Source organism: Emys orbicularis, chromosome 6 (genome assembly GCF_028017835.1).
Source record: "Emys orbicularis isolate rEmyOrb1 chromosome 6, rEmyOrb1.hap1, whole genome shotgun sequence".
NCBI lineage: Eukaryota > Metazoa > Chordata > Testudines > Emydidae > Emys > Emys orbicularis.
The window spans coordinates 90,103,446-90,227,410 of record NC_088688.1 but is presented as its reverse complement, the minus strand read 5'-3'; the positions used below and the strand labels follow the sequence as shown (position 1 = coordinate 90,227,410).

Here is a 123,965-nt window from a genome sequence, read left to right as displayed (position 1 = left end):
CATGACTAAGCAGAATGGCAAGCAGTGGCAAGTACGAACATGTCACACTTTCAATTGACATAAAGCTAGAAATATTTTAAAAACTTGACAATGCCATGGTGTTAGCCTCAGCCACATAGGAGTAGAATAGGGTATCAGAAAATCAACCATCACCGATATTCGGAAAAGCCAGGAAAAAATAAAGCAATTTGCAAAAGAAGCCAAAGACAGTGAAGCAGTAAAAAGCAGGTGTATTTACCTCAAACTGGGGGTCGGGACCCCTCCGGGTCACGAGGTTATTACACGGGGGTCACAAGCTGTCAGCCTCCGCCCCAAACCTGGTTTTGCCTCCATCATTTATAATGATGTTAAATATATAAAAATGTGTTTTTAATTTAAAAGAGGGGGTCGCATTCAGAGGCTTGCTATGTGAAAGGGGTCACCAGTACAAAAGTTTGAGGACCAGAGATTTACACAAAGTTGCTGATTTTAATAAGGCACTGCATCTGTGATTTGCAAGAGCAAGATCAAAAGGCATGCCTATACCCGGTGTGATAGTAACAAAAAAGACTATTACTCTACTGAGAAATGTATCCAGACAAAGGTGAGGACAATTTTAAAGCAAGCACATGGTGGCATGGAATACAGCAGTTGGGGATGCAAGGAGTCTCTGACAGCTGACTCGAATGCCACTGGTGAATTTAAAAACCACTTTCAAATCATTTATTGAACAGTACAAACTTACCCAGGACTGAGTGCTTAACTGTGACGAGATGGGCCAGTACTGGCACCTGCTTCCAAACAAGACTCTGGTAGATCGTTCAGAAAAACAGGCAAAGAATTTCAAATCCAGTAAAGATCTGGTCACGATGATGTCTCCCTTTGCTGTTCATTCACAAAAGTGAAACCTCGCTGCTTTGCAGACATCACTGTGTCAGCTCTACCCATCCATTACTACAGCCAGTGCAGTGCTTTGATGGATGGCATTTTTACCGACTGTTTTTTAAAAAACTTTGTTCCACTTGTAGAAGACTGCCTTATGTCAAAATCTTTACCTAGCCGAGCTGTGCTACTGATGAATAATGCTCCATCTCACCCTGCCATTGAAAATCTATTGATGGAAGCATTCGGTGTTTGCTTTTGCCACCAAACATCACAAACGGTCAGCCAATGGACCAAGGCATTCTGGAAAACATGAAACGTAGATACAAATGAAACCTCTTATGGCAATTATTACTGGGATCAATGTGATTTGAATCTTACAGATTTTTGTAAACAGCTGGCAATCAAAGATGCTGTCTACATGTGTGCAAGTCTTGGAGTGAGATTGGCTCTGAGTCTTTGAGACGCTTATGGAATAAACTTTGACCATGTATTGATAACACTGAACTTGATAATTGGGAAAACAAGGATCAGATGGAAATAAAACAACTAAAAGTTTCTAAAGAGCAACAGCTTTTGGATATCACTACAGAGGAACAGGAAGGAATGGCTAAACGCAGATAAATATGAGCATGGACACCCTCTTCTTAGTGACCAGGACCAGCTCTAGGCACCAGCAAATCAAGCACGTGCTTGGGGCAGCACAATTCCAGGGGCGGCATTCCAGGAGGGTTTTTTTGTTTTTTTTGGGGTTTTGTTTTGTTTTTTGGCTTGGGGCAGCAAAAAACCTAGAGCCGGCCCTGTTAGTGACCATGAGATAATTGAATTAGTACGAGAAACAGCACAGAGAAATGGACAGTGACATTGACAGTGACAAGAAGGAGGGGGAGAAACACCAAGAAGATCCCACACATGCAAGCAGAAGAGTGCTTCGCTGCCTGTTCAAGCAATTGAAGACAACAGCCTGAAGCCACACCAATGAACCTAATGATGCTCCAAGAGCTATGCACCTTGGCAGCAAAAAAGTGTGTTAGCAACTTCAAGCAGGGTACCATTAAAGATTTTTTCAAGTCTACATAGTTTATCCTGTAGTACTTAAGCAGGAAAGTTAAGTTTGGATACTTATTTTTAATTGTCATTATAAAGACTAGTGCTGGTATGTTTTACTGCAGCATTCTTTTTAGTGCTATTTGAATGGACATTAAAATCAGTGGGCTTTTGGGTTGGCATTTTTTTCCATGGATAACAAACACTAAAAGGAAGCAAGAGGATTACTTAAAATTGAAATACAGTACTGTGTTAAATGTAAACTACTAAAAAAATAGAGAACTTTAAAAAAAAAGATTTGACAAGATAAGGAAACTATTTCTGTGCTTGTTTCATTTAAATTAAGATGGTTAAAAGCATCATTGTTCTTCTGCATAGTAAAGTTTCAAAACTGTATTAAGTCAATGTTCAGTTGTAAGCTTTTGAAAGAACAACCATAACATTTTGTTCAGAGTTACAAATATTTCAGAATTATGAACAACCTCCATTCCCAAGGTGTTCATAACTCTGAGGTTCTACTGTAGTTTTATCTTCGGATGCCCTGGGGGCAGGGTCCAGAATGGGAGGCCCTGCCGGAGGGTTCGCAAGGCGATCTCACCCTATGTATACTGTGCCTCACATACTAGGTCGCAATGCCGCTCATTCAAATTTGGCTGAAGCCACCCCACCATCTTCATAGAGGGGCAGATGGTCCAAACATGAGTAGCACTGTGACTCTGTGCACTAGCTTACAATGCCTGGAGTGGGGAGCTGGACCCAGCCACCACAGGACAGAAGCTGCCACTGTGGGGTAGTTTTGTTTTGTTTATTTGTTTTATTTCATTTTACAAGTTATTTTTCACAAATGCCAAATAACATGAAATAAAATGAAAAACAAGGGCTCTATCTATTTACCTACCAAAGTGATACAGACCATGGGCAGTAGCCATGGGAGTTTCACCATATTACCCCACCAAGTCTCCATATCACTTCCTTTATCAATCTCCTGAGTTCTCCAGTCTCCCAAGTCCCACCACTTTATTTGTAAACAATATTTCTTTTGAATATTGTGGTCACTGTAAAGATGTGAGTTCAATTGTATCAAATTCAGGTTTTAAAAGTTCACATTTATCCCTGTTAAATCACCAGCCAGCACTATCCCATAGCCGGTATTTGTGTTCGTTTGACCCACATTTTTACTTCAACTAGCATAGACTGGAAAAGACATAAGTGAAGATAACTAGCTGATAATGGCCATTGATTTTGAATGCCTCAGTATCTGGATGCCCAACCTGAGACACTCATGTCTGAAAAGTTCAGTACCCAAAAAAACAGAGGTGCCCATAATTAGAGGCCACTTTTTAAAAATTCACATTTCCTTTACAAATTTCCATATGGGTGCAGCTTATTATTTTCTTACTTAACATCTTGAATTAGTTCACACATTTTGAAAATTATTATGCAGTTATATAATATTTCCCATTACTCTGGAATTCACCTTTACTTCAAAGTCTGTAAGCCATAAGAGAGGGGATCAGTTACTAACTACATTGTGCTAGTTATAAATGTTTTTCCTTCATCCTGGATTCCTCTTTCAAACAGTGGGACAAAAGAAATAGAACAGCAGAAGGAAAGTAGTTTATCAAGGTACTGTAACACATCCTTTTACAGACAATGAAGTACATGGAAAACTTTGAAGATTGACAGAAGTAATTATTGAGAGACAAAATGTCCAATAATGGATTTTATGCAGAAGATTTAGTAAAAAGAATGCAATTTCTATCTGAACAAAGAGTAAAAACTTAACAAAAAAAAAACTCACTCTGCAGCTCCTAGCATCAAAAAGTTTGAAATTTGTTGGGAAGGAGGAGAATTATGTACCATCAAACCTTCCCATGCAGCAGTTTGTATTATCCCATAGCAACTAAAGCCCCAATCCTGCAAACATGTTTGCATGGGCATAATTTTACTCATGTGAGTAATCCCATTGATTAATGGAAAAGTCAATGGAAAAGTGTTTGCAGGATTGGGACCTCAATGTCCTGCATTACATTTTAAAAAGGGAGGCATCAACCTGTGAAGAGGAAGAGCAAACTAGCTGTCTGAGTGAGGGGATCTCTGCTATCCTAGTCCTCCTGGCTACTATTAGAAGTGGAGGTTGGGAGATCTCAGCTAGTCTATCCCTCATCCAATTTCCATTGTTTGGTTGTACCTAATGTACAGATCTTCCTGTGTCTGTCTGTGCTGCTGCTCAGAGCTTTCCCAAGCAGCAGCAAAGTGAAACTAAAATGGCAAGTCTTATTTATTTTCTCAGTATTTTTCTAAGTGGGTGAGTTTTATCTGTAAACTTTGTTGGGCTGGGAGTTTTACTAGTTGATAGTGTCACTTAATATTTTTGTAGGTATTTTAGAAATCTTTTATAGGGGTGTCCGGAGCTTAGGGTGGGCATATACTCTCAATCAAAATAAATAAGTCTTGTCAGTTTCACGGTGGCCAACAGGGTTCTGAACACCAGCAACCAAACTATTCAGATACTTGTCAATTTCATTCTGTAGCTGCTTGGGAAAACTATGAGGAGCAGGAGAAGCATTGGAGCTTTCTGCCTACAGATTCAGGAACACAATACTGCATCAGTTTACATTTGGTAGGTTACTTTCACAATCAAAGGCTGGAAGCAGTTATTTTTAAAAATTCTTCAGAAAATGATGTTTTAGGCTGTGGGCTCAGCACAGAATGCTTCCTAGTTGCAATAGTGAGTGGGAGTGTGGCTTTTTCAAACACCAGTAGTAATTTATAATTAGCACCTATGTAGTGCTAGCATCTTCAAAGTGCTATACAAAAGATGTCATGATTAGGATCCATTGACTGGATAATGTAATATATAATGCAAGGGTTTCTTAAATAAAGGGATATTAATGTTCTCTGCTTATATTCATAAAAGAGTGAAGTGGTTTCGGGTAGTATGTAAAGCGATAACGTATTTACAGTATAAAGGCACGGAGAGACTGTTTTAGTGAAGAGTTTCTTGGTCTTTGAATGCTGCAGTATGGTATATCTGTAGTCCAAGAGATTTTTCATGATTTGCAATAGAAATTATGCATTAAAAGTTTTCCATACAGGTAACAAAATTGTACAAGCAATTTCCTTGCAAAAGTTAGGATAATTATTTTTAAAGCAACAACTGTTCTTCATTCTCAGGAAGAATTAAGAGAGAAAGGGTTTTCCGGACCTTGAACAAATGTGTTGATAGGACTGAAATTAAGCCTGCCCTAACAACAAAAACTGAACCAGATCTTAGAATATTAATGCAAAATCCTAGCTCTTCCACTGGGTGCTCACCACCATCAAAGCCAGAATGCCATTTTGTCAGCACAGTTGCACATATGTACAGCTTCATAGATTTTAAGGGCAGAAGTACTACTGTGGTAATCTAGTCTGACCTCTTGCATGACATAGTCCATAAGATTCCATGTATTAATTCCTGCTTCAAGTTCAATAGCTGTACTTAAACTAGAGCATATTGTTTAAATTAAGGCATCTTGCTTTAAAAATTACGAGTAATGGAGAATCCAGCACAACCCTTGGTAAAATTTTCCAATGATTAATTACCCATAATTAAAAAAAATTGTGCCTTATTTCTAGTCTGAATTTTTTTAGCTTCAACTTCCAGCCATTAGATCTTGTTATGCCTTTGTCTGATCGATTGAAGAGTCTTCTATTATAAAATCTCTTTTCCTTATGTAGGTACTTATAGACTGATCAAGTCACCCCCTTAACTTTCTCTTTGGTAGACTAAGCAGATTGAGCTTCTTAAATCTTTCACTTTAAGGTATATGTTTTCTGATCCTTTAATCATTCTCACAGGTCTTCTCTGAACCCTCTCCAATTTTTGAACATCCTTCTTGAATTATGGACACCAGAACTGGACATATTATTTCGATAGTGGTCATACAAGTGTCAAATACAGAGGTACAATAGCCTCTCTACTCCTACCTGAGATTTCCTTGTTTATACATCCAAGGTTTGCATTAGTCCTTTTGATCACAGTGTTGCACTTATCAGTTCAGCTGGTTATACACCATGACCTCCAAGTATTCTTTTAGAGTCCCTTGTTTCCCAGGATAGACAGTATTCTGAAAGTATCACCTATATTCTTTGTTCATAGATGTATGATCTTAGACTGAAAATGCTTATTGTTTGCCTGCACCCAGTTTACTAATTAATCCAGATTGCTCTATAACAGTGACCTGTCCTCTTCATTATTTACCAATCCACCAATCTTTATGTCATCTGCAAAGTTTGTCAGCAATGAATGCTAAATAGTGAACAGCCAAGAACCAATTCCTGTGGGACTCCCCTAGAAACACAGCCACTCTTCAATGATCTTGTTCCTTAAAAGAGCCAGTAACTTTACAAGAATCTTGTTCTTTGAGGTGCAATACACATTCACATCCATAACCCAAGACAAAGTTATGTGTAAATTTTATTCCTATCATTCTTGATAGTACCTTTAAGATACATAATCTCCAAGTAAAAACTCTTATCAAATGTATTATTCACAAAATCAAAGTTTGACCTACAGTATTTTATAATCAATATAATCTGATAAAGTAAGTTATCTGGGGTGTAATGATCAAGGGTTGTTCAGAATTTTGTTAATATAGCACCTGATTAGTAATACATTCGTCAAGCAAAAAAGTGGATCCAATCCTGCCCCACTTACATCAGTGAGAAAACTCTAATATTGACTTCAAAAAGCCCACGATCAGACCCTGTATTTTGGTGCTACTTTTGCAGATATTATTCCTAGAGCCAAACTAGCATCATCCTTCCTCAATAGCCACTTTTCCCATAATGTCTATAAGTCACCAATTAATTATGATTGGGCTGAAGAGCAGTAGGGTATAGTTTACATTTTAATTCTATTTTAAAACTGTAAACATAATTTGCATATAAAATTGTAGATAGTTCTATTAGATCACTCCCCTGTTCTTCCTATATTGCTTGTTATATTAGGCCTCAATCCTGCAAAGACTATTATGCATGCTTAAATTTAAGCACATGCACAAATCTTTGCAGCATAGGGGCTTTGGACTGTAAGCTCGCTGGAACTGGGACTACATCTTACTATGTGCGTGTGCAGTTCCTAGCACAATGGGGCCTCATTCCTGATGGAAGGCTTTTAGGTGCTATTGCAATACAAATATAATAAACAGAAGTGTCAAGATATGTTCCGATAGTATATGGGCCAGATTTTCAGCTGGTTTAAGTCAGCTACACCAGCTGAGACTCTGTCAATAACTTTACCTTATTGATATAGGAAAAACCTGTTGATTTTATCTATGATAGATGAAGGACAAAAGATCACAGGTGAAAACCCAGCCCACTGAAGTCAATGCGAGTTTTACCATTGCTTTCAACGTGGACAGGATTTCATGCCACATTTTCAAGATAATAAAAGAAAGAAGAAGGGGGGAAAAAAATCAAAGATGATTAAAATGTATTACTTGCTGGCAACCTTTTTAACTTGTTTTACCTTGCATTGTACTCTTCGACAGCATGTATTTGGGAAAGCACAAGGAACACTGTGTTCTTTTTAAATTGTATTCTAAGCATCCTTTGGGGCCAGTAGGAACAGAGCTCCTAATGTTGTTAATGCTAATATGAAACACATCAGCAGGCTGGGTTGGAAAATCATGACTGTTAGCAATAAAAAGTGGACAGGTAATTGCTTATATGTGACCTCCACAGCATTAAACTGAGGCACACACAAGGGAGCCTCACCCTCAAACCTGGAGAGCACTGGAGTTGACAAAGGAGCCAAGGCTATACATGGAAACACTATGTAATCGGGTAGTGTGGCTAGGGCTGTGCTGCCAAGATGATTACATCCAGAGGTTTGTGTAAGCATGGTTAAGCACTTGTAATTCTCAGGAGCAGGACACCTGCAATTATATTCCATGTACAAATCAAAACCATGCAATTAAACTAGTGCAAGATTGTAAATATGCTTCAGTAACTTATGGGATGTGGGGAACAAAATAACCAAATCAGTAATCAATTGATTGGTTAGAACATGATGTGTGATAATTGCAATATGTAGGAGATATATCAGGGAAAGCAGGGTGCACTCACATGGAAGTGCCAAAAGACAGCAGAGTGGTGATGGATCAAAGAGTATTTTCTATTCAGAAGAGGCAGAGCAATTTCACTACATAAAAGCAAAGCTTTTACCAACGTTTATCATTTGCTGGTAACACATTGGCTTTGAACACAAGCCTTTACTACATGAATTCTCAGTGATACTTCTAGGACATATTGGAACTTTAACAAACATTAGGTATTGAGCATAATAAATGCCTCTGATGCATTTAGAGATGCCAGTAATAATGTATGAATATTGTATCTTGACCGAGTTATCGCTGTTTACTGTCTGCATATATTGAGTTAATTCAGTGCCGGTTACTCAGAAAATGCACCTAGGAAGAGGGAGGTGAATCCTGATAGGCCCCTTTCTGCAAACACTTGAGGGACAATGCAGAACCATTTCCTTTTATATGCTGGCCCTGCCGGACCTGTCAGACAGATTTTCCTGAGGAGAAACTCAGTCTCTGTGAGGGGAGGGGAAATCAAAACCTCAGGAGGTTTGATGGACAGACACTTTTGAGAGAAGGGAGCTGGACGGTTGGAGGGAACTGATTCCCATGACAGACTGCCAGAAGTTAGAAATGTCTCGAGGAAAGGTTCATTTTCCTAAGCCTCCATTTCAAGATAGCTATGCATGTAAGCCTTTTGGTTTTTTTTAAAATCCCATTCTCTTCTGCTTTGCTGTTCTTACTGTTAAGATTAAACAGTACTTTGCTTTAAGCGGACTGTTTAGGGTCACTGTATTCACTCCTGGTCACAGCACCTGAAGGGAAGACTAGGAGGTACTGAGTCCAGTGAAACTAGTTGGGGGTAAGCACAGTTGGTACACAGGATACTATAGTCTAGCATTTGGTCTAAGAGTGGAAGAATCATGATTCACCCAAGTGACCCTTACCTCATTTATTTTAGAAGTTGGAAGATTTGTAGTGAATGAGGCAGGGGACTGCAGAAAGAGAACACATGGTCTCCTGTTTAGGACAGTTGAATGCCATCCTGGAAAATTGGATTCTATCCCTACACTAAACTTTTCACAGGTAGTCACTTCTACATGTAATTAATGAGAGAGAACCCTGAAGATCAGTCTCTTGTTTCTCTAGTTTACAATCTCAAACATTCTTTACTAACTTTCAGTCTACATTTCCTAGCTCTTGAACAGACATTCCTTCCAGGATTAGTTGAAATTTCTTCAGTAACTTGGAGAAAATGGCTGAAGTCCTGTTTGTTTAAGGGCCCAATACAACTCCAGTTGAAGTTGATTAAGGTCCTTCTATCAGCTACCTAGGGAAGTGCATCAGACACTAAACCAGCTCATGTATGCTCTGTTTTAATGATAAAGTAACTCCTCACTTAACGTCGTCCCGGTTAACATTGTTTCGTTGTTACATCGCTGATCAATTAGAGAACATGCTCGTTTAAAGTTGCGCAATGCTCCCTTATAACATTGTTTGGCAGCTGCCTGCTTTGTCCACTGCTTGCAGGAAGAGCAGCCTGTTGGAGCTAGCTGGTGGGGGCATGGAATCAAGGTAGGTTGGCAGCCCCCTATCAGCTCCCCTAAGTTCCCTGGGCAATTCAGGTGTCCCTCACCCCCCTGCCCTGTGCTGCTCCTGCCCTCTGCCTTGGAGCTGCTCCTGGGAGCCTCCTGCTTGCTGTGCAGGGGGTGGGGGGGGAAAGAGGGGTGCTAATGTCAGGGTGTCCCCCCCTGCTTCTGCACCCCATCTCCACAGAGCAGGGGGGACATGACATGGCTCAGGACGGAGGGAGCTTGCTGGCAAAAGCTGCTGTCTCTACTTGTTGATCTACTTAAAAAGGCAGTGTACTTAGAGTGGGGTCAGCGTACTTAAAGTGGCAATGCGCGTCTCTCTCTCTCTCTCACTCACACACACATACACACACGGTGTGTGTCTCTGTCTTACACACACATGCACACCCTCCAGCACTTTGGAAAGTGGAGGGAGTGGTGCACTCCAGTACGCTAGCGTGGGTTCATCAGCATGGGTTCAGTTTCCGCAAGGAATGTTTGGAGCCAGTGCCATGTGTCTATTGTGTCTCCTCCCTCCATTCGTGCTGCCTTGTAGAGTGTGAGGCTACATTAACAACAATGTGTTAACCCTTGAGGGCTCAGCCGGGTGCTAGTTCATCATTTAGTACAAGGCATTGTACCACCTCAACCAAGCTTCACAATCATCATTGCTGTGTACAGTATTAAATTGTTTGTTTAAAACTTATACTGTGTGTGTGTGTCTCTCGCTGTATGTATGTATATAGTGACAAAGTTCCTCCTCTATCTTGGTGGGTCCTGCGCTTATTGGCGGATTTTCTTGCCTCAGAGATTCACCATGTGGGTTGGGGAACAGCCCAGAGACCTTCCCCTCTGGAAGAACCCACAGTCCAGGTCAATTGGGAGGTTTGGGGGGAACCCGGGCCCGCCCTCTACTCCGGGTTCCAGCCCAGGGCCCTGTGGACTGCAGCTGTCTATAGTGCCTCCTGTAACAGCTGCATGACAGCTACAACTCCCTGGGCTACTTCCCCATGGCCTCCTCCAAACACCTTCCTTATTCTCACCACAGGACCTTCCTCCTGGTGTCTGATAACGCTTGTGCTCCTCAGTCCTCCAGCAGCACACTCTCAGCTCCATGCACCTCTTGCTCCCAGCTCCTCACACTCGCACCACAAACTGAACTGAGCTCCTTTTTAAAACCCAGGTGCCCTGATTAGCCTGCCTTAATTGATTCTAGAAGCTTCTTCTTAATTGGCTCCAGGTGTCCTAATTAGCCTGCCTGCCTTAACTGGTTCTAGCAAGTTCCTGATTACTCTAGTGCAGCCCCTGCTCTGGTCACTCAGGGAACAGAAAACTACTCATTCAGTGACCAGTATATTTGCCCTCTACCAGACTCCTGTACCCCACTGGTCTGGGTCTGTCACAATATATATAAAATGTTTTTTGTCTGGTGAAAAAAAGTTTCCCTGGAACCTAACCCCCATCCCCTATTTACATTAATTTTTATGGGGAAATTGGATTATCTTAACACAGAATCATAGAATATCAGGGTTGGAAGGGACCTCAGGAGGTCATCTAGTCCAACCCCCTGCTCAAAGCAGGACCAACACCAACTAAATCAAACATCATTTCACGTAAAGTAGCATTTTTCAGGAACATAACTACAACGTTAAGTGAGGAGTTACTGTAAAATGTGTTGTGTTGATACAGATATACAACTCATATGACAGTTTTTTACTGACACTGCACAGGCAGAATTCTCATGCATGGCTCTGCTAAGTACACTAGAGACAGCTGAAAAGTGACAGTATTAAATCACCTAAAGAAAAGTTAGACAAAAGGCAGGAAGCAGGATTCATGCCTCCCTGCAGTCAGCAATTTCTAACTTTTATAACAATGTATCATGCCGTCTCCCAATCAAAATCTTTGTTTTGCATATCATTCAGGTTGCTCAAGCGTAAATCCCACAAACACTAAAAATCAAGGCAATCATAGGTTTAACATAAGTGTGACATGCAAGAAATGAATCTTTATTCCCTGGCCCCAGACACCCAATGTGAGTCAGGATTTTAAAAGGTCAATACTAGTTGTGACGCTGGCAGATCAGATGCCAGCTCAAGCCAAGGCCCCTAAGTCTCACTGAACACTGACAGACGCATAGCCAGAAACCAGCCTGGCTCACCTGCGTGTGAGCATTGTTAAAATAGATGTTACCTTTATAAGAATGTGTTTAGTACTTAGACTTGATGAAATGCTCGTAGGATGCGGCATGTATTGATCTCACTTATAATATCCGTATCCCATGATATAAAGTTACATTGAGTGTTTGCATTGTAAACTTCTGTAACTGTGTAACTCACCAAGCAGGAAAGAAGAATGAAATAATGTAAAGGGCTGGTCCTGCACACCAGAAGGGCCTTTGAAACCAAACGAGCCATTGTGAAAGACCAAAGGACAAAGACTTTGTTGCTTGCCCCCCCAAGACCCATGAAGAGGAGATGGGTGCAAACACTTACCATCACAATGTGAACTCTGGAGAAAGGGAATAAAAAAATCCCCGACCAGAAGAAACTGTGTCACTATGCTGCTTGGAATTTGGATAGGGCAGTATTTGTAAGCATAAGCAGTGATCCCCAAGCTGCTTGGCTTGGGTTAGCTCCAAAGGACATAGAAAGCTTGCATATTGCAGCAATTTTTAATTCCTTTTGGAACCTAAGACTAATTCATTTGTGTGTATATGTTTACCTGCTTTAACACTGTAAGTAACTCTAATTTCTTTTTCTTAGTTAATAAATCATTAGTTAGTTTATTATAGGATTGGCTACAAGCATCTTTGGTGTGAGGTCTAAGGTGCAATTGACCTGGGATAAGTGACTGATCCTTTGGGACTGGGAGTAACCTGAATATTGTTGTGATTTTTGGTGTTAGGGACCATCTATCAGAAAGGCAGGTTTGCCTGGGTGGCAAAATAAACTGGAGTACCCAAGGAGACTGTCTGTGACTCCAAGCACTATAGCAGCCTAACCACAAGGAGTTCACACTTGTTACTTCGTTGGTGAAATCTAAGTATAGAACTCACAACCAGTTTGGGATTTGTGCCCTGGTTCTTGACAGTCTGCCCTGAGGTTGGCACTCATGCTCATGAGCTACTCTGGACAGCTTGACACTTGTCACATTAGACAGTGTCCACTAATTCAAGTGATTATTGTTAGAAATAGCTAAGGCAGCCTGCATTCACATGCCTAAAACACAAACATATAATCATCAAATACAATAAATTAGTTGTGATCAGAATTATGGTTAACATATATGTCAATTTAGCAAGCTTGAGGTCCTAAGCTGGTAACCCTACCAGAGGTCTGAGCTTGGACATCAGATAATCATGCTAGAGGTATTGAGCCATTAGCCTATTAGAACTCTGGTCCTACACATAAGACTAGCAAGATGGAGCTGATCTAATGACAGCACAGAAGGCTATAGCTCAACATAATCCCAGAAACAGAGGGCAAGAGACCTCACTGACGCATGTGTTTAGCCATCATTGTGGCAAGATAGAGATGCTAAGCCAGTGAATTTAAGCATCTCTTAAGACAGGGGCAGGCAAACGTTTTGGCCTGAGGGCCGCATCGGGTTTTGTAAATTGTATGAAGGGCCGGTTAGGGGAGGAGGTCGTCCCCCGGGACTCCTGCCCCATCCTACCCCCCCGTTCCCTGATGGCCCCCTGGGTCCACTGCCCCATCCAACCCTCCCTGTTCCCTGATGGCCCCCCCGGGACCCCTGCCCCATCCACACATCCCACTCCCTGTCCCCTGACTGCCCCCGGACCTCCGCCGCCGCCCCCCCATCCAACCCCTCCTCTAATTTCTGACGGCCCCCTCGGGACCCCTGCCCCATCCAACCACCCCTTCTCCCGGTCCCCAATGGCCCCCGGAACCCCTGCCCCTGACTGCCCCCTGCCACCCCATCCAACCCCCCCTCTTTCCTGACTCCCCCTATCCACACCCCCGTCCCCTGACCACCACCCCGAACTCCCCTGCCATCTATCCAACCCCCCCTGCTCCGTGCCCCCTGCTCCCTGCCCGGAGCACCGGTGGCTGGCGGCGCTACAGCTGCGCTGCCCGGCTGGAGCCGGGCCCCGCTGCCGCCACCACCGCGCAGCACAGAGACCGGGTCAGGGCCAGCTCTGCAGCTGCGCTGCCACAGGAGCTCACAGCCCCGCCGCCCATAGCATTGTGCCGGCAGCAGAACAAGTGAGCTGAGACTGCGGGGAAGGAGGAACAGCAGGGGAGGGGCCGGGGGCTAGCTTCCCTGGCCAGGAGCTTGGGGGCTGGGCAGGACGGTCCCGCGGGCAGGTTGTGGCCCGTGGGCCATAGTTTGCCCACTTCTGTCTTAAGAGGCTTTTACTCCAGGAACCAATTCTTGACATCAAGAATCTCATTAATTAGCATCCATAGTCACTAATCTTCCTTTTATAGATCATAGAGAACATGCAGCAGATTTCCTTGACCCCAGTCAATTTGCTGTTAAACCTGGGAATGGCACAGGAACTGAGCTGATCTTAATGCTGGATATCTGCTCTTTGTGACAGGGAGGCCAAGTGTCCATGATGATTTTTAGATCTAACAGCTGCCTTCAACACCAGTGCCTGTGAGGTGCTGTTGATATGCTTATCTTTATAGGTGTGTGTACTGGTAAAGTCTATAATGTGCTATACCTATCCTTCAACCATCACCCTCCTCTCTCTCTCTCCCTCTCACAACACACACACACCCTCACCATCTCCCCCAATACCCTTGAATATCCCTTCTCAACCCCCTGGATCTCATGAACCTCAATGAAGTTGTTTGGTAAGATGGTTTCATTAGATAATGATTCTGAAATGTGTGCCAAAAGGATATTTTTGCCCATAATGAAAATACAGTCATATTAAGCAAAGATTCCATATTAAAACAATGTACTGAAGCATTTGATTTCAACATTATGTTTGTTCATCAGTCATCAAGTTTGTAGGCCAAAATTTGACTTACCTTAAAAACCTAAATTTTATATTCTTGGCATCTGAAATATCTGCAAAGCCACCAACAGAATATTAATGGGCAGGAGTAATCTTAGTTGAACATAAGAACATAATGTGATGGTGCCACCCATAAGGCTTTATGGAAATATGCTTATGAATATATATATATATATATATATATATATATATATATATATATATATATATATATATATATATATATATATATATATATATATATATATATAACATAACTATAATGTGTTTTATGCTACATATGCCATGTAACATATCTCTGTAAAGGTCATGATCTACTGAATCTATTAATCCTATTTGTATGCATGTATCATTTTTGTATTTGAAGTTATGAATATTGGCTGCATACTTCTAAGTAGGCTGTAGTGAAGCAGTTGGTCAGCTTCCTGAGAAAAGACTATTCTCAGTAAGTGCCCAATCAAGAAACACTTAAGCCAACAATGAACTTGGAGATACCAATCCACATCTGGGCTTTCCCAGGAATGTGGCTTGGCTGGTAAGAAACTCTGTCATGCATGGACTTGTGACTTGCCAGGTGACTCCAAAACTCCATTTTGTAGCTGGACTTTGCATAGGAGAGAGAAGGGGGTCTCCACCCACAAAAGAAAGTCTATTTAAGCCCAGGGGAGACCCATCCATTTTGTCTTCAGCTGGCTAAAGAGAGGGCCTCTCCACCCCCAAAGATACCTGAAAGAAACTGGAACAAAGGACAGTACTGCAAGGGGTGTGAGTGATTGCTGAACCCAGACTAAAAGGAGATTAGTCTGTAAAAGGAAGCATTCTGGAACTGGTGAGGATCTTATCTGTATTCAGTTTCTTACTGTATTAGACATAAACGTGCATGTTCTATTTTATTTTACTTGGTAGTTAACTTTGTTCTGTCTGTTACTACTTGGAACCACTTAAATCCTACTTTCTGTATTTAATAAAATCACTTTTTACTTATTAATTAACCCAGAGTATGTATTAATACCTGGGGGGGCAAACAGCTGTTCATATCTCTCTATCAGTGTTATAGAGGGCGAACAATTTTTGAGTTTACCTTGTATAAGCTTTATACAGGGTAAAACGGATTTATTTGGGTTTTAGACCACATTGGGAGTTGGGCATCTGAGTGTTAAAGATAAGAACACTTGTTAGCTGCTTTCAGTCAAGTCTGCAGCTTTGGGGCAAGTAATTCAGACCCTGGGTCTGTGTTGGAGCAGACGGGCGTGTCTGGCTCAGCAAGACAGGGTGCTGGGGTCCCGAGCTGGCAGGGAAAGCAGGGGCAGAAGTAGTCTTGGCACATCAGTTGGCAGCTCCCAAGGGGGTTTCTGTGATCCAACCCATCACACATAAGAATGGACAAACTGGGTCCTACCAAAGGTCCATCTAGCCCAGTATCCTGTCTTCTGACAGTGGCCAATGCAAGGTGCCCCAGAGGGAATGAACAGAACAGGTAATCACCAAGTGAGCCATCCCGTCACACATTCTCAGCTTCTGGCAAACAGAGGCTAGGGACACCATCCTTGTCCATTCTGGCTAATAGTCATTGATGGACCTATCTTCCATTAACTTATCTAGTTCTTTTTTGAACCCTGTTATAGTCTTGGCCTTCACAACATTCTCTGGCAAGGAGTTCCACAGGTTGACTGTGTTGTGTGAAAAAATACTTCCTTTTGTTTGTTTTAAACCTGCTGCCTATTAATTTAATTTGGTGACCCCTAGTTCTTGTGTTATGAGAAGGAGTAAATAACACTTCCTTATTTACTTTCTTCATACCAGTCATGATTTTATAGACCTCAATCGTATCCCCCCCTTAGTCGACTCTTTTTCAAGCTGAAAAGTCCCAGTCTTATTAATCTCTCCTCATATGGCAGCCATTCCATACCCCTAAAAACTCATCTGAAGGAATGCCATCTCTCAAAGGACCTGGCTCCAGAGCTGAGGGCACTTAGCCCCCCCCAGGAAGTACTGAGCATCTTGTAGGATCATACTTGAAAATGTCCCATCCCGCTTCACCACACCAACATGACTATGAACCTAAATCCTCTTTTGTAATGTGGGCCCATCAGTGCTACCGACTGACACATTTAGGGCCTGATTTATGCACATTTAGGGCCTGATTCTGTACCTCTGATGTTAATGGGAATTTTGTCATTTTGCCATTGGGTGAAATTCTTTGGTCTATGTTATACAGGAGGTCACTCTAAATAATCATATAATGATCCCCTCTGGCCTTGAAATCTGTGAATCTACAAATCATTGACTCCAATGGGCAGAGGATTAGACCCTTGATAGAAGCTGTCCCTTATATGAACTAATTAGCATACATAATGTAGGAATTGGGATTTGGTTATTAATTTAACTGTAGTTTTATGGTACTAACACCATAGGAGTTAGCAGTATTATTCATTGCTTAATTCCACAGTGTGTTGGGCATTTTAATTCACTTACTCATTAAAATGGACTTATATCTAGGGGTAATGTTGGAACTAGAATTCAGTTTCTAATTGGAAGTTGGAGTCGTTGTGTGTTTAAGTAGGAATTAAAATTAGGTCACACTTTTTTACTACAATTTAAAAAAAAAAAATTTGTCTGAGTGTTTCATCCAGATTCTTACAAGCCTGTGGGTTTGCAGTGGCAGGAGATTTATTTTCAGGTAATTATTTTACCAAGTTTAAAAAAAAGTCACAAACTTAAAAGATTGTTAACGCAACTGTTCTCTAAATTTGCTAGTGTAATGAAATAATCCCCAGCAGGGACTATCAGCTGGGACAGAACCTCAGTGCCTTGGCACCAAAGCACAGATCTCTGCCTCTTGATAGAAAAGGAGTATCTCCGTTATCTGGTACAAGTAGCAGGTTTTTATCCTCTGAATGGATCAGCCAGTAAGGGAAGCGCAGAACCCATTTTGCATACCTATTACAATGTTATATTAAGGGTCGCATTTTCATGAAGTTGAGGCCTAATTATAAATTGAATTAAAAAAAGATGTACCTACTTGTGGCACCTTCTTTTACGCACACAAAGCAGGTAATTGTACCTGTTTGCATGCACAGTTGTTTGACATGTGTACAAATGTGTGTCCCTGTGTGTTTGTATTTTTCCTAATATATGAACTACTACTGCCACTTTTTGAAACTGATCTATTTGGTATATTTTTCAGTCCTTCACACCACACTTTTGACAGCAATTTTTTTACTGTGGGGCAGCAATTAAGGAAATACGTGGTCTATTCCTGGCTCTTCTATGGTCTTCTGTATACAGTAATGCGAATCACCCTCTCTGTGTCTCTGTCGTGTGGGGATAATAATGCTTTCCTACCTCACACGGACATTTGTAAGGCTTAAATTATTATTAGGGACAAAGTACATTTTTGGCCCTGAGTACACAAGGTGGGGTAAAGGTTATAATCCTTGTATCCAATCCAATCCTTGTATCTATGCATCTACAGTCTTCTTGACCCTTACTTTCCTTACATTGAAAGACAGTCAGTGGCATGGGGCCACGATCCAGCAGAGAAGGGCAGGCTCTAGGTGATTGCACCTAGTTCTCTTTCAAAGAAGGTTACTTACCATCTTCTGTTCTGGCATGCATTGCTCAGCACTCTGGACAGTTGTTTAATGGAAACTAATAACAGATATAGGAATCAGTTCATCACTGCCTTCAGTGCAGACAACACATTGGGTAATGGTTGATCTTTTCAGTGTCTATGTAATTCATCTGGCAGTGGTAGCCTATTTTGATGCATCTTAGCATAGTGCACTGTCATTAGGATGTGCACATTGAGCCATACCTCCTTGTATAGTCTACCTCACCTAGAGCCCTCCTTATTATGTATATTGTGTGCCGCAATTCTGGAAGTGCAAGATGACCTTCCAATTGATAGGATGACTGTTTGTTAAAGCAGTCTGCCCATGAATGCGAAAGCATCGGCCTGCCTACGAAAAGTACCTGTGTTGGAATTTACTACCTGTCTGTATTGTATGGTATGTATTTTATGCATTGATATGTTCATCTTTGTGACTGCAACCCTGTGTTTTATGGGATTGATGCCTGTGTGTGAATATTGAATTGCTTTCTCATTTAACAATAGGGGGTAATAAAAAGAGAGGCAGCCCTGCAGTTGAATAGTTCAAAGGTAAAGCAATGCATATCCGCCACAGCTGCTAGCTAATCTCCTGCAGTTGTATTGAGGCTGCTGCTGAGATCAATGTCAGGCCAATGCTGGCTAAGTGCCTGCGCTGACAGGTTCTATTTATCATTCATGTCACTAGTAGCCTGGAAACACTGTTACAGGGATCTCTACATAAAATAAATTCCCAACACTCCGTTTTTCTATCATTCTCTGCAGCTCTCTGTTCCCATGCAAGTAGTTCGCGATGAGATAATTCTCATTTGTGAATTATATTTAGTAAGCCACTTCTGCAACTTTGATTCTATTTCAGAAGCTCCAGTAGATCTACAAATGCCTACCACATTTAAACCTTGAGGCTTATTTCTGATCTCATTTACAGCAGCAGTTACAAATTCCTGAGGAGAGCTGGCTCGAGACCGCGTTGACTCTTGGAGTGTTCCAAGAAGTCAAACATAAGCAAAAAGTCCTGAGTGAGGAGCTAAGTCCTATTAGGTCTATCAAGAATAGTGCTTTCATTCTCATTTGCTAATACTGTAGCAAAGAATGATGTCCCGGTGATGGATCAGACAATGTCCTGCAATATCTTTGGGAGAGCTTATTGAATTAAATGTAAATAGCTTTGGAGTCCATTGTATTACAAATGCAAAGTTTATGTATTATTGTGGAATTGTATGTAACTTCTATAGTGGGGAGACATGACCAGTGTAAACCCTGGGAAGTGTTGAGCATCAAAGGGCTATTTGAAACAATATGCCAGACAGGAATGAACTTATGGGACTATGACAGGGCAGTGTGCTGTCCTCCCACCTTTTCTACAAATACAGACCTCACTGAGACCTTCTTGCTTGTAAACACCTCTGTGTTGAGTGGAGTATTATTCCCTCCACCAATACATAGCACTGTCTCTACAATTTTACGTACTGTATCTCAACTTTCTAACCCCTTCTCCAAAAGAAGAGGGGGCAGGGTAAAGTGTCTTTACTCAGAGAACCTCCTTTGTCAAGCTCACCTCCTCTTGTTTTTCTGCCCCCCCTTTTATACAGCTTCCTTGTTAACTCATTGACTCATCAGCCCCAATCTGGCCTGGTAAGGGGTATGCCTCAGTCCAATCAGACCTTCTCCAGGGGAAGGTAATTAGACTAATAGTGACTAGAGTGCTGACTCAAGTGCTAGCCCTTATCAGTCTGTCACAGGGAGAAAAAGTTAGGAGAGTTTCCCAGGAAATCTCAAGGGGGAGGTGTATACCAATTTACCCTCTCCAGTTACTTGAGAACTCAGGGTTTTGAAGCTGTGCCCTGAGGAGAGGATCTTTGTCTGCTGATCACCTGTTACATGAGGACAAGATCAAAGTCTCAAACCATACAAAAGAAAGAATGAACAATTCATAAGTGTGCTCATTCTGAGCTAGCAGCTGCTGTGAACAGAGCCCTACCAATTTCATGGTCATAAAAATCTGATCTCCCCAAAATCTGCTAGTTCATCTGGCTAGGGAAGGACAGGACTTGTCCTTCCCCTGCACAGCTGTTAGGGGGGGATCAGATCCACCTCCACAGACAGCGCAGATGTGAGGGTGGTACACACTCATGTCTGCACTGCAGAGTTGGGCTCCAGGCTTCCACCCCATGGCTCCTGCCAGGGCTCGGGCACCTGGGCTCAGGGCTACTGTTTGCGCCCAGGCTCAGAGCTGACCTCCCCCACCCCCACGGCTCCTGCCCAGGATAGAGGGACCCAGACTGGAGGCTGCCACCCCCACGGTTCCTACCTGGGCTTGGGGCTGCTGCACCCCCACTCAGTGCCTCTTTCGCAGGCTTCCGCCCTCCACAGGTCCTGCCTGGGCTCAGGGCACCCATTTTTCAAATTGGCCAGGCCCCTGGGCATAGTTAATCCATGCGTTAATCTGCCACTGGCCATGACTAGCAGCTAGAGACACTCCCAGCAGCACTGGGGAGATCAGACCCACCTCCAGCTGCATGAAAGTCCACAGTTGCTGCCTTCAGAGCCCAGCTCTGGAAGCAGCACAGAAGTGGGCAATCACTTATACCTGTGGGCAATTATGCTGTTTATAGCTTCCAAGGAGAAAGCATAGCAGGCCTGCTGAGGCAGTCTGAATTGTTGGGGAACCAACACTGTAGTCAGAGAACTGCAGCCTGGGGAAACCCCAGTCAGGAGATGGAGGTCTCCACCCAAGAGAGGTGATGGCTGAGGAACGTGTGGCCTAGAGTGGGTGCCCTTGCTGGACCATGAGGGAGAAATACAGATGCAGTTGCCTGAACTGTGATAATCTCATTTGCCATGGAAACTATCACTGAGCCAGAAATGTGCAACATTAAGGAATTATTCCTAAAGATGCACCTGTGTGAAATAAACGAAATAATTTATTCTGACAACATGGCAGCAGGGATAGGTACCATTTGTACGCAAGAAGGAGCAACAGTCAACATTGTCTTTCCATCATTTGTATTGCAAGAACCTGGATGTCACAATAAGATCACATTATGCACAGGCTTTGTGACTACTTCACTTAGAGTGTGATGTCCCATGTTCTCTACAAATCCTCAAGATTTGATACCATGGTGACAGATGTGTATTCATAAAATCAATTGCTATTAAGGAATAGTTAAAGAAATCAAAGCATTTGTCAGGTATCATTTGAAAAAAAATCTAGTGTATAAAACTAGCCACCAGATGGCAGCAACTACATACCAGGAGAATTTGTTGAACCATAAGGTTGAACAGTCTTAGTTCTTGTGCTTGATCTGGTTATAACCATTAGAATTTGGGGAATTTAAAAAGACAGTAAAACAGTATATACCTGAAGCAGCCTTGGAACCATTAGCAATTATCTTTGAGAACTTAAGGAGGATAGGTACTATGTTTGCTCTTCTCTGGACCTATCTTTAATAAGTGGAACAAAGAGGACTCGGGGAAATGATAGACCAGTCAGCCTAAGTTCGATACCTGGAAAGATACTGGAACAAATGATTAAACAATCAATTTGTAAGCACCTAAAGAATACTGGTGTTATTAGAAATAGCCAGCATGTATTTGTCAACAACAAATGTAAATTACCACATTTAGGAAGGGGAAAAAATCAAATGCTCAACAACAACAAAACATGCCAAACCAAACCAATTTATTTCTTTACTGGTGGATACGGCGAAAGCTGCTGATGTGATACATCTTGATTTTAGTAAGGATTTTGAAACAGTCTCACATGACATTCTCATAAGCAATCTAAGGAAATGTGGTCTAGACAAAATTACTGTAAGCTGGATGCAAAACTGGTCGAAAGTCCATACTCAAAGAATAATTATCAAGGGTTCATTCTCAAACTAAGAAGGCATATCTAGTGGGGTTCTTCAGGGGTCTGTCCTGGGTCCAGGACTATTCAATATTTTCATTAATGACTTGAATAACTGAGTAGAGTGTACATGTATAATATTCGTGGATGACACCAAACTGGGAGGGTTTGCAAGCACTTTACAGCAGTGGTTTTCAAACTGCAGGTCACGACCCAGTATTGGGTTGCGGAATGTAAGGCACTGGGTCGCGGCAGCTCTGGTCAGCACCGCCGTGCTGCCTGGCTAATGCAGGCTAGTCCCTACCTGTTCTGACACCGTGCTGTGCCCCAGAAGCAGCCAGCAGCAGGTCCAGCTCCTAGGCAGGGGAGCCATAGGGCTCCGCGTGCTGCCCCCACCCCGAGCACTGGCTCTGCACTCCCATTGGCCGGTTCCTGGCCAATGGGAGCTGGAGGGGGCCATGCCTGTGGGCGAGAGCCGCGCGGAACCGCTTGTGCGTCTCCGCCTAGGAGCAGACCTGCTGCTGACCGCTTCCAGGGCACAGCGCAGTCTGTGGTGCCAGGACAGGCAGGAAGCCTGCCTTAGCACCCCCGATGCATCACTGACTGGGAGCTGCCCCGAGGTAAGCCCGTGCCCCAATCCCCTGCCCCAGCCCTGAGTTCCCCACCAAACCCGGAGCCCCTTTCTGCACCCCAAACCCCTCATCTCTGGCCCCAACCCAAAGCCTGCACCCCAGCCCAGAGCCCTGACCCCCTCCCACACCCCAAACCCCTCATCCCCAGCTCTGTTGGGTTCTGGGCATCAACAATTTTCTTCATCTGGGTTGCCAGAAAAAATGTTTGAAAACCACTGCTTTAGAAGACAGGGAAATCAGAGAACTGGTCTGAAAACAACCAGATGAAATTCAGTAAAGACAAATGTAAATTACCACATTTAGGAAGGGGGAAAAATCAAATGCTCAACTACAAAATGGGCAATAACTGGCTACGTGGTAGTACTGCAAAAAAGCATCTGGGGGTTATAGTGGGTCAGAAACTGAATATGAGTCAACATAGTGGTGCAGTTGTGAAAAAGGCTAATACTGTGGGGTGTTATTACAGGAGTGTCATATGTAAGACATGGGAAGTAATTGTTTCAGTCTACTTGGAACTGGTGAGGCCTCTGCTGGAGTACTGTGTCCAGTTCTGGGCACCACACTTTAGGCAAGATGTGGACAAATTGGAGAGAGTCCAGAGGAGAGCAACAAAAATGATAAAAGGTTTAGAAAAGCTGACTTATGAGAAAAGATTAAAAAAACTGGGTATGTGTAGTCCTGAGAGAAGAAGACTGGGGGGTGAGGGGGGGACACCTGATAACAAGTCTTCAGATATCTTAAGGGCTGTTGTAAAGAAGGCTGTGATCAATTGTTCCCAATGTGCACTGAAGGTAGGACAAGTAGTAATGGGGTTAAACTGCAGCAAGGGAGATTTAGGTTAGATATTAGGAATAACTTGTTGACTAAAAGGGTAGCTAAATTCTGGAATAGGATTTCTAGGAAGGTTATAGAATCCTCATCACTGGAGGTTTCTGCGAACAGGTTGGACAAACACCTGTCAGAGATGGTTTAGGCTTACTTGGTCCTGCCATACCTTACTTGATGATCTCTTGAAGTCCCTTCCAGCCCCACATTTCTATGATTTATATATTTATGTATTCAGATAAACACATACGCACACGTGAAATGGACAAGCTGATCTGTACAGATGCTATTACACAATGTTAACTATGTACTTAAATAAACCCCTTGTTATATCAAAGATTAATAAGATCCCTAGACCATTCTGTTCCATTATCAAATGTCCCTTTTGACCCCTCTGACAAATAGGTGATGGCAGTGTAGTAGTTAAATCTCCCTCTCTCCCACACAGTTTGTTAACACAATACTCTGGTGTTCAGGCTGTCAGCAATGTTTATCATCAGATTTCGGGAGTTGTTCTGTGGCCAGGATAAGCCTGTTGTACCTGACATAACTCCATACCTCTGTGAGTTTCTGTGTTTGTGTAAACTTTGGATTTAAGCCCAGAAAAAACTTCCTTGGTGACCTCTACCCACTACCTTGTGTCTGTACCATTTGTTCACCATATCCACCTGTTACCTCCCATCTCAGACTTTGACTGTATAAGCTCTTGTGGACAGGAAATGTATTTTTGTTATGTGTCTGTACAGCACCTACCACAATGGGGCCTAGGCCTTGAGGAAGTGGCCTAGTACAAATAAATTAAATTATAAAAAATATGGCTTGTTATAATAATTATGTTGACTCTGATTTATATGGTTGTAAAGGATGCAACAGCCCCATATGGCCACATATTCTGGTTTTGCTCTGGGACAACAAATCCTTAGGGAAATCAGCTTCCAAAGAATACCTCCCAGAGTAATGGTGGAGAGGACCTGCAGCTGCTTTGCAAGTAGAAGGCATTGATCATTTGGAGGGATCAGGGAATTTGTGCAGCAGCCCTTGGTGGATTCCCTGCTCCTCTATTCCCTTAGCTGGAGCAACAAGAAACACTGCAAGGGTGTTAATATTAATCTTGGTAACCTGAACCAGGTCAGGTGATTAGGACAAAGAAATGAAGTCCAATCCCTCTGACCAGCACTCCTATATCATATCATCATTACAATACAGATGATTGTTATTTTATTTTCAGAGTTTGCTAGCTGGTAGCTAAGAACCTGAGCGGAAAGGAGACCCTGGATATTGTAGGTGTCCAAGAATTTGCTAGCTGCTCACACAGATGGTCACTGATTTTTCCTTTAACTGACTCACAGCTCTAATAACATTGATATTTTGTAATGAGAACTGAGCAAGTCTGTTTCTGTACATGAAAGAGGCAAACACTACAACTGTTTCTTGATCGTGACTTTTGTGTACTTGCCTCTTGTGCATCTGTTTTCACTATCTTGATGCCCTGAACTAGAAACAGCTGGTCCTGATAGATTATCTTCCCTGGCTCTGTCCCTGTCAGTGCCTCAGGACTAACCAAATGCAGTATAGATTGCTTTGTTTATTCCTGGGTGGTGGTGATAGTGGCAGTGGGGTGGAGAACAGTACTTTTATTGCAACTGGTCCCCCTTTGCCCTCTCTCTTTATTTCATGTTTCTCATTTCCCTGCCTACACAGCCTCTTCTACAATGACAAATAAAAAGCACTGCTGCACGTGTCGTAGGGATGTTAAGTTTGATATTAAGCTTCCTCTTCTCCTCATGGGATGCAATAATTTTATCAAGGCCAGTTAGACGAAAGATGCAGTGGTGAAAGGCAAAGCACCACTGGCAGTGGCCAGAGAGTTCTGTATTAGCAGTTTTAGGCAAAGGGCTGGTAGGAGGAGCAGTGTATAAATATTCATGCTTCAGGTTTCATACACTGCGATCTAAATAAAAGCATATAAGTGTATGCCTGATATAACTTGTTCAAAATGGCATTATCTCCGCCAGTCAGAGTGAAAGGATGCCATGCAATTGTTGACCAGTGACTGTGGACTTATTTTTCAATTATACAAATTCCAGCCCTTTTGTAGGTCTGATCTGTGTATTGAATGTATAGTCATTTCTCATCACCATAGAGGAGATAAATCACTGTGCTCTGATTGGCTCATATCTTGAGCTGAATAAATTCTAAGATTGAAGACTGAGGAGTTGGCTAATCCAGCATATGGGCTATTACAAACTACAAAGCAGCACCCACAAATTATCAGACTGAGATTTAAAACTATATTTTTAAAACCCCTATAAAAACATAATGGGCCATTGGACAGTCGTGTTCAGGTCACATGAATGCCGTTTTTTACAATTTATACAAAGAAAAGCCATTCCCCAAACATTCATCCAAACAAAAGCCTATTCCCATGAGTATTTGCAAAGAGCAAGAGAACACAAGCATGGTTGGAAACACTGTTTTGCAATATTTGACCAGCTTACTTACCATATGGATCTAATGTGCTTTACTAGAGAGAGGTTAAGTCTAGGCATTACTACAGTCACACAGATAATCCAACCAGCTCACTTAGAAATCCAACCACCAACTCACACAGCTAAAACCAAACCCTCAGCTTCAACCAACGCAAAACTCCTTCCTTTTCAAGCTGTCACCTTGGTGTCACCACACTTCAGTTCAGTCCATCTGCTCTGGGGCTTACCACCACGATACCATCATCATCTGTAAAGCCAGGGTAACCAGTACAGGGCGGATCACTCCAGTGCAAGGGGGATCCTCCAGGGGTGCAGAACAGGTGTAGGAGCTCTTACACCTGTCTCTGTTTGTACCATCAGAAATAGGCCAGCAATAATATTTAGACTCTAAAATCATTTGTATGTGTTTTCCCTTTCCATGTGGAAAAGGCTTTAATACAAATATTTGTGCTGTGGAGGCTACTACAGAATCAGGGCTGCAGTAGTGGTCATAAAGCATTTCCACAGATGCTTTGTGGCCCCAGGAGAGCAGAGCAAACCACAGCCTAATACGTGGGCTGTGAGCTGCTGCTCAGGATTTGGGCCTTAATGTATGAGAAGCATCCTTTGGGGAACAGGTCTCACTGATTATGCCGTGACTGCATTACTCCATAGCATCAATTCAACTGATGCACAATTATCAGTGAAACACATGTAAACATCTTTTCCATTCACATCTCAGCATCACAGTTGTTCCTGTCAGTCACTGTTATGGAGTGGAGAGGAACTGATCACGAATACTGTCTATTACTATTTGCAGGATGGATATTTTTGTCTATTTCGTGTCTGATTCGGATTTCAAATCGAGTAATTCCACTGAAGTTACATAGCTGTAAACCTGTTGTAAATGCAAGCAGTATCAGGCCCATTATATTAACAACTGAGGAAAGGCGTCCAGAAGCTAGGCATTAGGAACTTATTTTAATATAAAGATAAATGACATTTTTATCAATATTGTTGCATTGTTTTCTTGTGCTTCCCTGTCTGTATCCACCTGTTGTCACTTGTCTTATGATAATCTCTTTGGGGCTGTCTTTGACTAATAGGTCTTGCTGTCTCTTGTATGAAGTCCATGACCTGCTTATGGATGCAAAAAAGTCTTTGTGTGGAGACTACAGGATCTATGAAACTATATGGGTCAGAAACCAAGACCCTCTGACAAGCAGACTTGGAGCAGCTAGAGCCCTTCCATATGCGCTGTCAGTACCAAATCCTGTGCGAAATGTCACCATATCGCAGAGATCTGGCCTTTCTTCAGTTGCTCGTTATATTCAAAAAGTGGCACTGTGTACTTTTTGACCATGTTGCCAGAATGGATAAAACCACTCCAGCACACTGTGCTCTCAAACTCTCCATTAACGTGTGAAGAGGTGCACACCCTGACCCTACCTAGTGTCGCTCACGGGCCACCCCAGAGATTTGTGGATTCACAGGATTGAGCCAGATCTGGGAACTTCACTACACTGTGCCTGGTGCAATGCCATCAACCATGGTCACTCTCGCTGGTGTAACGGTCCTTAGTAGACTACGTGTTTGATGATGTTTGGTTTGGGGCAGGAACCATCTTTTTTCTTCTGTGTTTGTACAGCATCTAGCACAATGGGGTCCTTATCCATGATGGGCTCCTAGGTGCTACTGTAAAAATGTAATAATAATAAACTTAATTGTATAATGTCTTGACATTTTTATTTAAATTTTCTGAAGAACTGCAGTCACTCTCCATTCATTTATAGTCATCATTTGTTTGATGTAAACAGGATATGCATTGCACAAACTCATTTAAGAGAATCATGAATTATCCAGTTCTTAGGAATCAAAGGGAGCATGTATTCTTCATTCCTGATTTTTTCCTGGAATGGCTTGAAAGGTCTGTAGTTTGCTTCTCTCCATAAAACTCTCACTTTCTGTTTTCTTTTCACAGTGCCTTTATAGAATTTCCACTGCAGATCCTTCAGATTAAGGAAGTTCACATATTGTGTTTCTGAAAGCAGCCAGAAGTTGCATAAAATGTAAGCATTATACATAATAGCATCTTTCATCAAAATGAGCAAGAAGTATCTGTGTATTGACTTTGCAGTGTATTGACTTCAACAAATGCTATGGGTGCTCAGGACCTCTGAAATTTAAGCCACTTATTTAGTTAGGTGCATATATATGCATTTAGGTATCTAATTGTAGGCACCTAATTGATAAATTTGGGCCATAATTGTAAAAAAAAAAAAAAAAAAAAAAAGGCTTACTCCTGCTCCTATTGAAATCAATGGAAAACTATTCATTTCAATGGCAGCAGGAAAAGCTCCTGCTCAAATGGAGTAATCAGATAATCACTCTGGTTGGCACGCTGGTTGCTAATCTCAGTATACAGGCCAAAGAATGAATAGACACGGACACTTTACTATTGTATCCTCCTAACCCCTGTTGGTGGTCCCTCCACACCATAGTTAAGGCATGTTGATAGAACAGTGAGGAAAAGTTAGCACTGCCTATGTTGCATCTGTTCTGCCCATAAAGAGTCAGAGCCTGTTTGCTTTTTTCCATTCCAGTTTTAAAGCAGCTTAGCCAACTAGCTTGGGATTTTTTTTTTTTGGTGAATGCCCTGTAGGGGGTTTCTTTGGATGGTTTACAGAGGCGAGGTCTCAAAGCCATTTAACCAGCTACTTAGATATTTCTCTAGTGTAGAGGAATTGGTGGCATAGGGCAGTATGTTCAAGGCCATTGCAGCTGGTACAACTTAAAGCATCCCTGAGGTCTGCTTGCTCTAAGGGCAGAGGAGGTTGAGGATCAGGAAGCCATGAAGATGGTCTCAAACTGCTTTTGTGACCCGCTTCCTAAGCTATGCGTGAAGCCAAATGGCCTGTTCAATACTGTCAACCTGGCACTTTTCTTGAACACTAAAGAAAATTTAGATATGAAAAAGTGATATGAAGCTAGCCTAGTCCTAGTACACATCTCCATTAATACAGTTAGTTTACTGGAAACCATACAATCAGAACAATTGCGGATGTGGCATGGACTCTCCCTTCTCGTATTCAAGTGGGAGAAGTGATGTTAAGGTTGTAGTGGATGCTCCAGTTCTGGAAGCTCACAGTGTATACAGGTCATCCAGCTGTAGCAGTGCCAGAAAAAGACCTGTTACACTTCAGAGGAAGGAGGTGGAGAAAACCCAAGCTGTCATTATACCATCTCAATTCAAGCACTACTGAGTTCACCATTTTATTTAAATGAGACCAAAAGCCATTTCCTGCTCCCACTGAAATCAATGCCAACACTTCCATTGAATTAAATGGGAGAAACATCAGGTTTAAAAGAATTAATCATCTCTGTGCTGAACGAGACCCAAACATATTGATACTGGACCCATGTTAAAATGTCTCCCTGTGCCTCAAAGGATTATATTTATTTCTAAATATTTTTATTACATGTCTTCATAGAATACTAAATATTACAGATAAATAAGCCTAGCTCACTCACTGCAGGTTTGTTCCCTTTGAATGGTATATTTTCTAGTGCTCTGACCAGTCTAATTTTCAGTGTCCCAAAGGGCAAGACTCCCACCATCTGGAATTCAGAGTGATTTCAGAGTGTAATACTGAAGCCTCACTCTCAGGAATTGTCTCCTGATATTCAGCCTAGATTTCCCCTTTGTTAATTTCATTCTATTGCTCCTAGTTAACCCCTCTTGTATTATCCTCAATCATTCGTAAGTACAGATTGCCAACCTTCAGAACTGGGAGGATCCTGAGGTGAAGGCTTGGGTGTTTTCTTTTTCCAGAGTCTCAGCGTAAAGTATAGTATCCTGCATAATATCTCTGCTTTGCAACATTTGGAATGGATTGAAGAAATTGACAAAGGAAGACAATTTTTGATTAAAAGCACATAAGGAAGCATATGCACTGGCAGTGGAGCACCACAATCAGTGTTTTTGTTTCCTTCTACAGCAGAATTTGTTGTCTTCAATTTAGACAGACACTTAACACGCATGGATACACAACTGTTTTGGCTTCTCAGTGTTGTCCTTTGTGAATCAGCATCCTTCTTTGCTACATCATCTTCTGACCAATTGTGTAACATAGTAGTGGGCTCAGGAGGTAACATGCTTTGCTTGTTATATGCTGCAGTCTTCCAGTTATTGGATTTTATTACTGAACGCAGTGTATGGAAGAGAGACACACGTGTTCCCTTCAAAAACAATTGATGCTTCTGTTGTTCATTTTCAACATTTGCAAGAGATGACAACAATTCTGATACCTGCCACAAAATATAGAATATTTCTATACTGGACTCTAATGGCCCAATCCTGCAATAAAAATTGTGTCGATGACATAAACACTTTCCTTTTTAATTATATAAGTACCAGTCAGGGATGAGGATAATATTGTGCTAGGCACTGTCCACATATTTAGTACAAAAAGATAGCCCCTGCCCCAAATATCTTACAATCTAAACATATGATGAGAAGCAACTGGAGGCAACGGGTGAAGACAACAGTGAAATGATCATATATGGTATAATAAGCCATACTTGTGGTACCCATGACATTGATAATATTCCCATTGGGTTGTCTTTGTGCTATTCTGTAAAGATGCATATACAGCTTTTCACAATGCACAAGGTGTAATACCTGCATTTTCTAATGTTCATAATGGAGAATAAATCTCACTAATTGTTGAGTGCAATATCTCTAATTTTTCCACTTGATGACCTCATTAAAGAAACTGCCCCCAGTTGATTTTCAAATTAATTTGCCTGGAGCAATATATAGGACTACATATATGAAGAAGATCACCTGGGAACTAGGCTCTTAGTAGGACACTGCCTTGAAGAGGCATTAAATCCTAAGAATGTACTATTCCCCAGCACTCACATAAAGTAAGTTCCAGTGCAGATTTTCTTCTGGCTTCAAATATTTTTGCATTATATACCATTTTACATTGGACAAAACAGAGAGAAACTTTGAGACCTTTTAGATGTAACTTGATTATACAACATCCTTAATGAGAATCCATCTCTCTGTAAATACTGCAGGCAGAATGACCCTGAGGGTGCTAATGAAAACATGACTTCTTGGTTTATTCAAATGACTTATTGGTTCAGTACAACTTAATTTGGCACTATAGGGAGAGCTGCTTTCCACTCAGGTTTCAATAATTGATGGTCATAAAGGGGGAGATTTTTCAATGGTGGGGAGCTAGGCACCTAATTCCCATTGACTTTCAAATGGAGTTGAGTCCCCAGCTTTCCAAATGTGCTTTTGAAAATGTCCATCTAGAGTGATTAAATAATCTATTTGCATGTCTCCTTTTGCAATTCATCAGGTATGTTACTGAACAAATAATTATTTGTATTACTGTAGCACAGATTGAAAAATAACATTTCAGCACCTGTGATAACAGGCAAACAAAATGTAATGAATAAAGGCCACATGCACTGATAGATGTTTACTTTTTAAATGACAATCATTCTGACAATTTATACTACACACTTAGCCAGTTAACTACTTTTCTCAGTATAGGGGAAAACAGTAGCAGCTCAAATACTATATTAGGCTAATAGATACTAAGCTTTTAATGGCAGCCATGGTGTTCTGAGCCCAAATCTTCTCTGCTCCAGAACTAATTTAAGTGTGAATGTACACTGATGAATCATAAGAAGAGTGTAATCACTCATACATTGCACTCCATCGAAGAATGAACTATCTTCATATTCTGAAAATGCTATTATACATTAGAGGGTTTTTGAACACACAGCAATTTGATACTGTAGAAGTGTCTACTAAAAAAAAAGGCAAATAATAAAGCTACAAATCATTTTTACCCTAAAGTACTCACTTTGCAACTGTGAAAGAATAACTGTTTCTTCTCTTCACTGCCATTTGGTGACACATTACCCCTCATTTGACTCATTCTATCTACTTTGTGCTGAAAAAAAATGAAAACAACTTAGTTTTTGTTTTAGCACTTACAGGGCTAAAGACTGGTAGAAGAGTGGGATGAAATGAGAAAAATGTGAAGATGGCTTGATGGTTTGGTGATGGAATAGCCGTATACAAGTTAGAAGTGTTCCATTCCTCTGCCAGTGAAGGACATCTCTAGTGCTTTGTCCAACATAGTTTTAAATGTTCTCAAAAGACAGGGCATCTACCACTTTCTTTGGGAGATTATTCCAGTTCAGTGGATCTCAGTGTCAAGAAGTTTATCCTAAAATTCCAAATATTCCTTGTCTTCATTTCATCCAATGTTTCTGGTTTTTCTTTTCCCACCCTAAGCAGTTCCTCTCCCCCCTTAAAATTTGCACTCTTCCTATACTTGTAGACAGTCATTTTGTTTTCCTATAGTTGCCATTTTGCCAAGGTGTATCTGTTTAAACTAGGGTTGTCAATTAATCGCAGTTAACTCAAGCGATTAACTCAAAACAAATTAACTCAATTAAAAAATTAATCAAAATTAATCAATTTTAATCGCTCTGTTAAACAATAATAGAATATCAATTTAAATTTATTATAAATATTTTTGGATGTTTTTCTACATTTTCTATATAGTATTTTTCAGTTCACCTCATACAAGTACTGTACTGCATTCTCTTTATCGTGAAAGTGGAACTTACAAATGTAGAAATTTTTTTTACACAACTGCTCTCAAAAACAAAACAATGTAAACCTTTAGTTCCAATTCCACTCAGTCCTACTTCTTGTTCTGCCAATCGCAAATACAAACAAGTTTATTTACGTTTACGGGAGATAATGCTGCCCACTTATTTACAACATCACCTAAAAAATAAGAATATAAAGTGAGCACAATACACTTTGTATTCTATGTTGTAACTGAAATCAATATATTTGAAAATGTAGAAAAACATTCAAAAATATTTATAATAAATTTAAATTGGTATTCTATTATTGTTTACCAGTGTGATTAAAACTGTGATTCATTTTTTTATTCTCACATTTAATTTTTTAAATAATTTGACAGCCCTAGTTTAAACAATCATCATGTGTCAGTTCCTGCTGCTCTCTAATCATTTTTCCTACTCTTCTGTGAATTTGTCTATGCCTGTCTGGTACTAAAATATCCAGAAATGAACACAATGGTCTAGGGAAGTGGTTCTCAACTAGGGGTCCGGGGCCCCCGGGGAGCCGTGAGCAGGTTTTAGGGGGTGCGCCAAGCAGGACCAGTGTTAGATTGTCTGGAGTCCAGGGCAGAAAGTCTAAGACCTGCCATGCCTGAACTCAGCTTCACGTGGGGCCCTGGGCAATTGCCCTGCTTGCTACCCCTTAATGCCGGCCCTGGCTTTTATATGCAGAAAAACAGTTGTGGCACAGGTGGGCCATGGAGTTTTTATAGCATGTTGGGGGTAGGAGGGGGCTCAGAAAGAAAAAGGTTGAGGAGGGCCACGAGTAAAGGACTAATCCTGTGAAATGATTCACCTCTAATTTTACAGTCTGAACACATCCCATGTGATCAACGGATAATAAGCTGATGGTCTCAACCTACTTCCTGGCGTACAGATATCCACACTATAAACATCACCACCACAATTTTAGCAGAAAACTTAAATCGGCCCAGGGAATGAAACTACCTTCTCCTTACTAGAGATGACCCCGTGCATGGTTGCAGCTTCATAGGATGTTTCTAGCTTGTGTGGCATCCTTAATGGTGTTTTAAATATATTTTTCATTGGGAAAAAGGACGGTGTTCATGAGAGGACATAACACACACAAGAAACTGAATCGGTGCCTTCTGAGCCATTTCAATTGCTCAGGTACAGCTGCAGAATAGCGCACTTACAGTTTATAGCTCATCCAGACAGGTGCTCGTCTCCGGGCTGGGAATATAATGAGAAGTTTGAATGGGCTTATATGTAGTCTGAATTATTTCCAGTAAGAATGATGGAAGCTTTGCCCAGTTTACGCTAAAACTAAATTTGACCATAACAATTCCATGCATTCACTACCACCTCCTGTCCACAACCAGTTAGCTAGCACTGCTTGGGCTCTAGGGGGCTGCAATGTTTGCATCACGAACATCACACCCAGCCTCATCAAAATGTGCAAGAGACCATCAGTTTTGCAGAGGCATCAGAGTCCCTGCGTTGCCCCTTCCTGGGTAACTGCACATCAGAGCCTACCACACCGAATCCCAAGCTATATCTGCCTCAGCAATGCAAAGGACTGGATCAAGGAAAAGGACAGGCCAAAGGAGGCAACATTTCTAACATTTCAGGGAAATTACGTTTCTAGGAGCTTCTCTTGCAATCAAGTTGCTGTTTCAAGACATCTCCGTTAAGACAGCAGAAGAGGGAGAGCATTGTTCATAGGGAAAGAGTCTGTGAGCAGGAGGAGAAGAGAAGTCAGGGTATCTACAGAGGGAGTCTTCAGGCCAGAGGTCGAGCTGTCTCCCAAGCAGTGGTTCTCAACCAGAGGTACACATACCCCTGGGGGTACGAAGAAATCTTCCAGGGGCGGGGGGGGGGGGGGCGGTATCAACTCATCTAGATACAGTATTTGCCTAGTTTTAGAACGGGCTACATAAAAAGCACTAGCGAAGTCAGTGCAAGCTAAAATTCCATACAATGACTTGTTTATATTGCTCTATATACTACACACTGAAATGTAAGTACAGTACAATATTTATAGTCCAATTGATTGATTTTAAAATTACATGATAAAAACGAGAAAGTCAGCAATTGTTCAGTAATAGCGGGACTGTGCCACTTTTGTATTTGTATGTCTGATTTGGTAAGTGAGGTGAAACATGGGGGGTAGGCTGCAGGACACGCCAGACTCCTGAAAGGGGAGCCTGGCAAGGTTGAGACTAACACATTTATTAGAGCATAAGCTTTCGTGGGCTACAACCCACTTCTTCGGATGCATAAGTGGGTTGTAGCCCAGGAAAGCTTATGCTCTAATAAATGTGTTAGTCTCTAAGGTGCCACAAGTACTCCTGTTCTTTTTGCAGATACAGACTAACACGGCTGCTACTCCGTGGCAAGGTTGAGAGCCGCTGCTGTAGCGAAAGGAGAGCGGGCTGGACAGTCAGCTCTGCGGAGAGAGAGGGGCAGGCAGGGGGATTTCCAGCGGGAGAAAAGAGCGTTAAAACCATGGCAAACAAACCTCATCAGCAACCCGTCAAGAGCCAGAACTAGCTCCCAGCGGAGCACCTGAGAACGCGCCCACGCCCCGGCTGCAGCGCGGGCGCCTCCAGTGGCCCGAGGCCCGTGCTCTCCGCGGGGCCACAGTGACTTCCCGGGGACGTCACAGAGCGCGGCGCGAGGAGCTCCCTGGCGGTGGGGAAGGTTGCGCCTGCGGCAGTCCCATTGCCTGGGCCGTGCAGCCGCTCAGCCCACGGGCCCTCTCCTGAGCGGCCCCCGCCAGCTGGCCGTTCTGGCACAGGGGGAGGCGGCTCGGCTGCCGTGCGATCCAAGGCGGACGAAGCCAGATCTCCCCTCCCACTCTGCCAGTATAAAGCACTACCCCTGGAGTTACTGCCTACGTGCCCAGGCGGCTCCGGGCGGGCACCGCTGCTTCTCAGCTTTCCGCTGAGTTTACACAGAAGCTTGTCCAGGGGGCAAACGGGAATGACACTGCGGACATTGTGTGTGTTTCACTGTGTAGCTCTGAGGGCTTATTGTGTTGTGTTTAGCACACGAGTTCCCCTTAAAACTAAAGTTCTTTGTACCAGCAAGGCAGTGCCCTACCTCTGCCTTGGTTTAAGAAAACAACCCCACTGTTAGCTAGGGTTACCATCAGTCGGGGTTTCCCCGGACATGTCCGGCTTTTTCAGCCTTAAATGGTCGTCGGGGGGGATTTCTAATGAAGTAGAAATGTCCGGGATTTCCCCTCCTGCGGAGTGCGGCGCGGCTGATTGGATGCCTGGCCTGATTGAAAGCTGCTCGCAGTCACTAGGGCCTCTAGCAGCCAGAGTCCCTCCCCCTCCCCCGCTCCCTCCTCCCCCTCCAGGTGGAGCCCGCATTTCTCCCTCTGCCGGGTGAGCGGGGGAGTAGGGCAGGTGGCGGCGGCGGCGGGGGGTGTGTGTGTAGAGGCTGCAGGGTGAGTGGGGAGCAGGGGGCACAGAGGCTGCAGGGTGGGGGGGTGTAGAGGCTGCAGGGTGAGTGGGGAGCAGGGGGCACAGAGGCTGCAGGGTGGGGGGGGTGTAGAGGCTGCAGGGTGAGTGGGGAGCAGGGGGCACAGAGGCTGCAGGGGCGGGGAGGGGTGCAGAGGCTGCAGGGCGAGTGGGGAGCAGGGGGCACAGGCTGCAGGGGCAGGGGGGTGCAGGGGGCACAGAGGCTGCAGGGTGAGGAGGAGCAGGGCAGGCAGGGGCATAGAGGCTGCAGGGGCTGCGGGGTGAGTGGGGAGCAGGGAAGCACTTAGCAACCCCCAACCAAGATCAGAGCGGGAGGGAGGAGGGGGAATGCGGGGTGCTCAGAGGAGGGGGCAGAGTTGGGGCAGGGACTTTGGGGAAGGGGTTGGAATGGGGGCGGGGAAGGGGTGGGGTTGGGGCGGGGCCGGGGGCAGGGAAGGGGCAGAGTTGGGGCGGGATCGGGGCCCTGTGGAGTGTCCTCTTTTTTAAATGTTTGAACATGGTAACCCTACTCTCACCTTTGCAGCAGGTGCAACCTGCTGCTTGGTTTGTACGTGAGGGTCCCTTCATTTGAAGAAAGAAATGTGTGTCAACCGAATATTTGCTGTTTATCCTAACCGTTACAGATTTTAAGGGTACTAATTACAGCTGTTAAATATGACAGCTTCCCTTTCTAGTAATTAAAAATGTAAATGACAGAAAAATTAATGGCTCCAATCTAATGCCTGGAAATCTAACATATTTGGTGCCAATCATTGTGGTACCTAATTACTGCTCACTTGCAAATGAATTTACTGTACTTATGTGTACAAATTAGGCACACATTCATGCACAATTGCCTACATGCAAGTGCGTGAAAATCTTGGCCGTAATATTTGAAAACAAGAAACAAAAATGACAAAAACCAAAAACACGCGTTTTTATCAGCACACCAAGTGGTGCAGTCAGGGATCTACTCTCTGGACTATTTGAATGATATCAACAGTCTGGTAGATATGTGTGCACAGCAGAGAGATAAGAGTGCCTTGTCTCTGTCTCTTTTCATGCTTTGGCTTGACCTTTTTGTTGTCTTTCAAAGGGAGAGAGGATGAAAATGTACTCTTACTGCTCACAGTGCTGTCCCCACTGGGGAGACAGGTGGTACTATGGCTAAGTGAATATTTTTCCTCTTCTTCTTTTACAACAGAACATTCCATTTATATGCTTGTTTCTTTACTTCGAATCCTGGCCTCATGGTGAGGAACTAAAAGGATACTGTTGAACACTATTTATTTTATTTGGAAATATATATACTGGTTCACACCTAAGTACCCTATATTATGAAAATGATCAGTTATAGCTGGAGAGGAAGGGGGCTTAATGGTTAAAACTCAGCTTATTTCATTTGTGCATACATTTTCATCCTCTTCACCATACAGTTGAAGTTTCTCCTCCCTCACGATCTCAGCACTGCACAGCTCTTCTCCTTTCTACATCTCTGACCTAGTTCCTTCTTACACCACTCCCTTCACTCCACCCACACATGTCCCCACCTGCTCCCTTTGTCTCCTTTATGCCCAGAATAACCTCACATTATTTAATTTACACCAAGTTGCCCTCCTTCAACATACCTCTGAAAACTCACCTGCTCTGTGCAGGATCCCAGTGATAACGCTCACTCTGGGACTGCTTGTTGCACTACACCAGTTTGTACTAGGGATGTAAATATTGTTTAAAAAGTTAACCATTTAAACAATTAAAATTATATCATTTAAACTGTTAACCTATTAAAGGGAGAAGGACTGTGGTTGCTCTGGCCGGCGAGAGGGGAACTGGGGCTGGGGTCGGCTGGTGCGACACGGCCGGCACGCCAGGGCCTGACGCGGCCAGGGGCTGGCCGGTGTGGCAGGGGCCGGGGTCCAGCCAGCACGGTGTGGCTGGGGGTTACCGGTTAAGGTGGGTTAACTGGTAAGCCTAACGCTTTCCGGTTAACCTTTTACATCCCTAGTTTGTACCTTCAGAGAAAGACTGAGAGTTCTTCAGGGCAGAGTTGATTGTTTGCTTAGCATATTTTTCACGTTGTAAGGGGCTGAATACATTTATAGTGCTATATAAATTAGTATGAATAATCATTAATACAAAGGTAAAGTTGGGAGTGTAAACATGGAAAGGCCAGGAACATCTCAATTCAGATTCTTGCACCAGAGATAGGCATGGCCTGCCCAAGATTGATAGGGGCTCTCTGCAAAATATCATGTGCAGGGTCACATCTGGATCTTTCCATATCTATGATGAGGATCTCCCACCTTGGCGTAATCATGGCACCTTCCTTGGCACCTCCTGCAGCAATTTTGGAGCCCAGCTTACACATCATGCCAAGGAAAGCCCAAACATTGTATGCTGTAAGATTAAGGTGCATGACAACAAGCAGCTTTACTGTACTTTCAATTAACTACCTATTAACTGGTTATTCCCCTGCCTACGTAGAATGAGTCAGAAAGGGAAAGATAGCTGTGTGCTTCCGGGTAGGTTAACAAAGACTGGTTTATCTCAAAGCTTGGATTTGAGATTTATCTTTCATTACTGCTACACTGTACATAAAAACCAAACTTCTAATTTCTACACCCCATTAGATGATGGCTGCAAACCTACAAGATTATTTTTGTTCTCCAATAATTGCATCATCAGTATTCATATCTCCTCTTCTTGTAGGGTGACCAGATGTCCCGATTTTATAGGGACAGTCCTGATTTTTGGGTCTTTTTCTTATATAGGCTCCTATTACCCCCCACCCCTGATTTTTCACATTTGCTGTCTGGTCACCCTATCGTCTAGTGACTGCCAAACACATTAAGGGTAAGTGCAAATTAGTTCATTGATGTTTGGAGTAGATTTTGAAGATGTACATGGCTTCACAATGACTAAGTTTTATGCTGTCCATGAAAGAAAGGAAAAATATGGTATGAAATTGTATTGCCACAACTACATTAAATGACACAGTGAACAATAAAAAATGTGGCTCCCCAGAACGGGATACAATTATCAGCAAGTATATTAATGTAAATAAGCATGCCACATTTGGAAGGTGGCTTCGTGTCAGCTCACTCAATATATTTAATTCCATCTCCTCTATTGCTGTTAGCTAGGCATTCAAAGTTCCTAGCATTTGGGGAACTCAGTATCTCTAAGTCTATAATTTTTATTTTGTTAGGAAAACCAAAATCAAACAAAAGACATTTCTAAACATAGTATGTTTGGCAAGTGATTTCAGACACTGCAAAAAGTAAATTGAAAATATTATGTTCTTAAATGAGAGATCTCTAACATTCTCTCTCTCACACACACACTATCAGGGTTGGAAGGGACCTCAGGAGATCATCTAGTCCAACCCCCTGCTCAAAGCAGGACCAATCCTGAGACAGATTTTTACCCCAGTTCCCTAAATAGCCCCCTCAAGGATTGAACTTACAACCCTGGGTTTAGCAGGCCAATGCTCAAACCACTGAGCTATCCCTCCCCCAATCCCTCCTCTCGTAATACTTCTAAAAGAAAGTATTTAGTCTGGTTAGAGCCAGTCAGATTTTTTTCCAATTCAACAAAATGTAAACATTCTGCTAGAACATATTGACAAAAAATTATCAAAACATTTCATTCCAATAAAGTAAAAATGTTTCATGTTGTCATTGTCATTTCAGCTTCTCTGTTCTATATAATAGAAATGTTTCTACTATACTATGACAGTATAATTGTTGAAACAGTTTGACTGTTATATAACAAATTGAGTCAGTAAAATCAAAATGAAATTATTTCAACCTTATTGAAACAATATATCAATTTTTCTATAATGAAATTATTCCATGGGAAAGTTCAAAAATTGTCTGATTCAGAATGAAAAAAATTCAATTTTTTTGCAATTTTCCAAAGTACAGGAATTCTCTGACCAACTCTAATTTTGATACATGCCAGATACTAACAAACTAGGAGATACAAAGTTAACTCAAAGCATGGAGGAAGGGTTTACTGTAGCTGTTCAGTGCACCCAGTGAGAAAGTGAACTTTGTTATATTATATCCATAGATCCTAATTCTACTCAACTGTTTATCCTTTCCTCTCCCCATATAAATGATGCATATACCTCCCTCACATTCATCCCAGGTGTTCCATTCCTTCACTTGATTACAGCTTCCACCATTCCTTTTCCAGCTGCTAACTGACTGATCCCAACAAGAGTGCAGGGGTGCTGAAAGCCATTGAACCAAACTGTAAACCCTGTATCTGATGGAAACCACTTCAAGCCAGAGGGTGCTGCTGCGGCCCCAGCATCTCTAGTTCCAGCACCACTGCAAATGTGCCTAGTCCCATGCAATTTACCTCTTATCTGACTGACCCCACAGCTATCCACCATTCCATCTGGGGCCAAAGTCAGGATCAGCTGTTGGGTGCTAGTTAGGATGCCAGGAAGAATTTACATAGACCGGGCTGCTAGCCCAGGAAGCTGGAGAGGGTCTCCAGCAGTTGAAGCAGGGCAGGTTGAGATTCTGCAAAAGGAAAAGGTTCCAGATTGCCAGTGGAAGGCCTGTCTGACCCTCTGCACTAGCACTACAGCCAACCTGCCCCTGAACACTTACAAGGCTCAGTTCACAGGTGTCACACTGCTGAGAGCAGGTATTGATGACACAGTAGCATTTCCACTATTGCTAGCATCAACGGGAAAATTTCTGAAAATATTCTATGCAGGCCAGGCCAGAGTGAAGTGGAGAGAAAATCTGGAACTGCTTCAGATCAGTGGAATTTCAACTCCACTGTGCTAATCCCCTTGAAATTAGGCACTTAATGCAAATAGGTGTTTAAATCTGCATTCCAAAGGGGTTATCAAGTTCCCCTTCTCATTTGCCTGCTGAAAATAGACTGATGCTTTTGGCTCCCCAAATTGGTCAAGAGATTTTCTGTTGCTAGCCTGCTATCTTCATATACTGACAGATATTAGCTATATAAGTAGCAGCAGCTGCATCTCCTCTTTTAGGTAAAGAGTCAGTAATTGTTTATCTAATGGCTTTCAACATTAAAGTTCCAGTGTTATGTGGTGCAAAGAGGCTTTCCTCCCTTGCCCTTCCATTGCAACCTTGCACAATGACAATCCACAGTTGCAGCCTCCTGAACTCAGTGACTGCTTCTTCCTAGTTCCAGCCATTCCCAAAGGAGGCAAGTCCCCTGCTGTGCCCTCACTGGCTAGAGCTGACCATCCTGTTGAGGACACATTGGAGCCTACAAGGAACCAGTGCAGAATCTCTTTTCCCAGAGCTCCCAGTGGGCTAGTGACATTTCTACACTGACTCTAACAAAGACTTTTATTAATCAGGGCAATACAGCTACAGAATGCCATGGAGAGGAGGAGGAGAATTTGAAGTCTGAATCGGTGTAGCTTCCACTCTTCCTTGTGTATATCACAAAAATCACTGCATTTGTCTGAATTTGTACATTAGGAATCAAATTTGGCTCAATTACTATCAGATTATTACAATATGATTTCTCAGAATGTATGCAATGGTATAAACCATTTTAGCACACAGTAGACAAGCAAAACAATGCAAAAGCTCCCAAATACTATATTCCATGGAGTACAGGGAATATAATTCCATGAAACTTTTCCTTTGAGAACATGATGGCTATGACGAATGATGATTGCTAACTACCCGAATCACCAAAGTACAGCAGCTCCATTAAAAACCACTTGGTCTTTACCCATCTCTAACCAATATGCTTTGTACATTGGTTTAAAAACAACTGAATTTTAAAATAATCTAATTAATCCTGTTAAAGGCAAACTGTAAAAGCAAAAACATTTACTGTTTCTTTGTTATATAAATATGGCCTCAGAGTCTTTCTCCCAATTTACTTTTTTTAATATATGTATATCAGCAATATCAGAGCATGACTCATTTCTTTCTTGGAGGACTTTGGAGAGCTTGAAAGATGATTCACAAGGTTGAAATCAGACATGCAGCTCTATCCAATTGAAGAGGGAGGAAATGCTATGTCTGAGGCAGTTCAAACTGCCCCCCCACCCCAAAAGCAAATCAACAGAAATACAAAACTAATAGCTGTTCCCTCAAAACAAGTCCAAAATTAAAGAGCTAGTGAATAAGGGTAACAGTTGGTCTGTGATATTGCTGTATTGGCCCCAATGGAAAAGCCTTATGCCAAGCCTTAGCAGCAGCTAGAGGGACTCCACAAAAATCAATAAGCATCAGTGGACAGAAAAATTAATCAGAATTTCACACCTACATAGAATGATGAAAGCCCCTAGAGAAACATTTATCCTCTTTGTTATTGATAGTACTTTGGGATGTTAGTGCTTGCTCAGTGTAGTTTTACTCCTTAGCTCTTAGAAGTAGAAATTGGCAAGGTTATAGGTAAAACTAAGCGTAGGTAAAATGTTTCTAGTACTCTTGCTTTCATCTAAAATCATTTATTTTGAACACTGCATTTCTTACACTCACTTTTCCCCTTATCATTTAAATATATTTTTATTGCATTCAGGAAACAATATGGGAGAATTTAACACCTGTAAAATTGCATATGGATAGTAGCCAAAGATTGTATGTAAATAGATACATCAATTATGCTATTTTAAAATTATGCACGTCCAGTGTATTTGGTTTGAGTCATGTCTTGTTTTAATGACAAATTTATTTCTCTGTTTTTAGCATTTTAGCTTTCACTCCAAAATATACTTCAATATACAGGCCAAAGTATTCAGACATTTTTGCCTAGAACTAAGGCATTCAAACAGGACCATTCTGATGTCCTGAGGTGATGAGCACCCACAACTCAAAGTTAAGTCAGTAAGAGGTACAGGTGCTCAGCACCTTTGAAAAATCAGGCTACTTCTCTGGAGGTGCCCAAATATTAATTTAGGTGCATCACTTAGAGCATGTATTTTGACCTCAGTACTTAAAATAGCTTTCCCCTAAAGAACCAAACCAAAGTTGCTGCCTTACATTTGTTTTTCAATGAAAGATCAGTTACTGTAAGTAACCTGTACCTCTTACTGACTCTTACAGTAACTGATTCTTCAAGATGGATTTCATTCTTGGCATGCATGTACCCCATGCATGTAAGTTGGGATTCTTTTGGCTAGCAATGTCCGCCGCGGTTGCATCTGAGCCCTGCATGTCGAAGGTCATAAAGAGCAGAGTGGGCCAAACCATCTTTCAGTTCCTTCAGTAATGCAGAATCCCAGAGGAGTCAGACATGAGGTAGCAGGAAATGAAGGTGGGTAGGGAATCCATATCATCTTGAAGAAACACAGTTACTGTACGATAAATTTCTGCCTTCTGGGGATGGTCCATACAGATTCCACTCGGTGCCTAACCAGCAGCTGTCTGTCTGCTGATGATGTAGGCTTATGTGAAATGGGCTACACACCTCAAGGCGTCCAATAGGACCAGGGTGGGAAGGAATATGAGTACTAGGGGAGGATACAGAATTCATCCAGAGGAGTGACATATGGAACATCACTTGGGGATGTATCCTCTCTGAGGCAAAATAGGCACCAAAAGTGCCTGTCATTAAGTAGCAATGACGCTTTCTAGAAAAAGCAGGTTTTGAATACCAAGGATTTTGCTTCTGCCATATTGCTTAAGCCCCAGGTGTAGGTGCCTAACCACTAAAAAAAATAAAAAATACATTTTTATATACACAATCAAAGAACTAACTGTATGAACTAATACTAGCACAGTGCAGAGAAGCAGGAGGACACTGGATGGGTTCCATCACAATGCCACATCTGGTAAGAAGGATCAGGAGGGTCATTGGGACTGTTCTGCCCTTCATGCCCTCAGGTGGCATGAAGATAGAGGCACGGCCCCAATGGATTGCTGGCCAAAAGGATCCAATCTCAGATGCAATCGCCAGGAGTGGATCCATGTGGAGGAACTTTGCAAAAAGTATGAAGGTGACAATCCTGTATCTTTGTCAAATTTTTCTTTGCAATTCTTTTCTGAAGTGAAATGGGCTCCTTTTTTTAGGAAGCTAACTTCCTATTGAAATTCAGGATCATTAATTTAAAAAACCTCTATCAAACTGGGTAGACTCAGTGTGTAATATAGTTTAGAGGCAGCAAGTTTAAAAGGGCGCTTATTTAAAAAAAAAAAAAGTTTTTAACCTGAGAAAATCCCTAGATTTAAATTTGAAAGGAATTAAAAATCTAATACATGTTATCATAGATGCTGTTTATTTTTTGTATTTCTCTGATCTTATGCGATGAAAGAACATTGATCTTTTGTTTCTAGACAATTTCACTTTCAAAACCTTATGGAATGACAAAATGTCAGGATTTTTTAATTAAAAACACTAATTTGAAATCCAATTAGATCCAAATGTCCTTTTAAATTCTATAGGGATTGTATATGTTGAAAGTACTTCATATTTCATCAAATTGATCACGATTTGCCCTTATACTGAAATACCTGGCATTTAACAATGTTGCTATTCACGTAGCAAATTTAATTTTTTATCAAGTTTTAAATGTATATATCAGAGGGGTAGCCGTGTTAATCTGAATCTGTAAAAAGCAACAGAGGCTCCTGTGGCACTTTTAAGACTAACAGAAGTATTGGGAGCATAAGCTTTCGTGGGTAAGAACCTCACTTCTTCAGACGCAAGTAATGGAAATTTCCAGAGGCAGGTATAAATCAGTCTGGAGATAACAAGGTTAGTTCAATCAGGGAGGGTGAGGTGCTCTGCTAGCAGTTGAGGTGTAAACACCAAGGGAGGAGAAACTGCTTCTGTAGTTGGATAGCCATTCACAGTCTTTGTTTAATCCTGATCTGATGGTGTCAAATTTGCAAATGAACAGGAGCTCAGCAGACCAACAGAACTCCACTGGCCATTACCTACAGTCCTCAGCTTAACCTCTCCAACGCATCATCAGTGATCTACAACCCATCCTGGACAATGATCCCTCACTTTCACAGACCTTGGGAGGTAGGCCAGTCCTCGCCCACAGACAACCCGCCAACCTTAAGCATATTCTCACCAGCAACCACGCACCGCACCATAACAACTCTAACTCAGGAACCAACCCATGCAACAAATCTCGATGCCAACTCTGCCCACATATCTACACCAGCAACACCATCACAGGACCTAACCAGATCAGCTACAACATCACCGGCTCATTCACCTGCACGTCCACCAATGTTATATATGCCATCATGTGCCAGCAATGCCCCTCTGCTATGTACATTGGCCAAACTGGAGAGTCACTACGCAAGAGGATAAATGGATACAAGTCAGATATCAGGAATGGCAATATACAAAAACCTGTAGGAGAACACTTCAGCCTCCCTGGCCACACAATAGCAGATGTAAAGGTAGCCATCTTACAGCAAAAAAACTTCAGGACCAGACTCCAAAGAGAAACTGCTGAGCTCCAGTTCATTTGCAAATTTGACACCATCAGATCAGGATTAAATAAAGACTGTGAATGGCTATCCAACTACAGAAGCAGTTTCTCCTCCCTTGGTGTTCACACCTCAACTGCTAGCAGAGCACCTCACCCTCCCTGATTGAACTAACCTCGTTATCTCCATACTGATTTATAAATGTATATAGGATCTCGCCAGGCGACTTCACTACTTGTATTCTGTCCTCTTGGCTGACCAAGATGAAATAGCAATCCTAAAATGCATGAAATACTGAGTCTGAAGTCTTTACTATTTACAAAGAGCACAAGTTAAGAAATACAGCATTGACATTTTTTCACTTTAAAAAATGATGTGAAATCAGGGAATCACCAAGAAGTAAATTCTGAAATAATTCATTCAGTCACTGTGCAGCAGATGACTTTATACACCAACAAGGAAAACATGTTTGTGTAGGATGGAAAAAAATGGTCTATACAGGTAGTGACTACGACATATTTTCAAGAATTCTTGTTAATGCCTTTCAGGAACAAAAAATCATCTGTAAGTACATACTGTACCAGTTTATTCCCCCGAGGTAGGGGGCTCTCATACAGCAAACCCCTCAGACGACTGTATAAAATTCAATGTCATTAAAAGATAATGTAGCACAAGGAATGAGACTACTCAGTGGTCAGATAACCAATATAGATGAAGAACTTTTACAAATTTGTAGTTACCTCACTGGTGAAGTGGCATCTTAAAAAAAAAAAAAAAAAAAGTGAAAGAATGTAACCAGAAGTAACTTGTGCCAGATGAGCCTTAAGTCCAGAAAGGGAAAGAGCATCACACTGTAGGGTGACTATATCCATGTACTGTGTTCCTTTCCTCCTAAAGCCCTGGGATTAACCACATTCATTTTGCACCTTTGAGCTCATGTACACTCTGCCCCATTAATCCATCTTGGACTATTAACATGCCAAATTTATTAACTGTTTTCAAACAGCTATTTCTCTTCCCCCAAAAGAACATGCCCTGACATTCTGCAAAGGGTGAATCTGGTAAAGTGAATTGCTATAGTCAATACTGAGCAAGCAGCCGTGTTAAGATCCTGTACTTACAGCCAGCAGAGCTAGAAGACACCTGCTGGAAGTCCAGGCTCCCCAATTATATAAAACACTTGAATGTACCCTTCATGCATCATGAAATATTGAACTTTAAAATAATGACAAATGGATTTACAAAAATGTATTTCTCCTAATTTCTCCTGTCACGCAGAAGTCCATACACGGTAACTAAGGTGGCCACTACAGGTGGAATGATAATAAAGAGCATAATGCTTTCTAAAACTCAGCATAAAAAAATACAATGTGGTGTGTGTAGATTAGGGGTGTGAAAACTTTTTGGCCCAAGGGCCACATCTGGGTATGGAAATTGTATGGCGGGCCATGAATGCTCACAAAATTGGGGATTGGGGTGCGGGAGGGGGTGAGGGCTCTGGCTAGGGGTGCAGGCTCTGGGGTGGGGCTGGGTATGAGGGGTTGGGAGGTGCAGGAGGGTGCTCCGGGCTGGGACCGATGGATTCGGAGGGTGTGATGGAGAATCAAGGCTCGGGCAGGGGGTTGGGGTACAGGAGGGGGTCAGGGGTGCAGACTCCGGGCGGCGCTTACCTCAAGCAGTTCCTGGAAGCAGTGGCATGTTCCCTCTCCGGCTCCTACGCGGAGGTACGACCACGCGGCTCTGCGCGCTGCCTCGTCCGCAGGCGCTGTCCCTGCAGCTCCCATTGGCCTCAGTTCCCAGCCAATGGGAGCTGCGCGGGTGGCGCTTGGGTCAGGGGCAGTGTGCAGAGCCCCCTGGCTGCCCCTACATGTACGAGTCGGAGGGGGGACCTGCCGCTGTTTCCAGGAGTCGCGCGGAGCCATGGCATGCGCACAGCGGGGCAAGCCCCGGACCCTGCTCCCCAGCGGGAGCTCGAGGGCAGGATTATAATGTCCGAAGGGCTGGATGCAGCACACAGGCAGTAATTTTCCCACCCTTGCTGTAGATAAAGATTTTACTAGCACTTCTTTGGCATGACCTGGATAATTCTTGTTTTCTCCCACTTGTGAGTCACACAGCCACTGCAAACTCATGCCAATAAAACCTGTATACCAACACAAGATCTATTCTATACAAAATCTTTTCCTCCCCTTAGAGGAATCTATATGATGTATATTTGGCAGGTAGACATTTTAAAAATGAACATCTGGCTGCTTGAATTTCAGCCTTAAGAGAGAAAGTTGAACAGTTTAACAAAAAACGTAATTACCCTTTATCACCCTACTTTTCCCGTTAAGGTACAAAGACGACTTCAATGTATGTATATTCTCAGACTAGCAAAATATTTTCATTTTTATACTTAAAACTGACATTCTTATTACATACCTACTGTATTTTTCCAATGTTATTAGTACTTTGAAAACATGAAGTGAATATTCCTCAGTGAATATCATTTTACAAGCCATACAGTGTTATGCTATAACTGAGCTACTTGTATGAGCCTGAAGTGCTCATTTTTTACAGCTGTGCAAAACAAGAGTATTTAATGTTATCAACAGGCAGTTATTTATTACAGCTGAGAACTCTACATACAGTATTGCACACGTTATAGATGGACTGATTAACAAAACTATATTCATACATAAGTTACTAGCATTTACATAAATGTACTTTAATAGATTGTGCGTTAGGTGCTTTAGTAAATATGACAACTCTCTTCAGAGACTATTTCACAAAATATGAAAGTATAAACTTTCACTAACAGAGCATATACACGAACCCATGAATATGCAAAAGCCCTCAAGAACAGAGTTAGAGTGAATACAGGGATAGCACTTTTACCAACCACCTGTAACTGGAAATTAAAAAAAAAAAAAAAAAAAAGAATGTAAGGAATAGATTTACAAATGAGAGAATTAGTCGATCATTGGGACTATTTTAGACATTAGCTCTACAATGCCACACAGACTTGATTTTTTTTGGCAGGAATGGAGGACTGTGGCATTAGAAATTCAAATCTACTGAGCCTGTTGTCATGGTTTCCCTATATACTTTGTTACTGTTCTATAACTACTATATATAATAAAGCAACTATTTGTGTATGACAGCTGATAAAGGAAAACTCCAGTGTTTTTACATCAAAATTGCATACATTACAAAATAATTAAAATTCAAGTATGAATATTAATTAAGCAATACACGTGGAAGCTTCAACCCTCTATTCTTGTGGGCTGTGCTGACTACAGCAGGGAGGATGCCATAGATTTATCTCCTCCTCCCTCAACCAGTTCTAGCTGCATTCCCACTCCCTCAACAGGTAACAGTCCACAGTTCTCCCTCTCAAGTACCAATAAACAGCTCTCCAGAATGAATCCACCCCTGGATAGTAAATCTCCAGGTTTTATGCCTTATTCAGTTCCATCTCCTTCCCCCACTCCAACTCCTTCCTTATTTAAAGCCAGCATTCAGGTATTCCTTGTGAGCTCCCTTCCACCTCCATCTCCTCCCCTCCCCCCCAACTTTCAGCTCAACTACTCTAGTAACAATAGCTTCTTCCCCTCTCTACTCCTCCTGCAAGCTGCACAAGTGAGTGGCTTGGTGCATACGTGGCCACTTAAATTACTCTGGCTTTCCAGAAAGCCTGGAGAGATATTTACCGATACCTGAGTAGTTGGGGAGGAGGTGCTGAAGAATGATACATGTTGGGAAGATTGGTGTGTAGCCAGAAGGATCTTAATGTGCGAGAGGGAGATAAAACTAGTTTCTTTCTATCAAAGCAAATGGCTTCTTCCAAGCAATAAGTTTTGTCTTCCCTTAAATTAATGCCTGGTGTCAGTTTAACTAAAAAGCTAATTTCATTGATTTTATATAAGTCAAAGATTCTGAACTGTTTTTTTAAACTACAGTGGAATTTTCCTTTTACAAAGTTACCTTCATCTCAAACAACTGTTGAGCAGAATTTAGAGTCAACCTTACCAGGGAAAACCTAACATCTACTCAAGTTACCAATGAGGTTTCAGCTGTGACAGAAAGTAAGTCGTGAGTATGACGACAGGAAAGTGACAAAATTCCTTCCACCATCATAAAATAATTTCCTTGTTGGGTGACCAGACAGCATAGGGGGAATACATACATGTACTGGGTTGGAAGCAGTTTAGGAATTTTGCTGTCTTGGTCAACTGGGGGAAAAGACAGCTACATGGGATGTGGGAAAAGGAGGCCTGTGCACATTCTGCCTTAACATTCAACTGGTTGAAGATGTTGCATTATTCTGGAACACCACACTACTTGTCTTAGTGGCTGCAACAAAGAGATTTCCTTTCCTTGTAGCAAGCACAAACATTTATATAGGCACTAAGATAACTCAAAATGAAAGGGTGAGCATAACTTTGGAGACTTGAATTAGCCCATTCCAAAATGTAGCCACAGTTGCTGACATAACATATGAAAATTTTCGCACTAGAAGGCAGGATTTCCTCCCTCTTAGAGCTTATTAATTTTTCTTTGCAAACAGATCACCACTAAATCCATAATCAAAGCATCAAGGGGTGAAGACATTGGAAACGTCTGGCAGATACATACCTTCTTTTGTGTGTGTGTTCTTTTTAAATGAGTATAAGTTAATTCTGAAACCTATTCATATATATACAGCCCTACCATTTTCTTCTAATTAAAGCAGAATGCACATGGAGTGTGTTCTTACAGAACACTTTTTGGGGGGCTGGTAGGGGTGAAGGAGAGGGAAATGACAAGAAAAGGAGAAATATTGAGATTTATTTCCCATCACATATGAAAACACAGAAGTGCTACTGCCCCTCGCTGTTCTTACTGTCTAGAGCCCAATTCACCCCAAATTACTGCATAAATACACCAGTGCTGAAATTTAACACACAGGTTACATTTCCAAAATGCATTCGCTTTATTTTCCTTGAAATGCAGCCACACGTTACATAGCCTAAAAACCTGAAAGAAATGTGACAGCTTTAGAAAGTCACACTGATGAAGAAGTGTTTCATGGTGTTAAAAGCCAAGGTAATAGTCCTGAGATTTCAAATGTTAAAGCTTTCTCCACAGCCACAGGTTCCTTTGATGTTTGGATTATTGAAAACAAATTCACTGGATAGTTTGTCTTCTACATAGTCCATTTCAGTTCCTAGAAGTGTCAGCTGTGCTTTCTTTTCAATAAACACTCTGACTCCTTGAATGGGACAAAAACAAAACAACTGTTATGTAATCTGACACAGGTCTTGTGTTACAGTACAATCTGGTAGATAACTGATATAAAATGAAGCTAAAAACTGAGGTCTGTCAGTGAAATGTGCTGCATTTTCTTACTACTTTCAGGATATTCATCCTTTACTTGCCTCTGCTAAAGAACTCAAGTTGAGATTACTATCACTTGCTATCTGTAAATGGTTGAGTACTGATATTATGGTATATTTTATTTACACTTCATGAGGGGTCAAGCCAATATAATTGTGTAACTGTGCGATTAAAGTGCAGCTTTGACACTCCCACAGACTGGAATAAGATGTACATTTTTAATAGTGATAGTAATTAACCCTTGGAAGAACTTAAAGGGCCATGGTGGATTCACCATCACTGACAATTGGAATTTTTTTTTAAGACTTACGATGTAGGAATTATTTTTGGGAAGTCCTATGGCCTGTGTTATACAGGAGGTCAGATTAGATGATCACAGTGAGCCCTTCTGACCTTGGTGTCTATGAATTATGTTAATTAATCCATTTCTACTGGGATTACTAACATTCCAAAGCTCTGCACTGCTTTCAAGCAGCTGACTTTTTAAAGAAAACCTGCCTCAAAAATATTTTCTTATTTCCTTCTCAAATGGATTATCCTTCTCCTTGCCAAAGTTATATGGGTGAAGCTGTGTTACTAGCAATATTTAGTTCTGTACTAATGGGAGGTGTAAGGTCCATCCAATATACTATAAAGTAAAACAATCAGGGCTAGGAATTAGTGCTTCTAAAGTCTTAATAGCTGGAAATCCTGCCTATTCCAATAACATACAGAAGTTTTACAGGCTGCAGGATGCTGAACATTAAGACTGCAGTTTTGATTTATAGACTATTTATGATTTCTCATTTTAATAAGCCAATTTGGCTTTGTAGATGAAAAAATACCAATAATGATAAACCCAAGAAGGGAATCCATTAGTTTATATAAAAGCAGTGTTTTTGGAAGGTCCTTTGTTTCATCTAAGTATATTCGGTGCCAGTGTATATCAATGTAACCCAGGGATGCAGCAACCCCAGGGGCCTGGAGCCACCAAGGTTAGCCAAAAGAAGTAGGCTGTGCTGACAAAGAAGTGCTTGTGACAAAGTCTGCTGGAGGATGTGCTCCACCAAGCAACCTGCACAAGGAGGATCCTATGATACTCAAGCATTAACTTAAAGCTGCCACCCCACCACCAGATGTAAACATAGCCTCCCAGGCCCTGGAGAACTCCAACCCATGGTACAGCCTGGACATATGGTGGGGAGGGAAGAGGATGCAATTTGTACCCTCTGGGCTAGCAGTATTTAATTTAATCCAGGAAGTTTTAACAAGTGGGTACTTTTACAATGGAATCTAAAGTGACAGCAACAGCAATTCCTACTAGGGTATCCAAGGATTTCTCTCAGTAATTTCATGCAGCTAGTAAATTCTATCTTGTCTCTACTCCATTATAGTTTGGAAGTTTAGTAATCAAGTTATTCTGCACCTGCCCTCGCCACCTTTTTACTGCTTCAAATAGATAAGAACAAATAAACACTCACCATCTTGAACTACTTCTTCATCGGAGTCGCCTTTTGTTTTTGTATAGTCTAACGTGTATGAAAGTCCATTACACCCCCTTGTACGGACTCCAACTTTCACACCTACCTGAAATATAAGAGTTTTATTCACTTTTATTTAAATGTACAGTGTGCCAGCAGAGAGTTGGAAACTCGATAGCTACCATTCAATGTTTCCCCCCTGTCATCTAGGGTTAAAATTAGGATGAATTCATTTTAGGAATGAAGAGCCAAAATGTTTTGGGTTTCTTTTTTTTGGGGGGGGGGGGGGGGGTTACAGACTGACTAGAAGAGTGAGTCAGAACTTTTAAGTTATAAAATGCATAATATATACTCAAACTGAAGCCTAACTCCTATGCACTACACTAGTACAATTTATACCTATAATTCTACACTAGTGGTAGTAATAGTGATGAAAATGTCAATGAAGCAGAGGCACTTCTACCATCATATTGTCAGGGTTAGCCTGAGCCCTGCTTCTACTACAACTTCCATTCTACTTTTGCTATCACATGAAGTGTTGCAATGGTGGAAAGCTACACATATAAGTTTTCCTGTTGTGGACAAAGACCTACAGTATGTAAAAATAGCGTTCTAATGTTATTCACTAGTAAAACTGTTGGCACCCTTGTAGGTGTTTGGTCTTATAAGCAGTTTGGATGAGAAAATCTTGCTTCAAAGCCAAATGGTTTTATGACTTCAAATGAGACAGTTTATGCTTATATAGTACTGTCAGTCCACAACACTTTACAAACTTGAACACTCACTCACCATAGAAAGGAAGCCAGTTCTAGGGCTTAATGGGATGCATTCCAAATTCTCTCACCCAGCTCTCATCTGCCCCAGTAAAAATCACAGTACAGATCTTCTGCATGCCTGTTGCAATGAGTTACAGGCTGGTGCTTACTTCTCCTCATTGTAGGAGCAATTGAAGCAATTTACGTAATGCTGGCAAGTTTGAGGCTGAGCCAAATACAGTTACATTTTCACAGCATTGCTATCCTGATTAGTGGAGAGAACCTCTATTTCACAGTATACTAAAAAGTTACATGGGTTGCAATTTTCATTATCCATATTACCACTCAGCCCTTCCTATTTTTAAGATCTGCTCAACATTGACCCAGGAAGCCACACTGACTCATAATTCAGTCCAGTGACGGCCCATAACATTTTGGCACCTGAGGCGGGGAACTCAAATGACGCCCCCATGCCTCCTCGCTTGGGCCAAGCAGCAGAGGCAGCCATAAGCTGAGAAGTGAACGGTCACATCCTCACATTCCAAACCAGTCACATTAAAATAAGGCAATCTGGGGCTGTTAGGAAGATGATCCGATCTATCACCTCCAGATAAAGGGAAAAGCCTAGAACATGTAAAAAAAATTTAGTTTGATAGTTTTCTGTCTGGTAAGAACTCACTTATCAATAGACACAGCTGGAAAACCCTTATGTCTGTATAAATGTAGTTGTAAAACCCTTATTTCTGTATAGATGTAGTTGTGAAATCCTCACTTCTGTATTGTTTTGTATGTTTATTTGCATGGTCTCTGTCTGGTTCTGTAATTGTTTCTGTCTGCTGTATAATTAATTTTGCTGGGTGTAAACTAATTAAGGTAGTGGAATATAATTGGTTAAATAACCATGTTACTGTATGTTAGGATTGGTTAGTTAAATTTCAGTAAAATGATCGGTTAAGGTATAGCTAAGCAAAACTCAAGTTTTACTATATAGTCTGCAGTCAATCAGGAAGTAAGGGGGGAATGGGAACAGGGAATGGGGGTGGGGAAATTGGAATCATGTTCTGCTAAGGGGGGAATGGGAACAGGGAATGGGAACAGGGATGGTTCTGTGGTGTCAGAGCTGGGAACGGGGACACTGAGGAAGGAAACTGGAATCATGCTTGCTGGAAGTTTACCCCAATAAACATCAAATTGTTTGCGCCTTTGGACTTCAGGTATTGTTGCTCTCTGTTCATGCGAGAAGTACCAGAGAAGTGAGAGGGTGAAGGAATAAGCCCCCTAACAGAGTGTTTTTATTAACTTCAGCTTGGAGAAGCTGCGTTCTCCACTGGCAACTGTTACAGGAAGTGTTAGAAGTATGCGCAGAGCAACAAAAGCATTTGGAAAGAGGGTGGTCATCTTATTTGTGCACATATATTCCAGAACAGCCTTTGGAGTTGATCCTGCTGAAATGCATCTTGAAAGGGCTTTCAGTTCATCACCTAAATCACTCGCATCAATATCGCGTATGTCATCATGTGTCAACATGGTCTCTAGTGCCCTGAATTGCTGGTGTAGGTCTTTTTCAGGTATAGTGAGGAGTTTTGGAATATCATACAACATCCCAAATATACTGCTGTGTTCCTTGAGCTGCATGAAACGTTCTTCAACTGACTGTACTGCACAATCTAGCACCTGGTTAAAGAATTCAACTTTGAATTGTTGTTTGGAGTCTCTTATGGGATTAACCCGTGCCTCGTAATCAAAATGTCTTCTTCTTCGGTGACTCTTGTATTCTTGAATGGGTGGGAAAATAGCTTCAGTGTGAAGTTCCTCTGCCAACTTCTGTGCACTCTTCAGAACGTTTTGAAATCCCTCATCTGACCAGTAAGACTGTAGGTATGACTTTGCTTTGTCCAGTTGTTCCATTGCTCCAGATATATCAAGGTCAACACCTTGGAGTCTCTTGCTTACAAACATTTATTTCAAACAGTATGTCATCCCACAACACTAAGCCACACAGAAATTTGAAGTTATGTATGTTTCTGGTGATTCCATTTCCCTCTGCCACTGTTCTCCCACAAACAGTTCCTGTCATAGCATTATCCTCCATAATGGCAACTATGGTATCATCTATCGTCCCAATTTGGTGTTTGATAGGCTTTATCGCCTCCACTCGACTTTCCCATCGTGTGGCACTCAGTGGTTTCAGTGTCAGAGAGGATGTTCCTATATGTTGCTTCAAAATTTGCCATCGATGAGCTGATGCAGAGAAAAATACATAGATGCTTTGAATTACATTAAAATATTCAGATGCTGCATCACTGACCACCAAGTTCAATGAATGAGAACTGCATGGGACAAAAAAAGCTCGAGGATTTAACTCTCGGATCCATGTCTGCACTCTTCTGTTCTTTCCTCTCATGTTGGCACCATTATCGTAGCCCTGACCTCTCATGTCAGCTATCGCAATTCCTGTATTTTCCAGCTTTTTAAGAAGCACATTTGTCATATCAGCTCCTATAGTATCAGCAATGTCAATAAATTCTAGAAAATGCTCTCTGACAGTTACCATTGCGGGGACATTTTCACTAGGTTCTGTTGTTGTTACAAAATGCACCATTAAAGTCATTTATTCCGTATGGCTGATGTCAGGTGTGCAGTCCAGAATAACAGAGTAATATCTTGCTGACTTCAAATTTGCCACAATCTTCTGTTTGACTTTCGTTGCCAGGAACTGTATGATCTCATTTTGAATTGTTTTTCCAAGGTAGTGGTGCGTGTACATTTCTTGGGTGGTGACTCTTCCTAGATGCTCCTGGACTACAGCATCAAACTCAGCCATCAGCTCCACAATTTTAAGGAAGTTTCCATTGTTTGGCACATACAGCTGATTTGAAGTGCCACACAGTGCTAGGTTTTGGGTAGCAAGCATTCTCACAATGGCAATGAGCCTTTTCAGAACATTTTGCCAGTAAAGAGACTCTGATGCAATCTTCTCTTGATTCTGATAATCTACGGTGGCCTTTAACCTTAGTCTCATCTCAAGCTCTTTCCACTTATAGAATGCTCTCTGGTGATTTGCTGCCTTCTCATGGCATGCCAGATTTTTCCAGTCCTTTGTTCCTGAAGAACCCAATGTGGCTGGAACATTAGACTGGAAGAGTTTGCAACAAAAACAGTATGCAGCATTCTGGGTTTTTGAGTACATAAACCATGGCCTCTCCACTTTGTCACCATTGCAGATTTCACGCTTGTGAGTGTGATAAACAGAAAGCGAGAGAAGTAGTTGTGAGAGTGGCCCTGGTAAGAAGATAAGAGACAGACTTTCTTTTGGGCATAGTACTTGCTGGAGCAGACTTGGATCTCTGAGTAAGGAAAATACCTGCTGTTTGTTTTTATTGTGTTCAGAGAAACAGGACTTTGTGTACATTCATGTAAATAAACAGGATCACACCAAAGAAATACCTGACTATTGGCATCAATGTCTTCTCCTAATGGAAACAAGCAAGGCCCCAAATACTGGCTCCCCCTCAGGCCAGAAGGGGAAACATTATGTGGACATAACATACTTCACAACAGAATAACCCGCTTTGAGAAATTCAAAATTTTCATAAATTATTTGAAGAATACCTTCACATCAATAGTTGGAGATCTCTTGCCATACTAGGAAATCATTACCTTACTAGCATCAACAGATTAGACTAGTTTCATTAAAGTGGTAGTATGGACATACTTTAAAATTTTGTTAAACCTTTAAGAAATGCATGCTGGAGTTTAATCTGTCTCAAAGATTATGACAGTTGACTTATTGTCATTATAGTCATTTTCCCCCACCTCATTTGATTTTTGTATATGAAAATAAAGCTTGTTGGATAAATGCATTTATTAAAAAATAAAGGAAGATCTCATGTCTAAATGGTGTCCACAATGATTGTTTCAAGCTGCATTGTTTTACACTGATCACAAGTACTACACAGGACAGCTGCTAGTATAATAATAATTAAGAGTGCTCTTCATAAGGTAAGCTAAAAAATATTAGAATAGCATACAAGAATGCCATCCATTTGTACTTACATGATCAGGTTTATCTTTAAGAAGCTGTTTTATCTTATGTACAGCTGACGGAGTCTGAAAAATAAAGAGATTGTATTAACTTTTCCTTGCTTTGAAAAATGTTAAAAGTTCTGAATAATATTCAGTCGTTTATTGCTTCTACTGTCCATTGCAAATAAAAAACTCAGTTTCATTCCAGCTTCACAGCTCTCAAGTTTTCACTTTAGCTTCTCCTCCCGCACATTAGAAATCCACCTCTCACATTGGTGTCACTAGTGAGAGTATAAACTAGCCATTCAACTTGTTGTGTTTTCCAGTTACAAACTACAATTAACACCCTAAATTGCATAATTTTAAGCTGTCTGTCAGATGTAGACTCAGGGCTTGTCTACGCTTACCGGAGGATCACGCTGCGGCGATCGATGCATAAGCGGTTGATTTAGCGGGTATAGTGAAGAGCTGCTAAATTGACCGCCGATCGCTCTCCACTAATGTACTCCACCTGATTGAGTAGAGTAAGGGGAGTCAACGGGACCCCATGGTAAGTAGATCTAAGCTACGTTGATTTGAGTTACGCTAGTCATATAACTCAAATTGTGTAGCTTAGATCAACTTTTCCCTTTAGTGTAGACAAGGTCTCATAGAATTAAACTGGTTAATGCACATGAGAATTTACAGAAAAGAGCAGAGTTTATAAATTAACTTCACCACAAGCTGAAAACATAATGTAAAGGGGATCAAATAACCCCCTGCTTCCCGCCAGACAGACTACACATTTGTAGATAATAAATGAACACATCACAGGAAGTTAGAGACTAAAATTTAGATTCTCTTTTTGAAAAATACAGTACTGAAAATTGAGAAACTTCTTGAGAAGCTCACCACAAGATTTTTTTTGTTAAGTTTGCAACCATATACACTGCAATATCGTACTAGTGCATAAAACCCAGAAAATGTTAGTATGCCTTCATTGCCCAACCTGAGTGAAATGTTAGAATAACTAAACGTAGATCGTGAGACTGAGAATTTTGAAATTCTTTCAGTTTAAGATGATAAAATAAGTTTTCTTGTGTTATTAAATTATGATCTTTAATCTAATAGTGTTTCTATGAGAAGCCAGCCAGACTTTGGCTCTGCAGAAATCAGTTTTATCAAAGTCTAGGTGCCACAGAACTGGCTTCAGAAATAAATAAAGCCATCAAAAAAATCTACTTTATATACCTGCACGTTGCCTGATGTTCAATCACCAGGGGAACACAGGAATTGCAGTACCAGAGACCAAACACACTTAGTTCAATAGCATGTCTCCCATGGTGAAGATTGGCAGCTAATGCAAAGGAAAATATAAGCCCTCATAATGGTATAAATCTAACATAAGAAAGCCAAAATTGACAAATGCATTCTCCCACTTATCAATGGTGATCAGGAAATTTCCATGGTGAATAGGGGGCAGTTTCTACAGAAGTTCAGTTTTCATTAATAAATAAATAAATAAATAAAAATCTTGCTTTTATAGTTGTGAAGATAACCTTCTCAAGTCGAAATAACTGTATTCTGATGCAGTTTTCCTTCTGCATCTGATAAAACCATCAACTAAGTCTCATGTCCCGATCTTAGCACACAGCCCAAGCGAACAGACGCACTGAGGAGTTCTGAAGTTTAAACCATTTTGTATCATAGTTTTGAGGGGTAAAGCTATTACATCTATAATTTGTGATTTTTTAATCAATTCCTTCCAAGCCTGTCCCCCAAATCCTATATGCATTTGGAGTGTTGGCAGCTATTCAGATAAGTCTTCTGGATAATTTTTCAAGGTTAATCTATATAATGAAGGGAAACTTCTTGACCCGAGCTGGAAATCAGTTTATGCCCCAATAATCCTTTGACTTCATATTGTATTCTTGCCAGTAACTGTCACAGATAACCACTAGAAAATTTTTATTTTGTGGGTTTGTTTTTTTAAATTAAAAGAGAAACGTAAGGTTATGAGTGCAAGATAATTAAAGTAATGTTAAGGTTGAAACCTCAAATCACTCACCACACAAAAGGCAAGCTTCCTTCAAGACAATATCAATTTCCTCCAGAAACTCTGCAACATTAACAACCTCCCTCCGAACATCATCCTTGCCACCATGGAGGTCACCTCCGTACACGCCAACATCCCTCATCATAATGGTATTGCTGCCTATCTCAAATACTTACAAGAGAACTTACAACACTTGGATATCCACCCTAAACACATTGTCAAACTCACCCATTTCATCCTCACTCACAACTTCACATTTAATACCACACACTTTGTCCAAACCATGGGAACAGAAATCGGTACTAGGATGGCTCCCCAATAAGTCAACCTCTGCATGGGCCATCTTGAGGAAGAATTTCTGGAAAAATTAATCATGAAACCAACAATATACCTGAGATAGACTGATAATATTTTCATTGTCTGGACAGAAGACCTAAACTCCCTCAGATTTCCACCACAACTTGAACCACTACCACCCATCCATCAAACTCTCTGTATAACACTCCGACATCAGAATCAACACTCCCACATCACTCCCCACACTAGCATCAACTTCCTGTACACAAGGGGTGAAAGTAACTTAAATTTCTTATGGTACGGTCGTATCACAACCCCTCCCACCTCCACTCCTACACACTTTACTTCATAGATCCCTTTGCATAACTCTGATACAGTAGCTGTCTACTAGTTATATTCTAGAGCAGAGGTTCCCAAACTTATTTGGCCTACCGCCCCCTTTTCAGAAAAAAAAATTACTCAGCGCCCCCCTTTTCAGAAAAAAAATTACTCAGCGCCCCCCTGGAAATCTACTTTCTTTAAGCGAACAAACAGAAAGATGCAGTGACAAATTTGTGTTCTTTTATTTATCTATATTTCTACCTACGTCCTACAATATAGTAAAGAAAGAGGTGTTATTAGAATATCGCCCACGACATCAGGTATACAGTGGTTTTTGCGTAAGACGGCAAAAGACAACCAAACTAAAATACTAATGAAACTAATAAACTGGGTTTTGTTCTTTGCTTAGCATTAGATATATGTATTTGATATTAAATTGTCAAATATCAAACTAAATTTATCAAGAAATAATTAATTTAAAAATAATCAATATGCAATTAAAAATCAGTTAATAGTTTTAATTTAGTTTGCCCTTATTTAAATAATTGTTCCTTATTAACACACGCCTTATTTACCAATTAACACAGATGATTCGATAGATATAAATAAATGTTAATAGTTAAGTTTTTTTACGATTTCATTCCCCTGTTTTCGTTAATATTGTAATAAAAATATGACAAATATATTGACTGTACACTTCAAATAGCACTGTACCGACACAAGCCTGCTACGATTTTATTAGTAAGCACTAGAGACACAGAAACGTATGGTAGATATGTAAGAAAATGTATAAAAATACTCACGTGTAAATTGCTGTTTTATTGAAACAACAATAATACAATTTGCTTTGTATGTGATCCGTAATCCGTAAAGATCGAAGGTATAGAATATGAATAAAATTTTTTAAATACTTATTGCACGATTGTTAACTGCTTTTTACACAATTCAGAAACAATCTAAATTAGATTTCATACATGTCACCTATTTATAGTATTGTACTGTAAACAAGTCATTACACGCACATATTCCTGCCGATGCATGCTGGACTTCCCGACAATGCGCGACACGCTCGCCTGCCAACACTTGCTTGTTAAGAGCTGTTGGCGGACTTGACACCTGATCGGTTATAATTTGTGAATTTATTTGGAAAATAAAGTAATCACTACAACTTTAACTCTATGTTACACAACAGATGAAACGTGTACGAACGGTTTTTCAAAATTTTCTTATATTCTCTTCTTTCTTTATGCTTCCACCGCCCCCTTATTTTTATTCAACGCCCCCCCAATTGCACCCGAGGCTACTACTGCCCCCCTGGATCGTTCCAGCGCCCCCCAGGGGGCGGTATCGCCCACTTTGGGAACCTCTGTTCTAGAGTATTGGTAGTAGCTTTAAGGGTATGTCTACCCAGCTGACATTAAAGCCACGGCAGCGCTTTAACGACGGCTATGTAGATATACCCTTTTGTGGATGACTTTCAGCTTGTTCATTTGTTGAGGCCTGTGGGGTGTCACAGACCAGCAAACAGCAGCAAGCCCCTCCAGTGGGAAAGAGGTGTGAGATGGAGAAGTTTCAGCTGGGGTGCCAGATGCTGCGAAACCCAGCTTGTGCGCTGCCAAGCCCCATGCCTTGCCCCCCAGCCCCCTGCCTCTGGCATGCCACAGCTGCCTGCAACAGGGACTGCTGCACAGACTCCCCCAAAGAGCCTGGACACAGGAGAAGGAAGGAGCGTTCCTGGCTCTGGTTCTCCCCGATTGTAGCCAGGCGAGCTTTCCCTCCCGCAGCTGGCTGAATAATGAATGAACCCAAGGGCTGGAAGCAGAGCGCAGTGCCCTGAGTATGGAGCGCAAAGACACCCCTCCATCCTGCAGCATGCACACACCACTCGCTCCCCAAGCTGCCTCGTCCCCCAAGGGCCCTCGCATGTGGATCTGCATGTTGGAGAGCAGGCAGCCCGCAGGAGAACCAGCCCAAGAGCAAACCGGGTGGGGAGCAAGGGGCTTTCTGCAAAATCACACTCCTGGGTCCTGCTTGTATTGCGCTCCTTAGACCCCCCCCCAGCCTGCTGCCTTTCAGCTCTCCTAATCTCCCAGGTCAACTCTGATTCCCTCTCCAACTACGCTTAGGGGTGGTCGGTTTGCTTGCAGAGAGGGATGTTTGCTGCAAACATGCGATAAATCAGATTTTTTGTTATTGTTTTAGTTAAACCTAGCCTATTTTACCAATTGGTACTGAATGCTTCAGCCACTTTCTTACCGGTACGCCGTATTGGCCTGTACCGGCTTACTTTCACCTCTGCTATACACCACTATTAGCTTCAACAATTGAACCCTACAAACGACATTATACAAAAAAACCACGGATCACCACATTACCTCCACAGTTCCAGAAAAATCTGTTCTCTACAGCTAGATACTCAGATACCACAGAATATGCTATTAAGAGAAAGTCTCGGATACACTTCTTAACACACTTCAAACAAGGACACTCTACCAGAGAAGTAGATTGCACCATGGAAAAAGCCACCCAAATGCCCTGGAAAAAACCTGCTTCGATACAGAAAAAAAACAAACAAGCCCCATGATGGCACACTGCTACCACCCCACACTGGAATCCATCTGGGGTATCAAATAATTATAACCCATATTTAATGGCCACCACATCCTGAAAGAAATCTTTCCCAACCACACTCTTGGCCTTCAGCCTCCAAGCCTCGCCAAGCTGGGTATCAGAAGCAAGCTCCTCACAGACCAGGATACACCAACTCAAAGTGGCACAAGAACTTACCACAACAACAGATGCAAAACTTACAGACATATCACCACTGCAATGATGATCAATTACTCCGCCCCTGAACACACCTTTCAAGATTCGTGGAACTACACACGCTTATCACAGTATGTGGTGTACATCCTCAAGCACATCAAATGCCCCAACAACTTGGGAGAAACCAGACAATTACAACTCTCTCGAATGAAACTTGCATAGAAAAATGATAAAAGACAAAAACACTATCACCCACGGGTAAACACTTTTCACTTTCAATATCTGTCCACAAAGGAAATCTGTACAATATCTTCAAAAGGCGAGCCTGGGAACTTAAATTCATAACTCTGCTAGACATCAAAAACCATGGACTCAACATGGACATTGTTGTAATGAGCCATAAAACCAATTTGTAACACCCCCCTCCCCGCCTGCTCAACCTTAACTGCCCACTTCAAATCCCTTATGCATACCAATCTAACCCTCTAATGACCACTTTAAGTGGCCTCTTGTGTTCTGCCATAAGTTTACCAATCTATCCCAACTTGTATTTAGCTCAGACACACTGATTTCCTTCCCCAGATCTGAAGGGCTCTGTGCAGCTCAAAAGCTTGTACGTTCCACCAACTGAAGTTAATCCAATAAAAAAAAATATTACCACACCTACCTTCTCACTCTCATAGTTCAAATTTAACATGAAAAAATGTCAGGCAATTCAAAGTTATGTTTTTCGAAAGCACTTGTATCTCACCTACTCTTTCTGTAAACTGTAATTTTTAGGACTGTTGATTAATCACAGTTAATTCATGCGATTCACTAAAAAAAATTAATTGCGATAAAAAAATGTATCACGATTAATCGCAGTTTTAATCGCACTGTTAAACAATAAAATACCAATTGAAATTTATTAAATATTTTTGGATGTTCTTCTACGTTTTCAAATATATTGATTTCAATTACAACACAGAATACAAAAGTGTACAGTGCTCACTTAATATTATTTTTATTACAAATATTTGCACTGTAAAATGAGAAACAAAACAAAACAAAAAAAGTATTTTTCAATGCACCTCATACAATACCATAATGCAATCTCTTTATCGTGAAAGTGCAACTTACAAATGTAGATTTTTTTTTGTTACATAACTGCACTCAAAAACAAAACAATGTAAAACTTTAGAACCTACAAGTCCCACTCAGTCCTACTTCTTGTTCAGCCAATCATTCAGACAAACAAGTTTGTTTACATTTACGGGAGATAATGCTGCCTGATTCTTATTTAAAATGTCACCTGAAAGTGAGAACAGGCATTCATATGGCACTGTTGTAGCCATCATTGCAAGGTATTTACATGCCAGATATACTAAACATTCATATGCCCCTTCATGCTTCCAGAGGACATGCTTTCATGCTGATGACGCTCGTTAAAAAAATAATGCATTAATTAAATTTGTGACTGAACAACTTCGGGGAGAATAGTATGTCTCCTGCTCTATTTTACCTGCATTGTGCTATATATTTCATGTTATAGTAGTCTCAGATGATGACTCAGCACATGTTCATTTTAAGAACCCTTTCACTGCAGATTTGACAAAATGCAAAGAAGATACCAATGTGAGATTTTTAAAGATAGCTACAGCACTCGACCCAAGGTTTAAGAATCTGAAGTGCCTTCCAAAATATGAGAGAGATGAGGTGTGGAGCATGCTTTCAGAAGTCTTAAAAGAGCAACGCTCCGAAGTGGAAACTATAGAACGCGAACCACCAAAAAAGAAAATCAACTGTCTGCTCCTGGCATCTGACTCAGATGATGAAAGTGAACATGTGTCATTCTGCACTACTTTGGATGGTTATCGAGCAGAATCTCTCATTAGCACGGATGAATGTCTTTTGGAATGATGGTTGAAGCATGAAGGGACATATGAATCTTTAAGACATCTGGCACATTGCGACACCGGCTACAACAGTGCCATGTGAACACCTGTTCTCACTTTCAGGTGACATTATAAACAAGAAGCGGGCAGCATTATCTCCTGCAAATTGTAACCAAACTTGTTTGTCTTAGCGATTGGCTGAAGTAGGACTGAGTGGACTTGTAGGCTCTAAAAGTTTTACATTGTTTTATTTTTGAATGCAGTTATTTTTTGTACATAATTCTACATTTGTAAGTTCAACTTTAATGATAAAGAGATTGTAGTACAGTACTTGTATGAGGTGAATTAAAAAATAATATTTCTTTTGTTTTTTATAGCGCAAATATCTGTAATCAAAAATAAATATAAAGTGAGCACTGTACTTTGTGTTCTGTGTTGTAATTGAAATCAATATATTTGAAGATGTAGAAAACATCCAAAAATATTTAAATAAATGGTATTATATTTTTAATAGTACGTTTAATCGCACAATTAATCGAGATTATTTTTTAAATCATGTATTTAATCACGATTAAGGTTTTTAATTGCTTGCCAGCCCTACTAATTTTGTATTTCTTTATTTTTGGAGATGCAACACTTCAGATGTTAATATACTTTCCCTCTTTAATTCACAAGTGTCCAATTTTAAGTCATACTGATCAGGTACCCTCAATAATAGCCTGTAGCATGTGAGTTCTACAAGTTAAGCATGTCATTTAATAATCATACTCCTTTTGCTGATTTTGAAGGCCAACTTCTACACTCAATTATCTGCATACAACCCGTTTTAGAATGAACATTTTTTTCTGTGTGTTTATTTTGTTGCTCTTTTGACTGGGAGGTTGACAGTCAACGTTCAGTGGCTGGTTTGATGACTTTAGTCATGGTTTCTCACTGAACAGCGAGGACTGTGTGAAGGTCGTCATCTTTCATCTTCCGAGGAGGCCGTGAAATGGCTGATGGACCTACAATTGTATTAATAGAAGGTTGCTATGAAGATGCCATGCACGAGAGAGAGAGAGAGAGAGAGAGAGATTGGGCAATGGAGGGCAGAATTAGGTCCTAACTTTGCTTTTTTTTTTTTTTTTTATCCATCAAGTGCCACCCTTTATACGGTGGGGGAGAAGGATACATAAGAACATCTAAGTAGGCCTCTGTCTCTTTCATTTCTATCATTGGTCTTCTTACTATTGTCTTTTCTAAAGAAAGTAGTCCTTGTATCAGAAGCCCCCTCATTCACAAGTGTGCCTGCTCATTTCAGTGCCCTTCTCTGAGCCTTATTTCTGCATTTTTAGATGAGGACATGCTGTAGAGATCTATTCTGACATGACATCAAAAGAAAAAAAGCAACTGGCGGTCATAAGCATAAATCTTACCTATTTATACACTTATATGTACACATGCAAACACATTACAAGCAGTTCAATAGGGGCCTTAGTCGCACACAGCACAAGGAAAGTACCCTTAACGTAAAGTGCCCCATGTAAACCAGGGGCCACTTGAGAGGTACATTTCTATAGGGCAATCATGGATTAAAAAAATCTTGACTGTACTTTGTGCAGATGGATAGAGAGAAATGCAGGGCTGACCTGTGCTAACATTGGTACAGCTGACTTACCAACTTCTTCCCCATGCCCTCTTGTTAACATATTGTAATACCTCAGCCACAGCATAGGCGACATCCCTGTAGGGCTGAGTATGTGGCATCATTTGTTAGAGATTCTTGAATTGTTACTGCAGACAACAATTTTGCAGACTCCAAACATTCAAAATAGTGAGTCAGTCTTGTAAAAATCACAAGACTGGTTTGAAATTTGAGGTTTAAAATATACACTTGTGCATGTGTGTGTATTTCGTTACAGGGATCTTTTTGTGCATCTTCTGGTTCCCGAGCCCTTACCGTGCGTTTACTTGCCCCTTTCAAGCTTTCCTGCATAACCACGAGAGGTGACAGCTCCTTTAAAGGTAAGTGAAAGCCAAGAGTCTCGTGTAATCTCGTGATTCCAGGAGCAGGAGCTTTACGGAAAACATCAAATATCGCCAACCTCGCAATAAAACCTCGACAGTCGGCGACCCAGGATTCATCCCAGCGCGCCCGCCCCGGCTCTCGCCTGCGACCCAACCGAGAGCGCTGGCCAGGCCCGCAGGCGAACAGCCCGGCCGGGAGGGGGCTCCGGTCACTTGCTCCCTCGTGTCAGGAGACCCCCCCGGACTGCTGCTCAGTACAGGCCCTGGAACCGCTCTTCACCGCGGCAGGGGTCTGGACAGCCTCGCCCGGAGACGCGCCCCACACCCCGCCGGGCACCGGCTCCGCTCACCGCCGCCCCGCAGACCTGGCCCTGGGGCTAACAGCCGCCGCGAGCGCGGCGCAACCCCCCGCGATACTCACCAGAGTAAGGGCGGCCCGGGTGGCCTGTATCTTCCTCTTGCTCACGGCCCGGACCGTGGCTCTGACCACCGAGGAGGCCATTCCGCCTCTCAACCCCGTCCTCTCCTGTCGTCCATGGGCACAGGGCAGTGCGTTCTAGTTTGCCTCTAGTGTCATGGCGGCCGGAGTGTGATGTCATCGCTGCGCGCCGGGTAGGTTGAGGTGCGTGATGACGGAGGGGAGCGTTTCCGGAAGGGCTGCCCGGACGGGTTTGTGCAGGACTTCAGGCGCTTCCGTCTCGAGTCGGCACAATGAAGAGGGAGCAATAACCGGAAGAGCCGAGGGTGAGTGTCGTTCCCAGATCCGCGGCTCTGCTCGAGCCCCTCCCACGACCCCTCCGCGGCTGTTGGGCTCCCGAGCGCGCGAGCCTGACACCCCCCCCTCCCCGCGGTGACCGCGGAGCAGCTTCCCCGCCCCCTGGCCTTATGTCCCTACTCCCCCTCCCGCAGCCTGCGGCCCGGCCTGTCTCGCTGCCCCGCGGCTCCTGGCACTCCCCGGGGAACCCCGTGCCGGGGCAGGCACGGGAGGAGGGGCCGGGCCCCTGAGTTCCTGCCAGCCCCTCGCTCCCCGTTGCTGGCCCGGCCTCTCGACCCCAGCGGGCGGTAGTTGTGCGCTGCGGGGACCGGCTCCCCGGGGGCGGCGGGCTCTCCCGGGGCGGCGAGCCCCCCTCGCTGCCGGCCCGGTGAGGCGGCCTCACGGGGTCGGCAGTTCGCAGCGCGAGTGTCTGGGACAGGGCCGCCCGCTGCGAGCGGGGCTGGCGTATCCGCTGTCCTTGCTGGAGCCCGTCAGGTCCTGCGGGGGGCGGGGAGGATGGAGAGTGAACCCGAACGCGGGCGCGCCCTGCCAGGAAGGCAGCAGCGGCTTGACAGATCAGCCTCGTGATTCCTGCCTAAGTGTAGGGCAAACCCCTCCTGTACTTTGACTCTCAGCTTCCTCCCTGTGTGTGGTGCATTTCATAATCTCCCCTGGTTGGGTGTGTATTTGGGTTTTTCTGGGACAACTATAAAACATGTTGCTAGATCACTAATATATAGTTGTATGGCTGATTCTTTGTTAATCTATGGAGTGTGTGGAAAGTTATTCTGAAGGGTGTAAAACTCTCTCTTTAGCCAGTAGCCTGGAGCAATTGTGCAGCTCCACAACACTGTGTAATCATGGATTTAGTACCAGTACATCCATCTAGGTATTCACCTAATTTATTATGTCTTAATTTTAAGTGCAACGTCTGTGTGGTTTAGACCACTTCATTTGAAAATAACCTATTCTTATTTATAGAAAGTTTCATAAAATATATGAGAGAGAGAGAATTCAAGACTGTGTGTCGGATGTACACAGGTATTTAGGTACCTAAAGATGCAGGTGTAGGGCCTAGTAGGATTTATGAAAGCATTTCAGCAGGTTAGTCACCAAAGTCCCAATTAGGAAGCTAACTCACTCAGGGTACATCTGCACTGTGATAAAAGACCCATAACATGGCCACAGCTGCTCTTGCAGCTCAGCCTGCAAGGGTATGAAATTGCAGTGTACACAAGCGGGAGGGGGGGCCTCAGAGCTCAGGTTCCAGCCTGGACATTTATACTGAAATTTTTAGCCCTGCGGCCTAAACTCTGCAAGCCTGAGTTAGCTGACCTAGGGTCTGTGAATTAGTGCCGCAGGTTTTTTTATTGCAGTGTAGACATAAGGTTAGGTGCCTCATTGGATATTTCAAAAGTGCCTGTCTGCATCTTTAGGTGTCTATATATATACCTTTGTACATCTAGCCTTTTCTTCCTCTGTGTGTGCTGCTATATTTAAACCTAATAATTTTCAGTTGGGTGACATGTTTTGTTTACTCATCCCTGGGTTTAGCCCTTCAAAATGTTGTCTTAAATTTGAGTTACAGCCTCGGGGGGGTGAAGGGGGGGGGGAATGATAGGCACAGTTCAGTTTCAAATTAAATTAGTAGTATTGCTTTGATACAGAATAAAGAAATACAGTAAAAAGAAAATGTAAATGCTTGACATTTAGTGATATAGATCTTATTTGTGGATTTATCACCAAAAGCAAAAGGGGGGGGGGGAGGAAGGGTGGATAGGTCAAAACAAAAAAGTTGATTGCTAATTTGAAAAAAACATTTTGTTTCAAAACGACTGTTGAAATAAAATGTTTCATCATGTCCAAAAAAATTCCTTTTTTGATTAAAACTATTTACCATATTTGCAAATAGTTTTGGTGCCCTGATATATTCATATTTTGGTAAATTTACCACTTGCTGGGGGAAAGAAATTGCCCAACTCTAGTCTTTATACGATGTGCAAGGTGTACTGAGGAAAAGGAGTTACTCATTTGCTAAACCTGTTACATTTTTATTCCTCTTTAATCTGTTGTTAAACAGTTGATTATTTAAAACTACCTTCTTTTTTTTTTCCAGGTGCAAATTATTATATTGAAAATCAATTACAATGGGAGATGCTGCAAAAACTTGCTTTGCCAAAAGAAAAAAGGAGAGGGGAGCTCTAGATGAAGAGGAATTGAAGAGGAACTCTTTACAACAGGACTATCACCCCATGGAGGATTATGGACATGGCAAAAAAATAGATATGGGCTCTCAGAAGAAAAAGGGATCACAAGGTCACTGTGGAACCAGTCCCAGAAAAGGACCACATAGTATTCTGAGTAGCTCAAATTCTTTTAAAAACATGGGTCACAACCAAGGGGTAAGGATAAATGATACCCAAAAAGACCAAATTAAGAAATGGATATCCGATGACCATCGCGGCAATTCAGACAGCTGGAGAGAATACAAATCTACAGTTGGGATTCCTGTGCTTAACAGGACAAGAAAAGACTCTTTTCATGAGGTAGAAGGTGCAGGAAGCAGAAATGTCAGAAGACAGCTTCAGAAAGACTTAAATGAAGAAATGTCAGACACACAGAAAGGAAACTCTGGTAATGAACACATTTTTTTACGTAGTTTTTAAAGTAAAATCGATTACTGTGTGCGTGTCCGGAAAGTACAACTTTAAGGTTCACTGTTAATGCAAAAAACTAAATAAAAACATTTCTGTTCCTTAACACTTCTATCTTGCAAAGTATCGACTGTACTCAATGGCAGCATTTTAAGCAATATTGTTACAATATTTGATACAAAGATTGTTTTTATAAACTGGTCGTACTATGAAACCATCTTGTTGGTTTGGTAGATTAATCACTTTATAAACTTTAGACAAGTATATAACAACAAGTGTGATGTCCCAGTCTGCAACTTTAATATTCTGCATTTTTCCAAGATACAACTTGATATAAATCTCTCCAATCTATAAACATTGTTGAAGGAGTTGCACAAGTGATTGACATTACTTGCTGCAAGACCATATGGTAAACTTACACACAACTTGTTCAGTAAATTAGCTAAAAAAAGTGAAAAGGAAATGGGAATAAGACAACATGGAAAATAGCTAACTTAATGTTATCTTCTCATGCAGGTAACTTCTATACATGTTTCAATCTGTAACTTTAAAATAAAACTATAAAAGTCTTACACTATTGTGTAAAATAGGAAGTTGTCATGTGGGGGGGCTTATTCTGATTTGGATAGGAACTTTTCCTCTGTAAGGAGAGAAGAATAAGATCCACAGTATAGAGACATATTTACCAATCTTGGCATAAAGTGTTATCCTGATAGCATAGTGACCTTCAAGTAGAGAAGCACTAAATTGGATGGTGAGACACTGTAAACCACATGCTTAGAAAGGTTTTAGTTTTTTAAAAAGAACAATGAGTGACTGACTTGTCTCTATTCTTCCCCTGCTGCCCGTCCCCACCCCAGAAAGGGCGAGGAGTGTATTTTTTTTTTTTCTTTGTGCTAAACCTTGTAAAGTTTAACTATGCTGATGGCTGCTATCTAGATGCTGTTTTTTTTGTTAAACTTCCTTGATGTAAACATTTGCAGTGCCATTGCGCAGTGCTAGCGAGTGAGAACTAGAATAGCTTGATAAAAGGGGAATTTTGTTAAATTGGTATATGATAGCATTTTGTGTCTGGAGATATAAATGAGGTGACTGGCAATATTAGAACATGAGAATGGCCATACTGGGTCAAACCAATGGTCTATCTAGCCCAGGATCCTGTCTTCCAACAAGTGGCCGGTAACCAGGTGCTACAGAGGGAATGAACAGAACAGGGCTATTATTGAGTGATCCATCCCCTGTCCTTCAGTCCCAGCTTCTGGCAGTGAGAAGTTTATGGACACCCGGAGCCTGGAGTTGTCCCTGACCATTTTCGCTAATGGCCATTGATGGACCTATTCTCCTAATTCTTTTTGGAACCCAGTTATACTCTTGGCCTTTGCAACGTCCTCTGACGAGTACCACAGGTTGACTGTGCGTTGTGAGAAGAAATACTTCCTTATGGTTGTTTTAAACCTGCTGCCTTATTTTCATCGTGTGACCTCTAGTTCTTGTGGTATGTGAAGGGATAAATAAGACTTCCTAATTCATTTTCTTCACACCATTCATGCCTTTATATATTCATATCCTCACTTAGTACTTCAGTATAGGCAAGATTAAAGATGACGAATACAGGTATTGAGAGGGTTTAATGAGGTATTGGTAAGAGAGAAATGGAACAGTATGGAAGAACTAAAGAGAGAAAATATGGAGGAAAATGAGAAGTGAAGAAGAAATAAAGGCCATTTGACATTTAGCAGGATGATTAGGAACATTGATACAGAAAAGGTCAAAAGAGAATTCTTTGAGTTGTTGAGGTTGTGTGTGGGAGGGAGAAGGGGTGGCATTTTTGTTTTTTCATTTAAATTGGATATTTGTCTTCTGTCCTTTAACTGAAACTGTCTTCCAAATATTTCAAGAAAAATCATACTTATACCATAAAAGAAATGCATAAATCAGGGGTTCTCAAACTGGGGGTTGTGACCCCACTGGGGGTCGCAAGGTGGTTACAAGGGGGTCGCGAGCTGTCAGCTTGGTGGGGCTGACATCCCCAAGCCCCCATTAAATTACCCCCCCCATTTTTAATTTATAGGGAGGGGTCACAGTCAGAGGCTTGCTGTGTGAAAGGGGTAACCAATACAAAAAGTTTGAAAACCACTGGCATAAATGATCTGTAACAAACTGTTTCCTGTATGAAAGCTTTAAATATGGTACTCTACAGTTAGATAACTTTAATACTAGTTGACAACAGTCCACCCTGAGGTAGACTTGGCTTTGACTCTGAGTCCCTGTGGCACACTTTAACTGTGTCTACACTTAAAATGTGGCAGTGGCACAGCTACAGCACTTCAGTGTAGACACTTGCTGCAGCGATGGGAGGGGTTCTCACATCTCTGTTGTTAATCCACCTCCCTGAGAGGCAGTAGCTAGGTCAAGAGAAGAATTCTTCCATTGACCTACCGCTGTCTACTCCAGGGGTTAGGTCAGCATAGCCACATCTCCCAGGGGTATGGATTTTTCACACTCCTGAGAGACGTAGCTACGCCGATCTAAGTTTTCAGCGTAGACCAGCCCTTAGTTGTCCTTAACAAGTTTTTATTACATCTCCCCATCCCTTCAACTCCTTCACTCAGTCAACTGCCATGGAACCTCTGGCTCCCATGTTCCATCTGGTAGCTGCTCAAGCACCGTCTGTCTTTTCTAGAGGCGTTGTTGTTTGCCTCATTGCGGCTGGTTAAGCAGAACTGAACTGAGGACAACCCGTAATGAATAAGTGAACCAGGTTTCAAGATTGAAGCTTAATCTAGGGCATTAAGGGTATGTCTGTTCTGCCAAAGAAACCCTGCGGCAGCAAGTCTCAGAGCCCAGGTCAATTGACCGGAGCTGTTGCTATGGGGCTAAAAATAGCAGTGTAGATGTTCCCACTGAGGCTGAAGCCTGGGCTCTGAAACTCAGCAAGGCGGTGGATTACAGAACCCGGGTTCCAGGCCAAGCAAGAACATCTACATTACTCTTTTTAGCCCCATAGTGTGAGCTTGTGTCAGTTGACCTGGGCTTTGAGACTGGCTGTTTTTTTGCAGTGTAGATGTACCCTGAGCCTTTTGGTGGCTTCTTATGGAAATTCATAGCTTATATTTGTGTCTCCTCCTGTACTTGACCGATACTGAATGAGTATACAAATTTAAATATACCGGATAAGTGGGACTATGCAGATCAACTCACTGTATTAGAGTTTCTATTCATTAAGCAGTAATTTCAGACCAAGTGTTAAGAGGATAGAATATTCAGATTGAGAGAGATTTGGTGGTGTAAGCTTTCTTGTTTCATTTTTAAGAACTAAAGGAAAGCTGATACAGTGAGGACATGGGATGAGTTGCTTCTTATACTCTGTTTAAATACTTAGTTTACCATTTAGTTGGTCTCAACCAATATTATAGCTATCAAGTAATGATAGGAGTTTTTACTCACTTTGCATATTGTTGTTTTATAAACAGCTATTTCAGTGCTCACAAAAATTAGTATTAACTTATGATGAGCAGCAGAATTCCATGCATTGTCACTTGTTTGATATCCAAATTTTATTAATCAGAGCATTTATATTGAACATGGAGAAGGGAGAGTTCTGTAAGAGCATAACGACAGGACTATTGCAGAGCTCAAATGTTTTACTGCCATTAGCTAAAGAGTCAGTATGAAAGAATGGCAGGGAGGGGGTGACACTGAGTAAGTCAAAGTGCGGAAGAGTCAATCAGAGTTCCTTCTCTACCTTTTTGCTTTCTAGCAGAGTACTATCTGGGCCTAGACCCTGCTTGCTCATTCCCTTTTACTATCTGCTTCTGGCTGGTAGGTACCAGATAAATTTGAAGGACACCTCACTAGCCTGCTGCTGGTAGGGAGAAAACGCACACTCTGCCCAGCCTTGTTGCAGCTATATGGAGATGGGGTCTCTGCTCCTCTAGCCTTACTCCAGCCTCTTGTCTGCTGCAAGAATGGTGGGTTGTGCGGGTCTGCTTTTGGGTGTTGAGTTATACTTGCAGTCTCTGGTCATAGCTTTCTCTAAATGGCAGCTGAGTGAAATTTACATTATTCTTGTCAGTTACGCTGCTGCCCACAGGGTTCTGAACAGTAGCATTAAAGCTACATACATGGTGGTAAAGCAGGACTCCCAAAAGGATTAGAAATTTAAGATTTTATTGTTTTAAAGTTGAGCAGAAACTGATGGTTTAGTCCGCCTGCTTCCTAGGAATATTTCCTACTTGCTATTGGCATGAGGGTGGTTAGATTTTTCCAAGTTTTTACTTATTTATTGGCTATTGAGAGGCTTCTAAACAAATCTCGCATTGGTGAATTCTTAGAGTAGCTGGAACTATTGTTAATTTTGAAACTGTGATTCACATGCTCTTTAGCAGTGTGTAAAAGTCTTCTGGCCTGTCTCCCATCACTTTCTGCAGGATTTTAAGTTTAAAAAAAAAAAAAGTTTTTAGCCCATGATGTAAACAGATGCAGTATTATCTTCCTCAGTTTGCAGGTAGAGGGCTCTGTTGCTGGTAGCTTTGCCAAGCTATAGAAGAGTGACACTAACAAGGCTGTGATCAGTTTCATGGCTGCCTGTCAGAACCTTGAGAGCCAGAGTTTGAAAACTCCCTTGAACTGAATGAATAGATATTTTGACCAGGTGAGTGGACTGAGTGAAGCTAGAGAGCTACTGGCTTGTTTTCTTGAGAGGGAAGAGAAGAAAGGTGGCCACTAAGTTGCTGTTGACTTCACAGGCTCTGAAGCCTAAGGAGTGGAGTGGGTTTCAGAGCCCAAGCTCCAGCCTGAGCCACAACTTCAAAGTGCTGTCTACACAGGTTGTTTTTAGAACACTAGTGTGAGTCCTGCTAGCCCAAGATTGTCAATGTGGGGTGGGAGGTTTGCTTTTGCTTGATCCAAAATGCTGTGTAGACATATCCTTAGCCATTGGGTTAATTTGTCAATGAGCAGCAGTGAAATGAGTGGTTTTTATACTGCTTTTGGAGGAAAGCTATGAACAGCAGATGCGGGCACTGGATTTATTCGCTTAGGAGGAATATCTTAAAAAAAAAAAAAAAAAAAAGTCGAGATGAGTAAAATACTAGAGACTTGTCTTTCCCAGCTATTGCAACAGACTGAAAGATATGGGTTCAAGGGCAACCTTCCTAAATATCAGAGCATGAATTCTTTCTGCTTGTTGGAGTTGGCTTCTAAAAATCAATACAGGAAAAAATCTTATGCCTGTGGAAGAATTTCAGAGTAAGAAAGATTTTCAAAAGCATTTGGAAGAGCCCATTGTTCCGGCAACTTTATTTAGGTGCCTAAACTAGAGGTGAGCTGCAATCCTGGCTCTCATTTGAAAATCTGGCCTGTAGTTACTCATTCCTGCTGGAGCCAAAGATCGCTTGTTTTTTTTATTTGTACACTTTGGACCAGTGACTATCAGTATTTTTGCAACAGTAAAGCTGCTCACAAAGCATAGATAGTATATTTACACCTAGACTTCTGCCACAAGCTTAGCTGTAAACACAACAAATTTATCATACAGTCTATTTTGCAAGACTTACCTGTATTAAGTTGTACATCCATTTTTACACAAGTGGATTACGTTATTGAGGTGAAAAAGGGGCTTTGCTTCCCTTTTCTGAGTTGCTAAAAGGGATCACTATCTTGTTTTTAATTTGCTATTTTATTTGTCTCTAGACAATCGTAGACAATATACTGGTACAGTTGAACAGTGGGTGATACCACAAGAGCAAGAAGCTTTCATTTTTGGGTATAAAACAAATAATGTTGCCATAGTAGCTGTACATGAGGGCTATACTTTACGTGGGAGTAAGGAAAGGGACTTTTGGGGGGAAATCTGCACTGTCTTATATACATGACGCATGCACTGTTTACTGCCTGGGTATAATTTAGGTATAGGGGTGCTAACCTTCATGTCATTTTCTTAGGTACTTCAGAATACTGAAGTATCAAAATTCCTATATTAAAATATTCAGGTTCAGAAGTGGGGACTCATCCAGTGTCAGTAATTCTGTAGGGATAGTATGTCATCTCATCTTAATCCCTTAGAATTTGTGAGTCTTAAACTGACCATAGAACCTGTTGCCATTAGCATTAACCAGTGTTGATCAAACAAGAATTTCTAAATAGCATTACTGATTTTTTGTGGGTCAGACTGTTGGTTGATACTTCAGCGGTCATTCTCCAGTAGTCGGTAAAAGTCAAAACAAATATACCTTAGGATATAGTATGAATATGCACCACCGGGAAGTGGGAGGTATTGCAGTTGTCAGAGAAGATGACTTGCACAGGACAGAAAAGGAAACAGTGTGACAAGTAGATAATCTTGTCTGCCTTATTTAGGGCATTAGTTTCACTCTCATTCTGTTGTGTGCTCTGAAATGATGTTACAGTATATTTGTTCTGATAACTCTTTAAGAAATGAAGAAACATAGGAAACCAAGGAGATCAAGAAGGACAGGAAAAGAGGAGTATGATCAAGATGACTATATGGAAGGCCCGGTTATAGACGAGTCGATGCTGTCAGTGAAGGAACTACTAGGGTTGCAGCAGGCTGAAGAGCGATTAAAGAGAGACTGCATTTACAGACTAAAGAAGGTGACAACACTCTCTTTGTATATACAGTATTTGCATATTTTATCACATAGGTTTTAATCTGTGAATTGAAGATCAAAGGCTTGCACTTTTACTGAAGAATTCCACTTTATTAAGCTAAAGGGTCTGTTAGTGATCCAATCCATAACATTTTAACAAAATGGGTGTTCAGTGGCTGGAAATGAATAAAAAGAGGATTAGTGTACCCTTGCTTTTGACTGCATTTAGTATTCGAATTTCCAAGTATCTCCCTATGTAATATTCAAATAGCTTGGCCCTAAGAATGGGGTTTGGTATGGTTGCCACTCGTCCAGTTTTACCCAGACAGTCCGGTTTTTGGCGTCTGTGTCTGGGTGCCATTTAGGGTTGGCCAGGTGCCCAATTTTCGACCAGGAAGTCTGGTCGAAAAGGGGACCTGGCAACCCTAAATGGCATCTAAACCAAAAGTTTGGTTACCACGGGGCGGGGGGAGACACCAGGTCATGCTAGCCTCTGCTCAGCTGGGGCCATCTCCTACCTGCAGGCAGGCTCCTTGTGAGGATCCAGCTACTGACTGGGAGGAGGAGGAGAGGAGCAAGCAATGCTGATAGGGCCTGGGGGAGCAGAGGCAGAGAAGGGGGTGGGCCTGGGGGAAGAGGCGGAGCAGGTGCTGGGCCTCGGGGGTCCAGTTACCAGCAATTAGAAAGGTGGCAATCCTAGGGCTAGGAAAGAGGGAGGGTGTATTTTTGGACTTCCTAGGACAATTTAACTAACCTTGACAGATGTGTGAAATGAAGGTAACATCTTTCTGTATCTTAGTGAATAAATTATCTCAATTTTAGCGTCCTCGAAACTACCCAACAGCCAAATATATCTGCAAATTATGTGATGCTTTGATTGAGTCAGTGACATTTGCTCATAAGCACATTAAAGAGAAGAAGCACAAGAAAAACATAAAGGTGAGTTAATGACACTTTTACAAATCCATGCTTTATATTTGTTTAAGTATTGTTATCCTACTAATGATGATACAATTATATTAACCCTGAAGTCTTGCCTTGTTCTTACCATGCTTAATATTCTGCTAGTGTTATATAGAGTGCTTCTCTATATAATGTCTACCAATGTCCATTGACATTGGTAAAAGCAACAAATAATTCGTTTTTCTCAAAAGTAATTTGAGACTTTTTTCCAGCATAGAGTGAACTCAAGACTGCCTCTAGGATATTATTGATATCTCCTAATAACTATACATTAAATGAAAACTCCCTTTAATGATAATTCAGTATTATTGTGTAGGTCATAACTTTTAAAGTTTTGTAATAAGCTGTAACAACGTAACCTTATTTATTGTTCATCAGTTATGTAATAGTATAATGTATCTGGTCTCTTCTTAATATGTCATTTACTGGCATTCTGACAGCTATAATATATTTGATTTTAAAATGAGTTGGTAAGAATGAATTTAAAAATTTTAATTGCCATTTTCTAAATAGCCTAGATAAAATGAAAAGGTTCTTGAATACTCCAGTATGAGAGAATATATATCAATAATTAAAATAAGAGCTTTATATTTTATATTTATTTGAAACTATTGCCAGCATAACTGCATTTGACATTTTATTATTACTGAAAGAAACTCCTGCTGCGCCTGCCCTTCTTCCCCGCCTTTGCCCCAGAAGACAAAAGGAATTGAAAGGCATGTACAGGATTTCCCTTTTGTCTTCAACTTCATTATCCCATACCATTTCTTATAAGGGGAAAGCGATATTTTTCTATCCTTTTATATAGGTGTATCGATTTTTGTAAATTATTGAAGTCTCTAACTCTTTATCTAGATAGAAGATATCCAATAATTCTTTCTACCTACCCTGGTTTCTCTAGACCTTAATTGTGTCCTAACGCATCAACTGTTCGAAACTGCTTACTAGCTCCATAATATATATGGGCAGACAGAAATGTTTATGGCGGTAGGTTGTGTGTACCCACCCCTACCTCATTAAAGCAATTGAAGAGAGTCATTTAAATATGTTAACATATGGTTGTCCTTGAAGGAAAAGCAAGAAGAAGAACTGCTGACTACCCTGCCTCCACCAACACCTTCCCAGATACAAGCTATTGGCGTTGCCATTGAAAACGTAGTGCAAGAGTTTGGCTTAAATAATGAGGATTTGGAACAAAGACTCAAAATTAAAACAGCGATGGAAGATTTATTGCACCAAAAATTGCCAGGTATAACTCTGCCATTTGGTTTGATTGTCAAATATACTAAAAAGAAAAAGCATCTTTCTCCACATGAGTAATCTTAATCTCTAAAATTTTGACAAGTTGTACCACTAATATAATTTGATTTTGTCAGTATGTTCTGCTTGGTGACGTAGTGCCAACATTTTGGCCTGAAGGTTGTTCTAAATTACATCAACTGTCACTGACTTAGTGGCTGGGAATCAGCAGGGCTTAGAGGAGGCCCAAGCCATGCCCTGTTGGGTATGGCCTCAATCCCTTCATCAGCTGTAGGGATAAGGTGTAGGAACTGTTGTGCTACTGAAAGATACTTCAGAATTCGGGTGATCCTCTGATGGCTGTCTACACCAGTTCTAGGACTAGAATCTGCTGGCAAGGCATTGCAGAGTGGCTATACTCCAACCCAAGATTTGGATTAAGATGTTGAGTAAATTCAAAAAATTCCTTTCTTTGCAGATTGCTCGCTAAGGCTGTACGGCTCCTCCTGTAGCAGATTTGGTTTCAAAACTTCTGACGTAAACATTGATGTCCAGTTTCCAGCCAATGTAAGTGAGCACATTTTTATTATAGATGTAAAATTGGCTTTAATTGACGTTTATAGTAACATTTAAGCAAGTAATAACAAAGATGCCAAGTGGCATTTACCAAAATGTATCGATCCAAGGGGAGCTATCGTTAACTGTATCTTAACTAAAATCATCTTAATCTGTTGTGAAAATAGTATTAGTAGTGGTATTACTCTGTGCTAATAGCATCTTCAATCCAATGAACTCAAAGCACTTTACAAACACTAATGAGTTAAAACTCACCTCCCAGCAACCCTGTGAAGCAGATCAGGATATTTATACCCATTTTACAGATGGGGAAACTGGGCTATAGATGTTGTGACTTGCCTTAGGTCACACAGTGAGCCTGCACCAGACACAAGATCCTTCTCTGTCTTTTCAATATGAAAGTATAATTTAAACTACTGAAATATTTGAAAAATATTTTTTAATGATGGATTTTTAATAAACTTCTATTCTATTATATGACTCCATTTCACAGATGGCTCAACCAGATGTTCTCTTACTTGTACAAGAAAGTCTGAAGAATAGTGGTAAGAAATACTTGTTCACTGCTTTCAGTTTCATTTCAAAATCACCCCTTGCGATTATCACAATACTCTTTCTCTGAATGCAAAACATTTTTTAAGTAGATGCATCAAATCAAATGCTTGCTTCATTTTTACAGAATAATGTAAGTCTGTCTCCGTATATAGTTTCATTCTTCTTATACACTAGTAAATTAACAGGTACAAGAGTAAAGGTATTAAGGTTACATAATTGGAGGAGGGAGCATTTTCTACATTGAATTCCAAAATGTCTTCACAGCTAAGGAAAACAGTTGGCGTTTTTATGTTGCTATATTTACTTGGTCAATGATCTTGCAGAGTCTTAAGCATGTGAAGTAAATGAGACTACACAGTGCATGAAGTTAAGCAGGTGCCTAAGTCTTTACAGGAGTGGTGCCTTGGATAGAATTATATGGTGGTAGCCTAAAATTCGGTGTACCACAACACTCTAAGGTGTAACATTCTGTAATGATCCCCAAGCTCTTTCTGTGAGCACTGCTGATGGTAACACAGAAACAAAGGTTGATTGTAATATTCCTCTCCTAGCCCATAATGTAGTGCAAATCTCCCTAGGGTAAGGTGTGCTCCTTTACATACCTTAGAGTCTCTCATCAACAGAAGTTGGTCCAATAAAAGATATTACTTCACCTACCTTGTCTCTTTAATATCCTAGGACTGACGCGGCTACAACACTACATAACTAATGCTGTCAGACAAGCTGTTTAGCTTGTCATGTGTAGCTTGTCATGTGTATTCTGACAAATGACTTACCCTTAATCGATAATGGTAGATACTAAATGCATCACTTGTATAATGTCTAAAGAATTTAGCTGCTTTAGTATTTCATTCAAATACTAGCTCCAGTATGTCGTTTGGTGGTAAAAATTCTAACTGTGTGCTCTCATTCACATCAGGAATGGGGATGCCATCAAACTCAAAGTGAATTGTGCTGCCCCCCCTTTCCATAGGCTAGCTTGTGAGGATGGTTTACCTAGCAGCATAGGTGTGCATGGTGCTTCTTACTTGAAATAAGACTGACTAGTCTTCATCCCAAAGTACTTAAGGCCTTATTTTCAGATCCTAGCCTCCTTTCATGTGTATACAACTTTGTGCACACATCTGCACATATAGTTTTGGTGTGCTGATGTTTCGTACACAAGATAGAATGTTTATATGCAAACTCATCACCTGCATGTTGAGGTACTAAAAAAATTCCACTCAGTCCTAATTTATGCACATCAGTGAAGACTGGGTTGAACCCAGCTGAAAACGGGGTCTTTACAATCTAAATAGAACATACACAAAGGAAAAAGATAGGGAGGGTGGCTCCTTTTCTATTTTATCTTGTATGTGAGGTTTTACCCTTCTTTCCACTCTTTCCAACCACCCTCCCTCCTCGCCCCACCCCTCAAGTTGGGAGATCAAGGATTTTTTTTTTTTAAGATTATACTGATAGGCCCTCCCACATGCTAAGAAGTTTAAAAACAGATTTGGCAAACATGTTTGTGTAAAGCATGTTACTCTAAAACTGTCTTTAAATACAGTTTTGTTAATAGTGTAGTGCTCTGTTTACTCTGGCCAGCTTATCTACAGTAGCTGAATTGTTCTTTAAAATACACTATTGAAAGTTGTTCAATTTTTCCTCGTAGCATTTTCTTTAACACAACTGCTAAGCCGCTGACTCCTCTACAAACAATGTGATCTTGTTTAGAAACATTGCAAGTTTATATAGTTGGACCACATTTTTCCTTCCATATTTTCAAACTCTAAATTAACACGTCTGTCAATACTGACCCACCAGACTTAACTTTCTACTTTCATGCTTGAGTTGGTCAGATCTCTAATTAGAGGTGATACTTTTATGAGCCAGACTGATAGATCCAGAATTTATTTCTACTCCTTGCACCACATGAGTTTCTCCTTAAACACAAAGCTTTTTATTAATAATGTGCTTAATGTGGCTTTTTCTTTTTTCCCCCCCAGAATCTTTTATTGATGTTGATGCAGATTTCCATGCTAGAGTACCAGTGGTGGTGTGCAGAGAAAAGCAAAGGTCTCCGTTGTCAATTTGTATGTTCTAATAGCATATAGCAATGTAAATTACACATACCCACACCTGAAAAAATAACATTTCTGTACTAAATTATTACAGTTCCATGGATCTTGACACAAACACTTATGGGCAAGTCATTCCTAGCCTAGAATAAGAGGGTAAGGGTTATTTCTTCCTCAACCCCATCTTCCCCAGTCCTCTTTTAAAAAACAAACAAAACAAAACAAAACCTTTTTATTTTTTCACTGCACTGGGGATGATTGCTAAAGTAGAACATTTCCTTTCTTCCCTTCTAGACAATGCAGATTTAATATCGAATGAAAAAACCCTAAAAAACAATGCAAGGGGAGTTTAAATAGCTTTAGTGCTATGAGAAAAGGAGTGAGGCATTTTATTGTGCCCACATACCACTTAAGATTCATGAAATATTGTGTAACTAGCTACTGATGTAGAATCTATCACCAGTTGTTTGCAGCTACTTGGTCTTTCATTAGTGATTTTTTCCCCCCGCACTTGAAAATAGTTTATGAACTTTTTTAGTAATGGGGTTTGGTACAATGAAATTATTTTGATTCACGGAAGTAAATGACAGTGTATGATGTTTTAGTTCATTGACTAAATGATTTAGTTGCTTAAAAAAAATCTCCAGAAAGTGAGTGAGTGAATTGTTGTGAATTTTAAAATGGTTTTGCTCTTGTAAAAGCTTAAAATGTTTAAATTGTAAAACTAAATACACAGGTCAAACCAGTTTTGTTTGCTTCCTTTAATTATAAACGTTAAGTCTCTGAGGCTGTTAAATCTCTCATGATAGCCTCTATTTTGTGATAGGTTGTAAGATTTCATCTGACATATGGCTTTCCTTAAAACACCTGCAGGATTTTCAGGTTGTTTCTTTGTCATTGTAGTGGCCTTGTTTGTAAAGTAAGTGCAGGGAATGAAAATGCTTGTCTGACGACAAACCATTTGGCTACTCTTGGAAAACTAGAACCAACTCTTGTACCTCTAGTGATTGCCTTCAGGTACTGGGCAAAGGTGAGTCTTTTTTTTAATAAAAAAACACAAATGGGTGTGTACGTCTCAAACAGTTCTTTTTGTCCAACTCTTGTGTGATGAGTTTCTCAAAACAGGCACCTGGATAAAAGAAAGTAGGCAGTGTATAAAAGTTTAACCAAGATACATCGTGGTTTTCATGGCGTTCATATTTTTAGTCTAATGTCATGCTAGTAAATCTGCAGTTATAGTTTAGGAATGCGATTGCTCTAAGTCTCTTCTTGGGGAAAAAGTTACTCTTTGGTCTGAAATTTTGCATGATCTGGAGCAGGGGTTCTCCACCTTGAGGGATGCGGGCAGTCACAAACAGATTGCAGTTGACCTGTCTTTCTATTGCTACATTAGGTTAGCTAGATGGTGTACCTTGCTATGGGAAAGGTGCTTCCAGTATTGAAAACTGAAAATTGCTGTTTAGATTGAGTGACTCTTTTTTTTCCTAACTTTACAAGAAGAATCTAATCAGTTGCTTGAATGATCTAAATATAATAGTATTTCATGCTTTTAAGAAACTTTCAGTTGCTTTATTAGGTTCTTATAATTCAAAAGTGTGTTTGAACTTTAAACGTGACACACAGGTTATCCTCCTATGAGAAATACAATATTATGTGCAGTATATTATTTTCCTTGCCAATTATGTGCATGCACTGACTGAGATTATTTAATTGATGCACACATGAGTAGATAGTTGCACTAAATTATAGTGTACACAGCAACCACAACTGTGCCACATCGCCTTTCTAGTTAAAGATCTCTTTACATAGGCAGCATTTTGTATATGATAATAGAGGTTGATGTGAAACTCTAGCTGGAATTTCTTGACTTTGTACAAAAAAATCAACCATAATGTTGCTTAACAAGCTCTTTTGTTACATGCTTGCTGAGAGTCTAACTACATTAATAGCAACACTTTCAATTTATAAAGATGTTGGTATGCATATCTTCATCTGTTAGTTTTTAAAAAATTGCCTATGAAATCCCAACTTCTCTGCCCCTGAGGACCAGCTGCAAAAGTGCTTCAGGTGCATAGAAGGGGAAGATTATTTATCAAGAATTCTTTAAAATTTGTCAAATGAGGTAATTTTCACATTTGAAGTTAATGGAAACAAATTAGGAAGAGTTGGTGTGGGAAAAAATGAGTGAAATCTTAAATGGTGAAGTTTGAAGTCATAAATAACCCAGTCATCTTTGTGAATGTTAGACAGTACTCTGGGTATACATACCACATATGCCACCTTAAGTCTTGATTTCTGGAATAGCTTGAGAAGATTACAGTACAAAGATAAGTGTCACCATTCTGAATTTATTATACAATAACTCTTTAAACTAAAAATAAGCAATTTATTAAAGAAGCTGAAGGGAATTATGTCGAGATCTCATTGACTCAATGTCCCTTCACCCCCATTGAAAATCCCAACCATTGCGTACAACCAATAGCTTGTATGGCTGGAAGTTTATCGAAATGGAATGCATACAAGAAAAGTGATTTCAATATTCTTATACTAGAACACTGGCTGTGATTTTAATGACTACATGAAGTCCTTTGGAACCAAACACATCCCACAACATGGGGACAAACGAGTTATAAATCTTCGCTCTCTCTTAACAGTATTTAAGTTGACTGCCGGTTTTGCAAATAGGAGAATGATGATAGATACCAAAAAGACTATTTGTAATAAAAAGCCTGGTGATGAAAAATATTAATGTGTTTTTCAATTTTTTTATAGCTGTGTTGTGCTGATCGTCCTGAAGAAGGAGGTTTGCCATCTTACGTGTTTGCTTTAATGGTCATTTTCTTTCTACAACAGAGGAAAGAACCATTTCTGCCTGTTTATTTGGGATTGTGGGTATGTGCTACTTAAGTATTATCAATCTGAGGGTGATATTTTCTAAATCTGTTATAATTGTAACTTAATTATTGCCTGCTTGTTTCTTGCCTATCCCTTGTGCAAGAGAGTGACACTTAGTCACCAACAGCAAAATATCAATATAGTTTTTGTGTGCATAATATGTTAACCTTTATTGTGGCATGTTCTTTTGGTTGAGCAATTTTTAATTCCTCTCCCTTGTGCGCAAGCATTATGATGCCATCTTTAATTATGTGATCATATGCTATTTTCCACAGGATACTAGCCTCATTCAGTGCACGGAATGGACAGTGCTCACTTAATGAACAGTTGTTCGCTCTTTTGTTTTCTCTTTGTTCAGTGTGTGGCCTCATCTCCTTCGCTGCACAGTCCTGATTTACTTCTAATGCAGGTCCATACTGTGCACTGATGGGGCGGGGGTCCTATGGAAAAAAAATAATATGCAGTTATGTAGTTAAAGACCATCATAATACCTGTGCACAAGGGGGATTAATTAAGGTGGTATCCTATGTGTAAAAATTTTCAAAAACTACTCAGTAACTTTGAGTGGGACTTAGGCACTTAAACTTTATCCTAGGCCTAGAACAGACTTCTTCAAACAATGATCTATTTGATTATTAGCATATTTCAGAGTTCTTTACACACGTGTCATTTACATACAGCTCTTGATCTTGGTAAAAGAATCAAAATCAATCTATGTATAAAATTGTATTTAAAGCCATGTGATGGAACCTCTAACAAAGTAAAGATACAACTATAAATCATAACTAGATGGATATTGGGGTAATTTCTCATTTTGAAAATCTACTAATGAGTTGTTGTGTGAATTGGTAAAATTTAATCAGAAAACAGATTAACTGGGGAGGAAGTACTCTATTGAATGAGAATTCAGTAAGCCTGTCTTTATTATGGGTATAGTATATGATGATTTTTGTACGTCTTTAAAATACTGACTTTTTTTTCTGGATGATTAATACTATGGAAGAGGCTGGTTTGAAATCCTTCAGATAAAAAAGATGTCCAGTGTTTTTTCCTCTTTTCCTCTCCTCTCTCCAGATTGGAGGATTCTCATTAAACAAATTAGTGAACTTCAGCCTTAAAGATGTTGAGAATGATATCGTGGTCTGGGAGTATAATCCTGCTGTTAATGATGCTGATTCCCCAAAAGAAGCTTCTCCTAAAAGGGGCAAGGTCTGAATCATTTCAGTTACTTCAGTATTAATCTAGAAATCACTCTCAGCAATGACCACCGATCTTTATTTTAAGTGAAGTAAAATTGTTTATGTATTGCGAAGCTAAACTTCATAATTTAGTGGCTGTATGCAGTGTTGTGGCCTTGTCAGTCTCAGGATATTAGAGACACAAAGTGGGTGGTAATAAAAATTTATTACCTCACCCACCTTGTCTCTAATTCAGTGACTGGTTTTCTGTTGTGTATGCGACATCCTAGTATTTAAAGACAAATGTGACAACTACTAGGAGATCAGGACATAATTCTAAGTCTTAAGGTATTTGTGATGCTTGCCAGAGATACCCAGGGTTGTAAGGCACCTCACTACCACTTGCCCAGTGTGGATCACTCTCTGACTCCATCAGCTACTGGCAACACAAACTTTCCCCTTCAGGCCTCCACAGACCCCACTCACTCTTTCCAGGTTAGTGATAGGCACACTCCAACACCCGAGTCCTCCAAGCATGCCTGCAGTGTCCAGTCCCTAAACCACTGGACACTCACCTAGTTACCAGACCCGCTGTTCCCAAAGGGACAGTACACCACAGCTTCCCAGTTACTTCTTAGACCACAGCTCAGCTTAACACACAGCACTTAGATTTGTTTATTGTGAAAACAAGTATAATTTTACTTCACAAAAAAAGAGCCAGGGCCTACACTTAACTAACAACACATTTTTCCTGTCTCATAAAGGTTGTCTCACCCAAAAAACCTTGTCCCAGCTTTTAGCAGCAAGGTTGGCTGTGACCCTCTGTTCATAAGAGATGCATGCTGTCAGCTTGTCTCCTAGGTGAAGGATGCAGTTTGTGTCTCTACAGTTACAGTACACAAATCCATTGTCTTAACTTGTGAACAGGATTCCCCTCCTCTCCTTCCATTAGTAGTTTTTTCCTCTGTGCTCCTTTCTGGTTGGTTTTTACAATCTCTTGATTAGCCTTGTGCTCAGATTGTATATAGGCTTCCATTTGTGAAGTAGACAATACATAATACACTTGACCAGCCACCCAGAGATAAGCATCTCTTCTCTCTTGCCTGACAGGAGAATGTTGATCCCCTTCTGGTGAGCTGCCTTAAACTCTCACTGAAAATTATGTGCTTACGGTCTATGTGTACCTAACTCCTTACATATTATCGGTGTACACATTTCACGACTATTATGACGACCAGTGTGACACAGGTTTTCATTAGAGACCTTACATGACACTCTTCGGTGAACCAGTATGCAGATACCAGATCCAGGAGATCCCTGTAAACCTCAGCCAGTTGGCACCAAGAGGTCCCACGGTCACAGTATTGGGTTAATAATATCTGTTAAACTAGGGGACAACTGTAGTTGACAGAATTCCAAAAATCCTATTTCAAACTTGACTATGTCTAATGAGTAACTTAATTTCGAATTACTGTTGCACGATAATTGCTCCTCTTTATTTTTCTTATCTAATAACATTGCTCTTTTTAGAAATAGCATAACTGTATAAATTCAGTTCTAATCACACATGGGAGTGTTTTATAATAAAGAAGTTACATAAATTTAATCCAATAATGGCTAACATTTATAATTTTAAGTGTAAAATACTCCATGATCTTTTCTAAAAAGATCTTATTTGGTAAAATACTAAGCAATCTAGCTAAATTCTTACAAAGTATATTAAGATAACGTATAGCCATGAAAGCTAGGACCACCTGAACAGGACTAATCTAAGGAAAAGCATAATGTACACTAAAAGACTGTCAATAATTTGTCATAATACCAAAATGGACTAGCACTGAATCCCAGTATCCGCAATGGCTTTTGCTTCATGCCAAATTATTGATCGTTAGCCCTAAAAAACAACTCTAACCAAAGAGGACAAACTTTCAGAGTTGGCAGAATAAATATCCAAAAACATTCTAAACTATGTAATTTGCTGTCTGTTGCTTCCCCTTCTTGCCTGAGGTGCACATTTTGTGCCTGTACATTTAAATGACCATAGAAGGTGATTCTTTCTGAAAAATGATTTGCATTTGATGAGGCTATATATTTCATCCTAACTGAGGTTTTCATGATCTGAAATGCTTACTTTGAAATGTATTAATTATAGCACAAGAACATTTTTATTTAAATACACAATCATGATTAATATTAGCCATAATCATAAATGTCACTGTCCAACCATTATTAAATTTGGTTTATAAGTGTTTGAGGTATTAGTTATCTTAATTTACACTATCTCTTTAAATTGTCCTTTTCTGTAGCTGTAAAATGTGTATTTAACTCTCATAATGTTGTAGTTTCCCTTGTTTGAGTAGAGCATTAATTTTTATTGTTGAGACCTGAACACTCATTGCAGAGGTAATTTCTAGCCATTGTATTATCTGTTATGGCTTCATTACAATATTATCATTGTGACCTTTCCTCCACACCACTTCAACACTTAAGTTACAAGTTTATTTAAAAACTTACACTGTTACTCTGCATTTTTACTTGACTCCGTGTGCGTGCATATAGGTATCAGTGACTGTGTGTGAGTGAAAAGCAAGTTTTAGACTGGCAGAATGATTTTTCTGCCCCCCAAAAGAGGGTTTTTCATACACCTTAAAACTGAAGAGGGTTTAAGCTTTTGCTTTCTAATTAACAGGTTCCCTTAGTGTTTGATTCAGGACACCAGTGTTCAGCACCAGTTGGGCAGCTTTGGGTAGAACTGCTTCGCTTCTATGCCTTGGAGTTTAATTTGGCTGATCTGGTCATCAGTATACGACTAAAAGAAGCAGTGTCTCGTGAATCAAAGGACTGGCCTAAAAAGCGCATTGCTGTGGAAGGTACCTGAAGTCTGTCAATTAAGAGTTATCGGCCCTCTGACTTAGAAAGTACACTGTCAGATATGTTAGAAAAACAATTTCAGCCATATGTTTCTGTATGATACTATTAAATGTATTAAGTGGCATATGATACATATACAGTTTACGCCACTTAGTGCAGAGCTCTATTTATTGCTAATGTGTTCCTAAAACAGTGTATTAACTTAATTGACAATATATCTAAATGTTGTAAGAGAAAACCGGTCTAATCAAACCTGTCTTTGCTTCTTCTGTATATCCATCAATGAAGTTATAGATTTCTGTATTCAGTTAGCTCCTGGCTTTCTTTTTCTTTCAGACCCTTACTCAGTAAAGAGGAATGTGGCAAGAACTCTGAACAGTCAGCTAGTATATGAATATATTCTTCACTGCTTAAGGGCAACTTACAAATATTTTGCTTTGCCCCACAAAAAACCTACAAAATCCAGCCCAAAAAAGCCTTTGAATGTCAATGAGGAGACATCACAAAGATTAGAACCTGAAAAGGATGCCATAAAGCATGATGCCACTGATACGCAAAACGTAGCTGACAAAATGGGGGAAGTGATAGCAGCTGATTGTATTAATATTATTGATAGAAGTATAGACATGCCTGAGGCATGTACAATTGATCCTTCAAAGGTGTTTGTCTCTGAAAGCCTGACTGAAGAAGAATTGGCAGATGATATAGGACATTTGGGAATTGCCCAGGAAGATTCAGACTTTGTAACTGAAGAGATGATTTCTGGTGATAATGAGGACTCTAAACCAAGCTGTGTAGAGACAGAAAGTGGAAATGAGGAGGAGGAGGAAGAGGAAGAACATGACCAAGATAAGAAATGGCAGAAAAATGTGATAGTTATTGATCAAGGCTTGGATGAATACAGTGAAAATGGACATCTCCCTATTCCAGCAAGTGAGCATGATATTGAAACATACAGTATTTCAGAGACTGAAGGTGTTCAGAGCACTGTAGTCACAGAGAGGGATGAGTTTGGTTTAGAGTGCAATGTAATAATACTCAGTGATAAGGCTGAGATGGATGAGGAGAGCACAGAGGAGACTGATGAACTGGATGATTCCCTGAACAAATTTGCACCTTCATTACAAGACCAGATATCTGAAATCAATAACTCAGATGAGGATGGGGAGGAAGAGGAGGGAGAACAGAGTCTTATCCTAAACCAAACAGAATGTGGTGGTATTGTGACTGCTGAAGATGAGCTGGACAATACTTACACTGCATCTGGGGATGAAGATGCACTGTCTGAGGAAGAGGAAGAATTGTCCGTCTCTGTTAAATATGAAGAGACAGAGCTGGGAAAAAATGTAGATAAATCTGTAAGGGTAGATTTGAATGAAGAGGATTTTATAGAGAAAGGAAGCCTTTGTGAAGAGGGCATACTAATAGGACAATTTCTGGAATCTGAGCTCTTTTATGAATTTAATAAACCTGCTTTCACAAAGGGCAAGGTAAGCTCTTAACTTCTAACCACCAGGAAATATTACTAACAATTGAGGACATATTATATCTAAGTATAGTTCTGATTCATTAAAGGGCCATAGATTTAAAAAATGTCTTGCTTTCTATTCACGCAGTCTCCTATGGTGGTATGTAGCTTGTGCAAACGAGAAGGTCACCTAAAGAGGGATTGTCCAGAAGACTTCAAAAAAATTGAGCTAGACCCTTTGCCAGCGTTGACACCTAAGTTTTCAAATATTTTAGATCAAGTTTGCATCCAGTGTTACAGTAAGTCATCAATACAGCACTCTTTCAATATGTTTGTGGAAAATATGAATTAGTTAGCTAGATTTTAATAGTACTTTAGGGAATTCTCTTAGGTCAATAGTATCAGTGGAGCTGGGTTTTGAAAGTAGCAAAACTAGTACAAAAGGTAAGATTCTATAGGGTAATGACATTAGTTTAATTGCTAAATTGCACCTGATATTGTCACATTCATAAGTCTAAATTGTACCTCCAAAGAGTAAAAATCCAAAGTGTGTAGGCTGATCTCATGACTCCTTGAATTAAACATGGAGTCAATGAAAGCTGCTGGATATTTGATATTCTTGAAATTTAGGCATCTACACATAGACTTCAGAGCCTATATGAGGCATCCTTTTTCAAAAAATGTTGTCCGACACTCTTTAGTGCGGTTGTTTGTGTGGTATTTTGTATCTCATTACCAGAAACTGCTGTTTGAAAGCACAAGGCAGCATATTTCTACAAAGAACAATATGCTGATTTCAGATTTTTTTGAACCATTTCCCCCCATTTATTTGGTCTTTCAATATGGCACCCTTCACTTCTGACCGGACAAAATGTACTGTTTTCCTAATGTGTTTTTTTTTTCTTTGACGTAGTATTTCTCTTCTTCCACCTACTCTTCCCTCTCTTCCCCTCCCACATCAATTTCCTTTTTTTCCCCTTCCTGTCACTTAACTGTGGCAATGTTTTTACATACTTTGCCTGAATTGGTGTGTTTCTGGCTTTTTTTAAAGAAGATTTTGCTCCAAATATTATAGAGGATCAGGCTCGTGAACATATACGGCAAAATCTGGAAAGCTTCATCAGACAGGAGTTTCCAGGTAATTGTGTAGATTCTTTTCATACTCATATTTAGTTTTTTTTTGTTTTTTTTTGTTTCACTTTTTTAGTATTTTCAACTATTTCATTGTACCAATATAAATAACAAAGTTAGCTAATTTAAACTTCTTAAAATATTCTGTTCTGTTGCTTAAGACTATACTATATGACTTTAAATTAAATTGGAATATTTTCTGTTGCAATAATCTCAGCTCACTGTTACAGCTTGATGTCTCCACCTCATACGTTATGCCCTCCCTCCTTGAGCTTGCGCTCTTTCTTAAAACAAACAAAAAGCTCCAAAAATGTCAGTTTATTTTTTTTACATCCTGTTGGTGAGAAATAGTGAAAAGATCATGACATCAACAGGAATGAACAACAGCCATTTAAGAAACCAGTAATCACAATTTTATAATAAAACTTTCATAACTAGCATTTTCGTCGCAAATTCGTCAGTCAAGCTTCGCTGTTTCAGTCATTGTATTCATTCTTGTAAGACCGCTACAGACTTTCTGAAACGCCTGTCACACCATCTTGGAATTTTGATCAGGCCAAAAGTATCCCCTTTCTTTTCAGTTCATCTAAGCAATAGCTTTATTTTTCTGCCCTTATTCTCAGTATAGAAAGAAAAATGTACTGTCTGTATATTACAGGCAGTCATATTATCTTGTGTGGGCCCAGGACAACAATTTGCTCTCGGATTATTCTAAAGCAGAGGCATAACACTTGGCTATCAGCAATGCTCAGTAGACTGGAGCTATGGTTTCCATTTCTGGAAATATATAGGGTAACCACCTGGGCTTCAGTTCATAGTCTTGCCAAATTTGCATGCAGGCTGGATGTGGAATCTTTGGCCGAAGATTGTTGCACCTGTAAAGACTTGTCTTAACCCGAAGAGAGTTCTTGTATCACTTATCCAGATCCTCAAGGATTTAGCTCAAATTCTCGTGCTAATAATCTAGTTAGTATGCCATTTAATTTTTTCCTGGGTGTGTCAGACTCCCATTTGATCCTGTGTAAATTTCTTAATCTCTGTATCTTCATTCCGAATTGTAAAATGGGGATTCTTCCCTACCTCAGAGGGGTGACATGAAGTTAAATTCATTATTTCTGAACTACTCAAACACTGTGAGTATCATGGTTATACAGGAGGTCACATTAAATTATCACAATGTTTTCTTCTGGCCTTGAAATCTATGAAAAGTCAGTAAATATATTAACTTTGATATTCATCCTAAATTTTATATTTAATCTTAATTTTCATGTTATAGCTAAGACTGGTGGCTTGTCACCAGAGGAGGGTAGGGGTGGGGGGGCTATGCTAATCACTGATTTAGTTACTTCCAGGCTCTCTCTTCCAATCCAAATCCCCATTACTATTCAGACCGCTACAGGGGACTGAAAATCATCTATCACTACTGCACCTGCTCCCTAGGCCTCTGCAGGATACTAAAGTTGTTCAAAAATTAACGAAAGCCAGAAAAGAGACGTTGCAGGGATACTATCATCTTGTAAATCAAATTGAAATATGAACATTTTGTGCATACTCTGGCTATAAAGAACACCTAAGATTAACTGAAAGAATATATTGGGGGAGGGATTTTTTCAATTTACACTTGTTCATTTTTCAGCACCTAATGTATCGCTATAGCGCTCTCTCGCTCTCTCTCCTTCCCTCCCCCCCCGGTATCTTCGTTCCTGAAAAGAGCCCTTTAAACATCAGTAAGAAAGCAGAGAAGCCCTCATTCTATAGAAAACTGACAAAGAGGAAATTTTCAGGATATACTGTTTAAATAGTGGTTTATCTGATCGGCTTAGTCAACTTCCAAAAATACAAATTGACAGTGACCCCTTTAAAACAAGATTGCTTTTTTACTGTTCGCAAACCTTTTTTTCTTAATGCCAAAAATGATGAAAATTTTGCTGTATTGTTTAGTCATTGTTTTGACAAAAATGCCTTTTATTTATTACTCTTAAAATTTAGTGAATTAGACCAGTAACTGTATAATGTTATCTATAGAAAATCAAGAAATATGCCCTATATTTAATAAATATTCCTTGTAAAGTCCATTATTACAGGAAAGTGGTGTTCAACATTGGCCCAATCAGACCCTACCTATTAAAACTGGACTGATGGTATGTCAGATGTGGTTATAGTATCATGTCCTTTACAGGAACCAGGTTGAACTTGTTTGGCTCATCAAAAAATGGCTTTGGCTTCAAACAAAGTGACCTTGATATCTGTATGACAGTTGATGGACTGGAAACTTCTGAGGTAGACTTAGAGCTCTTTTGTATAACTTGTACTGGTATTCTGTAGACACAGTTATTGTTGCTGTGAACACTGTCTCTTGACATCCTTTTGCAAAAAGGACTTACACAATAGCTGAAAATGTAAATAGAACTTCTACCAAAAAAAGTAAATTGGCTAGTGTCTTGCTGCTATGTCAGCTAATCTGATTTAAGATTTTCTTCCTTTACCACTGAGCTTATTCATGGATTCTTCAGTGAAGTGATAATATTGTTTGACATGGAAATGAATGAGGCACATCTGGTTCAGCATCACAGTGTTGATGCATGGTAAGCTAGAAAAAGAAGATGGGGTGAGAAAGAAGCAAGTCTTTCTTTTCGGTTGATATAAATTAGCAAATGCTTTAAATGCATGTTTATAAACTCTTTTAAGAACATTAGGGTATCCTTTAGTGTTGACTTGAACATACTCTGCATTTTGAAACTGTCTGGTATGAATGCCGCTCAGTGTACAATTTAGGTGTCTTTTTAATGATATGGCTTTAAGCCTAATGACAGGCAATGAATGGCACATCAACTGAAATGGCTTGGCTAGGACACGTTCTAATAGAAATGATTACATGTAGCTTTTCTAGAATTTTGAGGTTGACACAAGATATTATCAGTGCACTGAAATGTGTTTTTTTTTTTTCTCTCCTTTTCAGGGACTTGATTGCATAAGAATAATTGAAGAATTAGCAAGAGTACTTAAGAAACATTCAGGTAACTATCTAGAGAATAAGAGTGGGTAGTTTTGTGTACATGAATTTGTAAACTATTTATGGAGTCAGAAGGTTCAGGGTATAAGTACACCGATATTAAGATAACACTGAACTCTTTAGTGCATTAGTTAGCAGGATTGGGAACTTAGATTGTGAACATTTGTAGCTCTTCATTGCATGACTAGGCCATTGAAGTGTTCTAAGGTTTATAGGAACAGGCCTAAATTAAACTCTGATACTGTGTTAATAACATACATGAAAACAAGTTGTAAGTTACAAGTTTGACCCTTCAGACAGTGGTTATAGGTTTGTATTTACATATCCATTGTTTGTTTGTTGACAAGTAATAATAATAATATTAATAATGCTGAAGATGGCACACACTATACATTAGTTTAATGTAACAATATATTCCTGTAAATCACATTTAAATGCCTTTTCATGAGGATTTCATAAATTTTAAAATTAACTCACTCTATACCAGATAAGTATTTATGCTATTTTGCTATTTAAACAACAGTTTAGTTTTCAGCTAACGTTAAGTGAAAACTAATGCCAGAAATGCTATGAATAATGAACTGTCTAAAATCAATATTAAAATATAAATTAATTTATAATATATATATATAATATAATAAATGAATTTATTTTATATAATATATATAAAATATGCAGAGTTAAAAGATAGCTTTGATATCTGCCCACAGGCTTTTAAAGAAATCTGCTGAAATTTTTGTAAGCTCTTGGTGGTGGTTTTGATACTGTTATCGTTGTATTAAAGTGAAAGCCCAAATTCCTTCCTAGGTCTAAGAAATGTCTTGCCAATAACAACTGCTAAAGTGCCAATTGTCAAGTTCTTCCATGTGAGAAGCGGTCTTGAAGTAGACATCAGTTTATATAATACACTGGTAAGATAACGATTATAAATCATCTATTCCAGTTAGATTTTTAGGTTCTAGTCCTCCATTTGACTCTTTCTGGGTGAAGTCAAAGGAGGCAGAGCAGCCGTTTTATGCTAAAATGATAGTAAATTTAGTTAGTTTAATAATAGCAAACACCAGTGTTTTGGAGTATATTGATCCTTTTGTAGGACTTGCAGGGAAAGGAGTAACATCCTGAGCAGAGAGAAGACCATAGCTGCATGTGTTAAGTGTGGGGATTGTCAAGGTATCAGGGCTGTCTCATCTCTTATAAAATAAGTAGCTTTCCATTGCACTTTATGCTCTGGAGAATTAGGCTGGTGAAAGGTAGAAAATATTAGCTGGAAAAAACCTTCCTTTTACCAGATTCAAATCTAGCCACACAAGTCTTTTTAACTCTGAGGGTTTTAATTCTAGATTATCTGGATTGCGGGTTTAGGAACTGTCCCAGAATTTATGCTCTACCACATGCCTACAGTAGTAGCTTCATGCTTCACTATTCTGAGGTATTATCCTTTTGGATGCTTCTGCATATTGTTTGTGAACAGATGAAAGTTAAGAATCTTGATAAGCTCCTCCCACCAGAGCAGGTGGTAACCCCACTCTCCTAATGAACACTTCCTTTCTGAATAAAATAGGTTTTAATGTGCAGAACTAGATAAGTGATTTTGCTGCGCTCCTAATAACTGCAGCATTTGCCTTTTAATTCAGCACACTTAACACACACACACACACACTCATGATTAATTGTGCTGTTAAACAATAATAGAATGACATTTATTTAAATATTTTTGGATGTTTTCTACATTTTCAAATAGATTGATTTCAATTACAACACAGAATACAAAGTGTACAGTGCTCACTGTATATTTATTTTTGATTACAAGTATTTGCACTGTAGAAAACAAAAATAGTATTTTTCAATTCACCTAATACAAGTACTGTAGTGCCATCTCTTTATCATGAAAGTTGAACTTACAAATGTAGAATTATGTACAAGAAAATAACTGCATTCAAAAATAAAACAATGTAAAACTTTTAGAGCCTACAAGTCCACTCAGTCCTATTTCAGCCAATCGCTCAGACAAACAAGTTTGGTTACAATTTGCAGGAGATAATGCTGCCCGCTTCTTGTTTACAATGTCACCTGAAAGTGAGAACAGATGTTCGTATGGCACTGTTGTAGCCAGCGTCGCAAGATATTTACATGCCAAATGTGCTAAAGATTCATGCTTGTGCTTCAACCACCATTCCAGAGGACATGCTGATGATGGGTTCTGCTCGATAACGATCCAAAGCAGAGTGGACCGACGCATGTTCATTTTCATCATCTGAGTCAGATGCCACCAGCAGACGGTTGATTTTCTTTTTTGGTGGTTCGCGTTCTGTAGTTTCCGAATTGGAGTGTTGCTCTTTTAAGACTTCTGAAAGCATGCCCCACACCTCGTCTCTCTTAAGATTTTGGACAGCGCTTCAGATTCTTAAACCTTGGGTCGAGTGCTGTAGCTATTTTTAGAAATCTCACATTGGTACCTTCTTTGAGTTTTGTCAAATCTGTTGTAAAAGTGTTCTTAAAACGAACATGTGCTCGGTCATCATCCGAGACTGCTATAACATGAACTATATGGCAGAATGCAGGTAAAACAGAACAGGAGACATACAATTCTCCCCCCAAGTTGTTCACTCACAAATTTAATTAACACATTTTTTTTAACAAGCGTCATCAGCATGGAAGCATGCCCTCTGCAATGGTGGCCGAAGCATGAAGGGGCATATGAATGTTTAGCATATCTGGCACGTAAATACTTGGCAACGCCAGCTATAAAAGTGCCATGTGAACACCTGTTCTCACTTTCAAGTGACATTGTAAATAAGAAGCAGAGTATCTCCCGTAAATATAAACAAACTTGTTTGTCTTAGCGATTGGCTGCACAAGAAGTACGACTGAGTGCACTTGTCGGCTCTAAAGTTTTACATTATTTTGTTTTTGAGTGCAGTTATGTAACAAAAAAAAGTACATTTGTATTTTCTTTCATGATAGAGATTTCACGATGATATTTGTAGGAGGTGAATTGAAAAATACTATTTCTTTTGTTTCTCATATTTACAGTGCAAATTCAATTAAAAATGATCTAAAGTGAGCACGGTACACTTTGTATTCTGTGTTGTAATAGAAAACAAAATATTTGAAAATATTTAATATATTTCAATTGGTATTCTATTGTTTAACAGTGCAATAAAATTTTTTTTAGTTAACCGCGTGAGTTGCCCTCATACATATGCAAGATTTTCGAGCCAAGTGGTTGTGAATCATTGTAGGTCTGTGCTCCTCTCAAGTAAATAGGTCATTTTCAAAGCCTCCCTGATCGGAGGCTTTAGCTAACTACCACATTTTCCGCCTCACTACCTGTTTCCCACACTTGACTTCCATATTTATTTACAGGCCCTGCATAACACAAGACTCTTGTCCTCTTATGCAGCGATTGATTCCAGAGTAAAATATCTGTGTTACACAATGAAGGTCTTTACAAAGGTGAGTAACACTCCAGGCATTCTGGAAGTGATAACACCCACAGTAAAAAAGTTTTATAATTAGCTTTTCTCTTTCCAGATGTGTGACATTGGAGATGCATCTAGAGGTAGCTTGTCCTCCTATGCATATACTCTTATGGTGCTTTATTTTCTTCAGCAGCGAAATCCACCAGTCATTCCTGTTCTCCAAGAGGTACCGTATGTCAAGAAATAAATTGGTCCCAGTTAGATTTTTTGTGTGCACTATTGACCCAAAATAGGGATCAAAAACATCGTCTGAACAGCCATGCACTGACTAGTTAACTTTCTGTTCTTAGATCTACAAGGAGCCAAAGAAGCCTGAAATTTTAGTTGATGGTTGGAATGTTTATTTCTTTGACAAAATAGATGAGTTGGTGAGTCTTTTATATTCACTTTTCTGACATAGCATTATTGTGCAATAACTCTGTAAAGTGAAACTAACTCCTGGTAAGGCATGTATTCAAAAAATGCAGTAGATGAATGTAAAAGCTAGTTACTAACAATGACATTTGCTAATATATTTTGCATATGGGCTGAAAAAGAGAACTTATCATTTAGTTATATAAAATGTCAGCTATTATTGGACATAGCTGTGTCAGCCTTTACAATTGGAATTGTGAAGCGATACTCCAGCACCTCGCTTTAGTAATCCAAACATGTTTAGAACTATACTGATAATATTCTTAAAAGAATCTGCTAAATATTTTTCAGCTGTTAAATGAAGCCAGATATTGTTCTAACACCACGTGCCTTAGGACATGATATTTTGTTTGGAGGAGAAAAGGATAACATTACTCAAGACAGAGAGCCAAGCATGTAACTTGAAAGCAGAGTATCTTCTTTGTAAAAGGGCATGCCAGAAAACTTTTGTGTAGAACTGTACATATTCGTATTTATTGGCTTAGCCTAATAAAATACAATAGACCTTCCAAAATATAAATCTCTGATTTTATTAAAACACTTGAAGCTGAGATTTCCAAGGCAGTATAGGGGATAAAGCCATTCACTTAAAATTATTTGACATATAATGGAAATGTGTGAAAATCTCAGTTTTGTGCTGTCAAGCTACCATAACATAGTTAGTCGTCTACAGTACAAGAGACCAGTACACCTGTGAATAAATATTTTTGCGAAACCTGAATGCTTTGCATTCAACAGTAATCATATCAGGTTTGTTAAAGAATAATTGCTGATGTGCCAGACTGCTGCCTTCTTCCCCACCTGATGATAGGTGACACAACTCTTCAATGGAATAACTTCATGTTGAAGGGGCACCCAGCCTAAATGTAAATTAACAATACATATATCAATTTTGCGTGCTATCAAAAATAAACAGTAAGTTGTTTAAAAAACACATTGCTAATCTTCACACTAAGAATACCTACCAACCATTTAAACAGCAAAATTTGATTATGAATATTAACCTTCAAACTATAAAAGGATGGAAAGTGATTTAGAATAACTCTCTAAACCAAACTTGTGTATATGCACAATTGTGGTTAATTTAACACTCCCAAATTATGAATGTGCATTTGCTTAATCTGTCTGAATCACTGAATCTCAGAGGAAAATATTTCTTGTTCTAACTTCCAGCCAGCCTGTTGGCCAGACTATGATTCAAACACTGAATCTGTTGGGGAGCTATGGCTGGGACTTCTCCGCTTCTACACAGAAGAATTTGATTTCAAAGAACATGTTATCTGCATCAGAAGAAAAAATCTGCTTACAACTTTCAAGAAGCAGTGGACCTCCAAATATATTGTTATTGAAGGTATTGTAGGAGTTAATACAGAGCTCATTGATGTATGGAATTGCTTAAAAACCCATTTGAATGAATCTGCTCTTCTTGCATATTGTTTTTCACTTTCATCCTGCTGGATTAGGAGCTCCTCCTCCTAAATAGATTGAGTGAAATCCTGACTCTTCAGAAATTAGGCACAAAAACCTCCATTGACTTCAGTAGAGTTGGAATTTAGCCCTTATTTTTCAACTGAAATAAAGTTGAAAAGCGAATTTTACACTTTATTTTGTTTGGAGATCATTGTTTAGAGAGGATCATTTTTGTTTGAGGGCTGACTATCAGAATGGTTAAGAAAACTGGAATTCAGTCCATAGTCTCTGTCTCACTCTGTAATCTTTTCCCTGGTTCTTCAGAATCTGTTTGATTTTTAGCTTGCTTCTACTCCAACTCCACTTTGTTCTTATAATCGTATCCCTTATTTGGAAAATATTAACTGTCAATTAAAATCAGTTTGACTGGCTGAAACATTTCTTCAGTTAGCTTTTGTATAGCATTATGCAGAATGTTGTAATGATGCAATGCATTATGTTTTAAATCAGTTCCTTTTTGTTAGAAGACCGAAACCCTAATCCCGCAAAATATGTAAATACCTGCTTAGCTTTTATGCATATGAATAATCACTCTGAGGTAAAATTTAGTTTAAGTTCACCAAATATTTAAGTGCTGTATTTCATCAGGGTCCATATGCAGGAAATTTTGTTGTGTCAGGGTCAATATGTGGGAAATCTTGTCAATGCAGACATTATTTTTCTAGCTGATCTAACTTTGATAGAAAGGTGGTGGTGGGGGGGTTCTCTCACCTTCAAAAATTGCTCCTTTTCAACATTTTGGTCAATTTGGTTCATAGCTGGACTGCTGAGATTCTGTCTTTTGAATATATTCTCTTTCAGTATATGGAGAAATCAATTTCAGGGTAATGATTCTGCATCAGAAATAGCAACATTAGATTGTTTGTGTTCATATTAATCAGTTTGGGGGAGGGATAGCTCAGTGGTTTGAGCATTGGCCTGCTAAACCCAGGGTTGTGAGTTCAATCCTTGAGGGGGCCACTTAGGGATCTGGGGGCAAAATCAGTTCTTGGTCCTGCTAGTGAAGGCAGGGGGCTGGACTCGATGACCTTTCAAGGTCCCTTCCAGTTCTAGGAGATAGGATATCGCCATTAATTTAATTTATATTTCACTTTCATATGAACTTTAGTAATACCTACAAATTTCTTCACACAGATCCCTTTGATTTGAACCACAATCTTGGAGCTGGCTTATCAAGAAAAAGTAAGTTACCCGGTCCACAAGCATTGCACAAATCTGCTGAGGGTCTTGTTCATTTAGACAATTAAGTTTTTTCTTTTATTTCCTAGTGACAAATTTTATAATGAAGGCTTTTATCAATGGCAGAAGGGTATTTGGTACCCCAATAAAAGGATTTCCTAAAGAATATCCCTCAAAAATGGTAAGTGTCTTTAGAATATAGCGATACAAACTCATTCACCCTCTACATTGGTATCGAAGTCCCTTAGCTACTGTGAAGCTTCACACATGGCTCAGATGAAAACAATTGCACTCTGTTAAGAACTTATTGTAATTTATGCATGGCAAGCAGAGAGTTTCCTTTCAAATTTCAGTGGTAACTTCCATAGTGGTGGTTCTTTTGGCTTTTGCTATAAGTTATTGATGGGTTGTTTTATTTTTTTAACACTTCTATTGTGGCAGCACCTGGTAACATCAACCAGGTTGGGGCTCCATTGTACAAGCATAGAGTAAATTGTAGTCTATCCCAAACAGCTTAGTCTAAAATGTGTTGTGTTAAACAGGCTGTCCTAGAGCAAAGCAGCAGCCAGTGCGTCAGAGAGCCAATTAGGACAAGCCCTCACCTGTAACCGTGTTATACAGCTCTGAATTGCAATCCTATTACAGAGCGTGGAACATGGTTGTAACTTTGTTCTCATTCAGACTAGAACGTTCATAGCCACAAACAAGGTCAAGAAGGCTAAACTGAGTTATTTGTAGAGCTGCGGTCAGGTAATGGCCTTCCTGATTCTACAGTAGGCACCACAACAGTGATACAAAGCACACCTACTGAAAGGTCTACCATGTAGGCACTCTTAGCCGGCAGGAGACAGCTCTTCTGCCAGCAAAATAAATCCATCCTGAATGAGCAGCGGTAGCTTTGTCAGGTTTTTTTTTTTTTTTTTTTTTCACCCCCTTGATCAACAAAAAGGCTATGTCTACACTAGCACTAATCATAGCTGGCTTAGGTTTCCAAGTCTTGAAAAAAAAAATAATAGGTGCACAACACTACATTCTTTCCTTTTAGGAATACTTCTTTGACCCAGAAGTCCTGACAGAAGGAGAACTGGCCCCAAATGATAGATGCTGCAGAATTTGTGGTAAAATTGGGCACTTCATGAAAGACTGTCCCATGCGGAGAAAGTATGTATATTTTTAAGGGTTCTGTGGTTTTGGTAGTACAGGGCTCTTTACCGTTCTTTGGAAGGTGGATTCCTTAAGTAATTCTAGAGTAGAAATAGTAATTTGACATTGCAGAGTATTTTCCCTTATTAAACAGAGAATAAGTGTTTCACTTAACTTTGAATTGTTTTAACTTCTGTTGGGTTGTCACTCCTATTACTTGTCTCAATGTCTTTTAGTGTTTTTGTATAGCAAAATTATTTGATAAATTCTGAAATACATATTTCACCCAATGGGCTGTTCAGCTATCTTAGGGATAATATTCGCTCTGGTTTAAAAAGCAATAGCATTAGTTGGAGAGAATCTGAATGCGAAGCTGACTAGCTTTGTGCTGGAGAGAGAGCTCATGAAAACTTCCTATATGTTTTGTTTAATAGCTTCTATTTATGGAATCCAAGAGCTTCCCAGCAAAGTACCTTTTGTGGTGATTACTGATGCCTAAAAGCAAGCAAAAGGCACCACAACATAAGTTTAGATATCTGCTCCCTAAAACAGAGCCTAGTTTACACACAAGAGCAAAGCTTCCTGGACTTGGTAAACACGTTCAAGGTTCAGTCATTACTACAGGAAACAAATGCTAAACTGATATTTTAAGGAACCCTGGACTTTAGATGGTAAACTCCCTGAGCTTGCAGCTAAAATGGGTAATGCAGAAATCACCACTGAAGCAGTTAAAGATGGAAAATCATAAAATGGTGAAAAGCAGCAAATAAATTCAAGAGGAGGAAATCATAAAAGCTTTAGTTGAAGGTGAATGGAAAATATGTTCCGTTACAGCCTAGATAAGTCAAACCCAGGCATGTGTATTATGAGTCCGGTGGAGGAATACAAAGGGGTTTGTATAAATTTCTGAGATGTTGGATTCGAGAGAGAGTGAAAATTGACACAGTGGAGGGCCCAGTGTTTAAGGGGCTTGGATTACTGATAGAAATGTAAAAGTAACAGAAATCAGAGTTCATCCCTCTAGTTAGAAAATTTGAGCAGAACCGCTAAAATAGTCCAGTGTTGATCAGATAATGTTCTTCACCAACTGACTCCAAGGACATGGGCTATTGCAGTAAGGGATTGCCTCCTTCAGAATGCTTTCCTTGAAGGGAAAATGTGACTCAGTGGTATTCCTATCCATGTTAAAGACATGAAACAAACCTGTTTTCTGCGGAACCAATTGGCCTGAAGATCTTCAACAAGCTTTAAAAAAGCAGCAACAAAACACTTCCTTGGCAGCTAGCAAATCAGGAACACAAGCAGAGACTGTCTGAAGTATCCTTTTCTGTATATTGTTGTTTTATATTTGATTAGTGAATTGTCTCAGCAATATCCATTTCACATCTAGGTTAAGAACCAATGCATCCTGTGCCTAAGCAAATGTAACATAGCAGAAGTCACAAATAAAGAATATCGGGTATATTTTCAAAAGCCTCTAAGTGGCTCTGGAACACAATCATTTTTGAAACTACCACCATTTGTTCGAATTTTAATGCCATTAAATTTCTTTTTAGCATTTTGCTTAGAGCCTTTCTCTTAAGCGGATGGACTGCAGCAGCCATTGCCACCTTAAGTAATATTTTAGATGTTTATTATATTGTGATTAAACTTGTTTGTGCATAGTTAATTGTCTTTGTTAGATTCCAAATTACTATTAAAGTAAACTTTGAATATAGTGTGTGAGCACTCAACTGAGCTCTAAACTAAATGTCATTCTTCCTTAATTTTTAATATAATTTTTCTTATTTGTATAATAATGCTGTCAGTCCAAATTTGAACAAATTTAATCCAATTCAATTGTGGACTGAGCACTTTATATTCAGGGTTTTGTAAAAAGGAAGACGTTTGTACAGCTAGATTAGAAATCCATGAAAATTACTCCTAGAGTTAGACACTTTGGTTGTAAAGATGTCTTGCTTTTTAACCATGGTTGATTGTATGGTGCTTCTTTACTACATATTGCTCATATTTTCCATTAGAGTTCAGCAGAAAGTTTTCCTTAAGTACATAAATTAATATTACTAAATTTACTTAATATTTTATGTTGGTTTTCCCACCATGTAGATTTCTAGGAAAAAGAGAGATACTTTTATTCATTTTTGTTGCATGTTGCAGAAATCTTCTTAAAGATTATACTATTTAACACAAGGTTTCTTGTCTCCATCTACTGACAGAGCCTATTTGCTTTTCTGTCACTGTTTTGCTTCTGCAGGTTGAGACGACGACATGATCATGAAGATATTAAAAACCAAAGGTACATAGAGAATAACGAGAAAAGAAGCAAAGAGGACAAAGAAACCCAAAATAAAACTACAGAAAAAGATACCTCAATGAAGGAAGGAACGATACTATGTACACCTCAGAAAAACAAACTAGGGATGGCAACAATGGACACAGGAAGAGACAAGGCTTCCAGGCAGTCAGCAGAGAAGTGGAAGCGGCAGGAGGACAGGGACTTAAGAGAAAAACGTTGTTTTATCTGTGGGAGAGAAGGCCACATTAAAAAGGAGTGCCCACAGTATAAAGGAGCTGCAGGTATGAAACCCAAATACACTCTAAGACATCTTAAACAGACCCTATAATTTTGGCGTATTTAACGAGATTGACTAAATGGGTCTAGATTAATGTCTCATCAAATATGCTGAGCGTATATAGTACTGAATGTTACTTTTTCAAGGGGACAGGATGCAATTGTCCAATTTCCCTTCTTAGTCCTCTGCCTGCCTTCAGGGCACTCCCTGTCGCCTAGAAAGACAGACATGATTTCCACTAGAGACAGAAAACAGGCTGCATAGCCCAGATCCTCAAAGGTATTTAGGCTCCTAAATTAGATTGAAATCAATGGAAGGTAGGTTCCTAAATACCTTTGAGGATCTGGGCCTGTGTGTGGGGAAGAATTAGTTTTCCTGTTTCCAGAGGCTGTTTCCACTTCCCTCAGAATCCCTGTTAGCTCCATTTTCAAACTTTAGATTCCATTTCAGTGCATCGTACGTCCATGAAGGCTGGCCGCAGAGCTATTCTCGTCATCTTAAACTACTGCATTCTGAATAAGTTTAAGCATTTGACATAAATGCTTCCCCCATAAATGGTTTTAAACAATTCCCAATAAGCACAAAGTGGTTACTACTCAACAGGATATGGAAATGAAGCTTTTCAAATCAGCATCCAGGCAGAGGGGATCCATTTCCTGCAGCAGCCATTGTCATTATCTTGCGGAGGCAATGCTACTTTTTCTCAAAGACCACTGATTCAGGGAGGACTTTCAGACTGACATGGAACACCTAGGACGAGGCCAGTTCCTCCTTGAAAGAGGAGACAATTGCCAAAGAGTCTTGGTATGCTGGGTTGATCCCTTCTCCAATTTCCTGAGCAGACAGATCTTTCCTCCTCATCCTGCTGAGATGTTGTATCCTAGAATCATAAGGGACCTCGAGAGGTCACCTAGTCCAGTCCCCTGCACTCATGGCAGGACTAAGTATGAGCTAGACCATCCTTGACAGGTGTATGTCTAACCTGCTCTTAAAAATCTCCAATGATAGAGATTCCACAACCTCCCTAGGCAATTTATTCCAGTGCTTAACTACCCTGAATTTTAGGAAGTTTTTCCCTAATGTCCAACCTAAACTGCCCTTGTTGTAATTGAAGCCCATTGCTTCTTGCCCTATCCTCAGAGGTTAAGGAGAATACTTTTTCTCCCTCCTCCTTGTAACAGCCTTTTATGTATTTGAAAACTGTTATGTCCCCCCCTCTTAGTCTTCTCTTCTATAGACTAAACAAACCCAATTGTTTTAATCTTCCCTCTTGGGCATGTTTTCTAGACCTTTGATCATTTTTGTTGCTCTTCTCTGGACTTTCTCCAGTTTGTCCACATCTTTCCTGAAATGTGGTGCCCAGAGCTGGACACACTATTCCAGTTGAGGCCTAGTCAGTGCAGAGTAGAGTAGAAGAATTACTTTTTGTGTCTTGCTTACAACACTCCTGCTAGTACATCCCAGTTTATTTGCTTTTTTTGCAACAGTGTTACACTGTTGATTCATATTTAGTTTGTAATCCACTATGACCTCCCAGGTCCCTTTCTGCAGTACTCCTTCCTAGGCAGTCATTTTCCATTTTGTATGTGTGCAACTCATTGTTCCTTTCAAAGTGGAGTACTTTGCATTTGTCCTTCTTGAATTTCATCCTATTTACTTCAGACCATTTCTCCTGTTTGTCCAGATCATTTTGAATTTTAATCCTATCCTCCAAAGAACTTGCAACCCCTTCCAGCTTGGTATTGTCCATAAACATTATAAGTGTACACTCTATGCCATTATCTAAATCGTTGATATTGAACAGAACTCATCCCTGAGGGACCGCACTCGATATGCCCTTCCAGCTTACTGTGAACCACTGATAACTGCTCTCTGGGAGCGGTTTTCCAGCCAGTTAGGCCCCTACTTTATAGTAGCTCCATCTAGGGTGTGTTTCTGTAGTTTTATGAGATGGTCTTGCAAAGCAGTATCAAAAGCCTTACTAAAGTCAAGATATACCACATCTATCGCTTCCCCCCAATCCACAAGGCTTGTTACTCTCTCAAAGAAAGTTATTAGGTTGGTTTGACACGATTTGTTCTTGAAAAATCCATGTTGCCTGTTACTTATCACCTTATTATCTTCTAGGTATTTGTAAATTGATTTCTTAATTATTTGCTCCATTATCTTTCCAGGTACCAAAGTTAAGCTGACTGGCCTGTAATTCTCTGGTTGGTTCATATTTCCCTTTTTATAGATGGGCACTATATTTGCCCTTTTTCAGTCCTCTGGACTCTCTCCCGTTTTCCATGACTTTTCAAAGATAATTGTTAATGGCTCAGATATCTCCTCAGTCAGCTTCTTGAGTATTTTAAGATGTATTTCCTCAGGCCCTGGTGACTTGAAGACATCTAACTTGTCTAATATCAGAGGGGTAGCCGTGTTGGTCTGTATCTACAAAAACAATGAGGACTCTGGTGGCACCTTAAAGACTAACAGATTTATTTGAGAATAAGCTTTTGATGTATCTGAAGAGGTGGGTTTTTACCCACGAAAGCTAATGCCCAAAAATTTTTTTTAGTCTTTAAGGTGCCACCGGAGGCTTCGTTGTAACTTGTCTAAGTAATTTTTAACTTGTTCTTTCCCTATTTTAGCCTCTGATCCTACCTAATTTTCACTGGCATTCATTGTTAGACGTCCAATCACCACCAACCTTCTTTGTGAAAACCTGAAACGAAGTCATATAGCACTTATGCCATTTCCACATTTTCTGTTATTCCCCCCTCATTGAGTAACAGGGCTACCCCGTCCTTGGTCTTCCTCTTGCTTCTAATGTATTTGTAGAACGTTTTCGTCTACTGTTTACGTCTCTAGGTAGTTTAATCTCATTTTGTGGCTTGGCCTTTCTAATTTTGTTCGTATATACTTGTGTTATTTGTTTTTATTCATCCTTTGTAATTTGACCTAGTTTCCACTTTTTGTAGGACTCGTATAAAGTAGAAAAGATGAGGGGGTGCCCCCTCGTTAATCACTAGCCTCTGAAGGAATACAGAATCTCCCGAGTGGCAAGATGCCCTCCTTGGAACCTTTACATAAGCCCCCAGAGTATTTAAAGCCACTGAAAAAAGTTCCTCTTCTTCCTGGCCATTTAAAGTGGCATTTGTCATACCAATCGTCTCCATGAGGAGTCTCTCAAATCAGGCCTGTTCTACACTACAGCATTTCTCCCGCTGATGTAAGTCGCCTACTACACCGACCTAACAACTCCACCTGTGAGAGAGGCGTAGTTCTTAGGTCCATGTAATTAGGGCAGTGCAGTGTCTGTGTAGATACTGCATTACTTACATCACCTGTTGGCTGTCAACTAAAGCTGCCAGCCCCGCACGTGACTCAGAACTGGAGTCGCTCTCATGCCCCGGAGTGGCTCCAGCTGTCAGTGCCCCACAATGCCTCACAGTTAAGTTGGTAGTAACACTCCTGGTGGGGATGCACACCATCGTCAGAGGGCATAGTGTGGACATGAACCACAGCAGTAATTACTGCGGTGGCTGTATGTCGACCTAACTTTGGTCGACTTAATTTTCTTGTGTACACTTGCCCCTAGTAAGAAAGCTGTTTTGCGTTTTTTTACAAGAATAAGGTTGTCCTCTTGGATGACATCAAACTCTTTCTACCTCAAGAGAGTATGCTACCAACAATGTAATCCTTTTGGCAGAAGACAAATGGCACAAATATACATGTTAACAGCTTAAAGCTAATTTTTTCTATGTATTTTTCTTAATCAAGCTTGGGTGAAGAAGAAAAAAAGGTGTTCAAGGATTCTAGCCAAGTAGATCTGAAATGAAGTTTCATATCCATGCTGCACCCAGTTTCTGACCCTGAGTCACTTGTCTAATTTTCCACATCACTGTGCATCAGATGTAAACGTCTTGTATTTAGTTCAGAGATGCAAAGCCTTGACAGTGTCTTCTTTCACATTTCCCCTTGCCCACTCATTCTGCCAATGCTAGCTACATTCTGCCAGTCCCACCTTATCTCTCACGTTTCTCCATGTCTCTCTTAAATCCTGTGCCCTATCCTTGGAATTCACTTCCCAAACCTAATTGGTCAGATTTCCTCGTACCTCATTCACATTCCTCTTAAAAATTCACTTCTACTGTCCCGTCTCTGAAGTGTGACGTAGGGAGAGTGAAGACTAAAATATATTTTACTGCATTCAAGTATTCATTGCGGTGGGAGCAGCTTCAGCTGTTTTTCAGTCTAGGTGACCTGCTGTATATTGACCTTTGTCACTTCTAGCATGTAAGTGTGGTGATGAGGTTGTCGAATGTATATGTAAACTACATTAATCACGGAGAGGTGGCTGTTGCCTATCATTACGTGTGTGGGGGGGAGGGTGGTCCTGCTGAAAAATCTTTTGTACTCTGGAAATTGTTTTCTGTGTGGCCCCAGAAGTGTTCTCTATGATTCAATTCCCTGGTCTCCCTTGGATTTCCTGTATGACCCTGGGCAAGTCACTTCTCTATCTGTGCCTAAGTTCTGTCAAATGGGGATAATAGTTCTTCCCTATTTCTTAAGGCTGTTGAGGTTAAATACACTAAAGATTGTGAGATGCTGGGATACTATGGTGATGGGGGAGGGGGAGGCATGCATACAAGTGTCTTTTTAGAGATAATGATCAGTTGTTGGAGATTCTATTTTTACCTTTTCAGTAAATTTTCACTTTATTTTAATTTCTCAGGCGGATCAAAGTCAGAAAGTCTGTGTGGATCCCCTTCTTCATCCAGTGCTGTTAAACATGCTGGTAGACTAAATCAGGTAAACACTGCATAATTTTCTGAATCACGTTCTTCTTCAGTATACTTAAAACCATTTACAGTAGCAAGCTACAATTTGGCTCAAGTTTTCAACTACGATACACTTTTTTTTTTTTGTAGGTACAACGCTGTTTATCTGTAATCCAATCAACTGTTCCCTGCCTCATAGTTGAATTTTATATGTTCGCTTATCTCTGTATGTCTCTCTTTTAGGGAATACTTTTACATGAGGAAAAAAAGAAACAAAAAGGAAAAGTGTTCTTGAGTCCCCAAACAGGTTTGTACATTAGATTCCACTGAACAGCAACGCAGATATTAACTTCTGATTAATAACATTTTTCTGGGGACCAGTCCTGTCCCATTGACTTTTTAATGTTAGTGGGATTCAGATATTGGCACCAGCATGCTGCTTATCAAGAACATTTTTTAAGAAGAAAGCTGCAGGCAGGTTTTCACTGTTGCAGCCAGAGAAGGAGGCACTGGGACATGCTGAGCGCACCCATCACATGCAGGTTTGCAAGACTGCAGCCACAGGGGAAAAAGTGGGAAGATATGCATTCTCTGCCTGCAAATCTGCCTGCACACAAGGACTGCGAGCTGAGGGGGGTTGTAGGGCAGTAGCTGGAGGGCAGCTGGATGCCAGAGCTGCATGGTAGCTCTCCCTGTGCTCTTCAGGCTGCAGCTTGCTAGGGGGTGCAGCCAGGGAAGGAAGCAGTGGGATGTGCTGAGTCGTGATCCCCAGAGAGCACAGCGAGAAGTACAGTGCAGCCCCCTCTCCCTGCTGCTGACCTACCCGCAGGCAAGGTGCAGGGCTGCAGCCAGGGAAAGTACTTCCCAGCACTTCCTTCCTTAGCTGCAGCCTTGCAAACCCACCTTCCACTTATTGGCAGCTGCTGGATAATGGCAACATTTTGCTGTTGACCAAGGGGTCGCTAATAAGCGGAATCTACTGTAACTTGAATTTCTTAATTGACATTACAGTACCTACAGAGCTCTGTCTTCTGTGTTGATACTGAAGGCAGTTTAGACTTGTTGCTAGCACCCTTTGGGCTAAGCCCAGCCTCTGTCTACCAGAAGTTTTTTCCTCTGGCAGCAGAACCAGGAGGCAGTTCAGCTCTCCCCTACTTTGGTTAGTTTTATTTCTTTATTTACAATCAATAGTTATTTGGTTTGTTTTTTATGGGGGAACTGGGGTGGGGGGTGACAGCAGAGTACACAATTTTTGTTTGTATCAATTCCTTTCCCTTCTGTCCTCCTGTTTTCTGCCTACTTGGGTCTTTTTATGTATCTTGGAGTGTTCCTTTCAAGGATCATATGTGAGACCTCCCTCAAAGAAAGCCTAAATAACCCTCTAGAAATCCAGAGGATCAATTAATTTATTGGGGGCCAGGGCATTAAAGCAGTTTCTGTACAAACCAACTACCAATCAGAGTAGGAGACAGCAGTCCGATCATGACAAAGGATAGTTAAGCTAGGGTTACCATATTTGCACAATCAAAAAAGAGGACACGGGTGGGGAGGAGCCCCGCTCTAGCCCCACCCCTGCCCTGCCCCCATCCACTCCCCCCTGCTTCTTGTCCCCTGACTGCCCCCTCCTGAGAACCCCCCACCCTAACTGCCCCCCTAGGACCCTACCTGTCCCCTGACTGCCCCGACCCTTATCCACACCCCCACCCCATATTCACACCCCCGCCCCCAGACAGACCCCTGGGACTCCCATGCCCTATCCAACTGCTCCCCGCCCACTGACAGGACCCCCAGAACTCCTGACCCATCCAACCCCCTCTGCTCCCTGCCTGCCTCGACCCCTCTCCACACCCCTGCCCCCCTGACAGCCCTCCCAGAACTCCCGAACCATCCAAACCCCCCCCCCCCATCCCCTGACCAGGGCCGGCTTTAACAAGAGCCCAGGAATCGGGCTGCGCTCCGGCCGGAGTCGCGGGGCTTGGAGCCGGGCTGGAGGTGCTCGGCCGGAGCTGGGCCGGCCGCCCTGGGGCTGGCCGGGGCTGGACTGGGCCGCACCGCGCCTCCCCGGAGCCCTCCTCCTCACGTCCCTCCCCCGCCCCAGCTTACCTGCTGCTGCCCACCTGCCCCTGCTTCTTTTCAGACTTCCCGCAAAGATCTGCTTCGTGGGAAGCAGGGGAGGGGGAGGGGGAGGAGCAGGGGGGCGGAGCGTTCAGGGGAGGGGAGGAGGGGGAAGACAGCTGCGGGGCTGGGGGTGTGCTAAGACTGCAGGGGCTGGGGGGGAGCAGAGAAGCGCCGCTTTTTAAATCTATAAATAGCCGACCGGGGGGAATCCCCCCCGGATGGCTATTTATAGATCAAAAAGCCGGACATGTCCGGGGAAATCCGGACATATGGTAGCCCTAGTTAAGCTCAAGAGAGAGCTTTAAAAACAACGCAAACTACTGCCTGACTGAAAAGTAAAAAGATCCCCTAGTAAGGGAGCTATACTTGCACCAGATCCCCACGCTGTGAATTCTGTGTTAAAAGCAGAATAGGACAGTAACCCCCTTACACACCTGTTTCACTTGCTTAAAAAAATAAATTTTAATCAGGTATTATGGCCAAGTTTTAAAAAATGACTATTGGTTAAGCATTTGTTTTTGCCTGACCAAAGCTTGACACCTCATAGCAGTCTGATTTTTGTCAGATGGGTGCTTAATGCTCTTTCAGCAGGGAAATAGGTGTTCCCTGACCCTCTGAAAGTCAGAGGTTGAGGTGTCAATCTTTAGTTTACCATGGTTGAATCTAATCTGGCTCAGACCAAGTGTGTCCAGTTTGTTCTTTCCCCCTACAGTGGAACATAAAATGTGGAGCACACTTAAGATTTTGGAAGCATGGCTTGTTTTTGTGTTCAGATCATTGCTTTTCTACTTGGTTACAAATTCAATAAGGTGACACTTTCTTTTTTGGTTTCTGTTTAGGCAGCCTTTCCAGTAAATACATGGCTCAGGGAAAAGCCTCACAGAAGAAGACCCAACAGGAATCATGAGGGGACTGAAGAACTCTGAAATTGCAATACAGGCCATCCATTCACTTCAAAAATTAGGTTCATTTTGGCTAAAGCTTCTGGGCTCACAAGACAGCAGCACAAAAGCTTCAATTTAAGTTTAAAGAAAACATGGTATTTTATTTTAATTAGATTGCTAAAAGTCAGAGGCAATGGATTTTAATGCAGTGCTCCTACCTTGGACTCCTGCTCTTAATAGATTATTTGAACATTTTAATAGAAAGCCATGATGTCTGTATTTGTTTACTAGGTAAAACATGTAGATAAGAGCAGGTGCTCATTTTCAAGATTTTAATGTTCAGCCTGACCCTTTCAAAGTGCACCAAAATTGTGTGCAAGCCAAATATGTTTTATTTTTCTTCAAAAATTGACTTTTTGAAGGAGGAAATGCTATTTATTAATGTTGATTGTTTACTGAATCCTTGTGTAAAGTGTTTAAAATGTTTGTGGACTACTACTGATGTATTTGCAAACATTTTATCTGCAGAGAATTGAACACAAACATTAGTAAACTTTTTTGTGAAACACCTGTGGACACACTGCCACTGAATTGTTTTTTTTTCCATTTGTGATTTTGAGTTAATATGCTGCTGTGCTTGTGTACAGTAAAAGACTGAGAAGCAGGTTAGTCCTGTTTGATGCTGCTAAGAATCTTTCCCATAGCCTATAAAATTCAACAGCCAAAATTGCTAAGAGGCAGAAAAAAGTGATAATCAGCAATTGGGGAGGGGTGTTAAATGCTTTTCTCTTTTCCTAAAACATGAAGAGGATCCAGCTGCCAGCCAAGGATTTAATTAGTGTTGTCATCTTACAATTTACTTGAAGTCCTTTTGGAACTGGTACTGTACCTTCATACCCTGTTTGGGAGGGGGGAATCAATACAGGGTAAAAATGAAACCACTGTTATTTATGACTTTGAAATAAAAAAAACAAAAGTTAAAACTTGAAATTTCTACATTTCTCCTTATCTCGTACTTACAATTCCAAATGCAAAATTCAATAGGAACATAGGATAATATATTTTTACTCTAACTACTTATTTAAAGGTTTTAAGACTAATAGTTCCTTTCACCAAATGTCTACATCTTTATTAAAGTTGTAAGCTGGGATTTTCAAAGGGGCCAAGGGAGTTAGGTCCCCAACTTTCATTGTGTGTGTGTACATATAGCCTAAAATTCATCACTTCATAAATCCGTTCTCTTACACATTAAGAGGAATTTTAGTCAAAGACTAACAGAAAATGACCACATTCGGGTGATGAAGTGATATTGACAAACATTCCAACTTCATAGCTAATGGTACTTTATCATAAAACTAAAATTCAGTCTTTCCTTTGTGGGCTACTTACGGTTTTTGTTGTACTGTTTTTGCCTGGCAGCAAAATATAAAAGTTGCTGTGTTCTGTGTATACAATGGCTCAATTAACCCTCTATTCAAAGTTTTCTTTGATTGTGGATGAGAGTGAAAGATAAGAGCTTTTATGGAGCTAAGTGCATTCAGAGACCCCACACCTCTTCCATAGACGATATTCATTATTTGCTCCCTATCCCATAGCCTCTCCCTTCCCCCTTGGTACCTTTTGCCATGAAACATTCAAGTATAAAATTTTCCTTGCTCAACCTGACTTCAGCTGTAGGCTGGTTCTGTGGATGCCCTCATCTTTCCCCATTCCACTCTAGCCCAGGTTATTGTTGGGTTTTTCTCTTGTTCCTTTGGGGAGCTAGCTGGAGAGGGAGGTGTTTCTGTAGGCAGCTATGAATGCAGGACTCCTCCCGGAGCCTGGGAACCACAATCCCAAACCTGAAGCTCATGTCAAAGCTACTAAAGCCATCAGTACTTTGGAGATGAAGTTCACTTTACAACTCGTGTATGGGATATGACAGGATTATTATTTTTTTTTTTTTTGCTGATCCTGCAAGCCTTCCATATGCTGAACTTGGGAGTTCCTCACAGGGCTCAGTCAAGCTCCCACTGAAGTAATCAAGAGACTGTAGTTAAGATACAGGCAACAATTTAACTCAAGAGAAGATATATTAAATAAAAATATACAAATCAACTGCAATCAGGATATTCAGTCAATATAAAACAAAGTGATAAACTACTCCATCCTAATATAATATCAGACAGGATAGCCAATTCAGGTGAATGATTTAACATTCCTTGCTCATCCTAAAGTCCCCATAAACTCCAAAGGAATTTTTGTGTGCACAGGAAATGCAGGGTTAGGCTCTAAATTAGCTTTCTCATGGAGGAAGGTGCAGAAAAATTCAGAGTAATAAAGACAAAAACATACACTACATATCAATTGCAACAAGTTTGGGATGACTTTTTAAAAAATAACCTATTCCACATTCTCCTTTCAGATACATATAAAGGCAGCATGTCTAATCATTAGAGCACAGGCTGAGGTGTTGATAAAATGAGTTCTAGTCTCAGCATCACTGGGGGGATAATTATTTCATAGGGTTACGCTCTGAAGAATAGTTTATTGCTTGTCAGATACGTTGGAGAATGTAGACCAATACATAAATCCTAGTATTTATTTAAGTGACTGGTGAATTTCTTAACGCTTTGTTAGCTATCTAAAGGTAGGTCAAAGAATCAAACTCCAAATGATTAATTTGGCTGCCAGTGTGTAGCCAAAGGATCTGAGTCACACTAATGGCAGCACATGGTAAGAGATAAATAATAAGGTATGCTGTGTTGAAGAATACATTAGAAAGAAGAGACAATAGGGGATCTGCCTATTTGCATGTACAACTCAGCTGTCAAACTCAATTACTGTGTGGATTTCCTCCTCCTTTTAGAATCTTGTCCCAAAACTTTCAAATACAGCCTTAGAAGCACAATACTGAATTTGAATCAATCTGCAGTAGAACTGATGTGACCCTAAAGGCACTTCACAGCTGGTGGGATTTTTGTTCTGCAGAGTAGTTATTTTACTGAGGAATCACATGCTAGTAGTGCTTTTTTCTGATAGGAGCTTCACTTTTACAAAACTGGGATTATATAACCAAATCTCTAGTGGATGGCACAGTCAGAAAAGCTGAATTTTCCTGGGGGAGGGGAGGAGAAACCACAGTAAAAAGAAAATATTGCCAAGCAAAACATTAAACAGACACTACACTTTCTCCCTCAAAACATACAGCATTACATTTTGAGGTTACATCACCTTTACACTGTGGTATGTACGCTATATACCCACAGCAGTCAGCATGTGTTATCTAGAAAGCAACTGAGTACAGAGATGTGTCAAGTTTAAAGGAAAACTAAAAATTCAAAGTAACAGGGAAAATTAGCATCTCTGTCCTAGCATCTCTATAGTTAATTTTAACAGGCACTTAATATAACACCCATTATAATGAAGGTTTCAAAATAGTTTGTTACAACTTCCTATTTTCACATGCTAATACTTTTCTGAATAATTATCTGAGGCTGACATTTTTGAGGCATGGACTCTGCTTGAGTAAGTGTCTAATTTTATTTAAAATTTGGCTTTAGAATTTAGGTTAAAATGGCTATCTAGATGCCTACAATTATTTGGGGTAATAGAACTGACCATTAAATACCACAGGTGGGGGTTGGCTGGAAGTATTGCCTGTGCATTCCCAGACTTTCTAATATTTAGGGTTTTGTTAGTAAATTTATGATTGGAAGGTTTCAAAATATTTGGGTGAGTGCTTAGTGTTTATATGCTTCAATTTTCTATTGTCTTTTTTTTGTTCACAGGGAAACTTATATGTAAATTATAGTGGAGGATACCTTCAGTGATGATCCACTTCTCCAGTTGGATTTTAGCAGATTACATTTTTGTAAATAGGATTAGAATTACAAGTCCCTGAAATGATCTATAAAAACTCTGCTTTAAGACTGAGGGCCTGAGTCAACTCTCATTGAAGTCCATGGGAGTTTGTCCACCGATTTGCTTATCTATGTGATGTCTGTTCCATTAGTAACACCCTTGATTTTCTATATGGAGACATCCAATTGAACATATTTAGAAGAGCATATTGCACTTTTTAATTGTAATATTCATAACGTGTTGCTGACACTGAAGAGAGGCTATGTGCTTGCTCTGTTAGCCAATTTGTACACACAATTATGGTCCACGCACACAAAGGTGTACTTTTGTATACACAGTTAGCCATTACTCTTTGATACTAAATATTCCTAAGTATAAATCAAGATGGCAGTTGTTTAAACTCACCTGATATAGTTTTCTTTAGCTATAGAGAAAACAGCTTTTCCTTCTTATGTCTCCTTGGAATGTTTCATGTCTGTCTTCGATCATCTTTCACTGCACCACCCCCATGCCTTTGCTGAATATTTGACATACTTCCTATCTTTCCTACGCAGTGGGATAGTTTGCTTTTGTGCCCTTAATAATGTCTCTTTGAAAAACTCCCAACTGTCTTCAATTGTTTTTCCCCTTAGATTTGCTTCCCATGGGATCTTACCTACCAACTCTGAGTTTGTTAAAGTCTGTCTTCTTGAAATCTATTGTCTTCATTTTGCTGTTCTCCCTCCTACCATTCCTTAGAATTAGGAACTCTATCTTTTCATGATCACTTTCAAATGCTCAACCACTTCCTCCCTATTTGTCAAAATCAAATCTAGAACAGCCTCTCCCCTAGTAGCTTTCTCCACCTTCCGAAATAAAAAACTGTCTCCAATACATTCCAAGAACTTGTTGGATAATCTGTGCCCTGCTGTTTTATTTTCCCAATGGGTGTCTGAGTAGTTGAAGTCCCCCATCACCACCACCACCTGTGCTTTGGATGCTTTTGATAGTTGTTTAAAAAAAGCCTCATCCACCTCTTCTTCCTGGTTTGGTGGTCTGTAGTAGACCCCTACTATGACATCACCCTTGTTTTTTACCCCTTTTATCCTTACCCAGAAACTCACCAGTCTGTCTCCTATTTCCACCTCACTCTCAGTCCAAGTGTATACATTTTTAATATATAAGGCAACACCTCCTCCCATTTTTCCATGCCTGTCCTTCCAGAGCAAACTGTACCCTTCTATACCAGTATTCCAGTCATGTGTAAAAAGCAACAGAGGGTCCTGTGGCACCTTTAAGACTAACAGAAGTATTGGGAGCATAAGCTTTCGTGGGTAAGAACCTCACTTCTTCAGATGCATCTTCAGATGCATCTGAAGAAGTGAGGTTCTTACCCACGAAAGCTTATGCTCCCAATACTTCTGTTAGTCTTAAAGGTGCCACAGGACCCTCTGTTGCTTTTTACAGATTCAGACTAACACGGCTACCCCTCTGATACCAGTCATGTGTATTATCCCAAGTCTCTGCGATGCCAACTATGTCATAGTTGTTTGTTTACTAGCATTTCGAGTTCTTCCTGCTTATTCCCCATACTTCTCGCACTAGCATACAGACATCTAAGATATTGATATGATTTCTTTCCCTCCCCCCGTTCTGTCTCGTCTCTCATTTATCTCTGCTATAACACCCCACACTCCCTCCAAATTCCAACCCTTCTCCGAGGTCTCCATGTTTTTGACTTACCTGTGGGCTTCGGTCACCTGCCCCCTTTGAACCTAGTTTAAAGCTCTCCTCACTAGGTTTGCCAGTCTGTATCCAAATACATTGTGATAAATGAAGGGGTGGGGGTAGCTCCCTTTTATGGACAGCCAGCCAGTTAGCTGTAAAACCCCTCGTGGTAGCTGTTCTCTGCTTGCTTTACCTGTAAAGGGTTAAAAAGCCTCTCTGCATAGGTACACCACCAAAAAAAAAAAAAAAAGTGGGCACCTGCCCAGAAGAGCCAATGGGAGGGCTAAAACTTTTTAAAATTGGGAAAAACCTTCCCGTTGTCTGTCTGTTCTCTCTGGACTACAGGGACACGGAGCAGCAATGCTATAAGCAGGAATGCTGTGTAAGGTTTGAACCAGGTATGAAAAATTATCTTCCATACCTAGAAGGAATCACTGGGACAGGGAATGTTTAGGTAGACACGATCAGGTTTATTTCTTTATTTTGGCTTGTGGCTCTCCTTTGTGCTAACCCCAGATGCTTTTGTTTGCTTGGTAACCTTTAAGCTGAACCCCCAAGAAAGTTATTTTAGGTGCTTAATTTTTGGAATTGCTCCTTTAAAATCTATCAAAAGCCTCAGTTCCAGATGTATTTTCTTCATCTTTGTTTTTAATAAAATTTACCTTTTTTTAAGAACAGAATTGGATTTTTGGTGGCCTAAGAGGTTTGTGCATGTTGTTTAATTAGCTGATGGCAACAGCTAATTTCCTTTTTCTTTCTCAGCTCTTCCCTGGAGGTAGGTGAAAGGGCTTAAGAGGTTCAAGGGGTTTTTTTGCATTTGGGTGGTGGCAGCGTTTACCAAGCCAAGGTCAGAGAAAAGTTGTAAACTTGGGAGTGTAATACAAGCCTGGAGTGGCACGTATTAATTTTTAAAATCCTTGCGGGCCCCCACCTTCTGCACTCAAAGTGCCAGATTGGGGAATCAGTCTTGACATATGGTCTTCCCCTTCCTGGATGGCAGGAAAGAGATCACTTGATCATTACCTGTTAGGTTCACTCCCTCTGGGGCACCTGGCATTGACCACTGTCGGTAGACAGGATACTGGGCTGAATGGACCTTTAGTCTGACCCAGTATGGCCGTTCTTATGTTATGTTCTTATGATAGGTGGACCCCATCTCTGCTTAGCAGTCCTTCTTCCTGGAACAGCAGCCCATGGTCAAGGAAGCTGAAGCCCTCCTGGCAACACCATCTTCGCAGCCAGGCATTCATCTCCAGGACGCATCTGTCTCTGCCTAGGCCCCTACCCTTGACCGGAAGGATCGAAGAGAATGCCATCTGCACTCCCAACTCCTTCACCCTTACTCCCAGAGCCCTGTAGTCACTTTTCATTTGCTGAGGGTCATACCCCACAGTATCATTAGTACCCACATGGATAAGTAGCATGGGGTAGTAGTCAGAGGGCCGGATGATCCTCAACAATCCCTCCATAACATCTCAGATAAATACAGTAGGAACAAAACCAAGGGGAGAGGGCATGAGAATCAGTAGCTGCAAATGGTGCATGACAGGTAACTCCAAAGCCATGCACACAACACCACCTACAAATCCCAGTGAAAGACTACCATGGGAACAGAAGCAAAGAGGAAGAAATACATGTCAGCAGTGCCCCCACATGTGTAATATATATACTGTCTTTGCTCCTCCATTTTTCAACACTGGCAGCTCCTCACTGCACAGAATATATTAAACTGGAGTGTAGGACAATGGGGAACAGAGACATCAAGAGAGCATGAGAAGCTGTGGTGTACCAAAGCTTGCTGCACCTGCCATCTAACACAAATTAACACTATCCGCTAACTCACAGCTCCTTCTATATCACACCGATGAGACTGAATATGGGATGGGACAAAAGGGATCTTTTCTGTAACACTATCAAAGACTGTGGAGGTGATAATTCACATTTCTTCTGCTTTCAGTAGTGGGACTTAAGTAAAACTCAAAGATGTACACCTTAGTCTTTTGTTTTAGCTCTTAACACAGATGAAGCTACAATACATCAGTCACACAGCTGTGTAAGTCATCACCACACAGCTTCACTCTAGCCAATCAAATAAGTGTACTTATTAACTAGTTTCAATACACTCCATCCTATTGGCATAGTAGCTGTGACATGAGCCTCAGGTTTGGGATTTTGGTTTTCAGGCTACAGGAGGAGTCCTGCATGCATAGCTGTCTAGAGAAACGCCCTCCCTCTCCAACTAGCTCTCCAAAGGAACAAGAAAAAAACCCAACAACCCCCCCAGGCTGCGGTGGAAGGGGGAACGATGGCTTCTCCTTCGAGGGGGGGGTCCCTGTGGGTGCTCCACTTCAGGTATCCATGCGCTCTGCACTTGTAATTGGAGATTTCTAGTAGCAGTGCCCAGTGGGATCACGCATGCGCTGTCGCCGTCTCGTGCTGCCTTAGGCAGTTACATAGTGCTGCATGACCAATCATACCTCAGTTCCTTCTCTACTGCCTTTGGCTTGAGGCGGAGCAATTAACAGCGCCGCTTACCTACTTTTAGATAACATAGCTTTATAGTTAATAGTCAAGCGAGACAGTCAATCACTCTTACCCTTTATACTTATTTATCCCCCTTATTAGGAAAATATGTTTAGGCTTCTATAATGTTACTGTTCCCCTTCTCAATTAGGGACAGAACCTGTCTGGCATGCCCAGATTGCTGGGCTTTAAATGCTGCCTGACTTGCAGACTGTCAATCCCTATTTCTGACGGACATGCACGGTGTGTTTGCTATCTGGGCGAGATACATATCCCTCAAAAGCATCCACATTGCAGTAATCTAAAGGCCAGAACAAGAAAAGTGAGAGGTCTTCAATCTAAGATCCTTATGATAGAGAAATCTCTGCAACCTGCCTCGGACCCTGCCCGGCCAACGGTCGCCATTGGCAGCCTCTGACAGAGGTCTTGCCTCAACAGCCCCTACGAAAGAGCCTTTGTCCAAGAAGGCTACAAAAAAGCAGGCTCAGACTTCATCACAGCAGGAATCGGCTAAGAAAAAAGCGTTCCCCAACTGCCAAGACTATGTCAGTACCGACGGCACTCGGACCTTCCGGTACTGCGAGTTCCCAGAGAGTGAAAGACCATAAGTGGGCAAGCTCTGACGGAGGCTCATAGGGCAAAGTAAAACCCTCCACCCAGGGGTGGCCCTAGACTAGCTGCCAGCAACTGGCACCCTAGGCGAACCATGCAATCGGCGCCCGCAACCCCAAAGGCAGATCTAGGCTGAGGTTTTTGGTAAACTGGGAAACATTTTTCCCCTTTTAATGTTTAAAAAAAAAAAAAAAGGCTTAATTATTCGGTTTGTCCGTCCGTCTGTCCAACCAATGTTTCTGACATAAGATAAAATAGAGACATGAAATTTTCAGAATAGATTTGTACACAGCTAGATGATCAGTCCAATTTCAAATAAAAATGCATTAAAAATGTTAATTATAATTTTTATTATTACAAATCCAAAATCATCCATGACACTATCCTGCTTTAACTGCCATTACCACCACATCCAATAGAGAAAGAAATAAGAAAACTCTTCAATGAACTTTAACCTGTATTTACAAAACACTCCGAATAAAAAACACTCTGTGTTCTTAAAACATGACTTTTCTTGCTTTAAGTTTTGAAAATTCAGTCACTAGTTCTTTTAGATCCAGTTTTCCAGCTATTTCATGCTCTATTGACATTGTGGCAAGTCCAACAAGTCTCTCTTGCGCCATTGTTGAATGCAGATATGTTTTTATCAATTTTAACTTTGAGAAGCTACGTTCCCCACTAGCTACGGAAACTGGCAAAGTTAAAAGAATGAGTAGAGCTATAAAAATGTTTGGAAAACAGAGTTTATTTTCACAAACAAACTTCAGTACTTCTTTAGGAGTCGAATGCTTCTTAAGTCGTCTTGAAAAAGCCTGAAGCTCACTACACAAATCTGTAGCATCAATGTCTTTTGAATTTTCATGAGTCAATGCTGACTCCAGTTTTATACAAAAATCTCTTATCTGTTTTGCTGTTTTCTTTTGCAAGCTGTAGATATCATATAGAAAGCCAAATACTGACTAGCTGCTGCATCTGTTGAAATCTTTCATCAACCTAGTGAATAGCAGTATCAAGGACTGCGAAGTAGAAATTCACTTTGAGCCTTTGTTTTGGGTTCTGAATGGGTGTGTCTAGTCCTTCACACGAAAACTGCTGTTTCTTTTGCCGAATGCGAACTGGCTTTGGTTCAAATTCTGTTGGAAAGTCTATTTCTTCAGCAAGCTTGAGAGAATCTACCAGTGTTCTTTCGAACCCTTCATCACTTCTGAATTCTTCTGGAATAGTTTTAGTTTGCTGCAGTTTTTGAATAGCAGAATGTATGTTCAAGTTCTTTTCCTGAAGCTGCTTACTAGTGAGGTTAATCTTGAAAAGGATATTACAGTATACCACAAAATGAGTGAAGTCACAAATTTGAACTTGGAAAGGCCATTTGCAAGAGCTTCTGCATCTGAAGGTGCTGTATTGCCAGATGATCCAGTAAAGGTAGTATCTGTCGCGGAGTGTGGGGGACTCAGGGCCCTGTACCCCCGGCTTCCTGTGATTCACCATGATCTCAGCCAGCCAGTAAAGCAGAAGGTTTATTTAGATGACAGGAACACAGTCCAAGACAGGTCTTGCAGGCACAGACAACAGGATCCCCCTCAGTTAGGTCCATCTTGGGGTCCCCGGGCACCCCAGCCCCCTTGGGAGGTCAGAGCCCTGTCTGCCTCCCAGCCACATCACCAGCCAGCTCCTCAAGACCCTCTCTTCAGCGACCCCTCCCACAGCCCTTTTGTTCAGTTTCCCGGGCAAAGGTGTCACCTAGCCTCTAACCCCTTCCTGGGTTCTCATGTTACATGCTCAGGTATTCTCCGTCGGTCAGTCTCCCATCCCCCAATGCAGACTATCCTAGCCACACTCCCCTGTCAGCATTCAAAGACCACAGTAAGAACAGTCCCAGTTCGTCACAGTATCATCAGAAATTTCAATTAGGGCATCATAAATGTTTCCAAGTTCATAGCGAAGAGGCTTCAAAGCATCAATGCGACCCGCCCGTCTTGTCTGACTAAGTGGTTTCACAGTTAGAGAATTCACATGGCGAGTCAGAATCTCGGCATGTTGAACCTGAGAAAAACACAAACACGTTGCACCAGGTCAAAGAAACTGCTTGCCTCCAAACAGCATTTAGCAGCATCATTGACAACCAAATTCATAGTGTGCGCACTGCAAGGAATGAAAAAGGCCCTAGGATTGATTTCCATCATTCTCCTTTGCACACCATTGTCTTTACCCTTCATATTACTCCCATTATCATAGCCTTGGCCACGTAAGTTTTCAACAGATAATGACATTGTTTCAAGCTCTTGAGGAATAGTTTCAGTCATAAATGCTCCAGTCGTCTCCTTCAGTGGTATGAAACCCCAAAAAGGTTCCTTTATGAGCACTTCAACATTATCTTCATCTGCAGACTTTTCTATATCCACAAAACAAATGATCATCGTCATTTGTTCAGCATGACTCACATCTGGTGTACAGTCCAGTATTATTGAAAAGCATTTTGCAGAATGGGCAGCTTCTACAATTTTCTTTTTAATGGCATTTGCTAAGATTTGAATCAGTTCATTCTGCATATTTTTTCCTAAGTAATGAACCTGTGTTTCATGATCAGTTATTTTACGTAGATGCTTCTTCATGACTGGATCAAACAAAGCTAGGTATTCAACATTACCTGGCGTGTATAATTTTTCATTTCTACCGTGACCACGGAATGCTAAATTTTGCCCGAGAACTCTCACTAAAGCAATCAGATGCTCTAATATTTGTTGCCAATAGTCTTCTTTTTCCTTAATCACACGTAAATTTTTTGATAGTTTTTCCTTTTTTCAATCGTAATTCAAGTTCTTTCCAATTTTGAAAACATTCCAAATGTTCTGTACTTTTCATGTGAAGAGAGAATTGAAGATATGTTTTTCCAGTCCTTTGAACCATTTTCAGTAAGTGATGTACCAA

The 123,965-nt window shown here is 40.7% G+C and overlaps 2 protein-coding genes across 2 annotated transcripts; one reads left to right on the top strand and one right to left on the bottom strand.

Moving 5' to 3' along the window:
- Positions 1-47,811: 47,811 nt before the first annotated feature.
- Positions 47,812-66,951, bottom strand: LOC135879963 (iron-sulfur cluster assembly 1 homolog, mitochondrial). Its single transcript, XM_065406007.1, has 4 exons — positions 66,777-66,951; positions 57,086-57,139; positions 52,275-52,380; positions 47,812-50,689 (listed from the first exon to the last, which is right to left on the bottom strand). Exons 1-4 carry the CDS (start codon positions 66,855-66,857, stop codon positions 50,541-50,543), a joined length of 390 nt encoding a protein of 129 aa, XP_065262079.1. The 5' UTR covers positions 66,858-66,951; the 3' UTR covers positions 47,812-50,540.
- Positions 66,952-67,042: 91 nt separating this feature from the next.
- On the top strand, positions 67,043-113,303 carry TUT7 (terminal uridylyl transferase 7). Its single transcript, XM_065405966.1, has 27 exons — positions 67,043-67,099; positions 69,226-69,743; positions 76,200-76,378; positions 77,197-77,313; positions 78,409-78,586; positions 79,055-79,143; positions 79,646-79,697; positions 81,696-81,765; positions 82,671-82,797; positions 84,540-84,659; positions 85,737-85,871; positions 88,530-88,710; positions 89,048-90,201; positions 90,328-90,478; positions 91,231-91,317; positions 93,490-93,590; positions 94,270-94,327; positions 95,131-95,234; positions 97,690-97,779; positions 97,858-97,971; positions 98,096-98,173; positions 99,393-99,570; positions 100,824-100,871; positions 100,958-101,049; positions 101,914-102,029; positions 104,266-104,588; positions 112,308-113,303. Exons 2-27 carry the CDS (start codon positions 69,257-69,259, stop codon positions 112,373-112,375), a joined length of 4,497 nt encoding a protein of 1,498 aa, XP_065262038.1. The 5' UTR covers positions 67,043-67,099; positions 69,226-69,256; the 3' UTR covers positions 112,376-113,303.
- Positions 113,304-123,965: the final 10,662 nt, after the last annotated feature.

Coding starts and splice junctions, on each gene's coding strand:
- LOC135879963 (XM_065406007.1), bottom strand. CDS start 66,857: ATGGCCTCCTCGGTGGTCAGAGCCACGGTCCGGGCCGTGAGCAAGAGG. Junction 52,381..57,085: donor TTAAAGATAAACCTGATCAT/GTAAGTACAAAT, acceptor CTTATATTTCAG/GTAGGTGTGAAAGTTGGAGT. Junction 50,690..52,274: donor TGAAGAAGTAGTTCAAGATG/GTGAGTGTTTAT, acceptor GTCCCATTCAAG/GAGTCAGAGTGTTTATTGAA.
- TUT7 (XM_065405966.1), top strand. CDS start 69,257: ATGGGAGATGCTGCAAAAACTTGCTTTGCCAAAAGAAAAAAGGAGAGG. Junction 78,587..79,054: donor ATTGCACCAAAAATTGCCAG/GTATAACTCTGC, acceptor CTTTCTTTGCAG/ATTGCTCGCTAAGGCTGTAC. Junction 98,174..99,392: donor TTGACAAAATAGATGAGTTG/GTGAGTCTTTTA, acceptor TCTAACTTCCAG/CCAGCCTGTTGGCCAGACTA.